A 144,179-nucleotide genomic window follows, 5' to 3' on the forward strand; every position below is an offset into this window, starting at 1 on the left:
TGTGTCCACTGCTGAGTTTTCCAAATTTTCTGGCATATTGAATGCAGCACTTTCACAGCATCATCTTTAGGATTTGAACTAGCTCAGCTGGAATTCCATCACCTCCACTAGCTTTGTTCACAGTGATGCTTCCTAAGGCATCACTACGAATAAATCTATCTCTTTAGCACCAGAATTTGAAACTCCAGAGAAACAGGAAGTCTTTGTGGGGTTTTTCTGAGGGGAGCATTGTTCAGTGACTTGAGTAATGCCTGCACCCAGTAAATGTAAGTAGAATCGATGTAGGGAGTGTTAGGACCACTTGTAAAGCTGAGACAAGGGAGGGAGTAGCCCTGGTACTAGAGTCTTCCTCAGTAGCAGGTGTAGCTAAGACCTATCCACTCCCACCCGGCTCTCTCACACTACACAAGAAATCTGGGGCACTCTGATTCCTGAGGAGGAGTGCAGAACTTATACATAGCTCATCAGCATCATTGCCCTCCCCCCCAAACTCAAAGCAGAGATTTCATAACACGGTTTCGAGACATCTAAGGCTAGCTCCAGTTATATTATGTGACATCACAAACTTCTCAACCAAACTTCTCATGACAAGGAGAGGAATGTCTGTCTAAACCATATAATTGAAAAACTTCTCAAAACTGGGGCTTTGTAACTTTCAGGAAATTTTAGGCTTTAACAAAATGTCTATTTTTAGGAGGAAGTTATCGCAGAACCAAAACCCAATTTAAAAAGACTATTTTGTGCCATGACTTTTTGTGTGTGAGGCCATTTTCAATAGCCTTATTCCTTCCTGAATTTACAGCTACCTCTGTTTGCTAAAAAGTCACTCCTATACACGCCTTCATTTTTATATGGCACAAACTAGCTGTGGAACTTGGGCAAATTACTCCTTTGGGCCAGTTTTCTTATAACAAAAACATCCCCAGAGGAGGTATGTGTACCTCTCAGAACTTTCAGAAGGTAGACATAATCATAGGAAATCGAATAAACAATAGAATGCGTGCATGCTCCCTCAGTCATGTCTGACTCTTTGCGATCCCCTGGACTGCAGCCCACCAGGCTCCTCTGTTCATGGGATTTCTCTAGGCAAGAATACTGGAGTGGGTTGCCATTTCCTCCTCTAGGGGATCTTCCCGACCCACAGATCAAACCCGTGTCTCCTGCATTGCAGACAGATTCCTTACCGCTGAGCCACTAGGGAAGCCCACATCTTTTTTTAACAATGTTATTAATCAAAGAAAATACTGTTTGATCTGTCCACAAGTGATTGTTCAGTGGTATGTCACCGTTTATAAAACAGATGCACGCAGAGTCTGAACCACCTTCCTGGGCTGACCAAGGCCAGGAAAGCCCAGGGTGAAATGGACAAGCTCCTTGGCCTCGGTTCCCACAGACCAGGCCTAGATGCCTTGTGCTGCTTGTAGGCCTGAGCAGAGACTGCCATCTGGAGGATCCCCATTTCAGAGAGAATCCGATGCAAAATTGACCGTGCATGGGTCACCAACAATTCAGGATCCACACTGCAACAGAACCACTATCGAGTTACCTCGGGGGGTTGCCTTTTTTAAGAAAAACTTTCCTTTTTACTAAAACCTTGGAGATCCTTTCTGGAATTTCATTTCCCTGTCATTGGTATAGTTCTGGGTGTAATCTGGGAAGAGGCTTCTTCTTGTTGACCTACAGACACAGGAGTCAAGCCTCTAAATTTCCTTTACCCCCTGGGACTTCCCTGGCAGTCCAGTGGTTATAAGACTTTGCCTTCCATAAAAATAAATGGGGAAAAAAAAAAAAAAAGACTGCCTTCCAATGCAGGGGGTGTAGGTTTGATTCCCGGTAGGGGAACTAAAATCCCACATGCCTCCTGACCAAAAAAACCCAAAACATAAAACAGAAGTTCAACACTGTAACAAGTTCAATAAAGACTTTGAAAGTGGTCCACATTAAAAAAAAAAAAAATCTTAAAAAAAAAATCCTCTTACTCCCATAATCCACACTCTTTCTAGAGGAAGAAGGTTCCCCTCCCAGTCCATCCTAGGTTCCCAATCAGAATAGTTACCTTCAGGGTCTCAGTAAGAGCTACAAGACCCTACTCCCATGTTGCTCAGTCAGATGGCTGAGCAGATCTCTGACCAGAGATCTCTGACCAGAACGAATATTCCCTTAAACACCAACTGCCTTGGCAATTGGAGTCTGCCTGCTCTGTGTGATATAATATACAGAGTATTCATTAGAGGAACAAATGCTGAGGGATGGAGTCTACCCAGCCTCAGAAGAATTGTGATGCAGCTTTTTGCGCTAATGGCGGGGGGAGGGATGGGATAAGGAGCATGCTATTCAGTTATAAGAGATCCCACCCCTCAATTGCTACACCTGTCAAGCAGCAGGAATAGCTTCTATGAACAAAAGAAATCTGCTATTGTGTGTTAACAGTCCTGTAATTCATGTATTTCAGTTTTGTCCTTAGTTCCCCATTCTCTCCATCGCTGAAAAAAAAGAATGCTACCTCAAATTGTGTGGATTTTCAAAAACAATTATTTTCTTCATCTGTGAAAATGGTCCCCTCCCCCTCTCTCAAGGAAGACAACTTCTTTGTTCTCAAAAAAACTAAAGTTGGTTCAGGCGTCTTTTTTCTGTGTGTTGTCATAATAGGGTATGTTGAGTATAAATAAATAGGTTGTCATCAACCACAGCTGAATTCTCTGATAAAAAAACACCAGCTTTCTTTCTAATTCATTATTCTATGACCTCTAAACAGGTAAAAGGAAAACTAAGCAACCAGAATGTCTAGGGGCTGAGCCCGAACCAAGAACAAGGGGAAGCTGGAATAATTGAAGGCAGTTTATTCTATGCATGCCGGGGACTGGGGTCTGAAGCCCGAGGAAGCAGACCACTACACTGAAAACTTCCTCCAGACAGCACCTTCCCTGAGGCGCACACAGGCGACATTCTTCTCCCTCTTTTCACAAGAGGAAATCATAGCTCTGCATGAAGAGATACAACCCAGAGTTCTACAGAGAATAACCTCAATCTAATATAAACCTCCAATGGCTGCAGAGTTACAAACACAGAAAGTTGAGCCGTAGGATTAACCATGTTCACCAAATAAAGGATTAGGGTGCAGAACCCAGAGTTCGCACCTCACAGCACGTACCTACCAAAGGCACACTGGCAATGTAAAACCTTTGCCATCTGAGAGGTACAGGCACAGAAACAGGAATTTGAAAAGACAAAAAAAAAAAAGAAGAAAAGAAAATCCAATTTTAAAAAATAGAATTTACTCTGGGAATTCCCCAGCAGTCCACAGGTTAGGACTCTGCACTTTCACTGCCTAGGGCCTGGGTTCAATCCCTGGTCAGGGAACTAAGATCCTACAAGTCGTGTGCAAGGTCAGGAAAAAAAAAAGCATTTAGTTGAAACAGCAAAAAGTGCCAAAAATTTATACTAAAAGAAAGTCTTACGGGTCCTAAGAATGTTGAGAAATTATTAGACAGTATCATGAAGAAAGAAGATAAGTCAGTGAGTCCTCTGTGAGGATCATAAATGTCAATAAAAAGAATGGCACAAAAGATAGGAAAACTTGATGGCCTCCTTTGTTAAGCTCCCATATTATTAAAAACACTCACCCATAACTGAAAATTATTATTTATTGGAAAGAAATATTAAAGGCAGTCTCTTTAATTCCCAAGAGACCAAATATAGTTCCCTTGCCCTCCAAAATAAATCTCCCATCCCTCACAAATTCTTTCTTCAGACTCTTGGAATGTCCCGGATTCCTTGATCCAAGGCCAGAGCTTATATTTTCAATGGATACAGTCCCAAGATCCTGGGAGCAACATGAAATAATGTCACCCTGGGGTTTTTTTTATCATGGGAGCGTGGCTGAAAAGTCAACAACTTGAGGTACTTCATTTGATATCTTATCATACAGGCCAGGAGGTAAGGCGTTCTTGGGTGAAATCAAACTTCCACAACATATCAGTGATTCCAAGAAGTCTTTAAAGGAGTGATTACGCCAAGAGGAATCCACCTGGTCAAGACATGGCCTTCTCAGGAAGATGGAGCTATTTAATCTTAGCAAGGGTGGCTGCTCTTCTTTCTGTGTTCTGGAACAAGGCACGAATTAAAGCTTTTACTTCACTGGAAGAGAATGCAGTTGCCAAGGGCCCTTTTCCATCTGCCCACCTGCAAAATAAAAAAATACAATTTCTATTTCCTATTAAGTATAAGCAAAGTTTTTAAATTGCTTACTTGATTCCAAACATGTATTTGTTTAACTCATTATTGACCAGGGGATTTTTGCAGAAACTACTGCCTGTGGCCAGTGATTTGTTATATAAGTGACATTTATTCAATAATGTGTTAAAATGGAAATAAAACAAATTCTGGCATTTCCCCCCTTCTTTATGAGTCTACCACTCAGTATCTTTAACATCTTCTGCTTCTTGGCTGCATTTTGGTATCAGCATAAACTGATGAAGAGACCAAGTTAGAAAGATAAACACTTCCTTATTCTATATTCACTAAGCCCGTTTACACTTGACAATTAGGACCACATGCTCACAGGGTTATATAGAGAAATATAACTGTAACTACTTTAAAAAGTGAGCCACAGGCAGCACATTTTAACTGACAAAGAGGCACAAAATAATACATTTAAAATCACAAAAAAAATCAGTAGAATAAAGGGTAAAAAATATGAACAGCTCACAGGGAGAATAAAAACCAGTTGTTACCAGTGGGGAGAGGCAATTTAGAGGTTGGGGACTAAGAGGTACAAACTAATAAAATAAATTACAAGGATACAGTGTACAACACAGGGAGCAGAGCCAATAATAACTAAAGGGAGTATAACCTTTAAAAGCTGAGTCACCGTATTGGGCACCTGTAACTTAATAATACTATGCATCAACTATACTTCCACAAAAAAGCACAGATTTTCCAATATAAAAAAAAACAAATAGGCATTTTACAATAGAAAAAAAAAGATCACTAAAAAGATGCTCAATGTCATTAGAATTTAGGGAAATATAAATTGAAAGGACAATGAGCTACCGTTTCATAGCAACTAGGCTAGGAAAAATTTTAAAGTCTGATAATACCAAATACTGGTGAATATGTGAAACAACAGAATAAATAAACTATGAAATATGCAGCTATAAGAAAAATAAGTCACAGGGATGTAACGTACCCATAAGGAATACAGTCAATATTGTACAACTTTGGTGATGGATGGTAACTGATATTACTGTGATGATCATTTCATAATGTATAAAGATAGCAAATCACTATGTTTTAAACCTGAAAGTAATCTAATACGTGAATTATAACTTTTTAAAAAACTATGACTATTATCAGAATATGATACAGCAGTGCATATGAACTATAGCTATACATACTTTCATGAATGAATTCTCTAATCAAAAGAAGCAAGTTATAGAAGATTCTATTAATAGGAAGTTCAAAAACAGGCAAGTCTAAAACTTATATTTAGGGATACGTACAAATGTGGTAAAACTATAAAGAAAAGCAAGGAGATAACACAAAATTCAAGACAGTTACCTCTGGGGGTGGGGGGACCATTTAGAGAACAGCACATAAGGGTCTTTAAAGGTAATGATCATCTTTTTCTTAAGTTGGGTAGTAGGTATGTGAACATTTATTTTACTCTTTTGTTCTTTAGACTTGTGAATCTGTTATACATACTTGTACTCCTTCATAGGTATATATTTTAATTTTTAAATGTTTAAACTATACAACCGAAGATAGTTTCTTTGGTAAAAAAATATTTTCTCAATTAGTTATTATCCTTATATCTACTGAAATCTTTGGGAGGAAGAACATCTTCCTAGGCGGAAGAAAAGAAGCTGAGATATATCAGTATTATAACTGTCCTCATAACAAAGAATTAATGATCATTCTTGAGCTGCAAGAGGGCCCTTTTAACAGCAGAAATAAAATTTCTCATCTGCTGCCCTCTGGAGTCTTATCTGAAGACATAACCCACCAAGGACTTGTAAATAATAGATCAATCAATTGAAGTTTGACATAAGTGCAGTTAGAGGTCTTCTGAAGTTATTTTGTTTTTTCAAGCAAAAATCTCATTTACCTTGTTTAAGAATGAATAGTATTTGCTGGGAACAACTCAGACACATCGAGGAGAGCTAGTCTAATACACTTGGGCATCTGTAATAAACCAACCTAAAGCAGCTAGACAAGTAGCTACAGAGATGGATATGGACCTCAACGCCTATTCAGTGCCTTCTCTATGCAAGGTTATGTGTGCTTGTTAATCATATACCAGGACAATAATTAAAGCATCCACGGATATGCAACTAGCCAGTATTTATCCTGTTTTGCACAGTATCAACGACCTTCACACACTCAATAGGATACAACAAAGCATGCAATTACAGAGCACAGCAATGTTAACTGATGGTGCTGAGAGAAAACAACATCCACTGTATTTACGAAAAGATGAGTCCTTTCTATGTGTGTAGTACTGAATCCCTGTAGAAAAACTGCTGCTCAAACAGTGGTTTGATGCTGACTATTCTTACAGGTAAAAGTCACTTCTCTACTAACATATCAAAATCAATCTTAAAATGCATCCACTGTTGGTTAAAATGGGCAAGAATTCCCATCTAGGTGTCAGAAGGTTGCACCTCTTGTAAGTGCAAGCAGTACAAGATCATCTATCTGTAGAGCATGACAAAACAACATGCTCAAGACAAAAATAATAGAAGCAAGAAGTCCTTACAGTATCAAATATGAGACAGTGGTCATGAGATCCACACTACAACAGGCCATGCAAAGGCCCCAGTCACTGCTACTCAATATGAAACTCTCCTGAGTAACATTAGGAAACAGAGGAAAGCACTGCCTTCGATGGCACTAATATTCTTTTATAGTTGTGAAGACATAAATAAATCCTACAGAAGGGTTTTACCCACCGATCCCCAATTTCTTGCAAACTGGCTTGTAGCATCATCATCAGTTCTTTGAATGGCATCCATTTTGACACGTAGACTGGAACCTCTTCTTGGTATTTCTTATTCTTGTTTTCTTCAGACAGAGGTGCAAATACTTGAGGTCCTTCATCCACCACTGTTTTGCACAAGGAATACAATCTGTCACCGTCTTCGGTAGAGATGTCCTGATTTTGCACAAAGGGAACACGACAGAACAGAATTAGACCAGTTTAGTGGTAAGAAAAAAGCAGATCTTTGGTGCATGTTATTCAGGGGGTCAGTGGCAGCAAGATGTTTTCCAACCAATTGAGCAGACCTTACTGATCTCATCAATTCTGACAATACTCCCAAAGCTAGAATGACATGCAATAGGTTTCAACAGATCGTCGGTAATTTCATTTGCCTGCATGAAAGAATCCGTTTCTCCAGTAGAAAGTGGGGCAGTGATGCAAAGCAGGGAATCTTATTACAGGGGTTTAGCCAATCTATACTCGGCTCGCAGAGTCCAGGCAACTTTCCTGCAGGATCACACACACAGTCCCAACGTCAACAGGGTGCTGGTAAAGTGGTACCTGCACAAGGCTGCATCTTATCTTACTAAATTAAAGTCTTCAGTCCACCTACTTATTAAGTATACAACCGCACACTCTGTATTTTGGGAGAACTGCCCCATTTCCAGGCTCCTCACTCATAATTTACAGATGCCAGGTGGTGTAAGCCATATGATCCTACTTTCTTAGATAGGTATGAAGGACAGAGATTAGCAAGACTCCAGCAAAACAGAATTAAGACAAAAGTAAGAAAATAACAGTACAGTGATTTAGAGATGAGACACGAACAATTTCTTCTACCATCTGTGTTGACTAAAAATGAGACATCAGCATCACCTGGAAGAACAACTGCAGCTCAAGTCTGGAGAAGCATCTAATGGCCCTTACCTCCAGGGCAGTGATCCTGCCAATGATCTCAGAAACCGCTGTGTTGAGTAAAGTCCCCATAGCCTTGCAATATATGTTCACCGGCAGGACATCCTGCCACACAACTCCGAGTCTCTTTAGCTGGTGCAGTACCTGTCAGAAAAATACAGATCTTTACATGAAACAGAGGTTGTTACAACTCACATTTTCCTTGCAACTCACATTTTTCTTACAACTTACATTTTCTAAATGGTAGATTTACATTTACCATTCCTGTGTGTGTGTGGAAGAAGAAGTGTTACATAAAAGTGATGTAAAGCCATTCAGAACTCATGTTTCTCAAATACTTCACCCTAGTGATATCCTTGCTTGATGAAAAATACTTACCCTGTTGACAGGAAAACTGGAGTAAAAACATAAGTCACTTAAGAGAGAGAAGCATTTTTTTTAAAGATGAAAGCTAGTATTTCAAACTTCTCAAAGTTTAGGGGTTAAAACACTGAGTTGGTCAAAAAACTCATTTGGGTTTTTTGCAACATCTTACAGGAAAACCCAAACGAACTTTTTGGTCAACCCAATACTTGCGATGGCAGACTTAGATAACTAGGCGCACTACTGGCTTGATGGGAAGACAGCTTCCTATTGACTTGGTGGGGCAGGGGAAGGGAAAGGTCATCAATGTGACTAGAAAAGGTGGCCACATTTCTACAGGGACTTGTGGGGAATCAACTGAGCTACCTGCCATGTACGCTTTGCTGCTTTAAAATAAGCAGGAAGCATCTAAAGAAAGAACATGAACTGCAGAGTTAACAACAGCTCCCCACCTGCCGCACTGCTTTACTTGCTGCAGAATAATTGTCCTCATCGTCCATGTTTGAAAAGTTTCTAGCACTTGATAATCTTTCCAGAAGTTCTCCTTTCTGTGCCCGCATCTGGGCCAGAAAACACTCGGTCCCTATGACGAGAAAACAGAATAAAGAATTCTGAGCGTTGTTCAGTTACACTCAGGGTGGAGGAGGAGAGACAAGCAGGAACCAAATTTCTGTTTTTGCCTATTTGAAAACAATTGCTTGTTAGTTAACATAAGGTGGCCCTAAGGTTACGGTTAATAAAAACACCACTTCTAAAACATCAGCCAGTCCCTCCAAGCCCATCCTCAGAACAGCGAACTTTTAGACTACATATACAGTAGAAGCCACTGCTTATTTTTCTGATATATCTACACTACCTCAGGGGAAAGTCAGGAATTGAAAAGCTAAGTAAATGATACAGATTCTCTGCTTTTCTTAGGCTATCATTATAGTAAACATACTGATATCCCATATTTCTTTTGATTTTTAATAATCAGAAGTAAAGCTAAGGGAAGTAGAAGAGAAGGGAGCTGGTTTGAGGTTTTGCAAACGAATAAGCACTGACATTAGTGACTTTTACAAACAATGCTAACAGGGCTGTCACATTACACCTCTTAGGACATGTCACTCTACTGACATAACTCTAATTTGGTGAATTCACCACACACCAGCAATGCAGTTTGGTAACTCTAATGTACCACAGAATCATGTCATGAAAAAGTAATGCTTTCAAAAGATTGCATTCACTTCATAAAGCTATCTAACTGGGAACACCTGCAGATTAAATGCCCTTTCTCTTCCAATATAGCTCAGGGACCACCATCTAATTTCGAACAGGTCTTATTTGTAAATTATAAAGATACTAGTCTGATAAGTTGCATTATCAGAATGCTTTCTACATTTAAGGCATCATTACCAAGTCTCCGGAAGCCAGGTACAAGGTCCACAAAAGTAGTAGTGCCATCGCAGAGAATGGGGGCAAGACGCAACCTGAACTGATGCCCGAGGGTTAGCAAGTGGTGAGCAATATACATGCAGTTGTTGTGGTGAATGGCAGCCAACTGTGGCAGTTTTTGAAGGTTCTCCCTAGGTCAGAAGGAAGTGAAAGAAAAGAAAGAAATCACCTGTTATTGAAGTTGACTCTTCTAATGACTTTCTCAGTTATTAATCATTGTCTACTGTATAAATGCTGTAAGTAACAAGATGTAAACTCATTGCTCCCACTCCCACACAGTGAGTTTGTTCTGCCTGCATGAGACCTTATCCAATAAAACTAACCCAGTGATTAACAAGGAAAAAAGCAAGGGAATGGATGTTTACCTCTGTCAACTCTTTGTACTAGAAACCTAGAATAGCTATACATAATTCCCTTAAAATTTAACACTGATAAGTCTGTGGCAATACAGGTTCGCTTCCTCTTTCTCCAAACTCCTATTTCATTTATACAATGAAGCACTTAATTATTTTCCAACTCACTAGTTTTCAAAAGTGGCTGCAGATTAGTCATCTGAGAAAGTTTAAATATATAGATGCTTAGACTTCACTCTCCAAACAAAACACAACCTCTGAGTGAAATCAGGGCATTTATATGTTTTAAAATCCCACCAGGTGATTTTAAATTTTTATAAAAGACTAAAAGTCACTGTTTTAATTCTTCTGCACATATTAGTGTTATCTACCTAGCCTGAGAAGAGAGCTTGTCTTAAACTTCTGCTACATATCCACTTGCAGTCATTCAATTAAACTTCCTGGTTTGGCCATTCCATGTCAGGCTAGAATATACGAAGCTGGAAACTAACAACCTGAGACAGTTGTCCTCACTTTGGGCTACACGTCACAATCATCAGAGGGCTTTAGAAAACAGAGATGTCTGAGTCTTAAATCACACCTATACATCAAAATCTCTAGAATTAGGGCCTAAGCAAATATATATATTCTGACAGGTCCATGAAAGAGTCTAAAATACTGCCAAAGCTGAGAACACTAATCTAGAACAGTGGTTCTGAAAGTGTGGTCCCCTGGCAAGAAAATAGCAGCATCACCTGGAAATCTGTTAAAAAGTCTAGGCTTTATCCCAACCCTGCTGCTGAAGCTTAAGTTCCAATACTTTGGCCACCTGATGTGCAGAGCCAATTCACTGGAAAAGACCCTGATGCTGGGCAAGATTGAGGGCAGGAGGAGACGGGTGTGGCAGAGGATGAGATGGCTGGACAGCATCACTGACTCAATGGACATGAATGTGAACAAACTCTGGGAGATAGTCAAGGACCAGGAAGCCTGGCATGCTGCAGTCCACGGGGTCTCAAAGAGTTGGACATAACTCAGTGACCAAACATTACTCTAGCCCTACTGAATCAGATATCTGGAGCATGAAATCTGGTAATCTGTATCCTACCAAAGTTTCCTGGTGATTCTGAAACACACTAAAGTTTGTAAACCACTGGTCTAGCATAAAGTTCTCAGATCATACAAAGGGGGGAAACGGCAAATCTAACTCCACCCCAGCGTGAAAAATGTTTCTAAGCACAAAAAGCCCTAAGCCAACTGTCTTTGAATTCCCAAGGACATGGCTGTTAACTGACCTGAAGATGTTTCCTCTTTTCCTTTACCTAACTAAGTAGAAAGTGAAATAAAAGTTTTAAGCCACAGCAAAGAGAATACAAATAAAAATAATAAGCTTACAATAAATAAGTGGTCTTTCAGAACAAAATAAATGGACCTACTTAAAAACATCTCAATTGTTCAAAAATCTGAACTAAAAATCACTATAAACATTAAACTGACCTTTTCTTTGAAACCAGAGTTCTTGACTTAAGGAATAGTTTTGCTGACATATTACTTAAAATATCTATAAAGTCATCCAAAACACTTTATTTGGATGATAAAGAGAACTCCTGGAGGCTTAAATATTAACTTATCAGATTAATATTAAAAGAAACTTTTAAAAAGATCCAAGATGTGAGGTAAATACAGCCTAAGATCACTAAAAAGAGCAGCTGTGTGTGTGCTAAGTCACTTCAGTTATGTCCAACTCTCTGCAACCCTATGGACCATAGCCCACCAGGCTCCTCTGTCTATGGGATTCTCCAGGCAAGAACACTGGAGTGAGTTGCCATACCCTCCTCCAGGTGATCTTCCCAACCCAGGGATCAAACCGGCATCTCTTAAGTATCCTGAATTGGCAAGCAGGTTCTTTACCACTAGTGCCACCTGGTATTAAGTCTGCAAAGCTATGAATGCCAAGGAAAAAATGTGGGATGTTTACCAGATAGCAATATGGAGCAATGGATGACCTTTTTGTTTTGCAACCAAGTAAAGTGAGACAGTTTTGACAATGCCTACCATCAGTAATAGGGTAAAAGTTCTCTTAAGTTTCCAAATTTGTCTCACCTAATATCCTGCAGATTATAGTACCCTTATTAATGTATTATTAATGACTGATGTACTTTAAACATGTATTGTAAATGGTTTATTGCACTGTATTGTGAATTTTAGCAGCCAATTATCTTAGGTGGGAATATCAAGTTACTGTTTTAACCTGACTCAAACATTTTAAGCTTACAATATTATATAGAAGTCAGACACACTTACTTGTGATATGTTGGTACAACATCATGGAACAAATGGAAGATATTCCTCACTGAGTAGAAAAGTTGAACAGCACTAAAAAGAAAACACAGTTTCAAGAGAAATGCATAAGGATATAAAGGCAATGAGAAAAAAAATTCAAAGTCAGTGCACCTTAAGTGAGAGTTCCCCACTAAGACTACAGCTGAAGAGACTACGCTAAGTCTACAGTTAAGACTACAGCTGCCTTGGTCACTGCTGAAAACACCATTCCTCTGGATGGAATGAATTCTCAGCCAGGAGTTACCAACTGGACTGCAGGTCTGAAAACCTGGGCCCATTCACAGTGTTAAGAACAGTGACTTTCAACGCAAAGCCTCTTTTCCATTTATCAATTTGTGCTCTGCCAGGACCCCGAGTATCCCTTCAGCAACAAATGGAGCTAAGCCTCAGCAAATGTCACCTGCTCACTGGCGCACTCTGCAAAGGGCAAGGCATCAATAAAGGCACTCACTGGTGCTGTCAGGGCCAGTCTGCCTTCAGCCTCCACCTTTTCTCCTTCTCACCCCCATGCAAGGACATGAATCAACATTTCTAGGAGAGAATCCAACCTCAAGATTTCTTGCCCTTTAAGTCTGGTCTTAGAACACCTAAAGATCATTATTAAAAAGCTCTCAGAGCAAATAAAAGGCTCATGGAGCTTACTTCTACATAAAACTAACTAAAACTATGTACCCTGAATAAGTCACAGGAATTCCACAAATGATTATTAAAAAAATTAGTCATGGTTCACTATGCCCCAAAACACTGTTAAAACTTGATGACTATGATACCTGACTAAGTGATTTCATTTTATTTTCATTGCATTGTTGCTGTTTGAAGTTTGATAATAGGAAAGTGGGTTGTTGTAGTTGTGTTTTTGTTTGTCCTATTAAAACTAATTTTTGGTCTACTGATGTCCGTAGACATTCAGTATACAAAACTGTTGTTTGGTAGGACTTCCCTGGTAGTCTAGTGGCTAAGTCTCTGCCATCCCAATGCAGGGGACGGGGGTTAGATCCCTGGTCAGGGAACCAGATCCCACAGTCCACAACTAAGAGTTCGCATGCTGCAATTAAAGACCCCACAGGCTGCAACTAAGACTTGGTGCAGCCAAATAAGTAAATTTTTAAGAATACATGCACATATATAGTTTGGTATTATCTTATGAAAAATTGTCTTGCATCCCTAACTTCTGCTCGGGTATATTTCAGGTGAATGCCATGTAAAAAAATGTGCATGCATACTCAGTCACTCAATCATGTCTAACTCTTTGCGACACCATGGACTGTAGTCCGCCAGGCTCCTCTGTCCATGGAATTTTCCAGGCAAAAATACTGGAGTGGGTTACCATTTCCTTCTCCAGGAGATCTTCTCGACCCAGGGATCAAACCTGCGTCTCCTGTGTCTCGTGCACTAGCAAATGGATTCTTTACCAGTGGGCCACCGAGGAGGCCCTATTCACTCCTATATTTATTCTGCCAAGTGAAAGCGGAAGCCACTCAGTCATGTCCAACTCTTGCGACCCCATGGACTATACAGTCCCTGGAATTCTCCAGGCCAGAATACTGGAACGGGTAGCCTTTCCCTTCTCCAGGGGATCTTCCCAACCCAGGGATTGAACCCAGGTCTTCTGCATTGCAGGTGGATTCTTTACCAGCTGAGCCAAAGGGAAGCCCTTATTCTGCCAAAGGAGTATATAATTCCTTTTACATGTATTACGTTTTTCTTCCTCCTTATATTTAAAACCGGATGGACTAGTGAACATAATGATTCATTAAAATCATGGAAGTATTTTAGTATACATGTTCTTTCTGGAACAGAATAAAATAAAAGGGTTTGTTTATACATGGAGATTAAAACTTCAGAAGCCCCTTGGAAGATGCAATTTGATTAAGTCAAGCTCTAACTGAAACTGTTTTCCTATGAGAATGTGAAATAAAAAAACTACGACACATAGATTCAAACTAAAGAGGCTTTGGAAAACCCACTCTACAATCAACTTGGGCTACAGCCTACTGTTGTCTCCTCAGTCTGGTTCAGGAGTAGGGGAAGGAGCCTACTAAACACAAAGAGATTCAAATATGGAAGTATGTGGAATCGAGTTTAGGTATCTTGAATGTAATGCTGACTAGAAGAAATCTTCTGGAAAGGGAGAAATCAGAACTTTGGTGCATTTCATTCTTTTCCTTCTACCTTTGGCTGCCCAACAAACTATTATTGCTTAACATTAGTATTTCAGATATAAATTAATTAGGACCTAGATTTCAAAAGGTAAAATGAATGTTAGGCTGAAGCAGATGGTACAGCTACCACTATGACCACCACCACCAATACTAATTAACACCTGAGTATTAATTATTTCCCAGGGAACAGTCTAAGTTCTTCACAAGTGCTTTCTCCTGTAATACCATTCAAGTCAAATAAGAAGTTAAAAGTAAAAAATTAAAGAGCTTTTGGTTAAAAAGTGATTAACAATTTTTAATGTCAAACCCATTTGTCCACCCACATTTATGATTTTATTTCTCATACTTTGCTATGAGACTATACGTTGCTGTAAGTAAAAGTTAATTACCAGTACACACCTGTGTGCTATACTGAATCTCTAGGGAAAAAAATATTAACTAATAGGATAAGAAAACCCAAAGAAGTCCAGCTAATTTTTTTAATAAATGTTTAGTTTAGATACACATTTAACCAAGTCATTGTCATGTTCAGATAACTCAGAACTCATACCATTGATCACTGCTGGTTGTTGCCTCCAGTAAAGTCTGATAGGCAAGTTCCATTAATTTCTTCACAGTTTCACTGATGCGACATGTAGGCAAAGAAAAGGAATGTTGGTCCAACGTATTCTCAGGCTCTAAATTTGCCACCTCATTGTACTGAGCTGTGGACACTTTCTGTACTTGTAGCTTGTCGTCCTCATTAGGACAAGGTAAGTCTGGCACACTTATCTTAGAAGCAGGAGTAATCTAAGAGTCAAACACAGAAAATGCATTGTCCTGAGAATAATCCAGATGTATGCAGACAGTGAGGAATAAGATGCTGACCGCTTCCATCACAATTAAGCAGTGGATCTACAGAATAATTATATGAGTGAATATGGAAGTACTTTAATGGCTGCTCAATCTCGGGTGAAAGTATATCATAAGGAATAAGCAATCCCTTTTACTGTGCCATTCTTTTCATTCTGTGCATTCTTATTCTTGGTGGAAACAGCAAAGCTGTGAAACTGACCCAAGATTTTAGGTAAATGAAAGGACCTTCAAAAAATCCTCTTTCTCAGATTACAATATTGGATTAATGCACACCAGTATGACTCTGTGTTCCACTGTCATTAAATTATTTCCCATTAGAAACATGTCTTGGCTTAGCCAAAGAAACAACACATTCAAGCTAGCTTATGCTGCTCTTAAAAACAAAATTCCAAACAAAATCCAAAAAATGTTCCCTACATTTACACTGAATAAGAATTCCCAGATTTGGTGAAAACTAAAGGGAAACACAGGGCTTTCCTGGTGGCTCAGCAGTAAAGAATATGGCCTGCAATGCAGGAGACACTGGTTTGATCCATGGGCTGTGAAGATCCCCTGGAGGAGGGTATGGGAACCCATTCCAGTATTCTTGCCTGGAGAATCCCATGGACAAAGAAGGCTGGCAGGTGACAGTCCACAGGGTTGCGAAGAGTCATACACGACTAAAGTAACTGAGTACACACATATGAAGGGAAGAATACTAGGGCTCTAGTCTGGAAACATCAGTGATATTTTCTACCCAACTTTAAACAAAGTCATTTAACCTCTCCTGACCTAAATTTTCTCATTGCAATATGAAGAAATTGCACTAAAATAATGGTTTTCAAATCGTGCTTCTCAAAGATGCCTTGGGAGCCAAAAAAAAAGTTGGGGGGAGATTAAGCAGGAAGCAGCAGCAGGTTCCTACCTCAAGAAGAGCTGCTCTGCTCAGCACATACTGGACCTCTATGGAAAATTTCTGATAGAAAAAGTTTAAGTTTTTTTCAAGTCTTAAAAAAACATTAAAGTCATCAGACTTGCCATCTATATATAAAATTTGTATAATAACATCTATTTTATAGGGCTGTTCTAACGTTTCAATGAGAATACAAATATCACAACCAGGGGAGGTGCCACTGGCATCGAGTGGGTAGAGGCTAGCGATGCTACTGAACATCCTACAGGACAGGCCCCAGAGCAAAGAATTATCTGATCCCAAATGTCAACAGTAGCAATGCTGAGAAACTCTGATCTAGAGGAAGCTCCATCATTAGGATTTGGATATTTGGGAGGAAAATACAATCTTACAGAATGTCAGAACTAGTTGAATAGGGAGCTCAGAGATTATCTAGTTCAATTCTGTCATGTTACATAAAAGGAAACTGAGGTTCAACAAGGCTAAAAGATTTAGCCCAGAGTCAAAGCAATCTAGTAACAATCATATTTATAACAAGGAGTTATGCAGAGCTATTGGGATATATATTAATTCATTTACCAAATGTTTACTGAGTACTAAGTACACAGTAGTATGCACCAGGTATATTATTGATGTTAGAGGTACAACAGTAAACAAAACAGTAAAGAACTAAACAAACTGGAAAAAAGAAACCAACCCTCCCCACATAGAGCATATTTTCTAGCGGGGAAAAACAATAAATAATTCAGATAAAATATTTATTTATAATAAGTAACATGAAAGTGAAAGTCACTCAGTCATGTCCGACTCTTTGTGACCCCTTGGACCATACAGTCCATGGAATTCTCCAGGCCAGAATACCAGAGTGCATAGCCCTTCCCCTCTCCAGGGATTGAACCCAGGTCTCCCGCATTGCAGGTGGATTCTTTACCAGCTGAGCCACAGGAGAAGCCCAAGAATACTGGAGTGGTAGCCTATCCCTTCTCTAGCAAACCTTCCCAACCCAGGAATTGAACCGGGGTCTCCTGTGTTGCAGGCAGATTCTTTACCAACTGAGCTATGAGGGAAGAAAAACAAAGCAAGCAAAGAGTATAAGAAATAGGGGGAGGCTTCCCTGATGGCTCAGATGATAAAGAATCTGCCCACAACACAGGAGACCCTGGTTCAATCCCTCGGTCAGAAAGATTGCCTGGAGAAGGGTATGGCTACCCAATGCAGTATTCTTGTCTGAAGAATTCTGTGGAGAGAGGAGCCCAGCGAGCTATAGTTTACGGGGTCACAAAGAGTCAGATGCAACTGAGTGACTCATACTTCCCTGGTGGCTCAGTGGTAAAGAATCCGCCTGCCAATGCAGGAGACATGAGTTCGATCCCTGATCCACAAAGATCCCAGATGCTGCAGAGCAACGAAGCCCATACACCACAAGTACTGAATCTGCACTCTAGAGCCTGGAAGCCACAACTACTGAGGCCTGCAGGCCGAGAACCTGTGCTCTGAAACAAGAGAAGCCACTGCAATGAGAAGCCCACACACTGTAACTAGAGAGCGGCCCCCACTCACTGCGACCAGAGAAAAGACCACACAGCAAAGAAGAACTAGCACAGCCAAAAATAAAAATAAATACACAAATAATTTTTAAAAAATAGGAGGAGGTTACAATTTTAATAGTGGTCAAGTAACTTCCCTGGTGGTCCAGTGGTTAAGACTCTGTGCTTCCAATGCAAGGGGTGGGGGGCGGGGCGTGTGTTTGATCCCTGGTTGGGGAACTAAGATTCCACATGCTGAGCAGCGCAGCCAAGGAAACATTTTTAAAAATAATGAATTTTTCTTAAAAAGTAAAATAGTGATCAGGAAAGGGAGCAAGTCTATAGCAATATTCCAAGCAGAGGGGTAAAGAGGTTTCAAAGTTCTGTAGCCAAGCTGTCCTGGCAAATGAAGAGAGTGACTGAAGAGGAATGCAGTAGGATATGCAGTCAGAGCGGCAACAGGGTATGCATCACCCAGGGCCTTGCAGGCCATGGTAAGCCGACTGGGTCTTTCTCTGAATGAGACAGGAAGCCACTGGGTTTTGTGCACAAGAGTGACATAAGCGACATTCATGTAAAAACCCTGAGTGTATTTTAGTTCCCCCGACATTCCCAGATTACACCAAAATGTGGTAATATCTGTGGAGTTCAAATGGCTAATTATATATTTTACTGAAGTGGACACTACAGCAGGGTAACCCCAGGAGAAAGGGGCAAGCAGAAAGCACAGAGGGGAGAAGGGCATGGTCCTCTCAGTGGTAACAGAAAAGCGGCTGAGGAATTTTCTAAGGGGTTATTCAGTCTATGTCTTCTTCTAATCTAAATAACACTTATATATGCCAAATATTAATTTATATATGTAAGATATTTTAAAAAACAGAAAAAATAGTTATTTAAGGTCAAAGGAGTAAATTACCCTCAATGCAAATTATAATTTGTCCACAGATTTTACGGATAATTTTTACACCATACAAAGATCGTATCTTTTTGTTTCCTTTTATTAACTTCAAAACTAGCACCTCTATTAGCCTAAGCAATGAAGTCAACATTTTCACAACAGGATATAATCTCTGTATATAACAGTACTTGTCACAAAATTGCATACTAAAAATTCAAGTGATAAAGTCAAGAAAACTATAGGTTGATATACTCTATGATTTCAACAACAGTAATCCATTAAATTCATGTAGATTTTTTCAGTTTATATAATGCTTTTATGTGCATTATCTTATCTGGATCCCACAATACCCTATGAAAGAGGTAGGTCTTAGGACCCCTTTCAAAATGAGAAAACTAATGTGTAAGAAAATTAATAACTTACCTCAATGACCTCAGCAAATGTCACATGCTCTTCCACTCTACCACAATCATTTCAAAAATAAGCTGCTTCCTAATGCAATGTAATAAATTATAACCATCCCCCCCATACCTTCACAGTGTTGTGAATTTCAGAGGTCATTAGGTTTCTAGCCGCCACAATCACATCCTGACACTTCTTGTTAGCAAAATGAGAATTGATATTACGGGCATATTTCAGCAAATCAGTAGTATCTCCTTTTAAAAACCTCATCTCCTTTAAGGCATTTTCAAATTCTTCAGTGGATTGTATGATCTGAAAAAGAAATGCAAGAAAAAGAAAGAAAGTAAAGAATTATATACATATATTCCTTTTCAATATTAAAATTTCAAATCCAATGTACAGAAAAGAACAAGGAGCAGACGGTTATTTAAGTTTTAGAACAGACCAACCATTACTATGTAGAAAATATTACACATTTAAATTCATCAGGAAGAGCATCTTCATTAGGAGTTTCTGACTCTGCTTAGTAAAAGTGCAACAAATTTTTTAGTAAATATACAGTAATCCCCCTCCCTTATCCTTGGTTTCATTTACCCACATTCAGCTATGGTCTGAAAATAATAAATGAAAAATTCAAGAAACAAACAATTCCTAAGTTTTAAATTGTGTGCTGTTCTCAGTAGTGTGATGAAATATCACATTGTCCTGCTGTGTTTTACCCACAGGATATGAATCATCTATTTGTACAGTATATCCGCGTTATATATACTACCTGCCCATAAGTATAGAAAAAACACTGCACATATATCTATAGTTCAATACAACCACAGGTTCACGTCCTCACTGAGGGTCTTAGAACATACCTAAGGGGGGGACTTCTGTACTTATTTTAGTGTTTGAGGAAACACTAGAAAGAAGCCAAAAAGTAAAGTATCGCCTAGTAGCTACTAGAGCTGATACAAATATAAAAACAATTCTTTTTCAAAAGTGCCTTACTAATGAAAACATATTAATACTGAATGAGAAAGCATACTTCCCAATCAAAAGGTAGCAAGCCAGAAGAGAAATGAAGTTATAGGGAATTTGCATCCATATCTTATGAATAATTTTTTTTTTTTTTTAATTTCCTTTGTTTTTATTCTTATTGTTTAGTCACTAAGTCATGTCTGACTCTTTTGGGACCCCATGAATGTTCCTTTGTTCATGGGATTTCCCAGGCAAGAATACCGGAGTGGGCTGCCATTTCCTTCTCCAATAATTTTCTTAAAGAACAAATTATCTCCAAGATAAACAAAGGACACTGACAAGAACCTGTGGTCTCTCCAAACCTCCGGTGACACCTCTGCTCTTACCTCTTCATACTGCTGTAACTTGCTGCTATTTGTCGGGATAGAATAAACCAAACAATCTTTAATAAGGCACTCAGATAGGTCCTCCCAGATCATGTCACCAAGCATCTCAGCCAATGTGATCTTAGATGTCTTTAACTTTTCTAGGTCAGCATCAAGAGGTAAATCTGAAATCAAAAGAAAAGGTTTTAAACAAGAAGCTATTCACACACCAGATATATTCTCAAACTCCCTACTTTTCTAGAATTCTTCAATTTTAAGACGACAGGGAAGAAAACAGCGCAAGTACTTCTACCCTACTTCAACTAACTATGTGGGAAAATCATGACACACAATTATTATTGTATTTTCACTGCTCAGATGAATCATATGCATTATAAGACTGCCCGCCTGTTCTCTGCAACAATTAGTTAGTAAGCGATCTACATTATAATCATCTACTGCTAACCACGGATCTGATTATATGACAAGCACTCAGAAGTTCTGCATACCAAGTTGAAACTAGTTTAGAATAAAATCCCATTTCTCCAATAATAAATAAACATATTTTTTCATCTCTGCAAAGGATCAGAGTGTTTATTCTAAGCAAAATATCAATAAATACCTTACATTATCATGTAATATCTAGTCTGTCAAAAGGAATACTTCAATATATCTTCCACGGTAATATTTTATGGTGGCTTTTTCTAACACATTTTGAGGAAGTTAATTAATTAACTGCTTCCCTTGTGGCTCAGCTGGTAAAGAATTCACCTGCAATGTGGAAGACCTGAGTTTGATCCCTGGGTTGGGAAGATCCCCTGGAGAAGGGAAAGGCTACCCACTCCAGGATTCTAGCCTGGAGAATTCCAGGGACCGTATAGGCCATGGGGTTGCAAAGAACTGGACACAACTGAGCGACTTTCACTATTAATTAACTAAATAGTGTAAGAGAACCTTAAAAGAAAGTGACCATACTACCTCAAAGCCTTGAGCTATCTTGTAAAATTGGAAGTCTAGGCCTGCACTGTTTGATATGATGGTAATCAGCCACATTTTGCTACTGAGCACATGACATGGGGCTAATGTGACAAATTCAATTTTTTAAAATTTTAAGTAATTTCAACTTAAGTTTAAAACTGAAAGCAAAGGTGTGTGGTTATAAGGTAGCATAGAGGAGCCTTGTGGTGATAGGCTAGTTTCATATCTTGAGTGTAGTGGTAGGTACATGAATCTACACAGGTAATAAAATTGCATAGAACTATTCATACACATAAATGAGTGCAAGGAAAACTGGAAAAATCTGAATAAGTTCTGTGAATTGTACCACAGTCCATTTCCTGGTTTTGATCCTATACTATGGCTACACAAGATGCTAACAGTGGGGAAAGCTGGGTGAAGGGTATATGGGATCTCTATACATTTTTTAAATAAAAATTTTAAACTAAAAAAAAAGAAAGAAACGAAGTAGTGTAAAATACTTTTCTGTGAAGCACAATTTTGTTGCTTTGATAAGACCACATCTCACTTTAACCATAGCATCACCGTATGTGTACTGTAGTGCTCATTTCAGGCACGTATATTACTTCTAGTATTTCATACAAACACATTTTCGATGTAGTCAGAGTAAACAGATTCATTCCATTCCAATGACTTTGTTTTCCTATGCATCAGTGTAACACTGTAATGTGTGTACTTGAATATTCTGTGCATACAGCACAGGCTACAGTGATAGCTATATAAACTGAAAAAAGGAGTTAAATTGAAGGGCTTATTATTTTCATTATGATATATTTTTCTCATTTAAGAAAATAAACAAACCTTCAAATTTAAAACTAAAATATACTATTGATGCAGAATCAAGTGAAGATGCAAAAGTTGGAGGAACTGGTAGAAACAGTAAAGGAAAAAAGAGACTGGAAGAAAATATGCCAAGAATTTTACAACGAACGGCAGTGCAACTTGCTAAAACAGAGCAAGGCAAAATTTTGCTATGCAAAAAAATGTTTACGATGATAAAGCAGACACTATTAGGAGACATTTTCAGCAAATATACTAGGAATTTGTCAAGCTTCCTCTCAAAAAAGAATTGACAAAATGAGTCACCTGAAATCACAATTAAATATCCAACCAAAAATGCAATTTTAATGGGATCTGAGCTCATGGAAAAGACCCTGATGCTGGGAAAGATTGAAGGCAGGAGAAGGGGATGACAGAGGATGAGATGGTTGGGTGGCATCACTGACGCAATGGACATGAGTTTGACTAAGCTCGGGGAGTTGGTGATGGACAGGGGAGCCTGGCGTGCTGCAGTCCAGGGGGTCGTAGAGTCAGACACAACTGAGCAACTCAACTGAACTGAACTGAGCTTGTAAATTCAACTAGTGATAAAATGACATGATAAAATCATTCTATGTTTTCTCTGTGTGTACATTTTGATATCAAATTTATGCTTTTTTTAAAAAAACTAATCAGAATACTTATCTATCCTTTTCTATTGACCAAAAAAGCTTGATTATCAAAAGGATTATGTGTAATTTGAAGAGTACCTAGAATTTAGCCATAAACTTTATGTGCCTAATGGTGACCTTTTAAATAGGAAATCTTTAACAACCTTCAAATTTCTTCTAAAACTATTTGTATGTTCAGAGTCTCTACTTCTCGGTAAATTTTAGTAACTTATACTTTCTAGAAAATCAATACCACTAACGTTTCTAAAGAAAAAGGATAATCTTCCCTCTCCATATCCACAAGTTTCTCCGTCTCTCTGTGCCCAAGTTACCAATGTTAAGAGTTTGGTTTGTATTCTTCCTCCCTTACATTTATAATACACACACTTGATATAGATCAAATTGTGTCCCCCACAATTCATATGTTGAAGCCCTAGTCCCCAATGTAACTGCATTTGGAGACAGGATTCACCTTTAAATAGGTCATAAGGGTGGAGTCCTGCCCTTAATCCACTATGACTAGTGCCCTTCTAAGAAAAGCAAAGACATCAGGGGTGAGCATACAGAGAGGAAAGGCCATGTGAGGACACTGAGAAGACTGTCTGCTAAGCAAGGAGAGAGGGCTCAGCAGAAACCAAATCTACTAACACTTTGATCTTGGACTTCCAAAACTGTGAGAAAATAAATTTCTGCTTTTTAAGTCACACAGCCTGTGCTATTTTGTTATGGAAGCCCTAGTAAACCAATATAATACTCAACTAAGGGGCTACATCCATTTTTATAAAATGGGTTCATGCCACAGATTTTACACTTAACTTTTTATCCCTAAGAATAGATCATGGCCACCTCTGAGGTATCTAGCTCTACTTTACTTTTTTTTTTTTATCAGCAAAACTTTTTTTTGTTTGTTTATTTTTATTAGTTGTTCTAATGAGATGGATGAAACTGGAGCCCATTATACAGAGTGAAGTAAGCCAGAAAGATAAAGAACATTACAGCATACTAACACATATATATGGAATTTAGAAAGATGGTAATGATAACCCTATATGCAATACTTTACTTCTTTTTAATAGCTGCAGAGTACCCCATAGTATGGCTCAACTGTAAGATATACAACCATTTCCTCAGATGATACCCATTCCAGTATGCAAGTATATACAGTAATTACACAAGCAAACATACATACTGTCGATATGACGTCTGTAAGGAATTAAAAAAGTGGGCTACCTGAGTCAAAGGGATGAATATCTTAGCATAACTATAGAGCTTCAGATTACTTGCTAAAAAACACTCACAAAGGCAATGAAGGAATCTACCTTTCCATTCTCTTACCAAAAGTGTCTTACACAGATCTCTGAATTTTGTCAACCTTAAGGGTGGAAAGTTCTACTCTGATGCTGTGATTTCCATTCCACTATTAGGGAGATTAAGCAACACCTATTTTTATATTTATTAATAATTTGAACGTCTTCTCCCATAAATTGCCTATTCATATTTTTTAACCTTTTTCTGTTACTATGTTTTCTCTTTCTTTGGAAAAAAATCTTTATATCAACTTCTTGTCTATCAAATGCACTGCAGATCTTTTCTCCAAGTACAATATAATCTTTGTTTATGGTACTGTTTACCATACAGAATTTGACATTTACACGCAAATTTGTCAATCATTTCCTTTATGCATTCAGACCTTCCTGATAATATTTAAGTATTATAAATTTTCTTCCAACACTTTTATTGTTCTACTTTTTGCATATAAGGCTTTAATTCACCTGGAATGTATCCCTGAAGTACGAAGCAGGAATCTAAATTTATCTCATTCCACATAGCCAATTTTGCTAGCACTATTATTTAATAAACTGCCCCACTAAACTAAAATGTGACTGATCAAATGGTAAATTCTCTTTTATTCTTGGCTCTACTTCTGGACTCTTTCATTCCATTGATCTTATGTCAAAAACGTCGTTTTAATTATAAAATTCTCCAACTAGTATTTTTCAAATCTTTACTGGCAAGTCTCATATTTTTTTATGTAAGCTCTAGAGTAATTCATTTGTCCAGTTCAAAAAGTACCTAACAAGCATCTGACTGGAAATGTATTAAATTTATACGTTATTTTAGAATGAGTTGACAATTTTTTAAGATTGTTTTCTAATCCAAGATAGCCTCCCTTCCCTTTATGTCCTCAATAAATTTTATGCTATCCTTTACATATATTCTTCCTATTAAATTTATCTTTAAGAATTTAATAAATTCTGTTGCCATTATAAACAACATATCTTTATATTTTAATTTATAACTGATTATTGCTAGAGAGAAGAAATCTGATTTTTATATAGTTATACTTAGTAAATTTCTTACTAATTTAGTAAATTTCTTACTAATTATAAAAGTTTTAGTAGAGTCTTTTGGTTTTTTAGGTATACAGTCACATCATTTACAAGTAAAGATAAATTCTTCTCTTTATTTTAATATTATACTTATTTTCTCTTCTTTGCATCAGCAATAACACCTAAAACAATGTTAACAAATATTAATGCCAGTGTGCATTCCTAATTTAAAACTGATTTTAATGGAAATATATAGGGCTTTTTTTTTTTAATGGTTTCATATATTTAAGATTATTTCTTCTGGGCAGATTCCTAGAAGTTGAAATCTTGGTTTAAAGATACAAACATTTTAAGGCTTTTTATATATTTTGCCAAATTATTCCCAAAAGAATTTTTTATCCTCTTTTTAAAAATTCCTTTGCTGTTGGTACAATGATGCTTAGTAATAAAGAAAACTTGAGAGTAAAAAACACATATTTAAAAGATGAAAGGAGCATATAACCAAAGACACACAAAAGAGGGAAGGTAAAAACCTTTATGAAGTTTCATAATAACTAAAATGAAAAGAAAGTAGAAGACTCAAAAAAGAACTAAGGCTACAAAGTATGATCCTCAGGTTATATTTAGGAGAAGAAGATGAAAGAAGGGAATATTGACTGAAAGATATTAAACAGATGGGAAGAGAACCGAGCAACAGTGAGTTGTCTTCTGTTCTGAATATCCTAGGTACAAAGAAAACTTACAGACACAATGGATTGAGCACTTAAAGGACCAATGTCAAACTGGAAAGACATTCCAGGGTGCTCCTGGAATTCCCCAGAGCACCCTCCAATCTAGCCTTATCCTAGGTTAATAGTACTATCACTGACTTAAGCTCTAAGAAAACATGATTATCAAATGTGCATTCAACATGAAGTAGAAAGGATAGTTAACACACTGTAAAATTTTATCAAGTAAAATTCAACAAAGAATAATGTTAACTGTAAAAAGTCAGGTGTAAGATAGGAAAGCAGCCGTTTGCACTGCGTATGTGGGATTTTCATTTACATCAAGCTCAATAAGTTAACTGTGTAATAACAGCCTTTGGCTATACTAACAGAAACCTGAAACTGAGAAGAAAGGAGTGAATGCTCCCGTACTAATCTGAGTTGGTTCAGACGGTATCTAGAATACTTTGTTCTGTTTTGAACACCATATTGTAATAAAAAGGACTAATAAAAAATGGAATATATCCATAGAAGATCACTGAAGATAAGAAGATCTAACATTATTTCATTTTTTAAAAAAGTAAAGATGGTGGTAAGATGTAGGGGACATAATTACAGAGACTGGAAAGAATTTCAAAGTCCAATTTCAAAGAATTAGACTTCTATACAGCTCCACAGAGCAGAAACAGCATTGGTAAAGCAGATATTACAGTGCAATATATTTTGAACATATTTTTTAAACAACTACCCCAAAGATTTAATTTCCAAAACGGGCATTTTGGCAAGCATATTTAATACAGAAAGGAGATACAATTTTTTTTTTAAAAAACTTGACAGTACTCAAGAGCTGCCCAGAGGTAGGATGGACTCTCAAAGGTGCTCAGGTTTGTTGTGACCAGTTGATGGGAGTGTTACAGAGGAGAGTTAAGCATCAGAGATATCTGGATTGATCACCTTTCTAGTTCCTTCCAATCCTTGGACTCTGTGTTTACAACTTTTTGTTATATCTAATAAAAACAACAGTATATTATCTCCCTAAGTAAAGGAACAAGAACAAAACCACCTTGGATTTCTGCAGTTCATACAAGTCTTGAAATTTTTTATTCTCTGCTATCAAAACTAGAAAGAATTCCTTGCTTTACAAATAAATTATTTATATATAAATAAAGAATGTCTATATGTATACAACTGAGCTACTTTGCTACACAGCAGAAATTGGCACAACACTGTAAATTAACTACACTTTAATAAAAAGTGATAAATTATTTATATATAAATAAATTATGTGACTGCCAGGAAGGCTTACAAACAATAGCAGCATTTCTTTTTTTTTTTTCCACAGCAAGAGTGCCTAATTTGACTATTCAATCAGACAACTGAGAAAAGGAAAAAGAAGGTAAGTCAAATAGACTAAAATGACAGTATTGTAATAAAAAAAGGAAGAAGTTTTACTTTTAGTGGTGTGACAGCCAAAAAATGACCCAAGCAGCACAGAAACTTGTTGTCTCAAGGGTGAACATATAAAGATCCAACCAGCAGGCTGAGCTGGAGTGAAACTCATGTCCTATGTTAAACTCAGTTTGTGTATATCAACTAGGTTGATGGGGATTTTTCCCACTGAAATATGTCAAACAGCACCCAGTTCATTTCTGCTTTTCCTGTAATTAACCAAGAGTCCCAAAATATGATGCCCCTAGAAGTCCCATGAGAGAAAAGCATCCCAAAATCCAAATATATATTACAAAGAACATGGGGTACCACTGATGACCTTACCTGGCAACACTAGGCAGAGAAGGAAAGCAAAACAGAGCAAGAAATAGAAAGGTAACTACTTTTTTCCCAAGACATAATTTACTCACCTCCATCCTCCGCTCACTCAGAATGGCAGCATTTTTATCCACTTTTTAAAATAATATCCACTTTTTAAAATAATATTTACTTTCAAATACCACATCAACTTTTCTAAAATATGAAAGCATGGCCTTGGGTATACACACCTAGAAGTTGTTTCTGGACCACTTCCAGTACCAGTCTGATCTTGGCAAAAACTTCAGATGGTGATGGATGTTCCAAGTCAGTCATCACAGATTCAAAACGAATGATGGTGATGTTAGGTTGGCTTTCTATCACAGCAAGAAGGGATGGGCAAGATGCCAGAGGCTTAAGGATATACTTCAGCAGCATCTGACCTGAAAGTTATATGAACACTCATAAAAAAAAATCACTTGAAGACATTTGAGAAAAAAAGATCTTTGAGCCTAACAACAAAAAAACATATACCATGAGATTACACAATACAAGTTTTCCCACTGAAGTTTCCCAGATTGTCTACAGATTTTTATTTAAATTATTAAAAAATAAAATAAACACCAGCAGCTAGTTTGAGAAAAAGAGAAAAGAAAAAAGGATCATATCTAAGCCCTTAATGAAAAGGGTAATATTTATTACAATTCTACTTAATGAATCATGAAGCCAAACCCTATGATCCATCATCAATATCATTCAGAGAATATTTGTTGATTTTTCCCATCATTCTTTTAACACTGGACTTTCTGAAAATGTCATGTAAATGAAACAAAGTAGGATGTCTTACCAAATGACTTAAGCTTGGTATGTAGCTCTCCAAGAAGAGAAAATGCCAAGAGGACAGAACTGATTGGTGGCACAGGGTCCTTCTCTTCTTTCTGAGATTGTTCAGTGCATAAATGAAGCTCTGTTTGCAGGCAAGATTCCAAGTTGCTGATATCTATGGAGAAGGAAAAAATATCAGCTGTCTCAGCAATACAAGATGTTCCCATTTCTATTCCTGAGAGCCCACTGTCTACCAAGAGTCCTAAAAACGTGGTTTAGTACAATACACTTCTAACGCAAGTACGAATTGCTGCATACCAGTCCTTGACATCACTCTAAAACAAGAAATTACTTCCTTCGGTATGCTCAAAGAATCAAACTGAGAGCAAAAGATGATGCACCTACAATAACTGCATATTAAATGTGCTGAGAATGGATAAACAACAAGATCCTACTGTACAGCACAGGGAACTATATTCAATATCCTGTGATAAATCATAACAGAAAAGAAAATTTTTAAATGTGTGTGTGTATATATATATATATATATATATATATGTACAACTGCATCACTTTGCTGTCCAGAGGAAATTAACATACCACTGTAAATCAACTATACCTCAACAACAAATAATATACTGAATGACTGAACGAAGGCAAAGAATAAAAAGTGAGATCCTAGTTTCAGTTAAGGCCTCCTCTTCTATGTTCCCTCTTTATGAAATAAAGAGAACAGCCTGTCAAACAAGTTTAACAAGAAGGATGTGTTACAACAAAGAATTGCCATCTTCTCTTAATTTTATAATCTGCTTGGAGATAGAATCTATAATTTTTGGATGACCTCCTTGAAAATACACATGGGATGGGGGGGGTTGGGGGGGGCGGAATGTCTATGTATATATATATCTATATTCACTGTATTTGAAGGCCAAAGTGGATAAGGGGAAGGAGGAAAGGGGAGACTCTGAAGTTTCCTCTGAAACAGACTAAATTTCAAGATTAAATGTTGGCAAAGATATTGGATTTAATGGCATGTCTTTCAATATACCCTCGGAGATTTTACCTTGTGTAAACAAGATATCAAAGAGGGTTCACACCCAGAGGTGGGCAGAGGGGCTGAGAGCCAAGTAGTATAAATAAAAGCCAGGCCCCGAGTTATCCCATTTCTCATGATTCTGTCACCGATTTTCCCCGAGGACTGAAAAAACTGGGTCAAACTCCTATTCCATCAATCCCCTGTCTTCCTTAGCAAGAGAGAGAAAGGTCGAACAGTTTCTTTAAGCTTTTAGAAAAGACTGACTGTTGGGATGAGGGCTCTGGGAATGAGCACACCCTACAATGGAATGGAACTGTGGGCTTAAAGTGCTACCACCTTCTGGGGCACACCCTCACCTCATGGACCCCTCTCAATCATCTCCCCTCTTCTCTGCTCCTTCCTAGCAAAAGGGACAGAAAGAGAACTGTGAAGGAAGTAACAAGCATTTTGGTCCTAATAAACATTCTGCTTAAATGAGAACCCAATATAGAACCAGGAGATTAATAAATGAAGTCTTCTTCTCTCCCAATAAAAAACATTTGGAACACATTCAGAAGCCAAACCGGTTCAGGCAGATTAAGCAAAGCAGTTCACTGAGGTTAGCAGCACCTTTTGATGGTGGGAACTTCCATACAATCAGCTTCTGCCACTCTTCTCCAAGGTGATAAAGTATGTTCTGTTTCTGTATTGTATGCTCCATGCTGAGAGATTTCAATATTTTTAAGTCAAAGCATTTTCTGGATTTTAATAACTTCAAGCATTTCTGGGCCTGGCAGTCAAATGGAATCACTATTAAACACTTCATCTGTACTCTAGGCAATTAGAATATATTTGTATAACAATAAGGAATACATGTGACACAAAATTTACTTAAAACAAGAGTAGCATTACTTGTTCATGCTTTAGAGAAAGTGTTTAATACCTCTTCTAGATGCTGAGCAGCAGAAATATACTTCTTTTCTGCTAAGGCACAATTATATTCCTCAATAGCAGTAGAAAACTGAAAAGATAAGTATAGTTATTAGGTATTTTATCTAATACATCTTATTATTTCAAGTCTGTCTGCTTGTTTGTTTTTAAAATATGAAAAAAATAGCACTTAGTCAAAGGATACTCATTGAACGATAAGACCAACTGGAAAAAAAAAAACAACTTTCTCACCACTAAATCACTAAAGTTTGGTTTGAATTTACTGACCTCTCGTAGCTGTCTAAGCAAACAGAGGACTACTGAGTCTCTTTCCAACTGTTGCTTCAAGTCTGTAAATTCAGCCGTTGATACATGAAGATCCCGGCGGACCTAATTCACAATCAAAGACAAGTACTTTTTAGCTATACTATACCTAAGAAATTAAATACTTATTATAATCAATAAGCCTTATTAGCTGAAAATAACTCATGATTAAATTTAAATGCTGGTTAAGAATGGAATAAAAATCATAGAATGTAGTAGGAAGAGACCTGAAGTGGTCCAAATGGCCCAAATCCCTGTCTTATGCAGAAACACCCATTGTCATCAACATAATATCCTCTTGTCAGCAACGAGTCTTAGTTTAAGCAGTTACCTCACATCAGAGAACTCACCCACCTGGATTACTAGAAGGGTATCCCCACGCCAAGTGACAATTCACTCTAGAGTTGAATAGGAATAGGAAGATTTTCTTAGGTTAAGTGAGGATCCACCTCCTATTCTGTCACACCTTTTCAGGAACTTTGCACTATCAATTATTTCCTCTTTTCCCTATCTTTTACCTCTTACTAATTCATTCTTCATTCATTAATTACATACTGATTCAATAGCTACTAGAGGATGGCTCTTCCCATCAGATTTAAATGTTAAAAGTTCCCCCATCTTTAAGAAAAAAATATCAATCAAATCTTTGTTGCTATGTCTAAAGCATGTATCACCAGTACTTAACCATTCATCAGTACACTATTATTTTCTTTCCCTTAGATCTACGACACCAATTTCTACTCATTTTTCTCCTGGTTCTTTGGCCACTTCTTTTCATTTTCTTTTGGGACCTTCATTTTCCCTCTGATCACTTCACACATACTGATATTCCTTTCTCCCTGGCCCTCTTATTACTCTGAACCAATGGTTCTCAAAAAATTAAACACTTTTTGCCCACCCCCATCCAGGGACATTTGGCAATGTCTAGAGACATTTTGGCTTGTCACAAGTGAGCGAGTTCTACTGGCATCTAGTGAGCAGAGGCCAGGGATACTCAACATCTAAACATCTTACAATGTACAGGATCGCCCCCCACAACAAAGAATAATATCCAGCCCCAATCTAGGTATTCAACAGTGCCTAGATTGAAAAACCCTGCTGTATATACTCTCTCCATTCTCACAGTTTCAACTGCTAAGTGCGGCTCTCTCAAGTCCACACCATTTTCCTAAAATCCAAATATGTATATGGAGGGAGTGATGTGCAAACTATCCTCTAAAATCCACTCTCTCATAGGAACAGCATGTGGCTACCCAGCTACACTATCTGTTTTCTCTGTCCCTCTCAGTCAGGTGTGACCATGTGACTAAGATCCCACCAGTGGAATATAAGCAGAAGTGATGTCTACCATTTCCAAATCTGGGTCTTAAGAAAACAGATGCGTCTTCTCTGTGCCCTCCATTTTCTCTTAACCTCCAGATATCACTGGACATGGGGAGAGACCAACTGCAACCACATAAACAACAACAAAATTCTAACGCAGTGCTTCTCAAACTATAACATGCATATATACATATTGCTTGGTGAATCTTATTAAAATGCAGACTCAAACTCAGTAGGCCTGAGATGGGGTCTGAAATCTTCCGTGTCTACCAAACCACCAAATGCTGCCAGTTCCACTGCTCTACAGACTGTTGGAAGACAAATTTTTAGGATTTTCTCACACTTCAGCACCATCTTGCAAGTGAAGCAATGGACTGTCTTTTGTTCTGAACTATCTTTTCAAAAATGTCTGTAGAGTAAACAAACATTTGAAAAAGAGAAATAGTATTTCCCTTGATGACAAAAATCCAGCATGCTTACTACCCATTAGAAGACATTTATACTCTCTAAGCTCAGGAGTTTTCTTCTATCACGCAGCCCACCACACCCTGCCCTGTAGAAACTGGGGCTCAGGGTGCTGTGCAAAAACGTTCATCCACTGGCTACTACTGTAGGAACAAACTATCCACCACAGTTCTTGACTCAGAATGCACTAGAATAGCCAGGCCCTGGGTTGTAGAATCAGCCTGCTAGCCTGGAGACCATGATTAAAAAATATGTATCTTGTTTGAGTCATTGCATTTCAGGTTTCTGGCCCTGCCCCATCTTTCTTTATAACAGTCTAGCCTCCATCTTCATACAAGCCAACTGTGCAGCTCCATTTAGATTTCATACAGGCAGCGCATATTTAAACTCGACCTAAACCTACTCCTCCTCAAGATTCTCTATTTCAATGGATGGCACATCAATAACCTAGTTCCACATTTACCTGAGACTCCTCCATCTTTCACTCCTCATACCAGCAACTCCCAAAGATCCTATAGCTTTTGAAAGTCCCCAAGATTCATCCACTTTTCTCTGTGCCCATTGCCACTGACTATGGTGCAGGTCGCAGCCTGTCTTGCCTGATTACTTTAACTGCCTCCTGATGCTTCAACTGCCTTCTCATTTCCCAGTCTCTTTTCCTTCAAGTCTTTTCTTCAAACTGCAAGCAGAATGGGATTCCTAAAATTCAAATCTGACATCACTCCCCTACTTAAACTCCTCTACGGCTTCTACAGGGCAATCAAGAAAATCCTTACTACTTAAACTAATACACATGGTTCTGGTTTACCTTTTTAATCTCATGGCCCCTCCCACCTCACTCTATAAACATCTGTCATATGGAATACTTGCAGCTTTCCAAAAGTGGTATCTCTCCACTACCTCCATGCTTCCACCATGCTGTCCCCTGTGCCTGCCTAAACATTTCTCCTTCTTCTTTTGCTTAATTACCTATCACTTCAGACTTTGGTTTGGACCCCTGTTTGTACAGGAAGATGTCTTTAGCAACATCTCCTCTCTTTAACTGAATTATTCCTACTTAGTGTGTATCACATTATTTTATTCCTCTATAGTAGGCACGAGATTCACATTTTGAAATAAAAAACTATCTATTTCACCAACTACCACAGTATCTGGCACCTTACAGATGCTCAGTAAATATATCAAATGACTGAATAAACCCTTTAGTCCACCTATTGAATCAAATTCCCCCTCTCTAGTCATAAATTTGAGTCTTTCTCTCAAATAATAAGACTCCAAATATTGAAAGTGTTTCTCACAGCTAAATACCCCCAGTTTCTTCAGTTCTTCAGATGGTATGGTGGCCAGGTCTGGACCCTCTCATCAAAACCAATCATCTTTAAAAATACAACAATCAGAATGAATAAATCTTGGCCAGTCATACTCTGGCCAGGAAAACATACACAGTCCATTACTCTCTTGTTCCAGATACTTCATTTCTAATAACACAGTCTATGATTGCACTATTGACTTATTTGTCTGACAAATACCCTTTGAATATATTATTTGAACTGTATCAGAGTTGCAGAGTAATGGATTTATTTTTATTAAAACCACAAACCAGAATGACAGGTAAACTCACTGTTAAATAGATTTTCCAAATGGCTAGTGGTTTCCCCACTTGCGATTCAAGTTTTATACAGAACTTTCAAAAACACATTTGCTCCCTTTCCTTCTTTAGTAACTGCCACACAGAGAAGAGACTTGATGTCTTTCATTTAGGACCTTGAGAATATCTTGACATCTTGATTTTGGATATCAATGCATCCTAAGTGAAAATTTAACAATAGATGTACAAGACACCTACTCAATTTAAACCTCTAATATCAGCTTGATTTTTTTAAACTGCTTATTTTTCCTAAAAGGAAACTGTAAGGGAAAAATCCTGGTGAGATAATATATATGAAAAGCATTTTTTAAATTATGAAGTAGATATTCCTGTTTCAACACTGGCTTACTCCTTTGTGATGACAGCACTCTGGCAAACATGGTGAACATTCTTAAACTCTGCCAGACTTTCCATAAGAAGTACAGTAAGCACTAGCTCCATAAAGTGTAAAGTGACACAGTACAAGATGGGCAGCGATTCCCTGCATGTCCAAGGAAAGTGGCCTTACGACAGGAAGTAGAGTGGTTGTGACTGGCAATCCAAGCCAATTTTCCACAAGAAAGTCAAAAGACAAAGATTGTGCTGAAGCTTTAATATGTTGAGGCCAGCTGCAGATATAAGAGAATGCGCGCCATTAAGAGATACAGGCATTTTAAAGGAGGAGATGATAAGAGACAAGGCCAAAGGATTCACTTATATGCTCTATCTGTTATTATTATGAAGACATTAAAATCTTGAGGCTACTTTTTTCTTTTATAAAGTGAAGACATTATTAGTATAGCTTAAAATTTTTTACCATAAAAAAGAAATTGTTTATAGTTTTGGAAAACATTTGTATTTTAAAACTGGAACTTACCTTAAGGTCATCTAATTCAACTTCTATTCACCAATAAGGAAAGTGAGGTCTTTAGAAGTTGTATTAAGGACTTCCCTGGTGGACTTCCCTGCAGTGACTAAGAAGGCCAATGCAGGGGGCCAGGGTTCAATCCTTGGTCAGGGAACTAGATCCCACATGCCACAATTAGGACCTGGTGCAGCCAAAAAGTAATTTTTCTTTTTTTGAAAGAAATGAAGATTAAGAAAAAAAGTTGTAAACTGAGTTGTCTTTGGAATCCGGAAGCTGAATTTTCTCTCCACAAATCTATCCAACATAACAAACTATTCTTACCTCACTCTCTATCCTAGATTTCAGCAAGCCAATGTCATCAGATAGCTTATCCACTTGGGTAACCAGGTCCTGGGCGCTCTGCATGCTAGGCAGGAATTCGCTGTACTTCTTGCTGATCATACTGCACACCTCGCCCTATTATATAAGAGAAAAATTACAATGAGATGAGTAGCAAACTCTTAAAATATATAGCTTGTCTTCTGTTAGGTATCTTCCAAGTCAGGGCCTTTTTGCCAGCTACTCATACCCATTCACTTTCTCTCCAAGCCAATGGGTTTCTCTGAAAAAAACATTTCTCCCACCCTTAAAAGTCCCATAACACAAGGGTACAAGAAGACAATGATCAACAAATCCCAACAGTGCCCAAGAATTGTATAAACACTGAAAAAGAGAAAGGCAGAGCCAGAAATTCTCATTTTGAATCAAATCAGTTCAGACTATAGTCACTAATTTTAATCATATATCTAACAGGAAAAAAAGTAAATGAATAAATTAAAACCATAATCTGTATATCTCAATTGGTTTATGAATTTCTATTTCCTTGCTTATAAAATTGCAAGACCTAATCTTAATTAATTCGGACTTCCCAGGTAGCACTAGTGGTAAAGGATCCTCCTGCCAAAGTAGAAGACACAAGAGACACAAGTTCGATCCCTGGGTTGGGAAGATCCCCTAGAGTAGGAAATGGTAACCTGCTCTAGTATTCTCACCTGGAGAATTCCCTAGACAAAGGAGCCTGGCAGGCTACAGTCCATGGGGCTATGGAGTTGGACACAACAGAGCGACTGAGCACACACAATCTTAAAACCCTAAGTTGATCTGAGTTCTATTATCTCCTTTAATGCAAAATAATTTAATAAAGTATTGAATATTTTTCACTGAATCAGTCAACGTTTGGGAGACACAAATAAACTGTGCTTGTGTGCATGCTCAGTTGCTCAGTCATGTCTGACTCTTTTGAACTCCACAGAGCGTAGACCACTAGGTTCTTCTGTCCATGGGATTTTTCTGGCAAGAATACTGGAGTGAGTTGCCATTTTGTCCTCCAGGGGAGCTTCACAATCCAGGGATCGAACCCACGTTTCCTGTGTCTCCTGCATTGCAGGCAGATTCTTTATCTCTAAACCAGGGAAATTATGCTTGTCCCAAATAAATTTCTTTTAGGTAGGAAAGATAGTATACACTTAAGTAATCAGAAAACAGAAATGCAATATAACAAGAGTTCAGGTACTCCAGAAGCACAACTAAGAAACAGAGCACCTCTGCCTGAGGATAAATGGGGATATTTTTCATTCATGAAACTACATTTGAGATGGAACTTGAAGAATGAGTAGGAATACTAACAGGTAAAAGATGGAGAGATGGCAACATAAATAAAATCTGGGAATTAGGGAAAGAGTGGGTCTGCTTGGAGAATAGACAGTAATTCTCATCTGTCTGGATGGGAAAATAAACTGGTGAAAGGCAAGTTAGTTCCAGAATGTGGAGGAGCCTTGAGTGCCACGCTAAAGTAGCTTAACAGTCGGTCCTCTTTCCATCATATAAAAAGCAATGAAAAATCCTAAAGCCATATTCCAGGACAGATGCCAGTGACATGAATACTTAACACTTAGGAAATCATTTTGGTAAAATAAAACTATTTTTGTGCCTTTATGGTTCACTGCCAAACTTGCTCTCTTAAATCCACAGGGTACACATCTTTTTAAGATGTTTTAAGAAAGCAACAAAGATGTGGGCAAATAACAAATGTAAGGTAATGACAGTAGTACAGAGTGAAACTGCGTGTGGCTAGGTGTCTTTTGTTTTTGTATCAATCGCAAGACAGCAAGGTCCAAAGAAGTGCTATTCACGTGTTTTATAACACTCGGCAAAGTCTCAAAGGCCTGGGGTGGAGAAGAGAGTTGAGTTTAATAAAGTATTGATAGGTTTTTAATAACAAAAATTCAGGGAGGAGAACGGTACATTCCTCCCAAAGCTATCACATTCATCCACGAATCACACAGAGGAGGAAACTACACTCCGAAGAGGGGTGGGGTGGCCCTGCCCTCATTTCTATCCAGGTGCTACGCTCCCGCTCCCCAGACGCCTCGGGCTTCCAGTCCCAAATTTCCTGCTCTGCTGGTCTCCTCCGCGTTCCCCTCGTCCCCCTATCCCATACGTCCCCAGCCTAACCCCACTCCCAATACTGCCCCAGCCACCGCCTCTTCCCAGCGTCCCAGCCTCCTCGGCTCCGCAGTCCCCAGTCCCTGTCTGGGCTCCCCTCTAAGCCCCCTCCTCATCCCATAGACTTGCACCCACTCTGGCTCCTCCCTCCGTCTCTTTAGAGTCAGCCGCCCGCTGCTCCGGCTTCACCTTGATTTCTTCCACCCGCTGGGTCAGGCGACTGATCCGAGTGCCCAGATCCTCCTTCTCCAGCCTCCCGGAGTGTGCCAGGACTTCCGTCACGAACGAGGCCATCGCTACCGAAAGAACCAAAACGGACAGGGTCACTCGCAGCCAGCGCGGCAGCTCCCGTCCCGCCGGCTGCCTTGGCGCGCGGCCTGCCGGGAAACGGAGTCTCGCGGGGCCCAGATCTCCTCACGAAAAGCGATGGCCGCACCACAACTCCCAGCAGGCACCGCGGCTATCCTGGCGGGGACTTTCCACGGTGTCCCGTAGCTGGCAAACTGTGCGTAGAAGCGTTTACTAGCTCATTTTGAAAAATTGGTCTTTTCCCGCCGGTGTTTCACTAGAAGTGAAATGGTTTTACTTAATTACCAGTCCCAAGTGAACCTTTCTCAATTGCAAATCGCTTTCCTGTGAAATTTTATGTAGCCTGAAGACCCATGGAGCCCATCTTGAATTTTTTTCGTTACGTATTCATTCTCATGGACTGCAACGACCATCAGAATTTATGTGAATGGTACCCTCTGCAGTTGTGCAAGGACGTAGCATCACCTCATAAATAAAAGTATGCCATAATTGCACTCCTTTCATATTGCATAGTTTATATGTACGTATGTATATTTATTTATTTATGTGTGTGTGTGTGTGTGTGTGCGTGCTAAATTGCTTCAGTCCTATCGGACTCTTAGCGACCCTATGGACCGTACACCACCAGGCTCCTCTGTCCATGGAATTCTCCAGGCAAGAATACCGAAGTGGGTTGCCATGCCCTCCTCCAGGGGCTCTTCCTGACCCAGGGATGGAACCTGAATCTCCTGTCTCTCTTGCACTAGCAAGCAGGTTCTTCACCACTAGCGCCACCTAGGAAGCCCCATACGTATGTGTAACATCTATTAAATATACATTTATATTATTTATATTACCTAAGTAGAAAAGGCAGAGGAACCAGAGATCAGATTGTCAACATCCGCTAGATCATCCAAGAAAGCAAGAGAGTTCCAGAAAAACATCTATTTCTGCTTTATTGACCATGCCAAAGCCTTTGACTGTGTGGATCACAATAAACTGTGGAAAATTCTGAAAGAGATGGGCATACCAGAGCACCTAACCTGCCTCTTGAGAAACCTGTATGCAGGTCAGGAAGTAACAGTCAGAACTGGACATGGAACAACAGACTGGTTCCAAATAGGAAAAGGAGTACATCGAGGCTGTAGATTGTCACCCTGCTTATTTAAATTGTAAGCAGAGTACATCATGAGAAACGCTGGGCTGGAGGAAGCACAAGCTGGAATCAAGATTGCTGGGAGAAATAGCAATAACCTCAGATATGCAGATGACACCACCCTTATGGCAGAAAGTGAAGAAGAACTAAGAGCCTCTTGATGAAATTGAAAGAGGAGAGTGAAAAAGTTGACTTAAAACTCAACATTCAGAAAACTAAGATCATGGCATCCGGTCCCATCACTTCCTGGCAAACAGATGGGGAAACAGTGGCTGACTTAATTTTTCTGGGCTCCAGAATCACTGCAGATGGTGATTGCAGCCATGAAATTAAAAGACGCTTATTCCTTGGAAGGAAAGTTATGACCAAACTAGACAGCATATTAAAAAGCAGAGACATTACTTTGTCAACAAAGGTCCATCTAGTCAAGGCTATGGTTTTTCCATATCCATGTATGGATGTGAGAGTTGGACTATAAAGAAAGCTGAGCACAGAAGAATTGATGCTTTTGAACTGTGGTGTTGGAGAAGACTCTTGAGTCCCTTGGACTGCAAGGAGATCCAACCAATCCATCCTAAAGGAGATCAGTCATGGGTGGTTCATTGAAAGGACTGATGCTGAAGCTGAAACTCCAATACTTTGGCCACCTGATGTGAAGAGCTGATTCTGGGAAAGACTGAGGGCAGGAAGAGAAGGGGATGACAGAGGATGAGATGGTTGGATGGCATCACCGACTCAATGGACATGAGTTTGGGTACACTCCGGGAGTTGGTGATGGACAGGGAGGCCTGGCATGCTGCAGTTCATGGGGTCGCAAAGAGTTGGACACGACTGAGTGACTGAACTGAACTGAAGTATAAATAACGTTAGTACTGAATGGAGTGGAACATGATACTTAGCACTTTCTGTCAGAGGTTACAAATCAATTTTATCAAAACTTTGAAAAATTTGTTTCACTTTTCAAGTGTGTTACATACTAAAAGATGTTTGCAATATAGTATGTGCATACGTGCCTGCGTGCTGTCACTTCAATCATATCCGACCTTTGCCACCCTCTGAACTATAACCCGCCTGGCTCCTCTGTCTATGGGGATTCTCCAGGTAAGAATGCTGGAGTGGGTTGCCATTTCTTTCTCCAGGGAATCTTCTTGACCCACGGATCTGAGCACAGGGTTAATTATAAAGTTTTATAAGCTATAAAGCTCTAAAAATAAATGAACATACATGTAACCTTTGTTCAAACAAAAATAAGGTCCTTATGGGGAAAGGTGTAGAAGAGTAATTAATTTGGGAGGTGTTCTCAGAACAAGCACACAGGGTCAAGTATGAAATGACCTAATTATTGCCAGCACTCGGCTGCCACATACAAAGTTGATGAGAGAAGCGTCTCCCACTTGTAACTGCCAAGTGCTACCATGTGAATATGTATGACCCACCTACTCTAGTTTGTGGCCAACTGCAAGGAGTCCTGATATTCTCATTTCTGCGCATGCTTATAAGTTTGCAGTATTAAAAATAATAAATAGATATATATATAAAGTATGTACACTAAATTAACTTTTAGTGATAAATTGATGGTATTTATTCTCCTTTCCCCTGATTTTTCTATTTTTCTACAATAAACATATATTGCATTGATTAAAATGCTTTAAAAAAATTTTTAAGGGTATATTGTGAGGGTAGAGCCCAAGTGGATGCTGACCTGAAGGTCTTTGTCATTTTTAAGTGTCCATGGAACAATCTGCTTATACTAGTGAGGCAGGGGAACCTTCCCATGACATAAGCAAAGGGAATGAGTTTGGGGTTGAGACAGGAAGCCATAATATCTTGAGAAGTGCCTCTCTCTAGAAAATTAATCAACTTTTGTTTGGTGGACCTGTCAGCCTCTCTTTGAAATATAAATATTTATATTAACAAATGCCCAGTGAGGAAAGAAGGACCTGCAGATGAAGTTCCTGAAAACTTGTAACAATATTTATTGAGCAACTACTATACGACAGACACTGCTAGGCTGGAAATCCTAAATATGTGAATAAATAATCTCAGGAAAATATGGCCATTACTATCTTGGAGGTAGTTGAGAGGTTGATCCAGATGTTGTGGGACCTAAATCTTACACAATTGTCAGGAGGGGGAGGACTCTTTAAGGAAAAGAATGTAAAATAAAAAATACAAAACTAAGTGCAGCTCTTGGAAGCGTTCTGTACAAGTAACAGCCCTGGAAGCTTAATCTACCTCTAAGGAAGATACAAAGGGCAGACGAAACATTAGAGGAGTACCCAGTCTCAGGTTGAATCAGGGAGGTTTCCCAGTAAGAAGGAATCTGAACTAAGAGTGGAGAGTTATCAGGTTGAAGTTCTGGAATCTTCTTCTAAGAAACTAAACTGTAGAAGTTCCACCTCTCCCTGAGCGCTGGATAAGCTAAAGACTGTTCTTCAAATTTCCAACAAAAGACAAGGAAGAGTCAGACAGGAAGAACAGGAAAGAGCATAGCAAATGGAATGGGATTGCTACACACAGTCAGTCAATGTACCCAAGTACAAATGAACACTTGAGTTAAGAAAAAGAAATTAACACCTCTCAGATTAGAAGAATTAATATTGTTAAAATGGCCATACTACCCAAAGCAATCTATAGACTTAATGAGAATTCTTTCCAATTACCCATGAAATTTTTTCACAGAACTAGAAAAATAATGCTCAAGTGTATATGGAACAATAAAAGACCCAGAATTGCCAAAGCAATGCTGATGAAAAAGAGAAAAACTGGAGGCATAACCCTCCCAGATCCCAGACGGTACTACAGAGCTACAGTAATCAAAACAGCATGGAACTGGCACAAAAACAGACATATGGATTAATGGAACAAAATAGAGAGCCCATAGATAAACCCACACACCTACCATCAATAAATCTTCGACAAAGAAGGCAAGAATATACAACGTGGCAGGGGGCGGGTGGGTGGTGTAGCTCTTCAGCAAGTGATGTAGGGACTGCCGTGTAACTCAATGCAGTTTGAACACTCCATCATACCATACACAAAAATAAACTCAAAATGGCTTAAAGACTTAAGTGTAAAACATGATGCCATAAAATTTCTATATGAAAACATAGGCAAAACATTCTCTGACATAAATCATAACAATGTCTTCTTAGGTCAGTCTCCCAAAGTAATGGAAACAAAAGCAAAAATATGCAAATGGGACCTAATCAAACATGTAAGTTTTTGCACAGCAAAGTAAACCATAAACAAAACGAAAAGACAACCGACAAACTGAGAGAAAATATTTGCAAATGATGCAACCAACAGGGGCTAATTTTAAAAATATACAGACAACTCATACAATTCAATAACAAAAAACTCACACAACCCTATCAAAAAAATTGGCAGAAGACATAGACATTTCTCCAAAGAAGGCATCAGTTCAGTTCATTCAGTCACTCAGTCGTGTCCGAATCTTTGTGACCCCATGAATTGCAGCACGCCAGGCCTCCCTGTCAAAAAGTAGGACAAAAGGTGTTCAAAATCACTAATTATTAGAGAAATGCAAATCAAAAGTAGTGCAATGAGGTTTGACCTCATACCACTTAAAATGGCCATCATCAAAAAGCCTACAAGTAAGAAATCCTGGAGAGGGTGTGGAGAAAATGGAACCCTTCTATCCTCCTGATGGGACTGTAAATTGATGCAGCCATGATGGAAAACAGTGTGGAAATTTCTTAAAAAACTAAAAATAGAGTTACTATATGATCTACCAATCCCTCTCCTAGGCATGAGTGAGTGAGTGAGTGAAGTTGCTCAGTCATGTCCGACTCTTTGTGACCCCATGGACTGTAGCCTACCAGGCTCCTCTATCCATGGGATTTTTCAGGCAAGAGTACTGGAGTGGGTTGCCATTTCCTTCTCCAGGGATCTTCCCAACCCAGGGATTGAACCCAGGTCTCAGATCGAACCCGAGTCTCCCGCATTGCAGGCAGATGCTTTACCCTCTAAGCCACCAGGGAAGCTCCAAGGCATATATCTGGAGAAAACTAATTCAAAAATATACATGCACCTCAATGTTGACAGCAGCACTATTTACAATAACCAAGACACAGAAGCAACCTAAATGCCTATTGACAGATGAATGGATTAAAAAAGATGTGGTATATATACAATGGGATATTGGCCATAAAAAGGAATGAAATAATGACATTTGCAGCAATACAAATGGACTTAGAGATTATCATACTAAGTGAAATAAATCAGAGAAAGACAAATATATAATATCACTTATATGTGAAATTTAAAAAAAAAAAGATACGAATGAATTTATTGACAAGATAGAAAAAGACTCACAGACAGAAAACAAACTTAGGTTACCAAAGGGGAAAGGGGGAGACGACAAATTAGAAGTTTGGGTTTAGCAGATACACATTACTACATACAAAACATAAATAACAAGGTCCTGCTGTAGCACAGAGAACTATATTTAATATCTTACAATAAATAAGAATCTGACAAAGAATTTATGTGTGTACACATATATATGTATATATTTATATAACTGAATCACTTTGCTGTAAACTAGAAACTAACACAACATTGTAAATCAACTATACTTCAATAAAAAATAAGTTTAAAAAATTTTTAAAGAAATTAGGGGACTTCCCTGGTGGTCCAGTGGCTAAGACTCCATGCCCCCAATGCAGGGGGTCAGGGTTCGATCCCTGGCCAGATGTCACAACTAAGACCTGGTGCAGCCAAATAAATATTTATTTTTAAAAAAATTAAAGAAATTAACAAATGAATGGGTTCTGTTTTCCCTCACCTGACCTCTTTTATAATTCACACTTATCCTGGTTTGTGTATCTCCTAACTCACAGATTTTCACAAATCACCAAGAAAGGGCTCTGAAGAAAAGCCAAAGAAATAAGGAACAGTGTCTGAAAGAATTCCTCCTGACATAACATGTCTCACACACATGTGGCATGCCTGGTTTCAGGAAGCGAAGTGTCAAACACAAATCTGGACAGATATAGTACAAGCAGACAGTGTTTCCAGGGAAGCATAATATTTTTCCATCGCTTTGATTAGAACATGTGGTTGCTATAAAAGCAGCAGAAGGAGTCTACAATTTAAAAGAGCATCCCATTTGTTTCAAGGCAGGATTAAAGGAGGGACGGGGCGTTGTGGCTGCAGGTATGGATGAAACAAGATTGCTATCAGTGAATAATTTCTGAAGCTGAGTGAGAGTACCCGAGATTTCTTTATGCCATCTGCTCTACTTTTGTATATGCTTGTAATTTTCCACAATAAAACATGAAAGAAAAGAAGGAGACATTCCAGAAGATTCTGCTCACCTCTGTCCACCCTTACAAGGCTGGTAAGTTAATCAGGCTGGTTAAGTGTTGAGGTGTCATTCAGGTTAAGTCAAGACACTGTTTTTTCAGATGCTTCCCCCTTACTATCTCACGCCCCCTTTTCACTTCCTAGTGTACTACAGGGCACTCAGGTTAAAATGTAAATAGGGGAATGCTTTGGTCAACACTTATGTCTTCAATATAATTAATGCCAGTTTTCTTCCGTGTTTTGCCATAAAGATGAGCCCACAGCGGCACGCTGTGTCACCAGTGCGCAGGCGCAGCGCAGGAAGCCGGAGCCAAAGAGGAAACTTCGGCGTCCCAGCCGCGGGCTCAGGACTTCGATCTGTCGCTTACCAGCTGGGGCACCTTGGCAAGCTACCTAACCTGTATCTCACAGCGGGGGTGTGAACATTAAATAAGGATAAAGACTCTGGCCAAAAGGCTGGTATTTAACCACACTCAGTAAATGCGAATTATATCCTTTCCTGTCGGAACCTGCCTCTTGTCAACAGCAACAAATAGGAATGGAGGCTGGTGTGACTACCATCTATTTATAGCTGCTGACAGCCGGAGACCGAGGTGGAAGCGCATACCTCCTGCTATGTTCTGGGTCTGAATAAACTCCTTGGATAGGAGATTGTTTTCTTTCTGCCCACGAAATCACTAAATGATTAAATCTGTAAAATGTATAAAATGTTGGGCTGGCCCAAAGGTTCATTTGGGTTTTTCCATTATATGCTATGGAAAACCCCAAACGAATTTTTTGGCCAACTCAATACATAGGCACAAATAAGAAAGAAAAAACTATCCATGCTGTTTCCACTAAAAATAACAATGGTTAACACGTTGTGGTATACATATACACACACACACACACACACACACACATATATATACACACACACATATATATGTTAATACATATAGATACAGATATATGCACTTTTTTGTGAAAGTGAACCTGTATATTGTTTGGTCACTGTTTTTGTCACTTAACATATCAAAAACATTTTTCATGTCATTAAAATTTCTTCTACATCAATTTAAAACAGCTGCCTAAACTGTACATAATAATACACAATGATCAATACTAGTTCAAAGGATATTTTCATACATCTTTGTATATATTCACAATAAATTAACGTAAATTCTTGGAGGTAGGGTGTTGGGACAAAGTATGCATATATTTCCAGGAGCAGGGCATGGCAACCCACTCCAGTGGAGAATCTGGAGAATCTCATGGACAGAGGAGCTTGACAGGCGACAGTCCATAAGGTCCCACAGAGTCAGTACATGATTGAAACGACTGAGCAAGTATGCACCCATGTATATATTTTAAAGTGTAGAAGGCTTCCCTGGTGACTCAGAGGTGAAGAATCTGCCTGCCAGTGCAGGAGATGCAGGAGACATGGGTTCCATCCCTGGGTGAGGAAGATCCCCTGAAGAAAGAAAGGACAACCCACTCCAGTATTCTTGCCTGGAGAATCCCATGGACAGAGGAGCCTGGTGGGCTACAGTCCGTGCGGTCGCAAAAGAGTGGGACACAACTTAGCAACTAACCGAAAGCAACAACAAAAATTGTAAAACATGAAGTCATGTTACCCTCCAGAAAGATTACATAAATGTGTATTCCCAGAATATCATTCTTGTCTTCTTGGACCTGGGGAGTAATTTTAAGTTTATGAATTTACTCATCAAATATGTATTGATGGTTTACTATCTGACTATTTTGCCTCTCATGGGCCCCTCCCCCAGGATCCACCCCCAAATCCAGTGTTGGGCACACCCCCTAAACCCAAACATTGCCAAGTTCCTGGCACCAGCTGTCTAGAAAACTGAAACAGGAACCCTCTCCAAACGTGAAAGACCTTCCACTCAACTTTGCAAAAGTCCTGCCTGACGCAGTCACTGAGCCGCCTCTCCTCCTTTGCTTTCTGCCTTTATTCTCTGGTGGGAGTAACCATGTCCTCGAGTTTCCGCGGGAAAACCCAGCTAGGGGGACTGCTCCTTTCTCTCCTTGGCTGCGTCTGCTTATGCATCACCACCGTCCTTCCCCAGTGGAAGACTCTCAGTCTGGAGCTGAACGAAATGGAGACCTGGACCATGGGGCTTTGGGAGGTCTGCGTGGATCAGGAGGAAGTCGCCACCGTGTGCAAGGCCTTTGAGTCCTTCCTGTCTCTGCCCCGGGAGCTCCAGGCATCCCGCATCCTCATGGTGGCCTCCCATGGGCTCGGACTTGCGGGGCTTCTGCTCTCTGGCTTTGGGGCCGAATGCTTCCAGTTTCACAGGATCAGACGAGTGCTTAAAAGGAGGTTTTGCCTCCTGGGAGGGACTTTGGAGGCATCAGCTGCAGCCACTACCCTCCTTCCAGTCTCCTGGGTGGCCTACACCACAATCCAAGACTTCTGGGATGACAGCATCCCTGAGATTGTGCCTCGGTGGGAGTTTGGAGATGCCCTCTACCTGGGCTGGGCTGCTGGTGTTTTCCTGGCCCTTGGTGGATTACTCCTCATCTTCTCAGCCTACCTGGGAAAAGAAGATGTGTCTTCTCCCCACATGGCTGTTCCTACAACTGCCCCGCCATCCTGTGCACCAGCACAGGTATCTGATGGCTCGTTCTACCTAATGCCAAGACCTGGGACCCTGTTCACCTAGGACAAGCTTCTGCCAAGGAATCTCTGGGACAGAGGAACGTCAGTAGAATCCTTTTTCTTCCTTACCCTCTTCACTGTATATTTGTTTGCCTCATTTTAGGGATAGTGGTCACTGTCCTGTTTGTTCAGGAATTTGACTGTCTTAGTGATGTGATGATCCTAATTTCAGAATGAAAAATCAAAGCACAGTTTCTAAAAACATATTTATCTGATCTAGATTTTATTTACATAAAATGCTTTTAAACTTATGAATTATATACTTGATTCTTCTATTACCAAGAAAAACATTACAAACTTGCATCCATCCTAGAAAAACTAGTCTACTACACATGTAGGCAGAAAAGCTTAAGAATATACCTTGGCAATTGAAAATGAAATATTGGCCTAGAATAGCACCTCAGAATAGGAAACCTCCTTGCCTTCATTTTCAGCTTCAGGTGCATGATTTGAAAGGGAGCATCACAATATATCTTTGCTGTTTTGTAGATTCTTAATATTCCAAAGGGAAGACATATTCTTATTTCTGCTATGTTAGGAGGCTGTATGTAGTCTGCTCTGTCTCCCCAACATGAAGGTAAGAAATGGTGTGAGTGAGATAGGGTGGCCAACAATCCTGGTTTGCCCAGAACAGGGCACCTTCAGCACTGGCACTAGGAAGATCTCTGGCGTGGCTGTGCCCAAGGACTGCCCAACATAGGCATATACATGGAAAGAATTGTCAGCTCCCTGGAAATACCTTTTACCATATGTAAACTCACATAATAAATCCCTTACATTTTAATCCAAATGTCAGATGATCTACCTAGGCTGTAGCTACCAATAAAGTCCCTTTCACAACAGCAACCCCAGTTTCTTTGCTGGTCCCCCTTTCCTGACCACCAGCCCCAGGTCTTCCCTAAGAATTTCTGCAGGTCCTCAAGAGGAAGCCTCCTGCTTGCTCATAAACCTGCTCTTCAGCTGAAATTATCCTGCAAATCCACGCTCTTCCTTTCACTACCATCTGCCTCCCTCTCCCCTAATCGGCTGAGAGTCACCACTGACCCATCAACAATTACTGCAGGAGAACAACTAAGGGTGTGCAATGTCCTCAGATAGGTCCCTTCTCCAAGGGTAAGGCACCTTTGCTCGCAGGACCGAGGAGACTTTCCCTGCACACGCTAGTGGTGTGCTTGTGTTCAGATGCCTCTCCTTCTCGACTGAATAGCCCTGGCCGAGCCCTGGCATCTTGAGAATGCCAGGTAGCCTGGCATTCTTGTTCAAGCAAGAATACGCACATACAAGAATAAACCATTTGCCAGAGTAGCCCATAGCAGTTCCCTTTATTTTTTCTGAGGAAATGAGTCTGCCCAGGTGCAACTTTGCCTGCAGTATCTGACTCACTTACCTTCTCACCCAGAATAGCATCCTGTAGGGGTCAGTTTCTCCAGAAAACTCTTTTCCCTTTTATATATCCTTTTGTATATCTTCACTTCACATACACAGATCCAAAAACCTCAGGTAAATGAAATTTTGAGTATAAAAGGGGATTGCATCAAATTTGTATTCTGGCTTTCTCTGGTTTTGATGCCTTTTTTTTTTTTTATCAACTATCCTTTCTGGATTACATTTCAAAGATCTTGAGGCCAAGTTTCAATCAGGAGTGAAGCTCAAATATCCAAGAGTTCTCCTTGGATCCCATAGGATCTCCAAGGAGGACCCATGTCATCATTCATCCATCTGGTCATTCATTCACTCTTTGAACAAATATTATTGTCTACCTACCACATGCAAGGCATTGTGCTAACAACCAGGAATAAGACAAAACTTGTCCCTGCCCCTCATCTAGGCAATTAAGGCAGACAAATACTGACAGGGAGTCACATCAGTGCAAATTGTAATTGTGACAAACTTTACAAATTTGGAAAGGTACATGGTCCCATGGGCTTCCCTAGTAGCTCAGTGATAAAGAATCCACCTGCCAATGCAGGAGACATGGGTTTGATTCCTGGGTGGGGAAGATCCCCTAGAGAAGGAAATGGCAACCCACTCCAGTATTCTTGCCTGGGAAATCCCATGGACAGAGGATCCTGGCGGGCCACAATCCATGGTGTTGCAAGAGAGTCAGACATGACCGGGTGACTAAACAACAATAACACATAGTTCTATAAGATCATGCAATAGGAGGAATTTAACCTGGTTAGGTTCAATGAGTGGGCAACCTAAGGAAACGGTAACTGGCTAAAAGCTGAAGGGTGGACAGCAGTTCTAGATGGAGAGAGAAGAAAGTGCAAGGCAAAGTTGGTGAAATAGGAAGGAACCAGACCATGCAGGGCCTGTAAGGCCTGAAGAATGTTATCTGTGTTCTTAGAACCACAGGAAGCCAAGCATGGGGCCGGGAATAGGAGCTCAGCTGACCTGCAGGAGCCCACCCCACTTTCCTAACAACTTGTCGCTGTGCCATATCCCTGCCACACAGCCGGGTGGGGATTAAGAATGACAATGCACTTTCACATATCTTGTGCTTTATTTACTGTTGTTTTGAGGGTTGGATTTTCATTGTTGTTTTTTTTGAGCTGGGGAGAACAGATATTATTTGTTTTCCTAATGAGGAAACGGAGAATTTAGGCAACATGCCCACAGTGAGTAATTAGCTGGCAGAGACCTGAATCCCAGGTTTGGATGCCATGGCATTCTCTCATCACCCCAACTGGTTGCTTCATGGGGATGGGCTGCTGACAATCCACCAGAACAAAGGAAAAACTAGCACCCAAGCAGAAGGAAAAAAAAAGACCTATAAGAAAAATCTTGCGCTCTGTGCATTTGTTGGGATCTAAACAGGGTCTTTGTTGTCAGATAGCTCACCTGCTCCTGCTGGTGGCTTGCAGCCCTCACCCTAATCCCCAGGGTGCAGGTGCTGACGATGTTTTCCATCAGTATGTGATTATGACTTCCTCTGCAAAGAAAGGGCACAAACTAAACATCTGTTAAGGAGAAAAAAAAAAAAAAGTCTGTCTTCCTAACTCTCCTTTAAAAAGGACACAAAGGCATTTAAAAAAATTCGGGAGTGAAGCAGGCACTGTTGATTGATTCCCAAGCAGTCAATAGCATGTCATCCCCTGAAGGAAGTAATCTGCACTCTGGACAGAATCTACTCTTTGAGAAAGAATCTGAGGAAGAAGATGCTTTTCACCTAAAACTGCCACCGTGCTTATCTACCTGCTACTTTGTTGGGAAAATAATGAGAAATAAAAATAGAACTCATTAAATCTTAACTTCAGCTCAGTCTTTTCTCGTACATTTGTGGCAAATTAGCATTAAAAACATTTCTTTATTGTGGTTACACATGGAGAAGTGTGTTGTCACATGTATGAGAAACAGAAAGGGACATCAATCAATTAAGGTTTCAAGCCAAAAGCTTTTATTATGTGCAAGGCATTGTAAGAAAATAACTCAGGGACTTGCCAAACCTGATGCAGTTAGAATTTGATGAGTTCCGTGCTATCTTCTCCCCTGGCCTTCCTTTGAATCTGAACATTTCACCATTTGCAAAGAAGGCATTCCAGAAAGTCCCTGTTAAAATATTCATCTGTTACCCTTCTGAGCCTCTGGGACTAGCTCTAAGGGGAAAGTCGCAAGGGTGAGACACATTTTGGAATGGGAGGAAAATCAGAAATAGTTTCATGGGCTTCTGGACTGGAGGTGTGTCTTAGCAGCCAGGGTTAGGGTAACACAAAACTCAGAGGTCGGAAAATGTTTGTAGTCACTGGCCTCTGATATAGAACTGAAATAAAACTGGAATCACATTCCACTCTAATTTGTGGATTTATTTTTAAAGCCAGGTGTTCTTGCTATCTCAGCCATATCGATAGTTGCCCAGAATTTTGAATAGTACCTCAAAGCTAAATCCAATGGCTGACATATGCCTTGGGTTCTTCAGGAAACCGTGTTCTGGACAGAGGAGCCTGGCGGGCTAGTCCTTAATGGCTGCAAAGAGATGGACTCGAGTGAATTGACTTAGTACTAGTACTCACTCTAAAGACAGGGGCTCACCACTCTGCTGCTAAGGAGTAAACTGGTGGTCAGCCTTCACACAGCCCGCCAAAGAGAAGCACCCAGACTCAGCAGGGAGGATTCCTGGAAGGGAATTCACAACAGTCGGGAGCACTGTGATGTCTCCACCCTTCCTTGGGAGGGGGCCGGTGGGGAGATGGACCACAGGAGAACCACCCACAGATGCAGCTGTTCCCAGCAGGGAAGATGGTATCTGAAATGTACCCATCCCACCCTGCTGAGCGGCGGAAACTCCTGCATGATGGAGGCACAGAGGAGGGTGCCTGACCACCACTGGAGCAGCCCGAGGCAGGGGGCTGGCTTGGGTGGGGCGAGGCAGCAGCACCAGTCCTCCTGCCTTTTACTGGTGCGTGGATGGTTAAGTTTTCTGTAACCTGAATGGGTGCTGGGGAAGGCAGTCGGGGTGGCACTGTCCGGAGCATTGTTGGAAGGTGGGAGGGGCGAGAGCAGGAGCTGAGAGGATTGGGAGAGCTCAGTCAGAAAGTCCCAAAGCTGCACCAGGAAATGATGCGGAGGTTTTGCACAGGGTTCTCTGAACAATCGTAAAATACCCCACACAAGAGCTAGTAGTTGGATTCCTGCCAGAACAAAGAACCAAGAGATTATTTTTTTAAATATTGATTTATTTATTTGCTGTGGTGGGTCTTAGTTGTGGCATGTGGGCTCTAATTGTCCAACCCAGTCAGGAAATCGGTGTTTTCAAACTGTGGCACTGGAGAAGATTCTGGAGAGTCCCTTGGACTGCACAGAGATTAAACCAGTCCATCCTAAAGGAAATCAACCCTGAATATTCATTGGAAGGACTGATGCTGAAGCCGAAGCTCCAGTACTTTGGCCACCTGATGCAAAGAGCCAACTCATTGGAAAAGACCCTGATGCTGGGAAAGATTGAAGGCAGGAAAAGATGACAGAGGATAAGATGGTTGGATGGCATCACCGACTCAATGGACACGGGTTTGAGCAAACTCCAGGAGATTGTGAAGGACAGGGAAGGCTGGTGTGTGCAGTCCATGGGATCGCAGAGTCAGACACAACTGACCGACCGAACAAAAGTTCTTAAAAGAGCTAACAAACCCCAACAGAAGAAGACTGCAAGGCCAGTTAACCAGGGAGAGGCGAATCCCAGTCTCCAGGGAAGTCATGCAGAAGTCGTGTAACCTGCCCAAACTCTTGAATCATCCCAGGTTAAGGGTCAGGTTGGTTCTTTCCCTACCTTGGCCCCAACGTCCCTTCTGCTCATCCTGCTTTTTCACAACCCTTGAAATAAGTAAAACCATTCTTAGCCTGAGGCACTTTCCTGACCCTAAATTAAGAAATCAAGCAGTACCTAAAGCAGCCCCAGCACCCCGCTGGGTGGTCTGAGCAGATCCACCACTACAGATGTCCAGCTGTTCCTTTCTTCACCAACTGTAGATTTTCAAAAGCTGATCAGGAAATAACTAATGTGAAAAAGCAAAAAATCTTATAAGACTTCCAAGGGCAGTTGAGTAGTTGTTAGTAGCACAGGTTGTGAAGTGAGACACACCAATGACAAGTGTCCTGGCTCCACCACCTAGGACACCTGTGACCTTGGGCAAGCCAACAGTCCTCATTAGCATCCCAGGGTTGTTACATAACTGTGCACACCACTCAGTAATGACAGGGATTTAAAAGCAAAGGGCAAATGGTAAACAGTAAAAGTCTTCCCAGGTGGCACTAATGGTAAAGAACCCACCAGCCAATGCCAAGAGACGTGGGTTTGCTCCGAGGATCTCCAGGGAAGATCCCCTGGAGGAGGAAATGGCAACCCAGTCCAGTATTCTTGCCTGGAGAATCCCATGGACAGAGGAGTCTGGAGAGTTACAGTCCACAGGGTCACAAAGAGTCAGACACGACTGAAGTGACTTAGCGCACACACAATCAATGAGTAAGAAAATTAATCAATTCCCCATGAAAAAAATCTTTGCAGTGAGCTTTAAAACACAAAAGCACCTCTGGATATCTGTAAAAGATGGCGTAACCATTCATTAGACCAAAATATAAAAAATTCAGCTTCAAGAAAATAACTTTTTTAACTTCTAAATCAAATTACAATGTGGATACACTTACATGCAATGCAACTAGCAAATGAGATGAAAACAGATCAGACACCACTAGATGCTGCTTAAGAAGTGACTTGCCTTTGTGAAATGGAGTATCTCCTGCCATATCTAGAAAGGAGGTCACAGCCATCTGTGATTCAGGCCCTCCACATGTTCATTTCTGAGCCCAAAGGACCCGAAAATGGAGAACGATGCCCCCAGATAGCTGAGATGCATATGAAAGGAATGAGTTCAGTGAGCCCAGATGCTTGCATCTTCCCATACAGAGAAGAGCGCTAAACATGATAGCTGGTTTTCCTTAATTAACAGTAATCTTTGATGTTCAGACTACCTGCCTTTCTTTGGTACAAACTTCTGTATAACCTGACTCCTTCCCCCATCGCCTCCTTGGAGCAGTTTCTCAGGGCTACTTGAGAGGCTGCCTCCCAGGCTTGAAGTTCTAAAAATTCCCACCAAATAAAACCACTCTCTGCTTTCAGGTTGTGACTATTTTTAGTTGACACTTTTCATTCCCATCAAGCTTAACTCTTTAATCTGCCCTTTTCTTTCTAAGAAGAAAAACTGAAACATGAGAAATGCTTACTGAGTCCATCCGTTTCCAAAATAGAACATACATAAACAAAGGCCATACTGCATACCAAAGGTAAAACAAATACTTTTATTGCACATTTATAAAATCTGCATAGTTGTAGCAAGTCTTTGACCCTCCCACACCCTGGCAATCTTTAAAATTTGGTTAAAACATAATACCCAATCTGGAGCCTTTTAAAAATGGTCAATGGGATATTTCTCTCTCTACATATACATATATATATAGTCTTTTTCTTTTTACAAACCCACATCCCCTATTTTTTAAAAGGAAAAAAGGGGGCGGGGCATCGAAATGTTCTTCTGGACCAGCAGGAGCCTTAGCCATGTGTTTTAGCCATTTTCAGATGCTAGAAAATTTTACCTTTAAATAGTTTACAACATTGAAAATGTGATCTTTAGTCAAGTTTCACAATGCTGCTATTCCATCTGATGTCCTTAATGCTTTCTCCTGTCTTTCACTCAGGACTGAGTATGAGGTTTTCTGGTTTATTTAAAAATATAAAATAAAATAGAAGAAAGAAAGGAGAGGCAGCTTTCTTTTGACTTTTCAGCATCTTACTGCCACATGACCTTATGTTCTACCCACATGTGAAAGGGTGGCGGCTCATCAACAACCTATTTTTTCATCTCCTGTCAAGAGCCAGGCAACAACCCATTTTTTCATCTCCTCCCTTGCAGTTAAATTTTTTTTTAATGTCATCTGCATCTGATAAAATAACGAGTAGCTGTTCATACAGTTCAGGTCCTGATGAATCACCCTTCTAGTCTGCTGTCAAAAATACTTATGCCTGAAGGATACACTGAGGCTCAGAAAAGCCCAGGCTGTCTTGTAGGGACAAGAGACATTTCAGGGCTTCTGCCACAAATCAACGCCTTAATACACTGGTTCCTGCCTTTTTTTGTGAAATCACTTCTATGATTCTGTACCTAAAAAGTGCAGTTTTATTTTCAATCCTTCTTTACACACACAGCATAGTTAGGATCTGGATCTGAGTCTCACTTTCCCATCTAATCCCTTTCGTAGGGTAAACACTGTGACAACAGACTTCTGTGCAACAGACGGTCAACCAAAGACCAGGCTGGGTCTTGAACACGTGGGGGCTTATTTCACTGTCACAGTTGACACTCCTTGAATTGACTCCATGACAGCTGCAAATCGGCTACAAAGGTCATAGGGAGAATTGGGCCGAATAGTTGGAGGCTCCTTTAAGACAATGATTTCTGCAGAAGGATCTAGAAGTCTGGGTAGAAATTCCCCTAAGCACAGCTGCAGATTTTCTGTGGAGGGAAAATGGATGGTTAGTATACAGCTAAATAAATCTCTTGAGTTAAAACTAATAAGTCTGTAACAATCTCCAAGTTCAAAGCACTGTTCTGGCCAGCTAATGAAAAATGACGATTCCTTTAGACCAAATCAAGCGCAAAGACCTATTTGCCGACTACAGCAAAGTTTTAGGTCATTGTTTTAAGTCATCTGACATGCGCCAGGATAACACTATATACTCACTTCATTATGGACATGTCTTTTAGTCGATCATCCTTTAAAAGTTGAGAAAGTGCCATAAATATAATGTGCTGTAAACATACTGCCATAAAGATAACACTGGTCTTATCCTTCAATTAAAATATACCAGTGTGTACACGGCATTAAGTAAGGCTATAACATCACACATAGTTTAAACAAAAACTGAAAACATTAAAATGAAATTCTTAGCTACTAATTATTATAGATTTTTTCAATATATATCATAAACTTGAACACTTTGACAAATCAACAGAATATCTTTACATCAGTAAGCAACAAAGAGGCTTCATATTAGGATACATTAACAACTTTCTAAGTCAACCAAACTCGCCTAAAAATATCTAGTTTTAGGCTCCCTCTCCAAAATGCTTTGGACAGACACAAACATCCCCTTTACTAATTTATTAACCTTGAAGGCATCATAGTTAATAAAATGTTTATGTCTTACAACTTCAAGTCACAGGAAAATTTAATTATGGCACCAACAGTAATCAAGCAGCAAAAACAGATTTTTTTAATATTTAAACTACAAACTTCAAGTTCAGATTTTGGCAGGTGGAAGAGTAACAGCAGTCTAACACTGCTGGAGAGCAGTGATTTTTTCTCAAATAGGCTGTAGAGGTGATTTTCAGCAATCAGCGGAGCTAAGGGAGGCTACAGACAGGGGTTCGGGGCCCCGTTTCTTGTTTCAGAACAGCAGGTACACTTGCACGCATTTACATGCTAAGGGATTCCAATCCCTTAAAAAGGTCTGACAACCAGTGCTGCAGAGTGAGTCCACTATCATTTCCAGGACTCTCAAGGGTCTCAGAAATTACTGGCAACGGCAACAAACACCACACCTGCGATATCCTGCCCCAGGTAAGAGCACCAGTGGTTTCTCATGACCTCAATGGCATCCAGGTCATCCTTGGAGATGTCGTTATTAATGATAAGGTGAATGCAGGGAATGATCAACTCATTCATCACATTAATGCCCTCTGTTACAGAGTGCTCATCGTTTGTTTCAAAGAGAGAAGCTGCTTTGGCATTCAGTTCCTATGGATAAAAACAATGGGGGAAAATGTCTCAAAAAATATTTAAACAAGTAGTTCCCAAACTTCACTGTACATTGGAATTGCCTGGGGATCCTTAAAAACCACAGATGCCCCAACCCACTCATGCCAATTTGATTGGTATTTGGCTGACCTAGACACTGGGATTTTTTTTTTTTTTAAATGCCCCCAAGATGATCTGAATGCAGCAAAGCCTCTGACCAAGTGGCCTAAACTTAGAAGTCAAGGTCATATTTAACACCTGCTTCTATCAAAAGACCTATTCTATGGTTCTCACTCTTCACCAAAAATCAAAAATCACCTGCAGAAGACAAGGTGCTGCCCAGGCCCCTCACCAGGAGACTGGTTTAACTGTCTGGGAGAGGCCTGGGCCACCAACACGTGAAAGCCCCTTAGGTGATTCTGACACACACCGGGAGTTGAGAGCCAGAGGCGGAAAGAAGCCAAATCCTGATTAGTGCCTTCCTGTGGCAGCTGAGCAGGACGTTCAAAACGTAATCTCTATTTGGTGATTTAAAACATAAAAGCATTTGCGGTCCATCAAATCTACAAGGCTCCCTTTTCAGCTCAAAGTGCCCTGCCATATCTACAACTGACCCAGGAATCCAAGGATAACCAGAAAATGAAGTTTCTGAGATACATACATGTCACAACTTAATCTCCATTTGGCATTAACAAAAGGTAGTGGCAGAAATGCGGGCCTCACTCCGGGTGGAGGGTGATCCTGCTGGGTGGCAGGGAGGCTCAAGGCAAGCTCAGCCTGAGGTTAAGCCGCCTCTGCGGCTTTCTGAAGGACAAGCGCCTGGAGGGACCCCGGGGAGGCGGACAGACCATGGTGGGCCTGCCCACGCAGCAGCCAAGCGCAAAACGACCGGGCGAGCTCGCCTGTGGTTCATGGCAAGGATGTTAACGCGACGGCAGGACCAGTCCTTACAGTTCAAAGCTTTTAAAAACGAGTCTCTTCAGACATCACGACAGCTTCTCGTCTACTAGCCTACTAGTTAGGGAACACAGAAAACACATGTTTCCTAGATGCTTTCTATGTGCCAGGCGCAGAGAACAAGGCTGACTAAGAAGAGGATCTACGCTCACGGAACTCACAGTCTAGCAGAGAGGTGTGTGACATAAGCTGTAATGCGGCACACACAAAAGGCACCAGAAAGGGGAGATGCGGTTCTCATCTAACTTCCATCAGGGCGGAAGAAGAATGATGTTCACTGAAGTAACTTCATCTGTTTCAATGTAAAACTACTCTTGAGGGTTTAGAACAATCTAAAGCCTGCAGGAGGGTATTTTTTTTTTTATGTTGTATTTCTTCCTGGCTTCTAGGAACAGAGGTAAACACAATAAAACACAAAAATCGTCAGGCTCTATAAAGAGTACACACCAGAAGGCATTTTCTTCGGTACAAAGCGATCACTGACTCCTTCACGCCCCGCTGGGGCCCCTTCATCAGCAGAGCGGCATTGCTTTGGTAGGCGTACACCAGGTAGGAAAGCGCCTCTTGGTACCTGAGAAAGTTATTGATGAAAACAGCTCAGTGCTCCTTCCCCAAACCCAGGGCTTAGTCCCCAGCATGCTCTAATACAAGAATGTAACCGGCTGCAGGGATGGAAAAGTCTGAAGCATGGAGGCAACATGGTGCAGGTGGAAAAGCCTGAGAGCCAGAGACCACAGGTAGCCTCAGCTCCTCTGCAAACTGGCCGAGAAGCTCACGGCAAATCATGGCACTTCCCTGGACTGTTTCTCCCAACTCTACAACAAGGAAGTGGACGAGAGGCTCACTACAGTCCACACTGACTCTAAAATTCATTTTCTGAGTTCATTTTAATTTATCACAAAGAAAATTGGCCATTATATCTCTCGACCGAGAAATCCATCATTATATAAAAGATGAAGACACACGTGTGATGTTCAGTGCAAAAGTGAAGTAGAACACTGAAAAAGGCAGAGACACAGGGTGTGTGTGGAAGGGGCTGTGGTCCTCGGAGATCCTGGTGGGCATCCACAACCAGTACGCTCGGTAACATGAGACGCCACTTACTTTCCTTTCTGATAGAGTTCCAGGCCTGTCAGGAGATACACAGACACCTTTCGGAACAAACTGTAATCTTCATGCCACTTCTGAAAAGGAATGACAGCCATTCATGATTATGACCGAAACTGCTTTTACCCTTTTCCCCACAGCAAGCTTCAAACTCAGTACTAATACTTACGGAGCTCATATGGCCCGGCACAAAAACAGGAGACACAAAAGCTTTCACATAATAAAGTACTGGACATTTATGATAAAAGTCTACTGCTGACCTTAATTTTCCGTGTCCTGTTCCTGCTGCCGAGGAACAGAAATATTCATTTCACATGAGCTTTAGAATTTCGGATCTTAACTTCCAACACCCATGTCAAAGTCATTCAGCTCTGGTCTGAATGAATGGCCTCCCGAGTTCAGAGGAAACCATTCAGATGAGGGAAGACAGAAGGTCAAGGCCGCTCCAATCTCAGGAACACCGCTAAGCTTGCCTGGGGGGGTGGGGGGTGGTGGGGGCCAGGGGCGGCGAGTAGGGCATAGCGAGGTGGCACTCAACAGCGTCGTACCTACATGATGTGTTTCATGTTTGGAAATTTGTAGTCATGCATGCATTTTAATGCATAAAAATTTTAGTCTTGAATACAGAAATATTAGAAAACTGTATATTATTTAAAGCAGACTAAAACCGTGAAATCACAAATTGTATTGCCTAGGATAAGGCTAAAGTGAGTATTTAAGGGAAATGAAGTGCTGACCAGTTGAAGAGAATAATGGAATAAAGAAACTGGCCATTCAAAGGGTAAGAAAAGATCATTCTGACTCAGTTTTTTTTGAGAGGGGGTGGGAGTCACTTGGCGATAATATAAAATTGTCTGCTTTATAGCTTATATATAAAATTTATTAATATTACTACAAGTTGTACAAAGTGGATTATAAATATATTTGTGCATATGTATACTTTACTATACGAGGAGGAACATATTGGAGAAGGAAATGGCAACCCATTCCAGTATTCGTGCCTGGAGAATCCCATGGACAGAGAAGTCTGGCAGGCTACAGTCCATACGGTCACAAAGAGTTGGACATGACTTGAAGTGACTTAGCACACACGAAAAGAACATATAAATGACAGCCTCAAATGTTTCAACACCTTGGCCTCCTTACATTTTTATTTGTTTTTTAATTGTTAGGGTTGCCTTAGAAATTAACATGTTTGCTTTGTAGATGTAAAGAGAGGACCTCACCTTGTACTCTTCCATATTCATGTCATCTGGACCAATCTCCTTCAGTTTTGCTTGAGCCACCTTCATAATACTGATCGACCTATGGACAAGTTAAGAAAGTAATGAGTTTCCCCTTCAGAGGACTTAGTCAAGATAGAAGGAAGGGTGGTTCACTGAAGCACTCCCTTCTCACCTTTCATCATAGCTAAGATTTTTATCAGCAAATTGTTCCAGAAGGGTCCGCTCTACTACCCTTTTAGGTGCTTCGTTTTGGAAGAAGTAGACAAGCACGTGCTGAAGACGAGGGTCACTGTGAGAGGTGGGGGTCTCCTTGGCGAGCTGATAGAGCCTGGAGTACTCTTCATGGAATGCCTATTGAAGACAGAATTGGTAGTCAGAAAAGGGGGCATGGTGGGCTTGTACACACAGAAACCACTGCCTAAGGAGGTTTTTATCACTAAGACGACTTCTAAGACGTTCTTATTGAGGAATGACAGAGGCAACTGGAACCTATAATCTCTTTGCCTTTCAAAAAGGACAAAACTCCTCCGGCACCAAAGACATCCTGTACTCACAAGAAAATCATTTTCCTCATACAATGCTCAGAAAAACAAAAGTTTTAATTGTTTCAGGAGTACCAAGGACCTGAAATTTAAAAATCCAAACAAATGCAATTTCTTTAAGAATCTTAAATTTTATTCAAACACCTTAAAAAGCATGGCCTACTTTGTTATATTATGGCCTCCAAATTACAAAGGCGAGGTCTCATTCACAGCTTTATTAATAGGCATCTCCTAAGAACAAGGAGGTTACTCCTGGCCAGGTGGGCCACAGAGCACCGAGTTAGTGCCACGAGGGAAGGAGCCACCAGTGCCATGCAACGGCTGGGCTGTTAGTCGGGCAGCGAAGGGAGTTTTATGTTTTATCTCAATGAAAAACACTTTTTTAGCATCTGATATGATCACCGCCCCATGATGATGATCCCTGTGGTACAAAGATTAGGATTTAATCCTAATTCTAATTTAATTAGAATTTAAAAAACAAGACAAAAACAGAGATACCTTAATAAGCCCTGCTTCAGACCCATCTCGGTCAAAGGTCTGACGGGCTTTAGCTATGGCCAGGATGACCCCTTGCATGGCAGGGCTCAGCATCACCTACCACAAGAGGGCACAAAACACAGAGAGAAAGCAGAGAAGAAAGGTTCAGAAGAAGACTGTGAGAGAAAGGTGAGCAGACTGCCGCAGGGAAGCAGGGCGGCGTGCCCCCTGGCCAGCAGCCACCGCGGGGGCAGGCTCCCAGGCCCCGTTCAACACTAGCAGCCCCTGGCCCTCTGCACGACCACAAGACCGGGCCCGTGACAATCTACCCCTACAGACTCTCTCTAATTTGGCAGATGAATAAAGGTGTATGTCTAAAAATACCTACGATATGGCACTGCTACACAATCAAGGTAAATTATAGCTCTCAGAGGGGAAAGGTCTGAGGTGAGAATCCCAATTGTGTTCTGAGGTTTGGGTGTCCATCCTAAATATACCAGTCTTTCAGAGTTTTACCTGGGTGAACAGCACATGTCAAACAGTCTGAAACTAGCAGGTACACAAATAGGACTTTATAAAGTGAAAACCTTGCTGTGATTAAAAAAAAATAACCATCCCACAGAAACCTGAGGACAGGATCCGTGACTGTTAGTGTGTGGGGACAACTGCAAAGGAGGCAGACAGCGAACAACCTGGAAGTCTATAGCTTCAGAGTTAAAACAAGGTCAACTCACATTTGACCTGACCACTAGACAACTGAAATTTTCATGTTTGGAGGAAATGCAATGGACTAATATTACCAAAGACTCCTAATTTAAAGGGCAATTTTTTGTTCAGGATACGACACATGGAACTAAATTCCAGCTCTCTGAGCCGCCGCCTTGTGAGGGCAGGTCTGAGTAGAGACCTGCTGGCGGCAGTGTAGGATGGAGACTAAGGCCCTCTCGCCCACCTCCTGTGTCAAGGAGAAAATACTGTTGCCGAACACCTTACACACAGCTATGCTCAGTCACGTGAGAAGGAAATACAAGACCGACAACAGACAGCTAGACCCTGACTCATCTCTGTACCTCCTCATCATATCCATCTGCATCAGATCTAACCAGAATCCTTCCCACACTGGGAATCTCGACTTCAGAGACCTCAGCATTAGGCTGGGCAGCAGACTCTGCGTCACGAGCCTGTGGGGGCTGCTCTGCCTGCTCTGCAAGCTTTGTTTCCGGGGGCATGGGCTTCTTGGGTTCAGCTTCCTTAAGCTGTGGCAGCAGAATGGAGAGAAAGAGTAAGAAAAAAACAGAAATAAAGAGGGATTGGTTAAACACAGCAGATACAGAATAACAGAAACATGAGAAAACTGCGGCACATACTGCCGGAAGCCCGCCCCTCTGGATTCCGGACTTCCAGGCCCCCTCACCTCACTCAGGGCAGCTTCCACGCCACTGTTCTCATAGGCATGTGCTGTGTTTGCAATCGCCTGGGCAGTCTGCTCCTTCACAATCACAGCGTGCTCGGAGGACAGGCATCGAGCGCCGTGGGAAGAGGCCACTGAAGATTCTGAGGAACAACAGCAGGGAGGAATCAGCGTCCGGTAATAAAACTACTAGAACACTCTACAAGGCAAGCATGACTGGATACAAAGTTTAATGTGCACACCTTCTAACTAACCTTTTGAAAAAATTATGTAAATTTCCCCTACAAACTAGTGGCTAAAAGAAATAGCTACTTCAGCAAGGAGTCACTGATGATTCTGTAAAGTTTAATGTGCTCCCAATGTTGTCATATTTCTTCATGGCAAAAAGGCTTCCTATAAACAACTATCCGTTAGGAAGATCACCTTTACAGAAATAGTTTTCATAAAATCTACCTATTAATCTTACCATAGTTTCTCCTGCAACCCGGGAAATAAGCTAGCACTAAACAGAGGAAAGTACAGGTAGCTAGCTGCTAATCTTTCTGCTGTTATTCTGCCCAGCAGAGCTGACTGTCTAGAACCACAAGCTAGGCTGTCAGGTTGTGCGACACCAACTCTAGTTCCACTGTGCAGAGCGTGGCATGGCTCACTCAGAGGAAGGGCACGGGGCTGGCTACGGGAGTGCAGTGTGGACTCCCCCAAGTCACTGGCATAAATGCCCTGCTCAGATACCTTGTGATGGAGAGAAGTCCTGTGATGCTGAGCTGGTGGAAGATTCCATCTGAGGTATTTTGCAAGACTGCTCTTCTTCCCATTCCTCCACTTCCTGCTCAAACCTCCAGTTATCTTCCTGAATGTAATGCTTAAGTTCAACAGACAGGGCTTCCACTTCTCCTGACATCTGATCTAATTCATTCGGGGCCGCCTCTGAAGAAGAACAAAGACACAGTTAAAACAGTCCCACCAAGCCAAAGGCCTCAAGGAAACCAAAGCTCCTTTCCAGAAAAAAAGTAAGACACTTTGTCTTTTTTCTTACTTTTAATGAAAAATACACGCCTAATCCATCCACTGTCTGAAGTACTGACAATATCAAGCCAATAGTCACGGTACCCCAGTAACAGTGGCTGGCATATTCGAAGGGAAGGACACTGAATATTTGTTAAATGAATCAATCAATGGTAACAAGTGAGGATTTGGAGTAGAGGCCAATCACAGACAAAGTAGCAAAAACAAACCAAACATTTCTTGGGAGTTCAGAAAATCATTAGATTCAGTGGAAATTTCAAGATAAACAGTTTTATCAGTGTAAACAATGCCCCTATTACTGATAAGAATATCCATCTCCAGGACTTCCCTGGTGGTCCAGTGGTTGGGACTCTGAGCTTCCACTGTAGGAGACGTGGGTTTGATCCCTGGTCAGGGAAATAAGATCCCACAAGCAATATAGTGTGGTCAAAAAATAATAATAATAAATTGAATTAAATAACAAAGTATATCCATCTCAAGATGGTTGAAAATGAAAACCAAGACATTTATACTGCCTTAAGTTTCACATAATCAAGTGCTACCACAAAGCAAAGGGATACAAAGGTTAGATCAATAGGTCACTAATACTTGGGGTTCACTAAAGGCTATGATGAAAAATGACAAGGCTATCAATGACATATTCAATCTCATTTCCAACCCTACAACCGAAACAAATCATAAAACCCTACAGCAGAGTAGCACATCCACATACTGGTTGCTGTTAACCAGCCTTCTCATTAAACGACAGTTCTCACTTTTGTCTATTTCTGTAGATGAGCCACACCCGTTACAACAAGGCCCCTGTATGCCACCCACAGCCAGCACAATCGTTTGTACAGAAACTCCCACGAGCAGCTGTTCCTGCCCTCACACTGCAAACATGCAATTAGGAGATCAGTTACTGTGAAGTGAGCATCCTCTACCCACCAAGCACACGAGAAAGACCACTTGCTGCCCAGACAAAATGCCTTATAGGTTTCCTTATGCAACACCATGAAGTTTGAACACTAAAAGAAGACGCCTTCCATGATCTCAGATGTGAAAGAAGAAAGAGTAATACACATGGAAAACAGCATAGAATCTGGAACCAGAATTTTACTGGCTGTATGACAAGTACAGACCTCAGCTGGAAAATGTGGGTGATAAGAATTTCTGCCCTGCCTCCTCTGTGTTAGAGTTAATAAGTTATTAGAGGAATAAAGCTTAAAGTATGCAGTAAGGAGGAAAGTACCAGCATAAATGATAATTATGATTATCGTTAGCATTAGTAGCAGTATTATGAGAAGTCTGAAACCGCTGAGGCAATTCCATTTATAAAATCTAGCTATTCTCCAAAAGGTGCAAAAAATATGTGCACAAGAACATCACTAAAAAAGGGAAAAACTAGAGGCAACTTAAAAGTCTATCAACAGGAGGCTAGTTTAATAAATTATATACATATTCCATGCAATGAAATTATTTTAGTTGTTAATAGGAATAAGTTGGTTCTATTTATAAAAATAGAGAGATTGCTAAGAAAAACAATGAAAAAGATGCCAAACAGAATGGAAAAATATCCCATTTGGTGGGAAAAAAATGGGGTGTAGCTGAGATATCAATAAATAAAACCTAGCATCTGCACAGAACATTTCTAGAAGACTACATTAGGAGCCTAAGAATGAATACTTGTTGGGCTCAGGGAAGTAGGAAAGCAAACTTATTTTTCTTTTTTCTTCTCTTTTATACTATTTGTATTTCTTAAACACATCATTCAGTTCAGTTCAGTCGGTCAGTCATGTCTGACTCTTTGCAACCCCATGAATCGCAGCATGCCAGGCCTCCCTGTCCATCACCAACTCCCGGAGTTTACCCAAACTCATGTCCATCTAATGAATCCGAGTTTAATTTTTTTTTTAAACTACAAGATTGTTCCCTTCCCCGAGAAGTACAGTCTCCGCAAGCCTGGCCTCTGCTCATAGTGTTTTTACCTGCACTGCAGTGGGGCAGCTTGTCGTTAATGTACATCAGGCAGTAGGCACTAACGTTTCTCTGGCCCCCGTAGGAATCTCGCTCAAGTTCCTCCCAGGAGGACTCAGTAACAGAGATGTCGTTGTACTTGAGCCAGACTTGCCGCGGCTGATTGTAGACGTAGGCCCAGTAGTGTCCCGCGTTTGCCTGTCCTTCGTGAACCAGCACTGCATGCAAGCGATAAGGCACCTGCAAGTCAGAAAGCGTTCCCCATGTCAGCTTAAAGCAAATCAGCTGACAGGGGCTGAGGCGACGAAAATTCCAAAGGATGCCCAACCATAAGACGTAAGACAACTGCCCTTTTACATGTGTGTTTGATGTAGGGTTCACATCAACAAAACATCTTATTGATTTAAGATGCACTAAAAACAACATAGCCTTGGAATCTCCCATTCCTGAAGCTTTAAAATCAGACAGTTAAACCAGATGATTCTCTTTAACTCTTTGACTCCTATGATTATAGATCTGAAACAAAAAATAACTGAGACCTATTTATTCCCCCAGTTCCAAACTCAGTCTATCTTGAAAACAGAAGCACCATGACCACTCATATTGAGAAGATGCTTACCACACCTGGGGCCTTTAGCAGTTATGCTGTTCTGACTGTTTTATTAACTAAAATTAATAAATTTTCTATTAACTAAAATCTAAGTTAACTTATTTCATTATGAATCAGTCATATATTTCATTATGAATCAGTCTTTATATTTCTTCTTGCAGGTAATCATCCACTTATCTGAGGTGAAGATCCTTTTAATTACCTACTTGTTTGTTTCAAAATGTGAAAAGCTTCCCCCCAGCCCCCACCCCACCATCCCTACTGGCAATATGGAGAAAATAAGAGTAATGCTTAAGTGCCAAGTTAAGTACTGGTGAAAGAAAGGCAAGTCAGTAAAGTAAAATTACATTTAATCAGTACCTTGACATGTTTTTACTGGTGGTAAATTTTTTTAAAGAATAGAAAAGAGAAAATGGTCAACACCCAAGATTCACATGGTGCACTCTTGCTATGCAACACAACTATGGTTTCTCGTGACCCTAGAAACAGGGCTCCCCTCCCACAGTCATTCATTTACACAGAAGCCCGTGGAGGGCAGTCCCCTAACTGCAACCTCTTTCCTGTCAATGCCCAAAATGTTATTTTAAACAAAAACATGTGGAAAGTAAGAATTTCTGCCCTGCCTACCTTTCTTTTGGAGTTACTAGAGACATAAAGGTTAAAAATCACACTGCTAAATGAAGAATCATGAAGGATCATGGTACTTTGGAAAGGATGGGGAACCAGTCCCTGGTCAGGTTTCCTTCACTGTACTGCTTCATTATCATTTTATGAGAAATTTTATTAATATTTAACAACAAACCTTTCCAATACATGGAAAAAATACCATGTGGTAGACTTGAGACAAATATGTTTTATATTCTGTTGGTGGTAGAAGGAAGATACACTGCTCTTTTTTAGCCTAAAATATAGAACAATACATATTTCTTTCGAAAATTAACTTTTATGTCTTAGGGAAGTTTCCACTCAGTTTCAAAGAAAACCATCAACTTCTCTGTAGCTGCCCATTAGCACCATTAGAACATGTCTTGACTACTTCCCCATCAATTTGCATTCTACCTGACGGAGGAGAGGATCACAGTACATCTGCTCAATAGTCTGGGTAGTGCTTGCAATACAGTTCTTTAAGTCTGTTAAAAAAGAACACTCAGTTATAATGATTTCACCCCACGTCACACAGGCAGCTCTAGCTCTGCAAAGACTACAGCGTCTCTGTACCTGAGGTTTTCACCCTTTCAGCTTCTCTCTATGAACCATAAGGAAGCATGCAGTTTTAAAGCAGCTAGTGCTTTAGGTTACAAAAGCTTTTAGTTTAATATAACTACATTAAGATTTCTAAAAAAAAATCATGTCTTATAATTGGCACCAAAATTTCTTAGGAAACAGTCTCTAAAAACAGACTTTAAGGGTCACTTAGGTGTAAACTACATGTGCCAGAGACACCTGGAAAGGGAAGGCAAAGTAACAAGCAGGGCCAGACTTCTGTCAATAAGAACCTGAGAGGAATCTAGATTTGTACAATTTACTTATTTATTGCTCCCTAGACAAAAGGAGAAAGAAGGGGAGGACGAGAAACAAGACAAGGCCATAGGATTTTAGGAACAAAATGCTGAATAATGTGATTTTACACTGCAAGCATTACTCAGATATTCTTTGCCTCCTTAACTGTCAATAAAGCATACTGTATGTAGAAAAAACTTTAAAAGTGGAAATTCAGGAAACTGAAATTCTAAGTTTGGGCCAACTGAAGTCAGAGTTCAGATAAACTACAGGAAAGGAAATCCAGCAGACACAGAAAATTCTCTAAGGTGAGTGGCATTGTGTATCCAAGATACCCAGGAATTCCCAGAAAATTTGAGGAGGGAATCTAGGGAAGAACTTTTCATGGTTGTATTACTAAAGCAAAGTGTCTGACCTAATCTCACAGGGAACAAAAGTATCAAAGAGGTCACAGTTCCTCAAATTCAACAGAATACATGGCAATGACAGGATGTGTCTCCAAGGTGCCCAATTTCCACGTATTCACACAAACAGAAAAGGCAAAGAGTAACCATCTGACAAGCAGAAAGGGCCAACCTTGTATATCCTGTTCAATCTCGTTCCTCCACCTCTGCAGGCACGTCTTAACAAAGTTTATCTCCTCATCTGTGACTGCTCGAGGAGCGGGGTGTGCGGGCATTTCCACGGAAGAACGGGGAGGTGTAGGTGGCTGCTCTGCCATCTTAGACTTGTGCACAGAATCTTCAGGGGAAGAAAAGGTTCCTTCAGCTTCCTGAGATGTGCTGTCTTTACTTGTACTGAAGGAAGATTAAGAAAAAAAAAAAAAAAGTTAGATTTTAATTTCTAAACTATGCATCTGTGCTCAGTCGCTAAATCATGTCCAACTCTTTGGGACCTCATGGACTGTAGCTCGGGAGGAGAGCATGGCAACCTACTCCAGTATTCTTGCCTGGAGCATCCCATGGACAGAGGAGCCTGGCAGGCTACAGTCTATATGGGTGCAAAGAATTGGTCAGATATGACTGAAGCAACTTAGCATACATGCATGGACTGTAGCCTGCCTGGCTCCTCTGTCCATGGGGTTTCCCAGGCAAGAATACAGGAGCAGGTTGCCATTTTCTCCTCCATTTCCAAAATACGTCTTTGCCTAAATTAATGCACTCTGTAAAGCAAGCTGCTCTGTGGGAAAGCATAGCTACAATTTAGTGAGTGTTTATAAAGTTACTGAGCCAAACCTTCCCTTTACAGGCATCATCTCATTTAACACAGCATGCTGATGAGGCAGGTATTATCACCATTCCTATTTTACCAACTTTCAAATCTAAGATTCAGAGAAATAAAGCAGTGTTCCCAAGTTCACCCAGCTAGTAAAGGACAGGGAGGGATTACGCTCAAATCTGCCTGAGTTTACAGGTCTATGGCACCTGCTCCCTAACCACTTCTAACAATAAGCCGCCTTCTCAAGAAGAAAGGATGAGAGGGAACATGGAAAAGAGATGGGGAGTCGAGTAGTCAAGGGATGGACTATTGTGTTTCTAAGATGTAACTGACCAAAGTGAGATGGACAGGTGGATCCAGGAACAAAATACACAGAAGAAAAATAATATCAGCTGTGTACCCAACACGCAGGAATGCAAACTCGGTGGCACTCCGGGAGAGCACAGGGTGAGAACTTACTGGCAGACAACTCCAGCTCCACCACATCTCAGCTAAACACCCAAGGAGAAGGTAGTAGCCTCGGGTAAGGAATCTAACTCTTCAGCTCTAAGAGGTGGATGTCAACCACTTTACATCATTGTCATAAACTGAGAACAAAGTATGTAAAGTAACTGTTATCTACTAATTAACTACCGCCAAAAAAACTGCACATAGACAAATCAGCAGGAATATACACGAATCTAACTGTACTGAGGCTTCTGTTTCACACCAAAACTCAAGAACATAAACTGCACAGTTCTGACTTAAACTCTCACTCCCCTTCTTACCTGCCTCTCTCTCATCAACAAAATAATGGAGCAAACCTCTTTTCCCTGAGGACCCATACATATGGGAAAACAAGGCCAATGTAAGCAAGAGAGGCGATGTCTCAATCTCAAAAAAGATTACACACACACACACACACACAGAGCAACTTTAAAATATAGTATCAGTCAGTACTATTTCATATTATTAAACAGATAAAACCACTTTTTAAAAATTAAAATCATTTATATTTTACAAAGGACATGAGAACATTCTACAAAAATCCAAACAGACACACATATGTAGAGTATAAAGTAAAGGAACCCTCCCTCCACCCCATGCCTCGCGCCATCCCCTAGAGATAACTGCTATTACCGTTCAGTATGTTCTGTCCAAATAGGCACTCGGCACACACATGAATGAATGAATAGTAAAACGTGCGTGTGGGAGGGGCGGCGAAGGAATGATTAGGTTTCTTTTAACAACATAAAAAAGTCTAAACTCTTCTATAGGCTCTAGTGTTTTTGTTAGCCAGGACCCACGGATCACATTTGATCCGCGCCGGCCCCGATGGCTCCTCCAGACCACAAAGGCTGTTGCACACAGTTGAGCTAGAAGAGAATCAAGGGCTCACGTGACAAGGCCTCTCTGTCTCTTTGCTGGATAAGCTGCTGTAGGTTGTCCTCTTCAATTTGTAGCCAGTTCTTTCTCTTATTTTAATTTTCTACTTGTAAATAAGTTTCCCTTTGCTTGGTGTTTATTCAGTCATGCAGACTCCTTCAGAAGACAAGTGAATGCCATGTTTTAGAAAACCAGCGGCTGAGTTTTCCTCTGGGGAAGGCCTTCCATGGCAGTTAGCTTACAGCAACCTCCGAGCCAGGTGGGCCTGGCAGAGAACGAACACTGTTCCAGGCAGTTCAAGACACCTCTGTAAGAATCCCAACTATCCCTTGGGTGAGACGAATGCATGGGTGGGAATTACGAACGATTTACTTAAGTGGCAAAACCCATCCCTGTAAGACAAAGAGCTCATGGCCCATGAGCTCTCATGGGGCGAGTGTTCATCAGGCGGAAACAAGGCACACAGCTCAGATTAAGCCAAAAACTCCAATATATGCTATTTTAAAAACTTGTTTCCATTACCTTTCCTTGGATGTCAGGTCAGAAGTCAGGCAGTGTGTGGAAGAAAGTGGTTCTGTCATGCATGCATCACTTTGAGACGCAGAGTTCTCTGAGGCAGGTTTTGTACTGGCAAATTCAATTACGTATTTCAACATGTCCGGAAGCGGGAACCGGGCTGGGCCGGAGCCATATTTCACATACCTACGAGGCAGAGAAAATGGTACTCTAGTGCCAAGGCATCTTGTACTTTCAGGCTCGCTGTGTTATTATATGGAGAGTCAATGGAAAGGCTTATCCCTAAAAGCTATACAATATTTAATACATTAATCTACAGAGCAAAAGTTTTCTAACTACAAAAGTGAAAACTGACAACAGTCTGAATCTTTACACTTGACAGAAAGCATTTCAGGTGGGCTCCTATTCAAAGTCACACCAGTGGTGTGATTCAAATCACAGTTAGGCTCTACTCATAAAAGTAAACTCTAATAAAAAAAAAAAAGTAAACTGTTTTTTAAAGGAAGAGAGATATCATTACTCAAATCTGAAAATAATGCTGGTGAACTATTAGGTTGGTACAAAAGTAATTGCAGTTTTGTGCTGCTGAAATTCGCCATTTGATGTTGGAATATATTCTTAAATAAACATGGTTATGTTATACATTTTAATGTGCATTTCTTGCTTCATGTTTTTTTGCTAATGGCTTATTACTTGCTGTTTATTTTATATGTGTTTTAGACTACGGAAATGATGTTAGTCAGAAAGCAATTTCATGCGGTTTTCTTATTTGAGTTCAAAATGGGTCATAAAGCAGCTGAGACAACTCACAACATCAACAATGCATTTGGCCCAGGAACTGCTAATGAATGTACAGTGCGGTGGTGCTTCTGGAAGTTTGGCAAAGGAGACTAGACTCTGAAAGATGAAGAATATAGTGGCCGGCCACCAGAAGGTGACAATGACCAATTGAGAGCTGATCCTCTTACAACTACAGGATAAGTTGCCCAAGAACTCAGTGTTGATCATTCTATGATTGTTTGGCATTTGAAGCAAATTAAAAAAGGTGAAAAAGCTCAGAAATTGGGTGCGCTCATGAGCTGACTGAAAATCAAAAAATGTGTCACTCTCAAGTGTCACCTTCTCTTATTCTGCACAACAACAAATCACTTCTTACGGCTTGTGATGGGCAACAAAAAGTGGACTCTACATGACAACCAGGACGACCAGCTCAGCGGCTGGACAGAGAAGCAGCTGCAAAGCACTTCCCAAAGCCAGACTTGCTCCAAAAAAGGGCCTGGTCACTGTGTGGTGGTCTGCAGCCGGTCTGATCCACTGCAGCGTTCTGAGTCCCAGTGAAACCGTTACATCTGAGAACTATGCTCAGCAAGTGATGAGATGCACTGAAAACTGCAACTTCTGCAGCCAGCACCGGTCAACAGAATGGGCCCAATTCTTCTCCATGACGATGCCCAACCAAATGTCATGCAAACAATGCTTCAAAGGCTGAACAAATTGGGCTACAAAGTTTTGCCTCATCTGCCATATTCACCTGACCTCTCTCCAACTGACTACCACTTCTTCAAGCATCTCAACAACATTTTGCAAGGAAAACGCTTTTACAACCAGCAGGATGCAGAAAATGCTTTCCAAGAGTTCGTCAAATCCCAAGGCACAGATTTTTATGCTACAGGAATAAGCATGCTTTTTTCTCGTTGGCAAGAATGTGTTGATTGTAATGGTTCCTACTTTGATTAATAAAGATGTGTTCGAGCCTAGTTATACTGATTTAAAATTCAGGGTCTGAAACCACAAATACTTTTGTACCAATCTAATGTACCCAAGGTTTTTTTTTCTTTGCTGTCTTTTAGATCAAGTAATCTGCAATTAGGAAAAATGAGAGAGAAAGCTGGAAATGGGAAGTAGGTATTGACAAAGGTCAGAGATTAAGTCCTATGTACACTATGATTCACGTACTCATTTAACAGTGCAGGGCACGCATAAATTACTGAAGATTTCTTTGGAATCAGTAAATAATAAATGTCTTCAATATGTAATCAAAATAACCAATTATTTTAGTAATACCCAATATTCTGCTACTACTAGCACATGCTACACTAAGAAAAGAGATTTACTTTAGTGAATTCTACAGTTCATTGCAGTAGAGAGTCTAAATGGTACATAAGTTGACTCACTGGTACAGGTAAACTATAATTCTGGGATTCCATTTACAAAAGGAGAGAGTCACTTCACATTTTTCTTCTCTGAATAAAGTGAAAGAAACAGCCACAGAACTAGGGAGAAGGAAAACTGTCTGTTTCTACATCAAAAAGTATACTATGAAATGAAAAATAAAATGTAATGCAACTCAAAACCAACCACATGTTAGAGGATATGCAGCAAAGACACTTCATCCTCTCTAATTTAAAAGAGAAACAGAATGATTTCTCCTGTGGATTTGCCTGCCACACAGAGTTTTGGCTTTCAAAGAAAAGGATGTTAAATATATAAAGCTAGAGGAACTTTAAATAACTGTTTCTAGTTCTTAGATCTATATCTTTGGCTTACTGTCAGCTATCAACTTATCTAAACTTGACTCATCTTTCAAGATCTATTTTCTCCATGGTCTTCTTTCAGTATGTCATTCCCTTTAACACTGAAGGAACATCTCCCATCTCTGAACTCCTTGTCTATCCCACAGACATAGTAAATGTCTTCTTAAACACTGTTTGTTGAAAGAATTTATTAATACATGACTGCCTTGGACCAAAGGAAACATCTTTCTAGTAGCACTGCAGCACTGATAATCTGTCATAAGATTCTAAGCCGTCATTTTACATCTGTAACTCTTCCCAGGTTTACATGTATTTTATTTTAACATTCTGCTGTATTTTAACATGATATTCATACAAAATTTCAGGAAAAAATTTTCTTTGAGAAACTTATCTTCAATTCTATAACACAATCATTTTCCTGTTCTTCTAATGAATTCCTTTAGGCCAACTACTTCATACAATGTATTAATTTAGCAGAATTAGAATGAAAGTGGTTTCAAAAAAGATATCTACACTGTACACAAGAAATCTTATTTTTAATATGATATCAAGGCGCTTTTACAGAAGAAATGGTGAACTTTTTTTTAATAATAAAAGTAATACATATACCTGGTAAGAAAACTCAAATTCAAAGAAGGATAAAACAAACCATAAAAGCCATCCATTCCCACCTCAGTTCTACTACCTAATGGTATCCATTAACAAGTTCCTTGCAAAGATTCCCAGAACTATGTCACACACAGACAAGCAATTTTTCAAAAATAATTACCCAAGTAATATTATCCAAAAATTTAAGTTACTTTATTTTAAAAAGAAAGTTGTATTCATACTACAGAAAATATGCCTGTATGCTATTTAAAATCTAAATAAGTCAGAACGCCTAGCTGGTTATTGCAAATTGAGTATTTTTCAGTCAAAATACATCAGATATACCAGGTATGGTGTATGAAAACAAATATAACTTTCTAATCTTATAAAGTATCACTCAAACTTTTAAAGTGAAATATTGCCATAGGTATAAAGTCCTGTAAATCACTTCCAAGAGTCTCTGAGGACTCAGTCGCCAGCTTAAGTCCACATTAAGACAACAAGATGATGGATCACAACCACCCTTGGATGAATCCTTCCTAAGTGAGGGGGAGGGGCTGGAAGGGGCACCCACAGGTGCGGGGTCTTTCTCAGGCTGGTGTAGCGGGTTTTGCCTCTCAGGGAAATTACTGAGCTAGCAATGAAGTAGTCAGAGCTGGAGTAGCGGGAGCAGCAAAAATAGTAAGTAGATAAAGGCAAAAAAAAGCCACTGACATCGTATGGAATCTCCTTCCTAAAGACGAAATTAATGGTCTCTGACTAGACAGAAGTTACACTGATTCCTTCTTAGGAAGTCAAGGGTGACTTCACAAAAGCAGTCAGCAAGAACAGATGAACAATGATTTCTCCACAGGAGAAAGGACTTCGTATGTGTCAAAAATACAAGCCTTCTCTGAGTCAGCACTGCTGACCTGTTTTACCTTTACAAGGCACTGCAAAAACTGCTTTCTCAAGACAAATGGATTAGAGTTTTGTGATAGTTACCTCTCCTATGTTTGTGAACATGGTGGCAAGGAGAGCAGAGAAAGTAAAGAGCTATGAAATCAGAACTTGGCTTCTCTTTAGTACACTGTCAATAACTCACCGTGTGACTTGGGTCAAAGGTGTCCTGTGACCACTACTGCCCATCTTAAAGACTGTTTCACATTTTCTTTATCCATTTTATAAAATATACTTGTTAACACTTAAACTCTGAATTCATTTTTAGATAAAAGCAAATTATCCAATTTTAATACCCCATTCTAAGTACAAAGGTGTCTATGACTCACCTTTCCAGTTTTTGCTGCAGAATTTTTATTTCTTCTTTGAGTTTTCGAATACACTCTCGCTTACTTCGAACAAGCTCTTTGCTCCTGTACATATACCTAAGCAAATAATAATCCCACAAACACAATTTATATTTAAAAATATTAATAACACAAAGTTTCAGCAAACTTTGGATACAAGGAAACTGCCTTAATCAGACACAGGGTTTGTTTTATGTTAGCTCTACGAAAATACAGAGCTAACATCATATTTAATGATGAGACTAAAAGTTTTCCCCCCTAAAGATCAGGAACAATCCAAGAAGGACCACTCTTGCCTATTCTATTAAATGTTTTTACTGGAGGCATATTCAGTGCAATAAGGTGAAAAAAAGAAATAAAAGTCATATAGATAGAAAGGAAGGGAGTGAAGTGAAACTGCCTTCATTTGCAGATAACAGGATCACTGTACGTAGGAAATCTCAAGGAATCTACAAAAATGTATCAGAACTAATAACTGAATTTATTAGTAATGTCAAAAGACACAAAATCATTTAAAAAAGAAAGAGGAAAAAAAAATCTATTGCATTTCTATATACCTGTAAAGGACAAATGAAAAGTAAATTTTTTTTCAAAGCCTTATAACATCAAAGGCAATAATTATTTAGGAATAAACAACCAGATATGTGCAAGAACTATACACAAAAAATTGTAAATCACTGCTGAGAGAAATTAACAAAGAGTTGAATAAATGAACTCTTTAATATAAATATATAAATATTATAAATAAGTAAATAAATACCATGCTTATGGACTAGAGGACCAAAAATTGCTAAAATGTCAATTTCCCTAAATTGATCTATACATTCAACACAGTCCCAATCAGAATCCCAGTAGCTACCAGGGGTTTTGACAAGATGATTTTAATACTTAGATAGAAATGAATGAGAATAGCCAAAACATTTTGTTTTTTAAAAAAAGAGTAACATAGTAGGAGATTTATACTATCTGATGTCAAGGTTTATAATAAAATCAAAGTAGTTAAAAGACTGTGGTACTGGCATAAGATGAGACAACAGATAGAATAAAACCTCCAGAAAAAGATCCACAAATCTAAGTCCAACTAATTTTTTTAAAAAGTAGTATCAAGATAACTCAGTGGGGAAAAGGGAGCTGTTTAAACAAATGATGCTGAAATAACTGGATATCCACGTCGCCTTACTGCCTCCTGCAAAAATATCCCGTTACCTCATACCATATATGAAAATAAACTCTAAATGGTCATAGACATGAACATAAGAGTAAAGATCACAAAATTTCTAGAAAAAAATATCAAAGACCTTTGTGACCCTGGGTTGGAAGATTTCTTAATTAGAATACAAAAAGCACAAACTGTGAAACGGCAACTGATATATTAGACTTCATCAAAACTAAAAACGCCTGATACTAGTAAAAAAATGGAAGAGACAAACAAAGATAGATTTAGATTCATATCTAAAATATATAAAGAACTCTTACAACTCAGTATGAACACAATCAACCAAACTAAAAAGTGGACAAAAGACACCTCCCCTAAGAAAATATACAAATGACTATTAATTAAGCACACAAAAAGATGCTCAGTGTCATTAGTTATCATGGAAATACAAGTCAAAAGAAAAATAAAGATCTTCCTATAAACCCAATGAACGGTGAAAATGAAAGTTGCTCCGTCATGTCTGACTCTGCGACCCCACGGACCAGCCCACCAGCCCTTCTGTGCATGGAGTTCTCCACGCCAGAATACTGGAGTGGGTGCTAGCCATTCCCTTCTCCAGGGCATCTTCCCAACCCAGGGACTGAATCCAGATCTCGCACATTGCAGGTGGATTCTTTACCATCTGAGCCACCAAGAAAAGCCCCAATAAACCCAACAGAATGGCTAAAATTTAAAAGACTGATAATTCCAAATACTGGTGAGGACTTAGAGCAAATGTAGCTTTCATACCGGCTGATAGGAACACAAAATTGTATAGCCACTTTAGAGAACAGTTTAGAAATTTCTTATAGTTAAAAACATACTTTTCATACAACAACCAGCAATCGCACTCCCAGGTATCTTACCCAGAAGCACTAAAAGCCACACCAAAACTTTTATGTGAAAATTCATATTCCTAATAGCCTAAAACTGGATACATCTGAAATGTCCTTAAACTAGTTAATGGAAAAAATATTGTGGTAAATCCATACAATGTAATACTACTCAATAATACTAAGAAAGAAATCACTGATATATGCAACAACATACATGAATTCCAAAAACATCATTCTAAGTGAAAGATGATGACCACAACAGGGTTCATAATGAATATTAATGTCCCTAATTATAACACTTTATAAATGACAAAACTAGAGGGCCAGAAAATAAGTGGTTGCCTGAGGGCACAGGGAAGGGATTGACTGTAAAGGGGCATGGATGATGGAAATATTCTGTATATTGACTGTGGTAGTGGTTACTTGACTGCATATATTCATCAAAACTCACTGGCTGTACACTTAAGAATGGTAACATTTCTATATGCTGATAAAACAGATTTAAAGTTCTGTAAGTCTGTCTAGGATTTTTTTCAGGAATACACATAGTATTCAGATGAGAAAGAAATAGACGGCAGCTACTCCACATACTGGTCATCACTGCAGAGAGCAGAGCTTTCACCTAAAGCCTAGCTACTCAAATTGTGTCCAGAGATCAGAAAATAGAATCACCCTGAGAACTTCTTAGAAATGCAAACTCTTGGGCCCCCACCTAGATCCACTGAATCCAAATTTGCATATTATCAAGACCTCAAGAAGAGTACTATGGACAATACACTTAGTACAAGCTTACTTCTGTTACAGCACATCAAGAAGACAACCAACCACAGAACTCACCTGTCCATATAAATGATCTGAGGAAATTCAAGCTTATTGTGAATTTTCTCTGGCTGACCCAGGGATTGATTGAACTCAAATCTTGAGAGTTCAAAGGTCAACACTGGAGGTAGTTTTGTAAACCAACGCTAAATCAAGAGTAGAAATACAGGAGAGAAAAGTTAAGTTTAGGAAACAGCAATAGCCAGATTTAAACTATCCCTCATTAGACTCTCTTTTGGTATAGAATTTATATTTAAATGAACTCATACTGAAATTTTTTTTTAATCCCAAATAGTTAAAATGCCCACACAGAATCATGCCTTCTTACAGAATATGGTTAAACTCTCCTCAAGACTCCAAACTTACAAGCCAGTGAACAACATTTTAATTCAACTATCATCATCAGAAATAATGACCTTTAAATACGTGAACTGCACAAAAAATCTACATATCATTCACTACATCATCAACATTTAAGAGGCTTAAAACCTGGAGAAAATAGCTAGCCCAACCAATGAATTAGAAATTGTTTAAAAAGACTAATACGTGTACACATCCTCTATACTACTTATTCACACAGAATTTGAATCCCCTTTACTACTAAAAACGAAACTTGAAATAGCCTCATGATTCTGAGGGTTCTGAAAAAAAACTCTGAATTCCAAGAATTTATGGACAACACAAAAAGGACTTCGTCAAATCAACCGATAAGTTACCTTGAGTTTCAAGAAAAGAAAGTACTGAGTTATAAAAAAAGATCTCAACTGTCACTGATCATAGATGAGGAAAAACTAGACCAGGAAAGGCATTTCTGTTCACTTCACCTGTGTGGCAGAGGTTCATACCAACAACTTTAAAATGTTCCCTTTACCAAAGGTGCAAATAACTATATTCCCTCCACATACCCTTGTCGGCATGAGGTGAATCCAGATAATCTGCCTGACCTCCTCAGAGCTAAATCTAAACAGGCACTATTTTCTTTTTTTCTTAATAGAGAGGTCCAATTCTTGAATAAAAGTCTCCAGAGGTCCAAGTTGTGAATAAACACTCTTTCTCTTTTGTAAGAGCATGCATCAGCTCTGCACAGGTGGCCCAACGTTAAGCCTCCCGATCAGGAATTAACACGTTCCTTGTAAAGCTAGGGAGGCAATAGTTCTCTCCCTGTTCTAACACTGCTCTACGGCTAATGTACTTTGACAAGGCTCATGTCAGGCTCCCTGTTAAATTCAAGAAAGATTTTCTTTCTCTTTTAAGTAATTACTGGATTGGACTCATAAAACACACAACTCTGTTTCAAAATGTATGATGAAAGGAGAATAATTCAAGCTGTGTGGTGCTGGCAATTATGCTACAATATAACTCACTAACTCTTACCCCAGTGGAAACTTTGAGATGTTTAATTACCCTTACTCGCCCTTCACCTTCCCCTTCTTTCCAACCCACAAAAAACAAATAAATGAATCTTAAATTAAGAAAATTTAAAGCAAAGGCAGAATTTACAACTGAGAACAATAAATACTACAGTAGGGAAGATATTCTAAATGGCATACCATAGGAATTAATCACTGCACTTTTACCCTCCAAAAATATGGAGGCAGGGGTCTCCCTATTCAGGTACAGGGAGGCTTCAACAGAAAGACAGAAACTTGATCACACTTAAAACATCAGAGGCTGCATACAACCTTTATATAATTAAATCATACAAGAATTTAATTATCAAACACTAAGACTCACTACTCTTACCAACTCATGAGACACTTCAGACTAGTACAAGTCCTGCTAAGTGTAAAAAGTTATTAATACGTGACGTGAAAACAGTCTGCCCAAAAGCTCAGTCCTATTTATCTGGCTTTGTCAACAGCAAAAGCAAAAATATCCAACTCACCTCTTGTCCGTACTTCACTGCATGATCGGAAGGAAGCAGCTCAACGTCACCCTCCACCATGGCCCCTTCTAAACACTCGTCTAAGTTACGGTAGCCGTTTACCTGAAGGGGGTACTGGCCGAAGGTCTCATTGTTACAAAAGGGCTTTCCTAGGCGAAGAGAAAGGTTGCTTTTTTAAAGGCATCACTACTGCTTTCTAAAGCTTTTTTCCTGGCACCACAGAAACAATATCTTCTTAGTTCAGCGATTTGCTGAGAACACGTTAGAAGTGTTGATGAACCAGTGGATCCACGCACAGATCACTGACAACTGCTAACCTCACAAGAAAGAAAGGCAACCAGAGGTAACATGTCTCCTAATCAAAGACTGTCCTACCATCTACAGATTAGTCTAGACTAATTAAAAAGCCTTACCTGAATCTGGCCAAATTCTAGATCCAACTACCAAATTATGAAATGATGAGCAGAGAGGAATATGTTAAAACTATATCACAGATAAGTGAGCAGCAAAATTTTAGACTGTAGAGAATATAAGAGAACAACATAATTTCTTTAAAAAAAAAAAAAAAAGTATTTCGAGGAAGAAAAAATGGGGGGATGGGATAGTCTGCAGATTCTGGAAAGAAATGCAAAGATGTATCAACCAGTCACAAATGCGTCACATTTGATCCTGATAAACACAAACTGTAAAAAAGTATACACATAGGGAAGTGCATTTATATTTACATACATAAATTTATTTATTTATATACACAAAAAATTATAAAACAAATAGGGTATTTGAACACTTGGCTAGTTGTATACGACAGTAAGAAATGCTGTTTTGGGGGAGTGATAGTGGATTAGATTGTTCTAAGGAGACTATCAGAAGGGCAAAAGATGACAAGGGTTAGATGGGGAATGACTGGCCATGTGTCTGATATGCAGCTAGATAAGCCACTAGAGGAGACACACATTTTTTGGCAGTCTGATTCAATAACACTTTGAGCTTAGATATTATGTCTGGGAAAAAACAGAGAAAACTGATAAATATCAGTGTGTGTATGATATTAATACCAGGTTTGGGCTTGGTAATATTATTCAATTCAATATAACAGTTCTACAACAAACACTGTGCCCATTTTACAGATGAAGAGACTGAGGATCCAGGATCCAGGATCACGGAGCTTGTCCATGATCACACACATCAAAGAGGCAGAACTAGTATTCAGACCTGCATTTGTCTGACTCTCAAGCCTCTTCACAGTAAATATACATGTGGTCACAAGTCGAGAATTAACATTTAGAGCAAAGGATTTACCTTCACGAACCCCTTCAGTGAGGAAAGTACCATAGAACAGCTGCACCATTGGATTTTCAGATTTGTTCCTGGGATTGCTACTTTTAAAACAAGGAAACAATTCTGTATCATTTGGATGAGATAAGCAATATACTAAACCAAACCATCACTCAAAAGCAAAAATAAAACATTTTCATTAAGAGCCAGGTATGGTCTAAAGTGAAGGATTAGTTACTCACTGAATAAGTTTAGTTCAAAAACTCACTGGTCAAGTATATGCCCAGCACTGTACTAAAGTCTGGAGACATGAAGGCAACAGGCATGACCCCTGGCCTTAAGGAGCTCAAAGTCTAATAAGGAAGTCATACATGCAAACACACGTATGTGTGTACATTCAATAGATACATCCATATCCAGTGACAGAAGTATATAAGGTACAGAAATTGTATAAAAGCAAGAGGGAGCCCTCTTGTGCAGCTTTTCAAATGAAAAAGTTTTCCTGGTGGCATAACAGAAATGGAAAGAAAATGGTTTATTTCTCTAATCCCTTCTTAAATGTATTAGAAAGCTATTTTATGATACATACTTCTTCCATCTAGAGTTAAAAAAAAAAAGCTTAGGGAACAAATACCTTTGCATCTGTATTTGGTAAGAGGCATATTCTTTGCCTTGAATTTTACTTCTGTCAGTAACTGAAAAATTCAACTCAACGTATTCATATTACACCTCCATTCGCACATCAAGGATTGATTTGACCTTTCAATACTTTTACAGCACAGGTGTTGACTTTTAAAAGTTAATAATTATGGCCCTTTTAGTAAAAAGTTACAGATGAATGTGATCATCTATAGAGGGGAAAACCAAAGACAAGGGGGATAAACAATGACAAATACGAGTGGCTACCCCATGGGGTTTGGTAAAAATCAGTAATTTCTACTTGAGAAGAATCATCTTCTCCTGTATCATCATTCTCAGTGAACTGCTATGAGTAGGAGAATGCACAAACCCGCAGCACTCACTTAACATTGACAGCTAGCTGGAAGGCGTCCTCCAGCCAGTCCAGGAGCTTGTGTGTGAACTCACTCACATCTTGCTGTAAGAGACGCATAAGGTGCAGAAGAGTTAGACTCAACACTGTACGCGGGCAAATGAAACTCTGCCCTTACCCCGCCAATGAGGAAGGCTCTATTACTGTGTAAGATTCCTTTTTCAGGTCCAAATATCATGAAGATACAAGGAACACTGGAGCCCAAGGGCTGCAGACAACACAAGGTGCTCTAAATGGAACACTGCCCCTTCCAGGGGCATCTATTTGTAACAAACTATCGAACACATCTTCCAGCTAGGCCTTTTAGAAAGGTTCAAAGAACAGACTGTAGTGTCTAGAACAGATCTGAAGGGGGAAACAAAATGTTTCAAAATGTTCTGAGAATTCGGGAGAACTACAGGACCTTTAGACAAACAGAGGGAAAAAGTAATTGTATCAACAGTGCTAGTTTTGATTTTAATAGGAGATAGGGAAAGGAACAGACTTGTGACTAGAAAAGAAAGATTGCTCAGAAAAGCTACTGGACTCAGGTTTAGACAGTTTTAAAATTAGGATTTCGATCTGGGCCATTCCAAGACAAAGGTGCAGAAAAAGGATGGACTCTCTTTTCCTTGGTGACCCTTTGCCATGATTCACTGAGGTATCTTCCAACCTCCTCCTTTCTAATTCAACAGTCCCTGGAAAATTCTATTCTTTCTACTACTTCTTTGCTTTAGAACTGCCAGCCTCCTCTACACAGCACACATACACATGCACATTCTTTTTTACCACCTGTTCCTTAAGCATTATAAAGGGCAAAAGCAGGCACTGAAGTCCTACACCGTCATGATCACAGCTTATTGTGCAGCTGAAACAAAGCGGCATCACAGCAATAGTCACAAGGCATCACTGCAGGCTCCAGGACGACAGGCTTCCTGTACCTGCTGTTCCTCGGGTGATCGGAACGCTCCCTTTAAGAGGTCCAGGGCTGCTGAAGGGTCTACAAACTTGCGATTTGATCCCATCATCAGAGCAAACAAATACTGAAGCTCCTGCATAAACACGATATTTCTCTTTTCCTGCAGGAAAGATAGTCATATGTACTCTTATAACCTTGTATTTGGAAAATTAGAACGCATAAAGAGAAAAGTTGTTAACGATCACTCCCTAATTTACATTTATGAAGATCTAGATCAGAGTCAGGTCTCAAACTGTTACAGGTATTCTGATAAGGGCTGTGGTGGGGATTGCCCTAAACTCATGACTACCTGTGTATTGACAGAAGCCAGAGACAGCATACTGTCAGAAAGTACCAGTGTTCCCTTTCTAAAGCCGCTGCCCTCCCTCTTGCTGGGAACAGCATCACCAAGGTGAAATCTTGGCAGGGCAGGGCTGATCCGGGCAGGAGGCTGCCCCCCTTGGCAACAACGAGCTGCAGTCTCTTGTGAAAGGTCCAGGCCTCCAGCATCCCATCATCCACCCTGCATCACTCAGCGCGAGTGGCTGAAGGTGCCTGAAGGAGGCCCAGGGGCAGAAAAGCTGAGGCCACCAGAGTGACTCACTGCTTTCTTAGAACTACTTTTCTCACTTTATTCCTGCTTAACTTCACATTTTTGTAAATCCTTATTTCTTGTCACCAAGAAATAAAAGGGGTCATCAGGAGATGGAAACAAATGCTGCAGAAGCCAGAGACCATCACAGTCATCAGCTTTAACCAAAACCTGAAGGCCTTTGGGATGAAAGGAGCTGAACACTGAAGACTCCTCAACACCAATTTACCGTGTGACTTGGACAATTTTCAAGTACGTTCTGTGGTAGACTATAGCTGAGGACAAGTCTTCGGAATTCAGGCAATTGAAACAGAGACTGAAATAAAGAAGGAAATGGATTAAGAGCCTTTCTTTCAAAATAACTGCAGCAAAAAAAATTTTTTTATCATAAAAATATGTGTATAACCATTAACTTAGTAATTCTATTCTAAGAATTTAATGGCTATGTATAAAAATTTAGCAGAAAGAATGTTAATCCTTTTTAGAGAAAAACTAGAAACAACCTAATGGCTAATAGGAAAAGATTAAATAAACTATAGTTCACCTGTACAGCAGATTACTATACAGTCATTAATACTGTAGAAACAATGTTTTCATAAAATGGACAACTACACAGTAAAAATGAATGATCAAGAGTTACAAATATCAACATGGATGCATCTCAGAAACATTCTATGTAGAAAAATAAGAGTACTATGCTGTGTATATGAAGTTTAATCATATAAAACAACATGGTACACTGTTAAGGGTTACATACATCTGTGGGTGTGTCTAGGAAGGTGGGGCGCATAATGGGCAATGGGCATAACAGGGACTCAATAGTACAGGGATTTGAAACATTTTTTTCTAAAACTGTGTTCATTACTCTCCACTGTTTGTCGTAAGTACTGGTATTAAGAAATTGTAACAGCAGATATCTCGGACTGGCAGAATTAGGGAAAGGAATTCCTTTTTATTGCTTATAAATTACACATTTTTCCAACTATGACTGACTCTCTTTTGAAAGTTGATGTTTTAAAAAATCTCTTGTATGACTCTAACTCCTCATCCCAACATACTCCTCCAGTGAAAAAGCCTTCCAGCCCATAGACTGGAACTCTTGGAGCAGCAGCCTGAGTGGACAATGGGCCTCCGACCTCACACACTCCATCACAAGCTCTACAGAATTCAGCCAATAGTACACCTGGACTGGGGACATCACAAGCTCTACTGGGATTCAGCCAACAGGTGGAGTGGACACCTGGCCTGGCAACTTCAGTCAGGTGAGGCTGGGATAGCAAAGTTCTGTCTGGAGCCAGGCCTGGGATGCTCAGCTCTACCTGCCACCTGCTCTCTTCTCTTCTCACCTCCCCCGTTAACCTAGCCCTTCTCCACTCCTCTCAGTTTCATCCCCATTCTGCTAACAGGAAAGTTCCAGGATTTCTCTCCCACTGTGAGAAAAATGGTTTTACATTCCCAAGTCCCTTCACTGCAGCTCTGCAGCTTCGCCAAAGTCTGGCTTCCCCCAAAGATGCTGTGATTCTTAAAAATGACAACAGTGTGAGTTAACATTACTCACATTTCCCAATCCAATACTGACTGGCCCTCCACCATCTGCTGCTTCTCCTGAAGTCTCTCTAGCACTAATTACATCCTCCTCCTCCAGGCATCAGAATTTAGAACTTCAGAATAATCTTTTGACTCCTTTCCTTTTACTAACCGTTGACATCCAGTAAGAAGCCCCTTGCACTCTGCCTCTGGGGCACTATTTTATTCATAACCACGTCCTCTCCCTCAGTCCTGAGCACCTAATCCAACCTCCAGAACCTCCTCTCTACCAGCCCACTCTCCACACAGGTCCTTCTCACTCTCTTTCTAACATGTGTGACCAAAACAGAGCCCCCGAGCCACTGAAGACTGTCACGTGGTGAGAGCTCTTCCGACTACCCCAAGTCCGCCAGCCTTCCCAGGTGACTTCGGTCAACATCTCTCAGCTCTACCTTGGGAATAAATCAAGGTTCCAACCTCTCCTCCACTCCCACGGCCACCAGCCTGGCCCAGCACGCCTCTTGGTGACGACTGTGGCAGCCCCCTTCACACGTCTCAACACTTGCATCCTCACCCCTCCATTCTGCTCTCCTCAGGGGCCAGAGGGAGCCTTAGAAAACTCAAGTCAGAGTCCATCACTCCTCCGCTCAGAACCCATATGACTCCCCGTGTCACTCAGAACAAAAGTCAGGTTACCTCTCCAACAACAGGTAACTGCTCCTGTTACCTGTGAGCTCCGATGACCCTCACCTCCACTCAGCATTCCAGCCACTTGGGGCTCTGAAGTCCCCTGAACACGCCAAGTTCGCTCCCATGCTGGGGCCCTGCGAGGCACGTCTGTTACCTGGAATACCCCCACCCCCAGCAGCTATGGGCTCACTCCCTTGCCTGCTGCCCAGGCATGTGCTCCAGCCTCAGCCCCTCAAGAGTCCTGGTCTGACCTCACAGTCGATGTGGGAAACTCCTCCGCCCTCCCGAGGCAGCTCCAGCCTCCCTCCCCCTCCTCTTTTTTCCACCACAGTGACTACAGGTTAACATAGTATAGAAACTTATCTATCTAGTTAACTAGTTAAGTTTTCCAACTATTTATTATTTTCTATTTACTGTTCCTTGTCCATCTTGCCTCACAAGAATCTACCTTCCTAAGGGCAAGGCTCAGTCTAGGTTTGGTTCACTTCTGTATCTGAAGGGCTCAGAACAGCACCTAGGCAGCTATCTGGCTTATATTCATGGAGAGAACACAGGTACTTATGCTCAGCCCAGGGACCTCTGGCTCCCTGAGCATCTTACCTCTCGTGACCTACTCCTCAGCTCCATCTCCACACCCCCATCCACACCCAGGATACCTCAGTACCTGAAACACCTGCCACGCTCAGACCACAAATTCAGAAAACTGTGCTCTGGACAGATAACCTGTCCTCTGGCTCACGTGATCAGGGGCTCACAGGACACCGGTGCTTTGACGTCATCAGGAACCCAAGCAAACGAGTATCTTCCCTGTCTCTCCTTCCTGTCATCATTTCGCCCTCTCCCCAGCTTTGATCCCATGATCTCTAACCATGATTCATTAAATTCTCAAACTGCCCTTTCGTTCTTTCATCTTACCCAGCAAATCCTCCAACTTAGATGAACTTAAATTTTCCACTTAAGCAGTGTGGAGCACTGCCAAGAGAAAAAGTCTCGATAAAGCAGGGCACACTGATACCACCATGCATTTAAGTCTATAAGTTCAAGCAGAGCTTCATATTTTTAGAAATTCTACTACTGTGGTCTGGTGCCAACTGTTTCCCGCTGTTGACAACTATTTTAAACTTTCACCCTCTTAAAGAGATTCTGTCAACTTTTCCACGCTGTCTCAGAAAGTGGTGCTTATTTCAGAGGAAAAAATGACCATCAGGAACCATTTCAACGTGAGTTAGCAGTCATCACTTCTTCCTGTCCTCTCCTGTTACTCTCCTGCCCTCTTGCTACTGGAGGCCAAGCCCTCCCGACACGCGCTCTGTCCCATCCCCCCGTGCTTTCTCTGAAACTTCTCTCAGTTGTCTCCTCTTCATCATCTCTCACAGGAGGGACGTCAACTCAGGGCAGGGTCTCAGTCTCAGTCAATCTCTCTCCCTCTCTCTCAAAAGGAAAGAACTGACTGATGTCCCTAATTCCTGATGAACCTCCTACATCCTATTCTCAACACAGAAGCCGGTGAGCCTCTTAGAGCAGAAGCAGAATCACAGTACTCGTCTGCTCCAAAACTTCCAACACTACCACCTCTCATAATTTCTGAATCCTTGGCATGACCCCCGGGTTCCCCCGTTTCCCCCAAACCTCTGTCGTCACTGCTGTCTGCTCCTCCTCCTTAGTGGCTCAGTCCCAGCTCTCTCCCTATTTCTCAACGTACTAAGCTCCTGACTCTGAGTCTCTGTACTTGCTGTCCCCTCTGTCTGCAGCGTTCTTTACGTGATCATGTGAAACGTTCTTCATGTAACTGCATGGCCCATCCAACCCTCACCCAAGTCCAGCCTCTGCTCAGGTGCTCACCGTGGCAGAAAGGCCTTGCCCAACCCCTGGGTGAGCAGCACCCCTTCCCTCTCTAGTCCCTCTTACTCTCGTTCGTCTTTATAGTCCTTAGCACCACCTGATACGTAATTTGTATCCTGTATGCCCCACTCTTTTCAAACTCCACGGGAGTGTGGGCCTTGTTTTATCTACTGCTGTTTCCCCAGTGCTAAAACAGTGCCAGGCAAGGCGTGAGCTGAAGGAACCCATGGATTTTATGCGTGGAAACAGAGGGCTCAGTTTTTGGTGAGCAGTTGGGTTGCTGGCAAGTACTATGAAGGAGAAGCTTGCAGGATGGGGTAAAGTGCTACACTGCAACCACGCTAAGTTTAAGAGGCAACACGCTCCCCAGGGTAATTCATCCATCCATCCACGGGGCTTGATCACCAACTACAGGCTACTGATTCCCAGAATTTTATCTGCAGCCCAGGTCTTTTTACTTAACAACAGATTCACAAAGATAACTGCCTACCCAGTAGTTCCATGTGGACCCTACAACTCAGCATGTTTTAAAACTAACCACATCCCACGTTTAACACACATGCAAATTATTCCTCCTCTGGTGTCAAATGGCACTGTTGTCCACCTGGTATCTCAAGTCAGAAATCTGGTCTTCCTCAGCCCTTCCTGCACATATCCTTACTAGGCTGCCTGCCATGCCCTATACACCTGATTTCCTGAACACCTTGAGAATGTTTTTACTCCCACCTTCCACAGTTTATGCCACTTTTCCATTCCAGGCTGCAACCATTTCCTTCCTGCTTGGTCCCTTACAATAGCCTCTCAAAGACTGATTTCTCCTTGTTCTTTTTTTTTTAAAAATATGGAACGCTTCACGAATTTGCGTGTCATCCTTGCGCAGGGGCCATGCTAATCTTCTCTGTATCGTTCCAATTTTAGTATATGTGCTGCCGAAGCGAGCACTGATTTCTCCTTGTTAATTAACTCGTGCTCTGCTGTAATACACCACTCACTCAACCTATTTAAAAACACGGAAGATTTTGTTTTCAGTACTGCCCACTTTAGACATCAGAGTGTCTAGGTCCGAAACATAAGAAAGTAACCGAAATACGATAATACTGTGGGGAAAACTCTCCAGGTTTACTTACCTGTCTCCATTTTTCAAAGCTGTGTTTCTCATATTCCAGCTTAATACATTACAAAACTGTCTCCAGAAGACACAGTTGTCTCTTAAAAATTTCATACCTGAATAACAGCACTAAACCAACATGTATTGCCAACGTTTTTCAGCCCAACTGGCCAACCATCAACTCGTCTCCAGTCATTGGGATTGGGATTTTCTCCCCAGACTTCACAACGTTTTCTCTTGGAGCGTTTAGTTTCTGCAGAGGTTGCCTCGTGCATCCTATATTGTGCCAACACACCACACATCAAAAAAGAAAAGAGTTAAACAACAATATTCTATAAGGAGGCTGTAGATAACCTTTCATAGGAAATTCAAAATGCCAGGTACACTACTAACTGGGTTATCACTGGGCGTATTATAACTTTAATTTTAACATAAATGAAAAGTAAGGTTTAAACATAAAGTTGCTAAAATCCTTCCAAGCAGAGATTATTACCAGTAAGGCCCTGATGGAACTGAGTTGAGACTCAAGACTATTAAGACTCAAGACTATTAAAAGTTTTATATTTCAATGCAAGTGCCTTATTTCAGACTTGCCATTGAAAGAGGCAAGAGAGACACTCTGCTAAAGATAAGCACCTCCAAATTGTTTAACACACATATCATGGTCCTAAGCAACTCAGCAATAGGAGGGGGTCAACGTGTCTACAAACTAACATGCCACCCCTGGAACTGGGTTATTTGTGAACAACACCAACCACTAAATCAGTACCAAATCAAAAAATACATCCCTCTAGTCACTTCTGAGACAGGGGAGTTAATGATAACTTTCATTTTCAAATAGCCAACAACGTAACTCTCAAAGTTTACAAAGGCTCAAGGTTTACAAACAGAATACAAACTCATAGACACCTTAAAAAACAGAGAATATGTATCTATCAGACATTTGCACTAGTTTGGTTTCCATAGCAACGGAAACTTACAGAACCTTGCAGTTTCTACTCAACTCAAAGACAGCAGGCTGCAGTTAAGACTCTTACCGTATTCAGCTTCTTCAAAAGTGAACCAAAGAGTAAGTAAGCTAACATGAATTTAAATTTTCTTATAAAAGAAGTTTCATTTAGGTGCAATTAAAGAAGCCTGGCAGAACTGTCTTTGATCTACACACTAAGGTGTGGAACAAAGATTATAAATTAAGTCAATAACCTGTTAAGATCTCTTCCATCAGTTTGAATTTTGGGAGACTCCAGCAGACTCAAAGCAATGGCAGCCTGAAGATCATCCTTGCTATCGTGAGTAAGGTCTATCACTTCTGTAAGATAAATAGAAATTTAATTAGTCTACATGCAGGAAACACTGCCTTTCTGTCTATATTGATGGCAAAAAGGTAAAAGCAGTCACAAAATTAGCTCTCACTACAATGGCTCATCTGTGAAAATACAACCTTATTATTCCATGCCAGAGTCAAAGTAATAACTTACTGCCACACTGTAACCTTAAGATTAGCTAATAGTACAGTAGTAACAAGCTGCTAAAGTGCAATGAATCAAATACCCTCTTTTGCAGCCTTACTTCACAGAGTCAGAAATATATCCCATACCTATAGGTTAAATAGTGTACTTATTGTAAAATAGCAGCTAAAAGTTAAATATTCAAAAAATGGGTACTTTCAATCTCACACAAACTACTCTAGAGAATGGGGAATATACTTCTCAACCCATTTTACACAGTCAACGTAACACCTTGTTATGTCCCAAGCCAATCAAGGACAGTAAGAGAAAGGCAAAACGACAAACTCATGCATGATCACAGATGTAAAAAGCCTAAATATAAGCAAACAGAATCCTGCTAACACACCACAAAAGATTATATATTAAGACCAAGCTGAATTCACTGTAGAAATGAAATACTGAGCTAATGTTAGAAAAGAGACCAGTAAAACTCATTATCTAAACAATTAAAGGAAAAAATGATCATCTCAATAGATACAGAAAAAGTATTTGATAACATTCAACTTCTATCAAGGAATAAAAACTCCAAGCCAAGTAGGAAGAGAAAAAGAGTATTTTTAGACTGATAAAGAATTATCCATGGAAAACCCACAGCAGACTTTATACTGAATTGTGAAATTTCCTTTTAAAACCAAGAATAAGATGAAGATGTCTCTTGTGAGGGCTTGTACTCACCGTGGCTCTGAAAAATCCAGGTAGTGTGATAAGAAAATACAATAAAAGTTTAAAAAATAAAGATTGCAAAGTAAGAAACAAAACCTGTAATTCACATATACAATGAAGTCCAAAATAATCTACAGAAAACAGGCATAATGAATAATAAGAGGTGGTTAGATAAGCAATCAATGAACAAAAGTTAAATGAATTTCTATACCTGAGCAATGAAATAATTTATAAAGAAAAAAATCACAGAGAACACAAAACTAACCATCAAGACCTTTTCTACCAGCCTAAGAATAAATGTAAGGATCAATGGAACAGAAGCAGTGGAACTGAACTGACAGTCCAGGAATAAACCTCATGGTTGCAGTCAACGGATTTTCAACACAGATACCAAGACAATTCAACAGAGAAAGAATATCTTTTCAACAAAAGGTGCTGGGACAATTGGATATCCACAGGCAAAAAATGACTTTTAACTCCTTCCTCACATCATTTACAAAAATGAAGTCAGAGTGGATCGAGCCCTCAAGAACACAGGTAAAACAAAACTCTTAAAATAGGTAAATCTTCATGACCTTGGATTAGACAATGGTGTCTTCCAGATGACACTAAAAGTACAAGAGTTAAAGAAAAAACTGATAAATGTGACATCATCAAATAAATATCTTTGGGCTTTAGAGGGTATCATCAGGATAGTGAAAAGACAACCCACAAAATGAGAAAAATTTTGCAAATCACGTATCTGGTAAGGGAACTATGTACAGAATATATTAATTCCTGCAACTGAAAAATAAAAAGACCAACTTTAATATAATAATAAAAAAAAATTTAAAAACGGGCAAAGAATTTCAATGGACAGTCCTCCAAAGGAGATATACAAATGGCCAATAAGCACATGAAAAGGTGTTTCACATCATTTAGCCATTAGGAAATTCAAGTCAAAACCACAATGAGATTAACGTGAAATGTTAATCTCACGCCCACTTGGAAGGCTAAATTAAACAAGTGTCAGTGAAGACGTAGAGAAGTTAGAACCTTGTGTAGTGCCAGTGGGAATGTAAAATGGTGCAGTTGCTGGGGAAGCTAGAGGAATGGAGTTTGGCAGTTCTTCAAAACGTTAAACACAGAAAGTTTCATGACATTGACTTTTTGGATATGACACCAAAAGCACAGACAAAAGCAAAAATCAACAAACACAGCTAAATCAAGCTTTGTAAAAACTTTAAAAGCATGAAAGGACACAATCAAAAGAGTGAAAAGACAATCTACAGAATGGAAGAAAATCTCTGCCAAGCATATACCTGATAAAGAGTTAATATCCAGAATATATACAGAACTTCTACAACTTGACAACAATAAAAACTCTACTAATCTGATTTAAAATAGGCAAAAGGCTTGAATAGACGTTTCTCCCAAGATGATGTAACATGGCTAACAGGCATATGAAAACACGCTCAGTGCCACTAACCATCAGAGAAAGCGCAAAGTAAAGCCACAGTGTGCTGCTGCTGCCTCACGTCGATTAGAATGGCCATCGAAAACCCAAAACCAGGAAATAACAAGAGCTGGGGAGGATCTGGAGAAACTGGAACTCTTTGGCATTGTTGGTAGGATTATAAAATGGTGCAAACGCTACAGAAAACAGTCCAGAGGCTCCTCAAAAAATGAAAAGTAGAACTCCCATATGATCCAGCAATCTCACCTCTGGGTATATATCAGGGTCTCAAAGAGGTATCTGCACATCCAAGTTCAAATGGCTCTATTCACAAAAGTCAAGAGGGGGAAGCAACCCCAATATCCACTGACAGATAAATGGATAAACAAAATTTGGTATATACATACAATGGAGTATTATTCAACATTAAACAGAAAGGAAATTCTAACATGCCACAATGTGAATGAGCATTAAAGACCTTATAGTAAGTGCAACAAGCCAGGCACAAAAGGACAAATACTCTACAATCCCACTTATAAAAGGTACTTAGGGTAGTCAAAATCATGGAAAACAGAAAGAATGGAGGTTGCTAGGACAGGGAGTAATAGGGAATTACTCTTTAATGGGTACAGGTTTCAGTCTCACAAGACAAAGAAAGAGTTCTGGAGATGGATGGTGATGATAGCTGCACAAAGACATGAATGTACATAATACCAGTGAATTGTATGCTTAAAGATGGTTGTGATAGTAACTGTCATGTTATGTGTAATTTACCATAAGGAAAAGAACTGGAAAGAAAAGAAAGGAAATACTGTCACATGCCACTGCATCGATGAACATTGAGGACATATGTTAAATGAGATAAGCTAGTCATGAAAACGTAACTATGATTCCACTTACATGAGGTATTTAAAGTAGTCAAATTCATAGAAGTAGAAAGCAGAAGGCTGTTACCAGGGGTGGGGTAGAGAAAGGGGTTGCTTAATAGGAATGAAGTGTCAGATTTACAAGATAGTTCTGGAGATCTTTTACACAATAATGTGAATATACTTAACACTACTGAAATATACATTTAAAAATGGTTAAAATGTAAATTTTGTTAATGTGTTTTTACCACAACTGAAAAAAAGGATTCTAACTAATAAATTACAAGGTAATGACATATGAAATATTATCATTTTGAAATCTCCAATAAATAATGAGTCTAAGCAGTAAACACCAATGGTGGCTGGAAACACTAAGTAGGGAATTTTGTAATAAATGTAATAAATGTAATTTTGTAATAAATGAATCAACCTGAACACAGTAACAATTTTAACAACACAAAAAGGGGGTGACCAGACATTATTTGCTTCTTGATAAGACAAAACAGGAGAAATATACACAATACTACCTATGACACTGTCATGTCAGATAAGCACCTAAATTAACAGGAAGGACAGAGGACATAAAACTTCATTAAAGTATACCACAGGAATGCAAACAGCAAATTCCAGAATGCATGAAACATGACAGAAAAAGGTGGGACTTTATAGATAAAAGGAATCTGAAAAACATTTCAGACATTTTTTTTAACTTTTTTTTAATTGAAGTATAGTTGACTTACAATGTTTCAGGAGCGCAGCAAGATGATTCAGTTATACAAATACACATATATTATTTTTGACATTATTTTCCATCATAGGTTATTATAAGATATTGACTATGGTTCCCTGTGCCATACAGTAAACCTTTGTTGCTTCATGCATTATCTATTTTTTAATTAGAAATCAAGCATTCAATTCATACTAAGTCAAACAAGTGGAATCAAAATGTCATAATTTTTTTAGTTAGGCAAAAATTCATAAGTTTTTTAAAATATACAAAATCTTTTCTATTACACCTGATAAAGGCTTGAGAAAGAAAATTTTAAAAAGAGATGGAAAAGTTGGAGAACATAAACTAAGTGAAATGGGAGTACTGAATATGAAATAGAAAAAGTGAAACAAACTAGATAAAAGATCATCATATAGTCCAGTTGTTTTTAAACATGACTGCTCATTAGAAACATATCTGGAGCTCTGGAGAAAATAAAGTAATACCTGAGCGTTTGTATTTTTCAAAAAATTCCAAGATAATTCTGGTATGCACCTGGATTTTAAAAACTGATTTTTTTCAAAGGTTTTTCTATTATATCCTAGTTTTGGTGATATAGAGCTCTACTATTTTTCTGTTGCCAATCATGATACAATGGAATTAAATGAGTAATAGTTACATAATCACAATAGTAAAAGATGTTTATCTGTTTTCATAATCAATAGCCAAGCAAAAAATAAAAGATAATTACAATTGCAAGCCATAATGGGAACATGATTAACTGAATAATATAAAATAATTACATACAATTTGGGAGGGGGGTCAAGCAGAGTGATGTGGTAAATGGAAGTACATACATGCACATGTTTTCATCTGCCCAGCAAGTCTATGTCTTTTGGTTGATGCATTTAATCCATTTACATCTAAGGTAATTAGCAATATGTATGACCCTATTACAGTTTTCTTAATTGTTTTGGGTTTATTTTCTGTAGGTCTTTTCCTTCTCTTGTGTTTTCTGCCTAGAGAAGTTTCTTTAGCATTTGTTGTAAAGCTGGTTTGGTGGTGCTGAATTCTCTTAACTTTTGCTTGTTTGGAAAGCTTTTGATTTCTCCATTAAATCTGAAGGACAGTCTTGCTGAGTAGAGTATTCTTGGTTGTAGGTTCGTCCCTTTCATCACTTTAAATATACCATGCCATGCCCTTCTGGCTTGCAGAGCTTCTGTTGAGAAATCAGCTGACAGCCTGATGAGGGTTCCCTTCTAATATTTTATTTGCCTTTAATTTTCGTCAGTTTGATTACTATGTGTCTCGGTGTGTTCCTCCTTGGGTTTATCCTTCCTGGGACTCTCTGTGCTTCCTGGGCGTAGCTATTTCCTTTCCCATGTTCAGGAAGTTTTCAGTTATTATCTCTTTAAATATTTCTCAGATCCTTTCTTTCTTTTTTCCTTCGGGACCCCTATAACATGAATGTTGGTGTGTTTAACATTGTCCCAGAGGTCTCTTAGGCTGTCTTCATTTCTTTTCTTTCTTTTTTCTATATTCTGTTCTGTGGCAGTGATTTCCACGACTCTTTTCTCCAGGTCTTTTATCCATTCTTCTGCCTCAGTTATTCTGCTGCTGACACCTTCTAGTATATTATTCATCTCTATTTGTCTGCTCTTTAGTTCTTCTAGGTCTCTGGTAAACATTTCTTGCATCTTCTCAATCTTTGTCTACACTCTCTTCTGAGATCCTGGATCATCTTCATTACCATTATTCTGAATTCTTTTTCCAGAAGGTTGCCTATCTCCGCTTCATTTAGTTGTTTTTTTAGGATCTTATCTCGTCTCTTCACCTAAGACATAACTTTCTGCTTTTTCATCATGATTAACTTTTTGTAATACAGTTTTTGTTTTAGCCATCTGTGAGACAGTGCTGCTTCTTGCTTCTTCTGTCCGTCCTCTGATGGACGAGGCTAAGAGGCTTATGTAAGCTTCTTGATGGGATAGACAGGTGACAGGAAAAACTGGGTCTTGCTCTGTTGGCCAGGGCCTTGCTCAGTAAAGCTTTGGTCCAAGTATCTGTTGATGGGTGGGGTTGCACTCCCGCCCTTGTAGTTGTTTGGCCTGAGGCAACCCAGCCCGGGGATCTACGGGCTCTATGATAGGGTTAATGGCAACCTCCAAGAGGGTTTACGCCAAGGGGGACCGTCTGGTGCCCCTGTCTCTGTGATGAGCCCCTGCTAACCCACGCCTCAACAGGAGGCCCTCCAGCCTAGCAGGTAGTTTTGGTTCAGCTTCCTGTGGGGTCATTGCTCCTCTCCTCTGGTCTTGGTGCGCACAAAATTTTGTTTATGTCCTCCAAGATTGGAGTCTTTTTTCCCTCAGTCCTCTGGAAATCCTATAATCAAATCCTGCTAGCCTTCAAGGCCAGATTCCCTGGCCTTCCAGTCCCTTTGTTGGATCCCAAGGCTGGGAAGCCTGACATGGGGTTCGGAACCTTCACAGCAGTGAGAGAACTTCTTTGGCATTACTGTTCTCCAGCCTGTGGGTCACGCACCCAGCAGGTATGGGATTTGATTTTTTACATGACTGTATGCCTCCTGCTGTCTAACTGTGGCTTCTTCTTTTTCTTTGGATGTGGGGTATCTTCTTTTGGTGGGTTCCAGTGTCGTCCTATGGAGAAGGCAGTGGCAACCCACTCCAGTACTCTTGCCTGGAAAATCCCATGGACAGAGGAGCCTGGTAGGCTGCAGTCCATGGGGTCGCTAGGAGTCGGATGCGACTGAGCAACTTCACTTTCACTTTTCACTTTCACACACTGGAGAAGGAAATGGCAGCCCACTCCAGTGTTCTTGCCTGGAGAATCCCAGGGACGGCGGAGCCTGGTGGGCTGCTGTCTATGGGGTCATACAGAGTCGGACACGACTGAAGTGACTTAGCAGCAGCAGCAGCAGCAGTTTCGTCCTGTCTGGCTGCAAATTTCTGCAGGTTGTCCTCCTGCAAAGCTAGCTGCAATTTTGGTCCTCTCGCAGGAGGAGATGAGTGCACATCCTTCTATTATCTGCCATCTTGAACCAGACTTCAAACATAGCTTAATGTTTTATTTTATGTGGGTCATTATACTCTCAAACCAACTACCAACATATTGTTCATGAGACAATCTGGGAAATTTCTTCAATAGTATTTGATGAGATTAAGAAATTGTTATTAAGTGTGATAATGTTGCAGTTATGAAAAAAAGGTATTCTACAATTTTAACTTAAGCACAAATTGTTATATGATCTAGCAATTCCACTCCTATGTATATACCGCAAAGAATTAAAAACAGATAATGAAGTAAAATGGAAAACACGAAAATAATGTAACAGAACTAATACTGCAGATCAGTGGTAAGTTCTGCCTTTTCAATAAAAGGTCCTGGATAGCTAGGGGAAGTGCTGGGGGGCAGTGATGGATCTAACTATATTTCTATCTTATGTCTTACCAAAATAGTCCATTTCAGATGAATTAAATATTTAAATATGAAAAGCAAAACATTACAATTTTAGAAGAAAATATAACAGAATATCCTATGACATCATGGTATAGGAGTTCTTAAACAAAAAGCATAAACCACAGCAGAAGATTAATAAATTAAAGCTATTTATTAGCTCATCACCACAGAGGAAAAACACAGGTCATCAACAAGAAGGTATCTGCAACGCCCAAGTCCAGAAAAAAGGATTCATATCAAGAAAATAAGGTCACTATCTGTAAGAATATCAAGAATCAATACAAAGAAACAAACAGAAAAACCAGCAGAAGATACTAAGAGAAATGTCACATGAAGAAACATGAACTGTAAAAAGGGAAAAGATGATCAGTATCATTATTTAACTTATTAAAAATTCTAGTTAAAAACAAGACAATCATTTTAAATCAAAAACACAAGCAACAATTTTACAATCTAACAATTGTAAGAGCAAGAGTTACCCTCAAACTCTATTAGTGGGAGTATACATAGGTTAAAAAAATCATTTCAGAAACTAATGTCACTAATGCTGTGTGCTTAGTCGCTCAGTCGTGTCTGACCCTTTGTGTCCCCACAGACTGTAGCCTACCAGGCCCCTCTGTCCACGGGGCTTCTCCAGGTAAGAACACTGGAGTGGGTAGCCTTTCCCTCCAGGGGGATCTTCCCAACCCAGGGATCAAACCCAGGATTTCCGCATTACAGGCTGATTCCTTACTGTCTGAGACACCTAATACCTACTAAGATGAAGACGGGCATGTTTCAGTACTTACCAATTACATCGTGAGTCTTTAAACACTAAAGAAAACTCTTGCATACGTGCACGAAAAAACACAAATCAAAACAGCTCACAGTAGATTTGTTCATAATGGCAAAAAAAATTCAAAACAACTCCAAAGTCAATCAACAAATGTATCAATTAATTCTCTTGTGTATTCAGACCAAGAAATACTACACATGGAAAGAAATAACTACAGGTATAGCCAACACGGATGCATCTCAAAAAGAAAAATATGGATTGAAATAAGTCACTGTGCACTCAAAGACATAAACAAGAATACTCACAGCAGCAGCACTCAGAATAGCTTGAAATTGCCCAAATATCCATTAATACCACCTGACCCAGCTGACAGGTCCTCCTCCGAGAAGCCTCTCTGGTCTCCAGAGTACCACTCTCTGGGTCTTCCTGCCCTGCCTCTATACACTCTTCACTGCCCCCTCCACCTTCCCCAGATATCTCAACACTGGAAGTACCTACTGCTGAGACATGAAAGCTTTTCTCGTTTCTCTACCCCCTCCCTAGGAGAGCTCATCCTTTCTCATAACTTTATGTACCATTTACAAGTTTATGATTTCAAGTCTTATCCAGGTCCAGCCCAGCTCTCTCCCCTGAACGGCACACCTGGATCTCCACGGTCTTTCTGACACTCCACCTTGATGTCTAACAGGCCTCTCAAATTTAATATTGCCAAAATTGATCTTCTCATTTTCCACCCCAAATCTGCTCCATTGGTAATTATTCCCATGTCAGTTAAGTACAACTCCACCCTAACAGCTGCTTAGGAAAAAATCCTGGAGTCATCTTTAAGCCTTCTCTTTTTTGTCACAGCCCTCATCTCCTTTGTAAGCAGATCCTGTGCAACAAGCACTTGTCACCCTTCCACCACTGCATCCTGGCCCATACTGCCCTCATCAGTGACTGCTTCCTGAATAGTGCTGGGCTCCCTTCTCTGCCCCATGCTCACTACTCCCCCTCACAGTTCTGTTCTCAACACAGCAGCCGGAATGATCCTTAGGAAGTGGAAACCAGTTTACAGCATTCCTCTGCAGCAAACTCTCCAATGGCTGGTCCTCCAGCTCAGAGTACAAGCCAAGCAGCTATGAAGCCTCTGCATGATCTGCCTCCTGTTCGCTCGCTCCACAGCCTCATCTCTCACAAGGCAGCAATTCTTGTTCCTTTTGTTCATCTCCAGTGCCTAAAAGAGTGCTTGGCACCTAACAGGGGCTCATTAAATAACTGCTGAATGAATGGAACCATTTAAGTGCTGAGAATTGTGCCTGGCACCTCATTATGGCTCAGTAATTAGCCATGATTACCATTATTTCCGAAGGGCTGATGTGATGGAAAGGACACTCACAGAAACTCATCTCTTAATTTCTGCTAGTTCAGAAAAGGGCCCGCCAGGATATACCTACTTGTTAATTCCTCTTTGCTGGCAGCACTCCCCTCTTCTTCAGATGGTTCTGCAGCAGTCTCTTGGCTGGGCTCTTTAACTCTTTCATCAGTGAGAAGGCTGACTGCTTGGGTGATGTCACCGTTACTGGCCTAAGGGGAGAGAAACAAACAAATTTCAAAAGTCAAACATCACGGCATTTAAAATAAACAGCAAGTGAGTTTGGGGGTTCTAACCCCTCACTACCCTGGTGTCACACTAAATCTAGGCATAATTCTAGAGTATACAGCAGGAAACTTGAAGCGATGCTCTCACACTCCCAGGTTCAGGACGGGAGCGCCGCGCGCTGCTTCCTCACAGCATGCAGACAAGAATGAGCCTCACGGCTCTGGGTACTCCTCCCCCTGACGGCACAGTGGCTAAGGCATGATGTACCAGACTCCAAGTGAGGTCAGCCCGACAACAAAGGCGCCCAACAGTCATCATATTCTCAGGTGGTGACCACACTTCTACTTCGTTTTAACTTTTCAAACTTTCCTTAGGGAAAAATTCTAACGTATACAACAGAAGTGAGAACGTATAACTGGATCCCAAGTGCCCATCACTCAACTTCGATAGTCACTGAGCCAGTCAATCTTATTTTCTCTCTTCTGTCTCCCCTCCCTCAGATATTCTGAAGCAAATCCTAAGCATCTTATTACATCATCATTCAACATTTCAGAATGTATCTTTAAAAAAAATATACAACCCACAGTGCTGTCCTCACACAATAACCAGTTTAAATTGCCCTGACTCAAGTATTTTTTTAGTGTGAATCAGGATCCATTAAAAAAGGCCCATACAGGGCAGTTAGTTGATAGGTATCTTAAATCTTTGCAGAGTTCCCTGCACTGTCTCTTCCACCCTCAACTTTTTCCTGCTCTTATAATTTACAGGTTGAAGATGCTGGGTCATTTGACCTCTAGAACTTCTGTCCCTATACATATGCACTTTCATTTTGGCATAAAAATAGCCTGAACTGACATAACTATGATATGAACAACTGTTCTAAAACCTGTTGACTCACAGAGGCCTTGAACTAACCTTCAGAGCTTCATGAAGAAAAGAAGGGTCCTGAATGCCTGTGATTTCTCTCAGTTGATTCAACAGCATTTGACAGCTCTGTATTTGAGAAACAAAATGAACACAAGACATGTGTCAATCAGAAAGTAAACCTGGACACATGTGAAGAAGAGACATAAACATCCAAGGTAAACAGGTTTGAGAATTGCATTTCTTACTGTAAAAAACCAACAAGCCCCAAGCAACAAGGTACTAACTGTCAGACACATTGTGAAATGTCAAATGTATTACTCTTTACAAGTTTAATCATAGAAAGTGCTTTTGGCACTTGTGGAAGAAATACAAGTAGAGAGTAAAACTACAAATACACAAAACATTTAAAGGTAATATTCTAGCCCTAATGGACACTTAAAATGCCTCATGTTTCTCTCTGTGAGCAGTGCTTAAGTAGGTCACTATAAGGAGTCCAGGGAATTTGCATGGATGTGAAGATGTGCTATTTTAAGCTTCACTGCACATGCCATTTGTGTGTGTCATTTTTCACTGACAATAAGTTTCCGATCATGTAATTAACAAACGATATCACCAATGTCACATTTGAAACTTCAGGTCTGATTGCTTAAAAAGAAGTATAGATAAAGCCGGAATTTTCTGAATTATAAATAAAATTCTAGAGAGAATAAAGTATGGAGTGTTTTCTCTTCATTAATCTCAATCATGGCAAAACCTTCCATGCTACAAGATCAGTTTATAACCCCTTTCAGCCTCAAAGTCTTCACTAAGCATTTTGTCTTGTTTTGCACAAAGACAAAAGTTAACACAAAACACCTATTTACAAGGAAGCTCAACTTAAACAGTCACTTGGCCCAAGTGAAGACATAGTGATCTTTCAGATGAATACTGAAAACGAAACTGTTCACATTTAGCCCAACCAGCAGAAATCTAATTTATACTATTCTTAAGGGGATCCTAGAATGAAGCCCCAGATCAACAGCTGACGCGTGACCACTAACTATCTTTCAGTTAGCGCTGTGTCTCCAAGAGGCAGTCTAGCTCCCTGCCAGTGGTGAGAGAAACAGTATCCTCTGTCCTTCAACAGCTGAGGGCCCAATGCAACACTCAAGTATCACGCACTAGAAAACACGAACTGAAACACCCCTCTACAGTCCTCAGAAAAGCATCAACAGTCTTTCTGTTCTAGTCACAGGCCATGGTCATAGGCTCGAAATGGAACCCTACCCTGCTGAGCCCAGCAGTCCTGGAGGCTGGGCATCTGTCTCGGGCAGTCACTGCCTGGGCACTGGGAGAGGGACTTTCGTACTAAGAAGTGTCCAAAGCTAACCTTGGAAAACACTGAACACACACAGCATGTGATGTTTAGAAAAGTAAAGCATCAAAAAGTCTGTTTGCAAACAAATCCTAATTCCGTTGATCATACTGTGTAAAAGTGTATGAATCTATATAGATCAATCATACCCAATTTTCTAAAAAGTTCAAACTGACGTACCCAAAAAAGGATGGAATAACAACTGGGAAGGGGAAATGGGTAGCATGTCAGACTGAACTGGAACCAAGAAGGGAAGAGTAGGATAGACAAACACACCTTCACCTGAGATCACTCGGTGTATCAACAAAAGACAATGCCAGATGGAATAACAGCTCACACACACTGCTTACTTCCCACCAGGTGCTGTGGAAAACACTTGAGAGGTATCAACTCATTTATCTCTCAGAACAAACCTGTGAGAGAGGCACTGCGCCCATCTGACAGAAGACTGAGGCACAGAGAGGCTGAGTAACTTACGGAAAGTCACTGCTAGTAAAGACTGGAGATGGGATTGGACCCCAGGCTGCCCGACTCCAGAGTCTGCACCCTAACCTCTATGCCATGCTGTATCTGAGAAGATGAAGAAGACAGGCAAGAAAGCCTACTTAATGCAAAACAATGCAAATATTTTATTCTGAAATTTTGACCTTGATCTTCGCAAGTTTCCTATTTTTATTTTAGCTGCCTTTATATAGGCACAGTTTTAATTACTCTGTAGAACAATCAGTTCCAAATAAGCTACCATCATGAGCTAGAGAGGTAAACACCAGAAGAGACTGAATCTAAGGTGCCACCAGTTATAAAATGGTGCCACCAAAGAGAAAAACTGCTGCTACTTAAACCATGACACAAGACCTTCACGACAATACCAGGAGACACATGAACTGGTCACGTCCACTTCCTGTGGCTCCAAAGTGTCTCATTTACATTGAGAAACAGAACCACTCACCCTGCTTCCAGATGCACAGCCTGGAATGCATTAAGTAACTCTCCTGCATATTTCTCAGCAGCAACAACAAAAAAGGCTTAAAACACCTATAGTAGCTTCCTTTCTGAGGGCCCGTGATACATTTGATTGTAGTTTTGCAAGAAAATCTGAAATGGCAATCATTCCTCCAAAGACAAATACTGTACTTCACATAAAATCAAATCTGTACCCTGCTGTTCTGTTTCTATGCTTTTCTTCATAGTTTTTGTTTGTTTCACTGTTGAATCATAGGGGGATCTTTTTAAAGTCATTTTAGATGGCAAGTAAACTAACACCCTGCTTATTTAACTTATATGCAGAGTACATCATGAGAAATGCTGGGCTCGAAGAAACACAAGCTGGAATCAAGATTGCCGGGAGAAATATCAATAACCTCAGATGTGCAGATGACACCACCCTTATGGCAGAAAGTGAAGAGGAACTACAAAGCCTCTTGATGAAAGTGAAAGAGGAGAGTGAAAAAGTTGGCTTAATTCAGAAAACTAAGATCATGGCATCTGGTCCCATCACTTCATGGCAAATAGATGGGGAAACAGTGGCAGACTTTATTTTTCTGGGCTCCAAAAATTACTGCAGATGGTGATTGCAGCCATGAAATTAAAAGACGCTTACTCCTTGGAAGGAAAGTTATGACCAACCTAGATAGCATATTTAAAAGCAGAGACATTACTTTGCCAACAAAGGTTCGTCTAGTCAAGGCTATGTTTTTTCCAGTGGTCATGTATGGATGTGAGAGTTGGACCTTAAAGAAAGCTGAGCGCCAAAGAATTGATGCTTTTGAACTGTGGTGTTCGAGAAGACTCTTGAGAGTCCCTTGGACTGCAAGGAGATCCAACCAGTCCATCCTAAAGGAGATCAGTCCTGGGTGTTCATTGGAAGGACTGATGCTGAAGCTGAAACTCCAGTACTTTGGCCACCTCATGCGAAGAGTTGACTCACTGGAAAAGACCCTGATGCTGGGAGGGATTGGGGGCAGGAGGAGAAGGGGATGACAGAGGATGAGATGGTTGGATGGCATCACCAACTCGATGGACATGAGTTTGAGTAAACTCTAGGAGTTGGTGATGGACAGGGAGGCCTGGCGTGCTGCAATTCATAGGGTCGCAAAGAGTCAGACACAACTGAGCGGCTGAACTGAACTGAACTGAAACTAACCATGCAGTACCAACAGGGCATGTAACTGGGCTGCCATGGTGGCAGGAACAGCTATGACCAAGCCCACACGTGTGTAGACCATGATAACTACACCACATGTGCTACGTGGAAGATAGTCAAGCAAGGAGCATCTCAATTTCAGAGATCTCAGAATGCCAAGTAAGTGCTAATCAAGGAAATATGGCATTCAAACGATAAGTAACTTACTACCCATTACATGTGGCCACAGGTTAAAGCCCCACTCCTCTGTCTCCACGCTTTAACAGGTAGCAGCAGACATTAACACATCTAGAATAATACACTCAGGAAAGGAAACTCAGGTTCCCTTTTTTTTTTTTAAAGCTATTAGGCAGAGATGACAAAGACATAAAATCATTCTGTGCAGCTCCAAGAACAGTGTTATGCTCATCTCATCTCCCTCAAGAAATGTGTGTGTGTGCTAAGTCAGTCACTTCAGTCTGACTCTGTGTGGCCCCATGGACTGTAGCCCGCCAGGCTCCTCTGTCCTTGGGGATTCTCCAGGCAAGAACATCAGAGTGGGTTGCTCTGCCTCCGCAGAGGACCTTCCTGACCCAGGGATCAACCCGCGTCTCTCACGTCTCCTGCGCTGGCAGGCAGGTTTTTGACCACTAGTGCCACCTGGGAAGCCCCATGCTATTCAAGGACTCCAGCCCCTTACTACTCTCTGCCCTTTCTAACCTCCCATGCCAATGGAACAAATGAGCCTGCAAAGGAATGGGACTTCCTATCTTTACCTGATATTTCTCACCATGTGGATCTCTGTTTTAAATGTGAAATTCCTGCCTCCATAAAGACAACAATCACACAACACACCACCTAATGTGAATTATCCACAGGACAGTGCTGTTCACAATTGTAACTAACACTTACTGAACGCCTGTCAGGAACCATGGATGCCTCATACATCATGTAACCCCTGGAACAACCCTAAAATAGTCAAGGATCATCTTCATTGTGCAAAGTAGAAAACTAAGGTTTATAAAACCAATTTTGTCATCAAATGTCTTGAACTAAATGATTAACCAAAAATAACCATTAAGAGTCTGAACAACACATTTCACAAGGAATAAGCTATGCTATTGGGACACATGAACAATTGCTATGACATGACTCAGTCTTATAAATATTTAGCTAAACCTAAATTCTCAGTAGTACCCATGATCCAAATCCTGATCAGGGCTTCCTGGGTATAGACAGTAGCAATCCGTCTGCAATGCACAAGAGTCAGGTTCGATCCCTGGGTCAGGAAGATCCCCTGGAGTAGGAAAAGGCAACCCACTCCAGTATTCTTACCTGTAGGATTTCATGGACAGAGGAGCCTGGTGGGTATATCTGACATGTTAATTTTACAACAGACAAGCTAAGTTCATTAGGCTCTTAGTGCATCGCTAACTCCCAGTTTCTCCTCAACTTCACACGAAATTGATTTAAATATTAACTTCACCGTTAACTACGATGCTACAAATAAATGATACACCCAACAAAAGACAAGACAAAGCCTGTGCTCTAGTCATAATGAAGTCAAATAACTGGCAAGAGCCAACAGGTTTGCATTTCCTTAACTAAATACATATTATTTTCATAAAACAAAGAGCACTCTTTTTTCTTGCCCAGAGGCAGTAAAGAAAGACAGGCACACACACATCTCTACAAAGAGCTCAGCTACTCTATAGTTTTGGGGCAAAGCTTCTTTGTACTGAGGTTCTCTTAAAGCAGACGGCAACTCGGCAACTCATCATAAACAATAAACAGGATTATTACATGGTAAAAACATTAAGTTATCAAGTTTTTGTAATAAACAACTGGCCTAATTCTACTGCAACTAAATTAAAACTCGATGAGCAAACTACTGCGATTACTAATCTCACAACCTTCAAAATACCCAGTTTAGCGCTGTGACAAGGGTGCTTTCTAGATGATTCCATTCCTTCAAACAGGAATGCTATTTTCACCATTCTGATGCACACATTTACTGATCTCGATTGTCTATTTTTACAAGTACATTTCTAAATTTTAAACTAAGTAACTGATAAATGTTACTTTACTCCAAAGAAATACCAAGGTGTGCCTAATAAAATTCTCTCCAAAGTTAAAGATCTGGTTTTCTAATTTTAAAATAAACCTTAAATATCCAAGGAAAGCAAAGGGTAACTCTAAGAGTCAAAGAAAATACACAGCAGCAACTCCAGAAACCCAGGCTATATAACAGAGTCTTAACACAGTCTGAGACTGCTGCTAACCTTTCCAACTTCCACGGAAAAAGTCCACAAAGTCCTGCTATTTTTTCAGTTTTTATTCCAGCAACAACTCTATGTTGGTACAATTTACTCATAATATGAAACTCTAAAGTGACTTATGAGTCCACAAATGACAAATAGCCATTTTTTCTGGATAAAACTGAATCCCCTGAAATCGATAACTTATTTTAATGGTGCAAAAATTAGGTACATGATGAAAATCACTGTTTCAGTTCATCAACTGGCTTAACGTTTTTAAAAAGCATTAAAAGCTTTTAAAAGTTAGTCAATCCTAAATGGTGTAAAGGGGTCTGAACTAAAATTAAAAGCAAGGAAGAAGAACTAATCATTATTTACTCAAACTTTTTCATCTCTTTTGTCCACATTCACTGAGTAGAAAATTCTAACAGCACAAAGTGATATAAAATGAAAGGGAAATTTCCCTGTTCCGTCCATCCAGTTCTATGTCCCAGGAGTAATCACTATTAATAGTTTCTAACATCTTTCAGAAATGGTCTTTGCACATGAATGTCTTCTTTCATACCATACACAAAGTCCTGCAACCTTGTTTTTTTCTTACTTTAGAATACACTAAGACAATATTTTTTCATTTCTTTAAATACATATATGCCTCAACCAAATACAAGAAACACGTCCAGGAAACTAATATGACAAGGTTTTATGAAATGCATCTTCAAACATTTAAGAAAACGCCATTTAGCAATCTATTTGCTAAATGAGAAACTAAGAAAATACAGGAAAAGATATAGAAACCAAGTTTACACGCTTATAGTTTTAGAAACAAAATTCTATGTTATTATTAGTTGGGCCTCAGTGTGTAGTTTCCATCTCTTATAAATAACAAGGAACAGAGAGGTGACTTGGGATGGGATTATGAACAGTTCTATATGTGAGGATGAGTTTAGACTTGATCTAATGAACAACATAAAATCATTACAGGCTCTTCAGCAGGGAAGAAATGTGAGGGGCAAAAAAGGCATTTTAAAGGGATTAATCTAGCATATATTAACAGCTAGTTTACATGTGGGTTAAAACTAGGAAAAGAAAGCTTAACCATGAGTTACAGAGCTACTGAATAAACCAAAGATGATGAAAGCAGTAAGAAGCTGGTAGGAAAAGTGGAATGGTAGAGTACAGTCTATGGGTTTTCCCAATGGCTCAGTGGGTAAAGAATACACCTGCAATGCTGGAGACACAGGAGACGCAGGTTTGATCCCTGGGTTGGGAAGATCCCCTGGAGGAGGAAATGGCAACCCACTCCAGTGTTCTTGCTGAAACAGCCAATGGGCAGACGAGCCTGGCAGGCCCCAGGCCGTGGGGTCACAGGGCTAGAGACACAATTGAGCGACTAAGCACTTAGAGTATGCTCTGCACATCTCAAAGAAGAGATGACGCCGAGCCAACATCTGAAAACGGGTGCCTGAGAGAACGCGACTGACAAAGGCATGAAAAGAAACCATAAAAAAAGTAGTTACACCACACTGACAGAATGAAGGGGGAAAGTCATCTTGATCAATGCAGAAAAACACAACACATTTGATGACATACATAATTGGGAAACTAGGAAAAGAAGGGCATTTCCTCAACATGATGAAGGGCCTGTATTTAAAAAAAAAAAAACTCACAGTTAACATCATACACAGTAGTGCAAGACTGAAAGAGTCCCCCTTAAAATCAGTATTAATACAAAGAAGCCCATTTTCACCAATATTATTCAACGTTATACTAGAAGTTCTAGCCAGAACAATTAGGCAAGAAAAATAAATAAAACTCACCTATACTGGAAAGGAAAAAGCAGAACTATCTCTATTTACAGATGACATGATATATAAAAAACCCAAAAAAATCCACAAAAAAGTCACTAGAGCTAATAAACAAATTCAGCAAAGTTGAAGAGCATATGATCAATAGAAAAAAATCAGCTGTGTTTCTATACAATAATAGTGTACAATCTAAACAGGAAATTAACAATTCCATTCATAAAAGTATCCAAAAGAATAAAATACTTTGGAATAAATTTAACAAAGTATACTAAAAACTACATAACACTGAGAAAAAACTTACAGGAAACTTTCATAACATCCAAGTTCGTGGACTGGAAGACCGTATTAAGGTTCTCCAGAAAAACAGAACCAACACGGCATGCATGTGTGTGTGTGAAGAAATCCTGTATTCATAGTTTCCAGTATATGTGAGTTAAGAAATTTATTATTACAAATTGGCTCTTGGGATTTTGAAAGCTGAGAAGTTCCAAGATCTACACTGGCTGGAGAACCAGCCAATGGGGTTATTTTAACCTGAGCTAGAAGCCTGAGAACCAGGAAAGCTTATGACATAACTTTCAGTCTGAGGGCAAGAGAAGACCTGCACCCAATTAGGTAAAGTTTCCTCTTTTCTACTTAGTCTTTCCGTAGCTGGGATGAGGTCCAAAGACATCAGAGAGAGCAATCAGCTTTATTCACCCTACCGATTCAAATGCTAATCTCATCCAGAAGCACCCTCACAGACATAACCAGAATGGTTGACAAAATGTCTGGACACCTCCTGGTCTAGTCAAGCTGACACATAAAATGAACAATCACAAAGACTTAATATTAATATGTCAATACTACCCAAAGTGATCTACAGATTCAATGCAATATAAAAAAAAATCAATTCCAATGATCATTTTTACAGAAATGAAACCACTGACCCTCAAATCCATATGGAATTTCAGTAGACGTTGAATAGCCAAAACAGTATTGAACAAAGAGGGCTCACACTCTAAGATTTCAAAACTTACTGTGAAACTATAGTAATCACGACAGTACAGTACTGGCATAAGGATAAGCAGATAGGCAAATGAATTGCAATTGGGAGTCCAGAAAAGAGTCATAAATCTCCGGTCAACTGATTTTTAAATTTTTAAATTTTATTTTCTGTTTTATTTACTTAATTTTTGGCTGTGCTGGGTCCTCACTGCAGCACACAGGCCTTCTCTAGTTGCGGCAGGTGGGGGCTACTCTTCGTTGCGGGTTTCTTTCTGCAGTGGCTTCTCTTGCTGCGGAGCATGGGCTCCAGGCGCAGGGGCCTCAGTAGTTGCGGCACATGGCCTTAGCTGCCCTGTGATACATGGGATCTTCCAGGACCACAGACGGAACCTTTGTTTCCTGCACTGGCAGGCAGAGTGTTAACAACTGGACAACCAGGTAAGTCCTGGTCAATTGATTTTTGATAAGGATGTCAAGACTATTTGATGGGGGAAAAAAAAAAGACTCTTCAAAAAATGGTATTAGGGATGGTATAGGGATAAGATTGACAGTATTTAAGAGCACAAATTTGCAACAAGTACTAAAATAGCCATAGAGATTTAATGTAAGGTTTATTGAACATAATAATAATGCACTATAGGTAAGTGATGTGACAAATATCAGAAGAGCAAACATATTGTAATATATCCACTTACTGAAGCAACATGACGTACACCTTAAATTTACACACTCCACAAACAAAAATGGTGGTAGAACAACTAGATATACATTTGCAAAAGAATAAAGTTTGACTCCTGCTGCTAAGTCACATCATCATGTCCAACTCTGTGCAACCCCATAGACGGCAGCCCACCAGGCTCCCGTCCCTGGGATTCTCCAGGCAAGAATACTGGAGTGGGTTGCCATTTCCTTCTCCAGTGCATGAAAGTGAAAAGTGAAAGTGAAGTCACTCAGCCGTGTCCGACTCTTAGCGACCCCACGGACTGTAGCCTACCAGGCTCCTCCGTCCATGGAATTTCCCAGGCAAGAGTACTGGAGTGGGGTGCCATTTGCCTTCTCCCGTTTGACTCCAACTTCACATAATGTTCAAAAACTAACTCAAAATGGATCAACATCTAAAGTATAAGAGCTAAAATTATAAAACTCTAACAAGAAAGTTAGAGGTAAATCTTCAGTATCTTGAATTTGACAATGGATTCTTTTTATATTATCCCAAAAGCACAAGTGACAGAAGAAAAAAATAGGTAAGTGGCACTTCATCAAAATTAAAAACTTTTATGCAACAAAGGACATTATCAAGAAAGTGAAATGACAACCTACAGGATGGGAGTAAATAGTTTCAAAACATAAATCTGATAAGGATCCAGTATTCAGATTATATTCAAATTCTTACAATTCAAAAACCAAAGACAAAAAAACCTAATTCAAAAAACAGGCAAAGGACTGAAACAGACATTTCCCCAAAGAAGAGATACAAATGATCAATAAGCATAAGAAAAGATGCTTAACAACAACTGCCATTAGGAAAATGCAAATCAAAATTAAATGAGATACCACTTCATAGGCAAAGATGACTCCTATAAAACAAAGCAAAGATGGAAAATTACAAGTTTGGGGAGGATACGGAAAAACTGGGATCTTTGTGTGCTGCTGGTGGGAATGTAAAACAGAAAAGATGCTATGGAAAGGTCTGAGGTTCTTCAAAACGTTATACATAGAATTACCCTATGATCCAGCAATTCTACACTTAGGTATATACCCAAAACAATTGGAAGCAGGTATTCAAATATCTAGGGCTTTATGTATGGCTCAGTGGTAAAGAATCCACCTGCAATGCAGGAGACACAGGTTTGACCCCTGGGTCAGGGAGATGCCCTGGAGGACAGCATGGCAACCCACTCCAGTATTCTTGGCTGGAGACTCTCAAAGACAGAGGAGCCTGGTGGGCTACAGTCCACAGAGTCACAAAGAGTCAGACACAACTGAAATGACTTAGCACGCATGCAAATATTTGGACACAAATGTTCACAGAAGTACTATTCACAAAAGCCAAAAGGTGGGAAAAACTCAAATGTCCACCAATGGAAAAATTACATCTTACATCAGGTAAGATGTACTAGATATATCTGTTATTCAGTCACTCAGTCGTGTCCAATTCTTTGTGACCCCATGGACTGCAGCATGCAGGTTCCCCTGTCCTTCACTATCTCCTGGAATTCACTCAAATTCGTGTACGTCGAGTCGGTGATGCCATCCAACCCATCTCATCCTCTATCGTCCCCTTCTCCTCCCACCTTCAATCTTTCCCAGCATCAGGGTCTTTTCCAATGAGTCAGCTGTTTGCATCAGGTGGACAAAGTATTAGAGCTTCAGCATCAGTCCTTCCACTGAACATTCAGGGTTGATTTCCTTTAGGACTGACTGGTTTGATCTCTATGCTCCCCGAGGGACTCTCAAGATCTTCTCCAGCATCAAAGTTCAAAAGCATCAATTCTATCCAAGGGACTCTCAAGAGTCTTCTCTGGTACCACAGTGCAAAAGCATCAATTCTTTGGGGCTCAGTCTTTTTTATGGTCCAACTCTCACAACTGTACATGACTACTGGAAAAACCACAGCTTTGACTATATGGACCTTTGCCAGCAAAGTGATGTCTCAGTTTTTTAATACACTGTCTAGATTTGTCATAGCTTTTCTTCCAAGGAGCAAGCATCTTTTAATTTCATGGCTGCAGTCATCATCCACAGTGATTTTGGAGCCCAAGAAAATAAAGTCTGTCACTGTTTTCATTTCCCTTTCTATCTGACATGAAGCGATAGGACCGGATGCTATGATCTTAGTTTTTAGAATGTTGAGTTTTAAGTCAGGTTTTTTACTCTCCTCTTTCACCTTCATCAAAAGGCTCTTTAGTTCCTCTTCACTTTCTGCCATTAGGGTGGTGTCATCTGCATATCTGAGGTTATTGATATTACTCCTGGCAATCCTGATTCCAGTTTGTGCTTCATCCAGCCCAGCATTTCAGAGGATGTCCTCTTCATATAAGTTAAATAAGCAAGGTGACAATATACAGCCTTGATGTACTCCCTTCCCAATTTGGAACCAGTCTGTTGTTCCATGTTTGGCTCTAGAGCTGAATATTAGCCATTATTGAAAGGAATGAAGTACTGATACATGCTATAACTTGAATAAACTTCAATAAACTAAGCGAAAGACACAAGACACAAAAGGTCACATATTATACAATTCCATTTACATGAACTATCCAGAACAGGTAAAACGCAGCTACAGAAAGCAGATCAGTGTGGTCAGGGAGGAGAGTGGAGGGGAAACAGGGAGGGACTGATTAGTAGAATTTGGTTTTCTTTTGGGGTGATAAAAATATTTTGGACCTAGACAGAAGTGGTGGTTGTGCAATGTTGTGAATATACTAAATGTATACTTTAAAATAGGTAATTTATATTATATGAATTTCACCTCAACTGAATAAAAATTGAACTTTGCATATGCACGTACATACACACAACAAAAAAGAAAAAAAAAAAAAACACCAGGAAAGTACTAACTTGCACAGAAATATTGGAAAAAGGAAATATTTTCTTAGGATATCTCAGATTTAACCTACCAACCACCATGAAGCAGCTGCTAGCATCAATTCATGCAGATCTTTAATCTGGCTTTGAATGTCTGGCATTTTGACCTCTGTTTTTTATTAGAAAGCCTTGATGGTGGAAATTGCACCAGGTAGCCCCAACTCCACCACACATTAGCCTCTGTGAAAATTTCAACTTTCTTGAGCATCAATTTCTACGGCTGGAAAATAAAGTATACCATAAGCTTTGGCAGCATAGGTATGACTATGAAATGAAGTAATGCATACAGGAACTGTTATTAAAGTGGAAAAATGATTTTTAAATGTAACTACTGTGACCCGTCCATCTAAAAGACTCTTCTACAGACTGTAGTAAAAATACTGATATCCTAGGAAAATAATTGCCTTTGCCAGGGTTTTAGTTTTATTACTTACTAGTTGTGTCATTTTGCAAATTCTGCTTCACACTGAATTTTATTTCACAGGGTTGCTATATGGGCTCAATGAGAAATATATGTTAAGGTGCTCCATAAATTGTCAAGGGAGTCAAAAAGTTTGGTTCTAAAAAGGCACGTACTGCAGCAAAGTCAGAATGGCGTGAAGTCTCAACTGTGCTATGCTGTGTATGCTCAGTTGCTAGGTCATATCTGACTCTCTGCCACCCGATGGACTGTAGCCTGTAGTCCCGCCAGGCTCCTGTCTGCAGGACTTTCCAGGCAAGAATACTGGAGTGGGTAGCCGTTACCGTCTTCAGGGGATATTCCCGACCTGGGGAGGGAACCCTGCTTCTTCTGCCTTCATCTCCTGCATTTGCAGGGGGATTCTTCACCACTTGAGCCACCTGGGAAGCCCCTCAACTGTGCTACTTAGAATTTATTCTTGAGTAAGTCATTTTTTCAAATGCAATACAGAGACAGACTTTGGTTTAAAAATTTCTTATTAGGACCTTATAAGCTATATTAACATCTGAGGCTGAGTTTCCCCACAGTAATAAGACATAATCATTCATACCTTGTAGGGTTTTTATAAAGATTAAAAATGTACCAAAAACTGGCACATGGTAGAGGCTATGATTACAAGTACATATTTGCAGGGCTGGTATAGTAACTGTGGGAAAAGGAGTGAGGCAGCAAATGTTTATCTCAAGTAGAAATGCTCAAAAAGCATTTGGAAAAAGAGGAGTTGAAGTCATCTGCAATTTGGGATCAGACATGCAGATCTGGAAGCAGTTAATAAAGGGACAGTAACAACAAAGAAAGCAAAGGTTCGCCCCTAGCAGAGAAGAAATGTAGAAAAGCCAGAAAAATAAAGGCCTCAGGGCCTTCCTTGGTGGTGCAGTGGCCGGGACTCTGAGCTTCCAGTGCAAGTGACCCAGGTTCCACCCTTGGTCAGAGAACTAGATCCCACATGCAGCAACTAAGAGTTTGCATGTTGCAACTAAAGATGCTGTGTGCAGCTAAGACCCAGTGCAGCCAAATACACACAAACATACATACATACACACAGGGCCCAACGGTCCCAGGGAAGAGGGCTCAGCAAGTTCAGCAGCAGCAACGCTGGGCACACTAACAGGACATGGAAACAAAGTCTGAGGCCAGGGCTCCACCACAGACGGTGATCACGAGTAAATCAACTCCCTAAACCAGCTACTATATCTGCAAAACCAAGAAGGCTGCAGTAGGGGATTTCCCTGGTGATGCAGTGGGTAAGAATCACCTGCCAATGCAGGGGACAGAGGTTTGATCCCCGGCTCAGCAAGATCCCACATGCCACAGAGTAGCTAAGCCCAAGTGCCACAACTACTGAAGCCCTTGCACTCGAGGACAGAGGTGCAGTATGGAATTCCTTGGTGGTCCAATGGTGGGGACTTGACACTTTCCTTGTTAAGGGCACAGATTCAATCCTTGATTGGGAACTAAGATCCTATAAAGTTGTGCAGCACGACTCCATCCCTCCATGCAAAAAAAAAAAAAGAAAGCCGTAGTACATAAATTCAAACATCTTTTCCAGGGCTAGTTTTCGTAAGAAAGTTGTAAAATGATGTTATCTGTTCAGAAGTGAGGGCTTACTGTGATACATCTGTGATGAGACCATGGTGAATGATTCAAGAAAACAGGCTGGAATTTTTTTGTAAAAAGCGGAACAGTTGATAATAACTAGCAACAAAATCAAAAGCCGAAATAAGTATCAACCAAAAAGTGGCCATGAAAAAGCATCACAAATCAAAACATGCAAATGGGACTTGAGAAAGTATTTGAATAAGCAAGGATGTAGAAAGAACTAGTACTGAAAGGTCACTGACCTGACCTCCAAGAGATCCATTTCACTTGCTACCAATACTAAAAGCCTACTGCTGGCAAGGTTCTCGTTGGGTGGCCTGGGAGATGCTGATCACATAAAACCACTCACTGCCCTACAATCTAATCTTCTGTTGCCTGATCAGCCTCTCTGTAGGCCTGTGGGCAACCAGCCCTCATCTTGCTGGAGCTTAAGTGATCCCCAGAGTCACCTCCTAACTGGGCTTTTGCAAAGTTGCTGCTGCACCTGAAGTAAAACCTGGGAACCAGCTCACTTCGGCCTGAGGACGGGGGCCTCCTACCAGCCAAGAGCTAAACCTTGCCTGGGTCTGTGTTTTTCAAATTTCCCACAATGAGCTGGAATTACATTGTAACTGGAAAACTGTTTTAGAGAAGAAACAGGTGGACTTGGAAGAAAGTAAACAAAATGAAAGGAAAGACAGTAAACAAGGTTAAAGAACAAGGCAGAGACAATTTTGCTATTGTTGCTATTTTGTTTGAGGATTGAGGAGAAGTGTGCATAGCTGAACGGAATATGGGAATCCTTTGGAGCAGAAAATTAATTACTTTCTCAAAGTTTATCACCCAGGGATCTTGTCAAAAGGAGATTCTGATTCTGCAGGTCTAGGGTAGAGGCCCAAACAGTGGTATGTTGGTTTGTCCAGCCGATTTATTGCCTTAATAGAAATATTTCGATGAAGATTTCAAGCTACTAACATGAGGTCATTGAACAGATAGTTGGGAAGAAATGTATATAGTCACCTGGAGAGGCAGTACAAGTACAAGCTGGCTCCAGCACACCCAAATTTCTACATTTCTAACAAACTCTTGGACGATATGGATGCTACTGGTCCATGGACCATATCCTGAGTCTCAAGGGAGCAGAAGGCAGTGAAGGCATCTGGGAGTTAGGCTAGGATAAGGAAGATGAAAGAAAACTTAGGCGAATGAGGAGAAACATCATCTAAACCAGGGTTTCTTAAGCTCCATTGACATTTTGGGCCACACAACTTCTTGTTTTGGGGAAGGGGGGGCCCTCTATACACTGCAGGATATTTAGCAGCATTCTTGGCTTCCACCCACTAGATGACAAGCGTATTCTTCCCTAGGAGTCACAATCAAAAAGGTTTCTAGACACCACTGATTTAGATTCATCTCTAAAAGACGGGAGAAGGGAAGAGTACATCTTCCACTGAGAGAAAAAAGATTCTGAAGGGGGGAGGACCCCAAGCATGAGACAGAGCGCTCTTTAGGTATCAGTTAGCTCATCCAAGTAGAAAGGAAGGTAATCTATTGAGAAACAGTGCAGTGAGGACTGAAAATTTAAAACATCAGGAAGAGAGTTCTACAGAGTAATAGGTTCTGACCCAAAACTATTGGTCCATCAACAAAGAAGTAGGATCAGAGATTTCTTGAGCTCTTGGGAGTTAGAAATCCCTGGGTTAAACCCTGGCTGTACCCTTTACTAGGTAAGTAACCTTGTGTAAATTATTTAACAAGAAATAAGAAAACTTCCTGAAGTTGTCCTAAGTACTGAGATACGTTAAGTTGTAAGCACAGTCTGGCATATAGTACATGATCAATCAAGGTTATCTACTACTACTATCAGCATCATTATTCTCCTTGAAAAATACGTTTCACTTGGCTATTGCTTTAAATTTCTTTGATGAAAGAAAACACATGGCAAGATCTTGCCTGGTGAGGTGTTACTTGTCAATGTGTTTTATAAATTTACTAAAAGTACTGTGTGAGTAGGAACTGTCTGGAGCTGGAGGCATGAGAGTTGTGGATGCCAACCAAGCACTCACTTAATGTTGTTCCAAAAATTACAAGAAATGAGACAAGATAAAAGAGTGTATAAAACCAATAAATCAAAAGAAGGCACTAAATTTTCTCAGAAACAGGTTTTCACAGGGCTTCCATTAGCAGGATGTAGGATGAGCCTTAGCACAGCTGCAAAGGTTGACAGGTTTGTAAGAGCCAATCTGACTTCAAATTGCTTGTCCTACTGAGGTAGGAGACAGTGGGTCTCTGGGCCAGACACCTGGTGGTTGTCAGGTGGAGTAAAACTAAGCCTTTGTTCTCAACCAGACACTCTAAAGACAAAGCTAGTGGTAAAAGCTGAGCTCTGCTAAAGCAGAGAGATAAGGTGCCCATTCCTGAGGTCAAGGAAGACTTCCCTGTCTGCACATGTGAAGGAATGTTTTTGGGAGTTGAAAAGGGAGGGGACCCCACTCCATAATAAGTGTGGACACGCACCCACAGGCCGCTACAGTGGGAACTGTCTCAGCAAAAAGTTGCACATGCATCTTGTGGAGGATCCATGGGCCAGTCAGGCAGGAAGAGAGAAACAAGATAATGGGTCAAAGGTAAACAAAGCCCTGGAAGGACTGTCCTATATAAATGATTTACATCACCTCCTCACTCCTCCTCCTTATCCAGGACGGCCACACATCTCTCTGGGTGTGTCTCTAAACGCCTGCGCTCCTCTCCGGGTGTGTGTCTCTGCCTAGCTTCTGACTTACTGCACCACTCCTCATCAGAGAGGATGCCCATACCCTGTCAGGTTGTGTATCTCTGCCCTGATTCTGAGTTGGATAAACGAACTGTTTTCCTGTGTGCTCTCCCATATATTGTGCTGTGTCTCGAATCATAAACTTTGTATCTGTTTTTATACTTTTTGCCTCCTTGAAATATTCTTGCTTCAAAGCGGGGCAAGAGCCAGGGCCACTTTGCCCCTAGCCTCTAGCCCTTGGTGGTCCAGTGGCTAGGACTCTTGGTTTTCATCCAGGTTACCCAGGTTTAATTCCTGAGCAGAGAAGCAAGATCTCTCTTCAGGACTGCTCAATGCTCTCCCTCTGAGAGCACACTGCTGCTGGGTTTTCATCTAAGTTAAGAACTGATTTAAATGGTGCAAGCTAAGTCGCTTCAGTCTCGTCCGACTCTTTGCGATCCCATGGACTGTAGCCCACCAGGCTCCTCTGTCCATGAGATTTTCCAGGCAAGAATACTGGAGTGGGCTGCCATGCTCTTCTCCAGGGAATTTTCCTAACCCAGGGATTGAACCTGCATCTCTCAGGTCTCCTGCATTAGTGGGTGGATTCTTTACCACTAGCGCCACCTGGGAAGCTGCGATTTAAATGGTACCTATCCTCTTTTAGACTCAAGTGCAGACTAAGAACAGATTTCAAGAGTACTGCGTCTTCGTCTGACTCAAGTTCTTCAGGGCTATGACAGATTCTGCCTGTTCCCTGACCAGTAAGGGAAAGGAAGCACTCTAAGTTTTAAATAGCTACTGAGTGTCAGGGGAGGAGCGCTCCCCTCAATTAGAACAATTCAAGATCCTTTAAGAGCAATGAAGAATTGCTTCAGAGAATTTAGAGTTCATTCTAACATGAAACTTAAGATGAAGAAGAAAATACCAAAATCTTTCCTCTGAGATGGGAAAAGTACTCCCCATATAGACTCCTTCATTCTAGCCTGCTAACTTCAGGCATTTTACATTAGAAAAAACCAAAAGGGCAAACATTATCAAGCATTCCAAGCTTATCATCTGTCTGTATGGGGCGAATCGCTGGGAAGAACAGTAAATGTCATCACTCTGCAGGTTGCCAGGAGTCAGGTCCTCCAGCCAGCCACAGCCACTGGAGTTCCAAAGCTTTCCAAAAATAGCTATGACTTATATACAAGTGTTCATCAAACACCTCACACATGAGCATGAGCGCTTAAACCGAGAAGGCTGAGACAGTGGTCATCCCTCAAACTGAGGCAGAGGTAAATGCAGTTGCCGCTGACCAAACGACACATGGTCTCAACCAACAAATTTAAATATGACTTGCTCTCCCTTAAAATAGTCTCTTCTCTAAATCAACATGACAATCTCAAAACTAAGATTTTCCCACCTGCTTTTAAGTCACTGTCCTTTGAAGAAACAGAACTGATCTGTGAAACGAAAGAAAATCCTGACTCACATTCCAAGGGTCATTTGTAAACACCTAACAATATTTCTATTAAAAATCAGCACATGAAACACCATTTGCATACTTTCATTTTGGAGCCCAAGACCTGGAGGTATCTTTTACTACCGGAATTTATAAAGGAAGTGCGGTCACTTTATTGGTCTCTTGAGTGTCCGAAGAGGGGGTTAAAAAAAGGGCGTAAAGGGTTTCTCACGTGGAGGTATCTTGATAGCTCTGTACTGTAAATAGATAAATAGTTCATGAAATTCCTCACTTCCAAACTCGCATTTAAATACTTGGTACAGGTTCCCCATTCTGTCTTGAAAAAGCGCACCACTTGAGGGGTGACAGGGTAGTGTTAAGTTAGAACATTCCAAAGTAACATTAGAAGACATTCTCAAATTGCCCACTTCCCAAGGTTTTTTTTTTTTTTTGGAACAGACATTAGCCCTTTTTTCTCTCAAACCAGTGTTCTTTTCCTCTCACCTTCTTAGCCCAGAAATCCCTGTATTGATTTCAATCTTCTTAGATACTAGAACTAGGAAAGCATTTATCAGCATACCTTCTATTCATCACGGTGTTCCTGCCCTTTCCTTAAAAATCTACAGTGATGAATGCAGTAACTGGGGAGGCTGCTTTCTGCTTAAAAATATGGGGAGGGGGGGAATGTGGAAGGTAGGAAGTGGTAACAAGGACCCTTGGTCTTTCACACGGTGTAGGTAAAATCCTCGCTTTAACTTAGATAACTTCGGTCTGCTTTAGACTCTTAAAACAACACTGCCCTAAAACGGATTCGAAAACAAAAACAAACAAACAAAAAAACCCACAATCTAGCAAAGCTGCCCGTTTCCGAAGTTTCTCACCCCTAGTTGGGGGCCAGGAGCGCTCTCTTTAGAGATCCCTGATGCAGACAGTAGCCCACGTCCAGTCCTTTATTTTTGATATCCCAAATTAGCTAACCTCCCTCGAACTTCAGCCCGTCTCCGGACCCCAAGAAGAGTCCTCAATCTCTGCGAGCGAGCCTTGCAGAGACTTCAGCTTCCTCCCGGAGCCCCGGTGCTCACCCCGGCCGGCGCGCTGCCTTCGCCCCCGCCGGGCCCGGGCGCCCTCCGCAGCCCCGCGCCCCATCTCCGCAGGCCCGCCCGCCCGCGCCCCGCGCGGCTCCAGACTGGGCCCCGCACCCCTACCCCGTGGGACCCGGAGTCCGCCCCCTGGTCCGCGCCCGCCGCCGCGAGGCCCACCGAGCCGTGGCGGTCGGTCGCTCCGGCCGCGTCGTCCTGCTGCAGCTCCGCAGTCATGGCCGAGACGCCCCTCCGCGGGTCACCCGCCTCCCGCCGCCGCCGCCGGCCCAGCCTCGCTGGAGGAGGAGGAGGAGGAGGAGGAGGAGGTGAAGGAGGAGGCCCCGCCTCCGCCCTCCACCCCGCTCGAGCTCCGCCTCCGCCCCGCCGCGCGCCTGAGGCTCAGCCCACACGCTCCGCCCCCGGCCTGCGCGCGCACGCTAGGCGCGCGGCCGCGGCCCGAGCCGCTTTGCGTGCTCCCGCGTACGCCGGCCTCTGACCCCGCGCAGGGCACGTGACCCCGGCCCCGCCCGCGCCTAACGGTCAGCTTGTACGTCGGTCGGGCGGTCTGCGGCCCGGAAGTGGTGTTGCGGAGACGGGACCTTGCTTTCCCAAATCTCATTCTCCGACGTCAGCGGTCAAAACCTCCTCATTTTTCGGACTCACCGCCGGCTCTAGACTCCTCACAGACCAGTTAAAGCTACTCCCTGTTTTGGGAACCTGTCTTAGGGAACGGGTAATAGAGGGTGTCTCACCTCACGGTGGAGTCGTTTCCAAGTCCAGTGACTCGAAAAATGTTTCTTCCTGAAGAAATGGGAAGACTGAGACTCGATGGAGTGGGCCGACGTCTGAAGTTAACCGAATGGACCAGAACTTGTGTTCACTGATGACCGGGGAGGTACCCTGACACCGACCTGGGCGTGGGGAGCAAGAATCGCCGCGTTGTCCCATTTTAGATTTTCTGACGTTCAGACTAAAATTTCATAGTGTTTTGTTAAGCTTGAGCCGGATATATATGATGGCATATAAAGAGCTAAGGTGCCCTTAATTTATTTTCAACAATTTAGTGGAAATGGAAACTGCTAAACCCTACTTCACATTCACATGTACCACTTGGCTGTTCCAAATCTGTGTGGAGGCTGGGTAGGGAAGGATCTCTTCTAGGGCTCACAGCTTATATCGTTGCCCTGGTCTAAGCCCTTGGGCAGCACCTTCAGTGTGAATTTTATGTGGATGGTGGCCTTTCCTGTGCTCCTGGCATTGTTGTCCATGTGATTGTGATGTTTCAGCTGCAGGCCTTCCTAGTCTGCATGTGAGCAGTTTGAGGCAAAAGTAAACAGGTACAGATCAGGTGCAGCTCCCATGGGAGACCCGATTATTCTCAGGAGCATGGGCCATGACTGCTGCTACTTCCTTCAACTGGAGATTCAGGGGGACCCCTTTGCCTGGCAGGTAAAAACTCGCAGCGTAATCGTTAATCTTCCACATAAAACAGGCTGTGTGTTTATGTCTGATGGTTGTAGGACTTTTTATGCTTGTGGCTTCGTCTTTTTTTTCCCCTCATGTATAATCCTGTGTTCCTGGCCTCAACTTGGAGGGGAGGATGTCCCTGCAAAACAAACTGATTTCTCAGTCCAGTTTACTTGCAGCATTGCATACTTCTACATTGCTCCTAGAGCAGCTCCTATTTGCCTTTGCAATTTTTAGGAAATTGCTTGTTTAATGTGTTTAAATGAGCTGGAAACTTACAAATCTTGTTTATGAAAATTTCCTTGTAAGACCACCAGAGATCTATACTCCTGTATCTGAAAGACGTATGTACAGCCATTTGGTAAATAGAGGTCTCTTTTGAGTTTTGAGTAAACGTCTTTCTGCTACATGGTTCTAAACAGTGCTCCAGATGTAATAAATTTGATAGAATCTGAGAGCTGTATATGTGGTAAATCCTCTTAGCCCCCTTGGGTTTAACTGCCACCTGATCCCAGACATGGTAATCAGCTAGAGACACCCTGTCCAACCAGAGTATTTAATGACCACTGTACATCATTGCTTTGCCATGAGTTGTCAATCTTTATGGTGATCAGATATCAAAAGTAGGTATCATGGAAAGTGCTGTCACTACAGAAAACCCCTTCTCATTTTCCCTTAAACCCATACTTGAAGCTCCAGATTAATTGCATTATTAGTTGATAATCATTTCAAGAATATTCAAGAAAAAAAGAATAACAAGCAGTAGCACATACTTGTTTAAAAAGGGAATCATTTCCAGAGTATTTTCCCAAAGGAAAAAATTGAAAAAAATGTTCCTTTCCTGGAAAAGTTTTTGTCCCAATGCTGAATTATTTTCTGAATCAGTGTATTTATATTTCTGCTTCTGACTTACCTCAATTCCAAGGTATAGTTTCTTTTAATAAAATGATCCCACTTCAGTGTTATTGAATACTAGTTTGGAGCTTGTGTGGGCTAAATGAGAATGAAGGGGAAATGTTAGAAAAGAGAAAAGGAAACAAAGATGTTTACATATATTTTGTCTCTGCTTCACCCTGTGAATAGTTTTCCCACTGGCTTCAGAGCAACTGGATTTGAAAGTTGATGGCTGAGGTTGATTGACAGGTGTGAATGTTCTTTGAGCGATGGATTCCTTTCCAGGAATGATCTGGTCGGGAATGTCCTTAAGAGCCAGCTTCTCGGCAGTTAGGAAATGGTCTTTCTTACTATGGAGGAAAGAAAATGGATATTTCTGTTACAACCCCTAGATAAAAGAGTTGGATGATGTATAAGGTTAAATATAGATGTTAAAAAATATTTGAGGAAAGGCTCTCATTTTGCCAGACAATAAATGGGTTTCCAACCTTTGTGAAATGTATACTATAGGCAGTGTAGTTTGTGGAGAAGTGAAACAACTTTCAGTGAAATTAATGAGTTCATTTTATAATAATTTGAGAAGTATTTGGTCTTGGTATTCAAAATAACATCAAATTCCCTTCCTTTTGTATCTCTAGAAAAGACAGAGAAACACCTTTTAAAAAAGCTTCTAAAATCTACTTTCATGAAATTCATGAAAACCTTAAACTCTTGGGATTCAATTTTTCTTTTATTAGAAAGTAAAAACAACTTTAGCCTCCAGATAAAAAGGTAAAAATAGACAACTAGAAATAAGCCCATTTTTGCAAACTTCAGTTTTGACAGCATTGTAACCCAGTGGGGATAAGATGGATTTTAAATAAATAGTCCTCATTTCTTCATATAAAAGTTAGTTTTGGACTAGTAGGTTATAAACAAATGTAATCAAAGGCTTAAATATAAAAAAGCAAAATTTAAAACTTATGGAATATTTCATTGGAACATCTCTATCCTTAAAGCCTGGAGAACTTTCTTAAATCAAAGACAAAAGCATAGTCCATAAAAGAAAAGATCGATAGCTTAAATATATTAAAATTAAGAATTTCTTATCATCAAAAAGTACCACAGGAAAAATGAAGATACCAACAAACTGGGAAAAATATTTACAACACATACAATTGATAACATATTGGCATCTAGGACAAATCTCTAGTTTGACATGATTAACATATTGGGCCTGATATTCTTTACTGTGGAGACTGTGCTTTATAGGATGTTTTAGCATCATCTCTGATCTCAACCTATTACATGCTTCCCCTGCCAAGTTGTGTGACCGTTAAAAATGTCTCCAGACATTGCCAAATGTTTCCTAAGGGGCAATTTCTCCTCCATTTGAGAATCACATATTTAAACTACATGAAAAATGATATATCAGACAAAGACAAATATTCTACATAATGTGGAATCTAAGAAATAATGAATGTGACAAAACAAACAGATTCAGATATAGAGAACAAATCTAGTGTTGCCAGTGGAGAGAGGGAAGAAAAGAGGGGCAAGATAGGAGTAGGGAATTAAGAGATAAAGACTACTATGTATAAAATAAATAAGCAACAAGGATATATTATACAACAGGGAAATATAGCCATTATTTTGTAATTACTTTTTTATGGTTTTTTAATTATATTTTTAAGTGGAAGATAATTACAGTATTGTGTTTCTACTATACATTGACATGAATCAGTCATAGGTATACATATGTCTCCTCCCTCTTGAACTTACTTTCCACCTCTCATCCCATCCCACCCCTCTAGGTTGTCACAGAACACTAGGTTTGAGATCCCTGCATCATATGCAAATTCTCATGGCTATTTTACATGTGGTAATATATTTGTTTCACTGTTACTCTGTCAATTCCTCCTTCCCTCTCCTTACCCCACAGGGTCCACAAGTCTGTTCTCTATGTCTGCGTCTCCATTGATGCCTTCCAAATAGGTTCATCAGTACCATCTTTCTAGATTCCATATATATGCCTTTATAGATATTTGTTTCTCTAAATTAATTCACACTGTATAATAGGTTCATCTACCTGATTAGAACTGAGTCAAATGTGTTCCTTTTTATGGCTAAGTAATATTCCATTGTATATAAGCATCACAACCTCTTAATTCATTCATCTGTTGATGGACATCTAGGTTGCTTCCATGTCCTAGCTATTGTAAATAGTGCTGCAGTGAACATTGGGGTAAATATGTCTTTTTCATTTATGGTATCCTCAGGGTACATGCCTAGTAGTGGGATTGTTGGATCATATGGTAGTTTTATTCCTGGTTTCTTTAGGAATCTCTATAGTGTTCTCTATAGTGGCTGTGTCAGTTTACATTCCCACCAACAGTTCAAGAGGGTTGCCTTTATTCACACCCTCTCCAGCATTTATTGTTTATAGATTTTTTGATGATGACCATTCTGACCAGTGCGAGGTGACACCACTGTAGTTTAGATTTGCATTTCTCTAATAATAAGTGATATTGAGCATCTTTTCATGTGTTTGTTAGCCATTTGTATGTCTTTGGAGAAATGTCTGTTCAGGTCTTCTGCCCACCTTTTGATTGGATGAGCTGCTTGTATATTTTGGAGAGTAATCCTTTGTTGTAATAACTTTAAATGGAGTGCAGTCTATTAAAATACTGAATTATTATGCTGTAAACCTGAAACTAATACATTTCAACTTTATTTTACATTTTATTTTATTTTATTTTACATTTATTTATTTTACATTTATATTTATTTTATTATTACATTTTATTTTACATTTACTAATACATTTCAACTTTAAAATTAACTTTATTTTAATTAAAGATAAGTAAATTAAGTGAAAAACTCTTACAAATTAAAATACAATGTAATAGAAAAAAAATGCTAAAGGCCTAAGCAAGGCATTTCACAGAAAAGGAAATACAAGCCTACAAAAAGGAGCTGAGGACTTCCCTGGTGGGTGCTTCTACTGCTGGGGGTGCAAATTCCATCTCTGGTTGAGTAAGTAAGATTCTACATGCCATGCAGGGCTTGACCAGAAATAAATAAATTTTTAAAGGTGCTAAACTTACTGGTAATCAGGAGCACATGAATTAAGACCATAAATACATCATTTCATGCATTCAACTGACAAAATACTTTAAGTCCACATTAACAAGCATTGGTGACAATGCAGAGCAATGGAAGAACACTTTGGTAGTGTAAAATAGCACAACCACTTTGGAAAACACTTTGATATTAGCTACTAAAATTGGACTTCGCTAGTGGCTCACCCAGAGAAGGCAATGGCAACCCACTCCAGTACTCTTGCCTGGAAAATCCCATGGATGGAGGAGCCTGGTAGGCCACAGTCCATGGGGTCGCACAGAGTCAGGACTGAAGCGACCTAGCAGCAGCAGCAGCAGTGGCTCAGCGGTAAAGAACCCATCTGCCGATGCCGGAGTCACAGGTTTGATCTCTGGGTCAGAAAGATCCCTTGAGGAAGAAAAACATCATCCCACTCCAGTATTCTTGCCTGGGAAATCCCATGGACAGAGGAGCCTGGCAGGCTACAGTCCGTGGGGTGGCAGAGAGTTGGACACAACTTAGCAATTAAATAACAGCAACTAAACTTTGAAGTCATGCATGGCTCATGGCCAACAATTCCTCTCCTAAGTAAGTATCCTAGAAAGATTCTTGAACATTTTTACCAAAATATATGTCCAAAAATGTTCATAACACTTTCAACAGCACACAAAACAGGAAACAACCTCAATAAATCAACAATACATAAGTATATAAATTGCTCAAATCTTGTATAGACATTCAGTGGAACATCATACAACATCAAAAAGGAGTGAATGATAGCCCTGCAATAACATGAATGAAGCTCAGGATCATAGTCTTGTGGGATGAAAAGCAAAGCACAGATGATAACATAGAACATGACTCCATTTATACAAAGTTTTAAAATGTTAATATTTTGTCTATGGAAAAACTGCAAATAAAAGCAAGAACACTATAAACCCAAAATTCAGAATAGAAGCCGTGACGGAAGAGATGGGAGGGGGAAGAGTCATATAAGGGCCTTCAAAGATACTGATAATGTTCTATTTTCATAAGTCAGGTGGTAGATACGTGAGTATTCATTAAATCATTTTATGTGTGTTCTATAACAACAAAAGATCAGAAGTACACTAATCAAAAAATAAAGCTCAAAAGCATACCATCCTCATTCTCTATTAGCATTTCTGTGGTCCTGAAAAAACTGACAGTCTCAAATTTACAGAAAATAAAACTATTATGTGATTGATAAGGCATTCTTTCCTAATAAGTAGAAATTGTAAGTTGACTTTCAAGATAAACAAAAATTACCATTCCATTTTATGTAGGATGTGCCAAAAATCCAGATTTTAGATTTTAGCAAGTCTACATTGTAAAATATTTTCCCTTTTAGCTCTTTTAGCAAAAGACTTCTGTGGGTTGACTGAAAAACAAAACACACAGGTGCAGTTGAGAATTGTGTTTAATTCTGTGGCTTTAATGAGGGCTATAGCCTAGGATACAGCCATGTTCTGAGGAATTGTTCCAAGGACGTAAGGGAAAAGGGTATTTAGGAGTTTTGTGAAAAGGAAAAAGTAGTCAAGCATTGAAAGATTATTGCTAATCACAAAAAAAGACATCTCAAGATGATTTTAGTATTTTTCTATGTAGGAAAGATGTAAGAGTCTGGGCTTACTGAAATTATTCCTTTGATATGCATCTTATCAACAACTTCAAATATGCAGATGATACCAGTCTAAAGGCAGAAAGTGAAGTATTAAATTGTCCCTTGATGAGGGTGAAAGAGGACAGTGAAAAAGCTGGCTTGAAACTCAACATTCAAAAAACTAAGATCATGGCACCTGGTCCCATCACTTCATGGCAGAGGAAAAAGTGGAAGCAGTGACATTTTATTTTCTTGGGCTCCAAAATCATTGTGGATAATGACTACAACCATGAAACTAAGAAACTTGCTCCTTGGAAGGAAAGCTCTGACAAGCCTAGACTGTATTATAAAAGCAGAGACGTCATTTTGCTGACAAATGTCCATATAGTCAAAGTTATGGTTTTTCCAGTAGTCATGTACAGATGTGAGAGTTGGACTGTGACGACTGAGCACCAAAAAACTGATGCTTTCCAATTGTGGTGCTGTAGAAGACTCTTCAGAGTCCCTTGGACTGTAAGTAGATCAAACCAGTCAATCCTAAAGGAAATCAACCCTGAATATTCTTTGGAAGGACTGGTGCTAGAACTGAAGCACCAGTACATTGGCCACCTGATGTGAAGAGCCGACTCATTGGAAAAGACCCTAGGAAATGATGCTAGGAAAGATTGAAGGCAGAAAGAGAAGGGGGCGGCAGAGATTGAGATGGTTAGATAGCATCACCGACTCACTCAGTGGACATGAATTTGAGCAAACTCTGGGAATAGTGGAGGAGTGAGGAGCCTGGTGTGCTGCCGTCCATGCGGTCACAAACAAGTTGGACACCACTTAGCGACTGAACAACAACATGTGTGCTATCGAGGGCCAGAATCCTTTCTCTGCCCAAAATTCCCCTCAGGGCATAACAGGTGGCTTTATGGCTGCTACACACTTTGTTTACTGAAATGACGGGAGGGACCTACTTTGTCCACATGTGGGACGTTGCTACATGTGGCACGTTGCTACAGAAGACAAAAACATGACTTGGGATAAAAACCAGAAAGCTACCACCCAGGAAAAGCAAACAGAAACTTCTATAATGCAGCAAGTACTGTGACATAAATTTGGACTCCAGATGACTTAATTTTTTTTCACTCAGGATCACTATTAAAGTAAAAAATATTCCTCCTCAAAATATCAGAATGGAAAGAATGGATGAGGCAGAAGTGACAAATACAATTTTGCTTGTAGTTTTTAAATGATCAGATACTTGACTCTCGAAGTGGGGGGCATTTTTAGAGGAAGTGATAGCTAACTTTACTGAGCACTTATGGACTAGGTGATATTCTGAGTGCTTTGCATGTATTACTCATTTCATCCTCCCAAGTAAGTTCGATTGTTCTTTTTTTTTTAATACCTGCTTCACAAGTGAGTAAACCACCACAGAAAGGTTTATTTGCCCAAAGACTCTACTAATAAAGGTAGAGACAGGATTCTAAGCTAAGCAATCTGTCTCTTTATAGACTGAGGTGAGATATAAGAGGATTCTGGTTTAGAGAAACCGTACCTGTGAAAGATGAACAATTAAGAGAACAAAAAGCCTTCAAAGAGTTCTCTGAGGAGGTGCTATTTGAGTTGAGAAAGACAATGGGGATCTTGGCACACAGAAGACCATTTACTGTTGGGGTAACCACAGGTCCCAGATTGCTGGTGCAATTCTAGTTTAACCCTACTTTCCAAGCATGATTGTTAGTAGCTCCACCTTTCTCAAAAGTATAGGTTTGGGTGATAAATGATATATTCTGTCTACTTATGGAGCATTTTAACCTGAACTTAATTTAAGCAGTGATCCTAGAGAATCTTAACCATAGTATTTTCCGAAGTATTTCTGCGCATGTATCATTCACAGCTAGAGGGTAGCCTAGAGTGAATGAATTCCCTGGCCTGGAGTCCCATGCCCTTAAGGGGCTGTAACTCTTTCACTTTTGTAAGCTAACTTTATTGGCAAGGCCTAGATGGCCTCGAGGCCATCTCTGAAGAGGTGGAGACATTGTGGAGTTGGGGGGAGGGTGGATAAATAAATGGTCTCTGCCTCAGGGGTAAAAGCTAAGGGCAGAAATTAAATGGGGCTTTCAGCCCCAGGGGTTCACTGGTGGCTCAGACAGTAAGGAATCTGCCTGCAATGCAGAAGACCTGGGTTTGATCCCTGGGTCAGGAAAGTCCCCTGGAGGAGGGCATGACAACCCATTCCAGTATTCTTGCCTGGAGAACCCCATGGACTAAGAAGCTTGGAGGACTACAGTTCATAGGGTCACAAAGAGTCGGACACAACTGAGCAACTAACACTTTTCAGCTCCTGTTGGAGAGGAAGGTTTAGAATTTCAGACCTGAGGAAGCAAAGGTAAGAACACTGGAAGCTCTGAAACAATTTGTTGTTGTACTTACTGTCTCAAACACCTCTCCAGAGTAATCCACATAGCAAGCAGCTTAAAACCAAAGGAACAGGGTGCTGAATAGACTGTCTGGAACCCAGCCGTTTTTTCTGCAGCACTATAGAATGGGTGTCAGCGGCTTCAGGGGGTTCATGTGTTGTCTTCTGGGGCCACCAGATTAGAGAGATGTTCTCTGCAAATCAAGGAGCTCTTGTACTAAGGGGTAAAAAGCTTTGGGAAAGTATTTCCACTTAAAATTGTTAGTCATGTTGGGACTTCAGTGGTCCTCAGGTTAAGAATCTGCCTTCCAGTGCAGGGGCTGCAAGTTCAGTCTCTCATCGGGGAACTAAAATCCCACATGCCAGGGAGTAACTAGGCTAGTGTGCCACAAGTAGAAAGCCCGCCCATGCAGGCAAAATTAAAGATAAAATTATCAGTCTTGTTATTTGAAGAAGAGGATTCTCAATTTTTGTTCCCTCAACTTCATAAAAAGATGAGCAGTGATCCTAGTAACTTATTTTATGCTAAATCTCATTATTTTGATGGCAAGTCAAGGAAAATGGGCAGAGGGCAAACCAATGCTGTGATTTGTTTCTGAATGAGCTGGTTCTGAGCTCATCTGATGAACATGAAAATACTGTAACATGAACTGACAGTTGAAAAAGTTTTTATTTTTACAAAGCTAAATATGCATTGTTCAAACTAGATAGGGTAAAGAGCCCCTACTCCATTAGCCTGCAGACATTACTGAGTAAGTCTTCACATTCAGAGCAGATTCTAGAGATTTCTTGAAGCAGAAGTTTGTTAGAGTGACATTTTTGTTTCCTTTCTTGGCTAGCTGTATTTAGTCATATTAGAAAAACTATGGTATATCTTTTGCCTTTTCCATTCTTGTTCACGTGTTAGTTGGGAATCTCTATTAGTAAAATCTAAAAAACTGAACCATTCAAGGATGTGAGATATCTTTATCTTAAACTAAGCTACTAGAGCTATTGTCTCTTTTACAAATGACATTAAAAGCAGTTTTATTTTTCTCACCAAAGAATTTATATTTAAAATTTTTATTTATTATTATAGTTCTTCTCTATTTCTACTTTCAGGTTTGAAAAATTAATAATAATGAATCACTATTTTATGATTATATTCAGTTCACAGCAAGTGATGCTTTCCTTCTGTATTACTGATACAATGTTAACTTTTTTTGGCTGCACTGGATCTTCGTTGCCAGGTTCCGGCTTTCTCTAGTTGCAGTGAGCCAGGACCACTCTCCAGTTGCAGTGCATCAGCTTCTCATTGTGGTCGCTTCCATTGTTAGGGAGAACAGACTCTAGGCTTTAGGAACACGGTCTCTGGAGTTGTGCCACTGACTTAGCTGCCCTATGGCATGTGGGATCTTCCCGGACCAGAGATCCAACCTGTGTGTCTTGCATTGGCAGATGGATTCTTAACCACTGAACCACGAGGGAAGTCCTTGACTTTTAAAATAAACCTAAATAAAAGTGTAGCAATCAAGAGCACTGCTTTTGACCCTGAGGAATAAAATCTTAACAAATCTGCCGTCCAAGAGATAACAACTATAAACTCTGGACAAAAAACAACCACTTGAAGGATCTGAGCATTAAATATAGGTCTTAAAAGGGAATCAAAACTTGAAAGAAAGTTCTGAGAAAGGGTGTGTACCCCATTTAGGCAGCATTATTCTAACAACAGGCTATAATTTCAGCATGACATTGGGTGGTTGAAGCACTTATAGGAAACCAATCAGATTTCTGGACTGATGAGCCATAAACTAGAGCTTTGGATATTTAAATACAGCCACTCAAAAGTGAGAAAGGGAATTGTGAAAAGGAGAAAAGTAGAGTATCCCTGGGTTCTTGTGTAGACTCTGCCCAAGTCTCTGACTGACTCTTCTGCCATAGACACAGAGCACCTCAAAAAGGACGAAAAAAATCAGCTGAGCTTTGAGCTGTTACCCACCCCAGAGGAAATAGTTTAAAGTTTGAATATAATCAAATTAATTGCACTGCTAAAACAAAAACGTTGACACACACATCTTTTCTTCCTTTTAGATGTAACAGAATCTAGTCTGAATGAAATAACAATGTGCAGCATACAATAAAAAATTACTCAATATATAAAGAACCAGGAAAATGTGACCCATTCTCAAAAGACAATCAGTTCAGATCAAGATGTTAGAATTATCAGATTAATGTTCAATTAAGTAAAGGAAAACAAACAATAAAAAATTAGAAAACCCCAACAGATAACAAAATATAAACAAGACCAAAATGAAAAATTTAGAATTTAAAACATTCAGTATTTGAAATAAAAGACTAATTGAATTGGCTTTATAACATGCTACATTTTTATGTAAAGGAAAAAGTATAATATTTTATTATAGTGTATATAATACGTGTAGATAGAATACATATGACAATAACAGGAGCTAATAAATGGAACTAAGTGATTACAAAGTTACTACATTTCATGGGAAGAAACAGTCCTAACTCTAAAAGTGGACTGTGGAAAGTTAACAATGGATATTTTAATCCCTAGTGCAATCACTAAGAAAATTAAGTAAAAGGCATAGCTAAAATGTCAATTGTTGTTCAGTTGCTCAGTCATGTCCCCCATGACTCTGTGACCCCATGGACTGCAGAACACCAGGCCTTCCTGTCCCTCACCATCTCCAGGATTTTGCCCAAGTTCATGTCCACTGTGTTGGTGATACCATCCAGCCATCTCATCCTCTGACGCCCTCTTCTGCCCTCAATCTTTCCCAGCATCAGGGACTTTTCCAATGAGCCAGCTGTTCAAATCAGGAGACCAAAATGCTGGAGTTTCAGCTTCAGCATCAATCCTTCCAATGAGTATTCAGGGAAGATTTCCTTTAAGATTGACTGGTTTGATCTCCTTGTTGTCCAAGGGACTTTTAGGAGTCTTCTCCAGCACCACCATTCAAAACCATCAATTCTTTGGTGCTCTGCCTTCTTTATGGTCCAGCTCTCACAACCGTACGCAACCACTGGGATGACCATAGCCTTGACTATACGGACCTTTGTTGGCAGAGTGATGTCTCTGCTTTTCAACACACTGTCTAGGTTTGTCACAACTTTCCTGCAAAGAAGCAATCGTCTTCTGATTTTATGACTGCAGTCACCATCCACAGTGATTTCAGAGCCCAAGAAGAGGAAATCTGTCACTGCTTCCACTTTTTCCCTTCTATTTGCTATGAAGTAGTGGTGAAGAGGAATATTTAAAAATTTGCACCCCGCTAGAAATAACCTCTCAGGGACGGTGGAGCCTGGTGGGCTGCCGTCTATGGGGTCACGTAGAGTCGGACACGACTGAAGTGACTTAGCAGCAGCAGCAGCAGCAGCAGCAGAAATAACCTCATGCTCCTTCTGCTTCTGCAACTCAGCTAACTCCTTGCAAAGTCATGTAAGTTACATGGTTTTGGGGAAAACAGAAACTTATAACAATACTAGGAGCTGAACCTTACCTTGCTCACCCTTGTCAATTACCCAGGCCCTGTAATCCTGCTTAACAATGTTTATTTGTGTAAAGGTCAGGCATCCCCTCTGATGTGTCCTAACCTGCTGTTCCCATGTGCATGAAACCCCTAGTTTGAACTAGCCTATTAACAGTTAACACTGCCCACTAAAGTCTGGGATCATGCACTGTCTATTAAAACTCTGTAACTCCTTTGTTCCAGGCTCAGAGCTGGAAGTGTTAACTCCTCTGGGCCCACATCGTAATAAACCTGAGTTCTCCCAACTCTCCAAGTGCGGTGCTTGGTTTCTCGATGAACTCTGCAAGAGTGGGGCCAGATGCTGGGATCTTAGCTTTTTAAATATTCAGTTTTAAGCCATTTTTTTTCCCCACTCTCCTCTTTCACCCTCATCAAGAGGTTCTTTAGTTCCTCTTTGCTTTCTGCCACTAGAGTGGTATCATCTGCATATCTGAGGTTGTTGATGTTTCTCCCGCCTATCTTGATTCCAGCTTGTAACTCATCCAGCCTGGCATTTCTCATGATGTGTTCAGAATATAGGTTAAATAAACAGAATGACAACAGACAGCCCTGATATACTCCTTTATCAATCCTAAACCAACCAGTTGTTCTATACAGGGTTCTAACCGTTGCGTCTTGACCCACATACAGGTTTCTCAGGAGACAGGTGAGATGGTCTGTTATTCTCATCTGTTTAAGAGCTTTCCACAGTTTGTTATGATCCATGCAATCAAAGGCTTTAGTGTAGTCAATGAAACAGAGGTAGATGTTTTTCTTGAATTCCCTCGCTTCCTCTATGAGCCAACAAATGCTGGCAATTTGATCTCTGGTTCCTCTGCCTTTTCTAAACCCAGCTTCAATAATTGGAAGCTCTTGGTTCATGTAATGCTGAAGCCTAGAATGCAAGATTTTAAGCATGACCTTACTAGCATGGGAGATGAGTGCAATTGTCTGATGGTTTGAACATTCATATGCTTCCCTAGTAGCTCAAAAAGCCAACAGGTAATCTTAAAGAGGAGTTTTAAAAGTAAAAAACTGAAAAAGAAGGCAGAAAATAAAGAACAGTGAATGAGACAAATATAGAAAGCAAATAATAAAATGGGAGACATAAATCCAATCATATCCAACCGTATCAATAATTACTTAAAATGTTAATGGAGCAAACATAACAATCAAAGACATAAATTAACAAAATGTAATTAAAAGCAAAACCCAGCTAAGCTTTACACAAGAGATGTACTTTAAATATAAAAACATATATAAATGGATGGAAAAAGAAGAGATATACCAATATACCATGTGCAATGGACTAAATGTTTTTGTCCCCTTTAAAATTCATATGTTGAAATCTTAACCCCCAGTGTAATGGTATTGGGAAGTGGGACCTCTGGGAAAGGAATTAAGTCATGAGGGTAGCACTGTCATGAATGAAATTAGTGCCCTTATAAAAGAGGCTGTAGAGTGCTTTCTAGTCCTCTTTCCACTATATAAGGATACAAGTAGTCTTGCCACCCAGAAGAAGGCCTTCACCAAAACTTGACCATGTTGGCACCCTGATCTGGACATTGATCCTTTAAAACTAAGAAATAGGCTTTGGTTGTTTATAAGCCACCTAGTCTATGGTATTCTATTATAGCAGCCCCAGATGATGAAAGACATCCTGCAAAATAACCATAGGAAGGCTAGAGTGGCTATTAATATTGGACAAAATAGATCTCATAACATTTTATACTGGTGAAAGCATCAACTAATCAGGAAGCCGTGAAAGTGTGAGTTATCCAGTCCTGTCTGACTCTTGGCCACCCCTGGACTGTAACCCACCAGGCTCCTCTGTCCATGGAATTCTCCAGGCAAGAATACTAGGATGGGTAGCCATTTCCTTCTCCAGGGCATCTTCCCAACCCAGGGATTGAACCCAGGTTTCCTGCATTGCAGGCAGATCCTTTACCATCTGAGTCATCAGGGAAACATATAATAATCATAAATGGGTATGAGCCTAATAACAGAGCTTCAGAAATACATGTAACAAAAGTTGAAAGAACAAAATGGAGAAACAGACAATTCTACAATAGTGGTAGGAGGTTTTAACATCTTGTAGGAAGAGGTAGAACAAGAGACTCCCTCCCAAAAATCAGCAAAAATATAATCTGAACATACTGTCAACCACCTTGATCTAATTGATGTTCATAGAATGCTACATCCAACCAGAGAATACACATTCCTTTCTAGAGGTGCTTTCACAACAATAAATCATATGCTATGCATTAAAAAAACTCTCAATTAAAATGAAATTATTATAATCATACCAGGTATGTTCTTTGGCCAAAACAAGAACTAGAAATCAAAAGCAGTAAAAAATTTAGAAAACATCCAAAAATTTTAAACCAGCAACTCATTTTAAATGATATATGGCTCAAGAAAGAAATCACAAGAGATATTAGAAAATATTTAAAACTGAAAAATAGTAAATCCACAGTATGTCAAAATTTGTACAATGCCGTTTATACTGTGCTGAGAGGAAATGTATGGTTTTAAATGCTCTTGTTAGAAAAAGGAAAAAGGTCTTAAATCAATGATCTAATGTTCCACTGTAAGACTGTAAGATAGTCAACAAAGAAGAGCAAAATAAACTCAAAGTAAGTGTAAGGAAGGAAATAATAAAGATAAGAGAATAAGACAATGAAATAGAAAACAGACAAAAGAAAGAAAATAGCAAAGCCAAAACTCTGGCTCATTGAAACCAGGCATAGAAGGAATATACCTCAACATAATAAAGCCATATATGACAAACCCACAGCAAACATTATCCTCAATGGTGAAAAATTGAAAGCATTTCCTCTAAAATCAGAAATAAGACAAGGGTGCCAATTTGTATGGAAATACAAAAAACCTCGAATAGCCAAAGTAATCTTGAGAAAGAAGAATGGAACTGGAGGAATCAACCTGCCTGACTTCAGACCCTACTACAAAGCCACAGTCATCAAGACAGTATGGTACTGGCACAAAGACAGAAATATAGATCAATGGAACAGAATAGAAAGCCCAGAGATAAATCCACGAACCTATGGACACCTTATCTTTGACAAAGGAGGCAAGGATATACAATGGAAAAAAGACAACCTCTTTAACAAGTGGTGCTGGGAAAACTGGTCAACCACTTGTAAAAGAATGAAACTAGAACACTTTCTAACACCACATACAAAAATAAACTCAAAATGGATTAAAGATCTAAATGTAAGACCAGAAGCTATAAAACTCTTAGAGGAAAACATAGGCAGAACACTCTGACATAAATCACAGCAAGATCCTCTATGACCCACCTCCCAGAGTAATGGAAATAAAAACAAAAATAAATAAATGGGACCTAATTAAGCTTAAAAGCTTTTGCACAACAAAGGAAACTATAACCAAGATGAAAAGGCAGTCATCAGAATGGGAGAAGATAATAGCAGGTGAAACAACTGAAAAAGAATTAATCTCCAAGCAACTCCAATTAATTAATTTCCAATTAATATACAAGTAGCTCATGCAGCTCAATACCAGAAAAATTAATGACCCAATAAAAAAATGGGCCAAAGAACTAAATAAACATTTCTCCAAACAAAACATACAGATGGCTAACAAACACATGAAAAGATTCTCAACATCACTCATTATCAGAGAAATGAAAATTAAAACCACAATGAGGAACCATCTCAGAATGGTTAGAATGGCTGCTATCAAAAAGTCTACAAACAATAAATGCTGGAGAAGTTGTGGAGAAAAGGGAACCCTCTTACACTGTTGGTGGGAATGCAAACCAGTATAGCCACAGTGGAGAAAAGTGTGGAGATTCCTTAAAAAATGAACTAGAACTGCTCTCAGCTCAGTTCAGTTCAGTCGCTCAGTCGTGTCCAACTCTTTGCGACCCCATAGACTGCAGCACACCAGTCTTCCCTGTCCATCACCAACTCCCAGAGCTTGCTCAAACTCATATCCATTGAGTTGGTGATGCCATCCAACCATCTCATCCTCTGTCATCCCCTTCTTCTCCTGCCCTCAATCTTTCCCAGCATCAGGGTCTTTTGCAATGAGTCAGTTCTTTACATCAGGTGGCCAAAGTATTGGAGTTTCGGCTTCAGCATCATTCCTTCCAATGAATATTCAGGAATGATTTCTTTTAGGATTGACTGGTTTGATATCTTTGCAGCCCAAGGGACTCTCAAGCGTCTTCTTCAACACCATGGTTCAAAAGCATCAATTTTGAAGTGCCATATGACCCAGCAATCCCACTGCTGAGCATACACACCAAGGAAACCAGAACTGAAAGAGACACATGTACCCCAATGTTCATTGCAGCACTGTTTACAATAACTAGGACCTGGAAGCAACCTAGATATACATTGGCAGACAAGTGGATAAGGAAGTTGTGGTACATAGACACAATGGAATATTACTCAGCTATAAAAAATAACATGTTTGAGTCAGTTCTAATGAGGTGGACAAAACTGAAGCCTATTATATAGAGTGAAGTAAGTCAGAAAGAGAAACACCAATACAGTATATTAACGCATATATATGTGGAATTTAGAAAGATGGTAATGATGACTCTATATGCAAGACAGCAAAAGCAACACAGATGTAAAGAACAGACTTTTGGACTATGTGGGAGAAGACAAGGGTGGGGCGATATGAGAGATTAGCATTGAAACATGTATATTACCATGTGTAAAATAGATGACCAGTGCAAGTTTGATGCATGAAGCAGGGCACTCAAAGCTGGTGCTCTGGGACAACCCATAGGGAAGGGGTGGGGAGGGAGGTCAGAGGGGGGTTCAGGATGGGGGAACACATGTGTACCCATGGCTGATTCATGTCGATGTATGGTAAAAACCAACACAATATTGTAAAGTGATTAGCCTCCAATTAAAATAAATAAATAAAATTTTTTTTGAAAAAAAAAAAAAAGCATACTTTGGAAATTTGATAACCCTCATGAATTGTGTTCCCCTCAAATTTACACATTGAGGCTCTAATCTGTAGTGTGACTGTATTTGAAGATAGGGCATTAAAGGAAATAATTAAGATAAATGAGGTCGTAAGAGTGGAGCCCTAATCCTATATGACTAGTATCCTCATAAGAAGAGGAAGGGACACCAATGACATGTGCATACAGAGAAAAGGTCATGTGAAAACAGAGTAAGAAGGAGCCAATCTACAAACCAAGGAGTGAGGCCTTAGGAGAAACAAACTAAGCATACCTTGATACTGGACTTCCAGATTACAAAAATGTAAGAAGATAAATTTCTGTTGTTAAAACCACCCAGTCTGTAATAATGGCTATATAATGGCAGTGAGACAGTGGTTATATGCAATCCAGGAAGTGAGTGCCAGGAATAAATCACTTTGACCTTGGATTTCACAGCCTCTAGAGTTATGAGAAATAAACCTCTGTTTAGGTCACCAAGTCCATGATATTTTTATTATATCATGAAATAATAAAGGCAGCCTAAGCTAAGACAGATAGGAAGATTCAGTAATTGTTATATTGCTAATTCTTTCCAAATTGATCTATGGACTCAACATAATTTCATCAAAATCTCTGCAGGTATTTTTTGGTAGAAATTGATAAGCTGATTCTAAAACTTACACAAGCATACCTTATTTTATTACACTTCCCTTTATTGTGCTTTGCAGATACTGTGTTTTTATATAAATTGAATTTGTGGCAACCCTGCATCCAGCAAATCTATTGATGCCATTTTCCCAACAGCGTTGGCTCCCTTCATGTCTCTGTGTCACATTTTGGTAATTCTCACAATAGAGCAAAGTTTTCCATTATTATTATATTTGTTATTTGATCTCTGATGTTACTATTGCAAAAAGGTTACTACTAACTGAAAATTGAGATGATGGTTACCAATTGTTTTTAGCAATTAAGAATTTTAAAATTAATATGTATACTTTTTTTTTTTTTAGAAATAATGCTACTGCACACTTAATGGTCTATAGTATAATGTAAACATAGCTTGCATGTGCCCTGGGAAACCAAAAAATTCATGTGACTTTCTTTATTATGATAGTCATTTTGTTGCAGTGGTCTGGAACTAAAGTCACATATCTCTGAGTTATGCCTATATAGAAATGTGGAGGAGCCAGAATAACTAATACAATCTTGAAAAAGAAGAACAAATTGGAGACCTTATACCAGGTAATTTCAAGTCATGTGGTGTTGGCAAAAGGATATGCCAGTGACTCTCCCCAGGGACAATTTTGTCCCCCAGGAGACATTTGACAATGCATGGAGACATTTTTATTTGTCACAATTAGGAAATGGGTACTAGAGGCATCTAATGAGCCGAGAGGTCAGGGACACTGCTAACTATCCTATTATATAATGCACGGGGGGCTTCCCAGGTGGTGTTAGTGGTGAAGAACCCTCCTGCCAGTGCAGGAGATGCAAGAGATGCATGTTTGATCCCTGGGTTTGGAAGATCCCCTGGAGGAGGGCATGGCAACCCACTCCAGTATTCTTGCCCGGAAAATCCCACTGGGACAGAGGAGCCTGGCGGGCTGTAGTCTGTGGGGTTGCAAAGAACTGGCCACAACTGCACACGCACACACGCACAGTAGCTACATATCACACTTGAAGTGTGACTAGTACACAGACCTGACTTTTAAATTTTATTTCATCTTAGTGAATTTAAATTTAATAGCCAAGTTAGTTAGTAGCTGCCATATGGGATAGTGCAAGTCTATGCGGAGAGCTGAATGGGTGGGTGAGGAGTAGGAAAACACTAACACAGCACCTAAGCTGGGCAAAAATTACAAGTCCCTGTTGTGTGGGGTGGGTTACTTTATAAAACATTTTCCCTCATAGTGAGAGCCAGGCTGTCTGAGCTGTGGTTTCCTGAGACCTGGCACTGTGGAGGAGTGGTTTGAGGTGGGGTCAGGTGGGTGGTATAGGGGTAAAGAATCTACCTGCCAATGCAAGAGATGAAAGAGATGTGGGTTTGATCCCTGGGTTGGGAAAATCCCCAGGAGTAGCAAGTGGCAACCCACTCCAGTATTCTTACCCAGAAAATTCCATGGACAGAGGAACCTGTCAGGTCCATGGGGTCACAGAGAGTCAGACACATCAGAAGTGACTTAGCACGCATGCATAATGTGCGGGACAACAAACCTCTCCACAAGAAAGAATTGTTTGGCTCAAGATGTCAACAGTGCTGAAATTGAGAAACCTTGTAATAGGCAAATATATCCATGCAACAGGGCAAAAGAGCCCAGAAAAAAATTTACAGAGTCAACTGATTTTCAGAAAAGTGCTGATGTAATTCCCTGAAAAAGTATTTTCAATAAATGATGATTAAAAATGGATACTTGTATAAAAACAATGACTATTATATTATATACATAATATTAATATTATAGTGTTATACTTAATATTATCTACAACAACTAATTCCATATTGGCCAAAGATCTAAATGTAAAATCACTGTGGTGGCTCAGTGGTAAAGAATCCGCTTGCCAATGTAGGAGACACGGGTTTGCTCCTTGGTCCAGGAAGACCCCACATGCTGTGGAGTAACTTAGCCCATGCGCCACAACTACTGAGTCTGTGCTCTAGAGCTGGGAAACTGCAACTGCTGAGCCCATGTGCATAACCACCGGGGCCCATGCTCCACAACAGGGGAAACCATCACAGTGAGAAGCTTGCACAGCAATGAAGACTCAGCACAGTCAAAAATAAATAAATAAATTTATTTTTAATGTAAAACTAAAATTTCAGTGCTTCTAGAGAAAAGACAACACGAGAGAGTATCTTTTCTACCTAGACACAGGCAAATATTTGTTTGACAGAACATAAAGTACATTTAACATAAAAGAAGAAATTGATATATTGGCTTCATCAAAATGAAAATTTTCTGTTCCTCAAAAAGCTATTAAGAAAAACTACAAAGTTGGAGAACATATTTACAATACATATATCTTATAAAATTATTTATAACCTGATATATAAGGAATGCCTGAAGATTATTAAGAAAAAGACAGCTCAATTTTAAAATGGGCAAGATACTTGAACACATACTTTACAAAGTAAGATATATGAATGTTCAATATATCATTAGTCACCAGGGAAATACAAATTAAAACTACTATGTGATATTACTACCCACCCTCTAGAATGACTAAAATTTAAAAGACTTCATTAAGTGTTGGAAAAGATATGAAGCTCAAACTCATATACATTACTGCTGGAAGTAAAAGGTGGTGAAACCACATTGGAAAACTGAAACTTTCTTCTGTTTTAAACATACACATATTCTAAATAACTAGCAGTCCATTCCCAGGTTTTTAGCTGAGAGAAATAAAAAGTGTGCATCCATAAAAAGACTTGGACAAGAATGTCCATAGTATCTTTATTCATAATAGTCCCAAACTGGAAATAATTGAGATGTTTATTGATAGGAGATTAGATAAACAAATTGCATAATATCCAGGTAATAAAATATTGCTCAGCAATAAAAATCAAAGAATTATTGTTATACATAACAACATTTATATTGTAATATAATATAAAACAATATATTTGAATTTCAAAAACAAAAACAATGTAATTGAAATTCAAAAACATTTAATTGTGAAAAAGAAGACTGGCACAAAAGAACACACTGTATATGATTCTAATTATATAAATTCTGAAGGCAAAGATGTGTTAAACAGAACAGAAAAAGAACATGAAGAAAAATTCTGGAAATGTGCTTGGTTGGGATATTAGTTACATGCTGGGACAGACTGAGGGCATGAAGGGAAGGGGGCAAAAGAGGATGAGATGGTTGGATGGCATGAGTCTAGAAGAAACTCCTAGAAGAAAACAGGCAAACACTTTTGATATGATAATGCAAATCAAATTTCATAGCAAATTTCAATGCAAATGCAAATCAAAATTCATAACAATTTTTTTGGGTGGATCTGACTCCTCAGGCAAAGGGAGAAAAGAGCAAAAATGAAATGGGACTTAATTAAACTTAAAAGCTGTTGCATAGCAAAGGATATCATCAGCAAAATTAAAAGACAACGTATTGAATGGGAGAAATATTTTCAAATGATATGTCTGATAAGGGATAAATATCCAAAATATATAAACAGCTCATATAACTCAATAATAAAAAAAACTAAGAACATGATCAGAAAATAGGCAGAAGACCTGAATAGGTACTTTTCCAAAGAAGTCATACATACAGCCAAGAAGCAAAAGAAAAATTGCTCAGTGTTACCAGTTACCAGGTAAATGCAAATCAAAATCACAATGAGATATCACTTCACATCTGTCAGAATGACTGTTATAAAAAAGACCACAAATAACAAATGTTGGTGAGGATGTGGAGAAAAGGGAGCTCTCATAAACCATTGGTGGGAATATAAATTGATGCAGTCACTTTGAAAAACACACTGGAGAAGGCAATGGCAACCCACTCCAGTACTGTTGTCTGGAAAATCCCATGGATGGAGGAGCCTGGTGGGCTGAAGTCCATGGGGTTGCTAAGAGTCAGACATGACTGATTGACTTCACTTTCACTTTTTACTTTCATGCATTGGGAAGGACTTATGCTGAAGCTGAAACTCCAATACTTTGGCCACCTCATGCAAAGAGCTGACTCATTGGAAAAGACCCCGATGCTGGGGGGGATTGGGGGCAGGAGGAGAAGGGGACGACAGAGGATGAGATGGCTGGATGGCATCACCGACTTGATGGGCATGAGTTTGAGTAAACTCCGGGGGTTTGTGATGGACAGGGAGGCCTGGCGTGCTGCGATTCATGGGGTTTCAAAGAGTTGGACACGACTGAGCGACTGAACTGAACTGATTGGAGAAGGAAATGGCAACCCACTCCAGTGGTTCCTCTAAAACCTAAAAATAGAACTACCATATAATCCAGCAATTTCACTCCTGGGTGTGAAAAAAGAAAGAAAACTAATTCAAAAAGATACATGCATCCCTGTGTTCATAACAACATTATTTACAATAGCCAAGATATGGACACAACTTAAACGCCCATCAACATATGAATAGATGGAATACTGCTCAGCCACAAAAAAGAATAAAAATGTGCCATTTGCAACAACATGGAGGAACCTGTAGAATATTATGCTTAGTTCCAATGCAGGGAGAATGGGTTGGATCCCTGGTTGGGGAGCTAAGATTCCACATGCCTTGTGACCAAAAAAAACAAAACATAAAAAACAGAAGCAATACTGCAACAAATTCAACAAAGACTTTAAACGTGGTCTACATTTTAAAAATCTTAAAAAAATTTTTTTATAAAAGAAAAAAAAATCCAACCTGAATCCATACTAATTTTAATAAATAAGATTTTTTGCTAGGAACTTACCTATTTTTCTGAAGTTTGTAGCTTTAGATTTCCTCTGAGGACTAATTATATAATTTGGAGCAACTTCAATCTCTAAGAGTCTTTGAGAGTTACAGACTAAGGATATGAAGGGTTGGCATATTTAGCAGTGAGGGAGCACCCAAGAATTTTAGTTTGAAGGATCATACTAGGCTTGTTTCATTACAATCAACAAAAGCGAGTTGAATAAATAAATAAAGGAGCAGACATTGTTATGAGCTGACTTGTGTACACCCCCACCCCCACCAAATTTGCATGTGGAGGCCTTAACTCCCAGTACCTCAAAATGCTACTACATAGAGAATATGTGGAACCAGGGCCTTTCAAGAGGTAACTAAGTTAAAATGGGGTCATTAGGGTGGCTGTTAGTCTGATACGACTGGAATCCTTATGAAAAGAGAAGATTAGGACACGGAAAAAAAGGCCAAGGAGCAGCAATGTGAAAACAGTGAGAATGTAGCTCCCTGCAAGCCAAGGAGAGAGGACTCAGAAGAAACCAACGCGACTGACACCTTGACCTTGGACTTCCAACCTCCAGAACTGTGGGAAAATAAATTTCTATTGTGTAAGCACTCCCCCTGCCCAATCTGTAGTATTGTGTTATGACAGCCCTTGCAGACTATACATATACTATTTGACAAGCCTCAAAGTTGAATTCAACAATCATTTATTGAATATCTACTGTACCATTTGACTATGCCCGGTACTGGCTGGATGATGAAGGCATGGCCTCGTTCCCTTAAGGGGCCTCTAGTTCAGTGAGGCAGACAATCATGGTGGTGAAGAATAATTTCACACAGGCTCAGAAATGTATATACACTATCACCTCACATCCTTTACCTAACTGAGAGATATTTGGGGCATAAACTTAGCACCTTGTCAAACTAACATAGGTTGTTTTTTTTTCTTTTTTTCTGTGCCAGACCTTTAGTTGCAGCACGTGGAATCTAGTTCCTGATCAAGGATCAGACCTCGGCCCCCTGCACCGCGAGTGTGGAGTCTTAGCCACTGGACTACCAAGGAAGTCCGTACCACAGTGCTAACAAAGGCTTTTTAGTTGCAAGCAAGAGAAACCGGCACAAAACAGCTCCCAGTGAAAAGGAGCAGGGAGGGCTTTTTTTTTGAACCACAGGCAGCAACCTCTTGGTGGTGTAGCCAGGCCACACAAGC

The 144,179-nt window shown here is 40.1% G+C and overlaps 3 protein-coding genes and 1 non-coding gene across 8 annotated transcripts; 1 reads left to right on the forward strand and 3 right to left on the reverse strand.

The window, feature by feature from the left end:
- Positions 1 to 3,626: 3,626 nt before the first annotated feature.
- ZW10 (zw10 kinetochore protein) lies at positions 3,627 to 37,901 on the reverse strand. The gene is made up of 16 exons (XM_061144890.1): positions 37,713 to 37,901; positions 35,361 to 35,495; positions 30,721 to 30,822; positions 30,446 to 30,523; positions 30,133 to 30,292; positions 28,510 to 28,662; positions 27,914 to 28,105; positions 20,454 to 20,617; positions 19,231 to 19,413; positions 15,079 to 15,317; positions 12,328 to 12,399; positions 9,653 to 9,822; positions 8,710 to 8,840; positions 7,907 to 8,038; positions 6,951 to 7,153; positions 3,627 to 4,182 (listed from the first exon to the last, which is right to left on the reverse strand). The coding sequence occupies exons 1-16, from the start codon at positions 37,815 to 37,817 to the stop codon at positions 4,062 to 4,064; spliced, it is 2,340 nt and encodes a 779-aa protein (XP_061000873.1). The 5' UTR covers positions 37,818 to 37,901; the 3' UTR covers positions 3,627 to 4,061.
- Positions 37,902 to 46,274: 8,373 nt separating this feature from the next.
- CLDN25 (claudin 25) lies at positions 46,275 to 46,967 on the forward strand. Its single transcript, XM_061155129.1, has one exon. It carries the CDS (start codon positions 46,275 to 46,277, stop codon positions 46,965 to 46,967), a length of 693 nt encoding a protein of 230 aa, XP_061011112.1.
- A 6,765-nt stretch (positions 46,968 to 53,732) lies between these two features.
- USP28 (ubiquitin specific peptidase 28) lies at positions 53,733 to 119,929 on the reverse strand. 5 transcript variants are annotated; one of them, XM_061144938.1, is made up of 26 exons: positions 119,817 to 119,929; positions 100,255 to 100,332; positions 99,194 to 99,323; positions 89,531 to 89,636; positions 88,444 to 88,603; positions 83,390 to 83,476; positions 82,552 to 82,689; positions 81,603 to 81,676; positions 80,605 to 80,681; positions 79,306 to 79,454; positions 77,439 to 77,566; positions 74,553 to 74,648; positions 70,169 to 70,348; positions 67,640 to 67,860; positions 66,623 to 66,693; positions 64,965 to 65,193; positions 62,704 to 62,898; positions 61,975 to 62,114; positions 61,631 to 61,816; positions 60,582 to 60,677; positions 59,714 to 59,892; positions 59,542 to 59,620; positions 58,313 to 58,392; positions 57,656 to 57,779; positions 56,056 to 56,251; positions 53,733 to 54,966 (listed from the first exon to the last, which is right to left on the reverse strand). In XM_061144938.1, exons 1-26 carry the CDS (start codon positions 119,871 to 119,873, stop codon positions 54,791 to 54,793), a joined length of 3,432 nt encoding a protein of 1,143 aa, XP_061000921.1. In that variant the 5' UTR covers positions 119,874 to 119,929; the 3' UTR covers positions 53,733 to 54,790. The 5 variants fall into 5 exon arrangements, with proteins under 5 accessions (XP_061000921.1, XP_061000894.1, XP_061000885.1 ...); XM_061144911.1 differs by lacking the exons at positions 60,582 to 60,677; positions 61,631 to 61,816; XM_061144902.1 differs by lacking the exons at positions 60,582 to 60,677; positions 61,631 to 61,816 and having other exon boundaries at positions 80,605 to 80,684.
- Positions 88,055 to 88,161, reverse strand: LOC133065048 (U6 spliceosomal RNA). Its single transcript, XR_009694819.1, has one exon. It is a non-coding gene; the product is annotated as a U6 spliceosomal RNA (small nuclear RNA).
- Positions 119,930 to 144,179: the final 24,250 nt, after the last annotated feature.

The sequence above is a fragment of the Dama dama genome, chromosome 1 (genome assembly GCF_033118175.1).
Source record: "Dama dama isolate Ldn47 chromosome 1, ASM3311817v1, whole genome shotgun sequence".
Taxonomy (NCBI): Eukaryota; Metazoa; Chordata; class Mammalia; order Artiodactyla; family Cervidae; genus Dama; species Dama dama.

What these genes read in the sequence shown, in the direction of transcription:
- ZW10 (XM_061144890.1), bottom strand. Translation starts at nt 37,817, where the DNA reads ATGGCCTCGTTCGTGACGGAAGTCCTGGCACACTCCGGGAGGCTGGAG. An exon ending in AGTTACAGCAGTATGAAGAG is followed by an intron (nt 19,414 to 20,453) that starts GTAAGAGCAGAG and finishes TTTCTTTTTCAG; the next exon opens with ATCATACAATCCACTGAAGA. An exon ending in TTGCAAGAAATTGGGGATCG is followed by an intron (nt 4,183 to 6,950) that starts GTGGGTAAAACC and finishes TTTATTTTGCAG; the next exon opens with GTGGGCAGATGGAAAAGGGC.
- CLDN25 (XM_061155129.1), top strand. Translation starts at nt 46,275, where the DNA reads ATGTCCTCGAGTTTCCGCGGGAAAACCCAGCTAGGGGGACTGCTCCTT.
- USP28 (XM_061144938.1), bottom strand. Translation starts at nt 119,873, where the DNA reads ATGACTGCGGAGCTGCAGCAGGACGACGCGGCCGGAGCGACCGACCGC. An exon ending in GACCTGACATCCAAGGAAAG is followed by an intron (nt 67,861 to 70,168) that starts GTAATGGAAACA and finishes ATCTTCCTTCAG; the next exon opens with TACAAGTAAAGACAGCACAT. An exon ending in TGGAAGCTGCCCTGAGTGAG is followed by an intron (nt 61,817 to 61,974) that starts GTGAGGGGGCCT and finishes CTGCTGCCACAG; the next exon opens with CTTAAGGAAGCTGAACCCAA.